This window comes from Lucilia cuprina, chromosome 4 (assembly GCF_022045245.1).
Source record: "Lucilia cuprina isolate Lc7/37 chromosome 4, ASM2204524v1, whole genome shotgun sequence".
NCBI lineage: Eukaryota > Metazoa > Arthropoda > Insecta > Diptera > Calliphoridae > Lucilia > Lucilia cuprina.
This window is the reverse complement of record NC_060952.1, coordinates 69,396,434-69,540,612: the sequence shown is the minus strand read 5'-3', so window position 1 is coordinate 69,540,612 and position 144,179 is coordinate 69,396,434. Positions and strand designations below refer to the sequence as shown.

The window sequence follows — 144,179 nt, the reverse complement described above, 5'->3', positions numbered from 1 at the left end:
ATTTTTTCCCACAACCTTGAAAAAAATATTTTTTGAAATTACATATTTCGGTAGTTTTATTGGAAAAATAATGTTTTCAGGAGTTAAAAATTTAATTTAAATTGAATAGATAGTAAAATATCAATGAAATACGCAATAAAGAGGCTAACCGGTGAGAAAGTCTCGTTTATCCCACAGTAGAAAAACATCACATTCACATAAAAATAAAGGATTAATGATTTTTTATTGCTGTCTTCGTATCGAGTAGTAACAAATATTACAGATAACAAACTAAAAAAATCAGTAAACTTTTCACTTTTGCGACTTACCTATCATTCTTAGGAAGTTCTTATGTTCTAGGAAGTTCTTTATTGAGATCTTACGTAGTTGATTGGCTTCTTAAATTTTTAGCGTTTGCTACTTATAGACCAGAACAAGGAAAGAAATTGTAAAAAGTAATTTTTTGAAGATAACGTTTTATTTTACTTTATATGTTGATAATTTTGGTTCTTTGTAAATTAAGTAAAAGTAAATCAAAATTCCAAATGGTTTGCAAGATGTGAGCCTGAGAAAATGATCACTTTTCTAAAATCTTTGGGGGCTTATAATTAGAAAAGTACATGACTTTGGGGAAAAACTGGAAGACTGGGGTGTTCTTATTTTTGGCCTTTTATCATATAGTGGTGTTCGTATATGGTTATTTTTTCATGTTGCACTGTGTAATTGCCTTATACAAATTAAATTGTTATCAATAAACCCTTAGTATGTTTTGTGTAACAATATCGAAATTTTTTCAAATAGTCATATTTTTAAAAGGTACATAAATTAGTTATGGACTTGATCAAAAAAAAAAAGATCTATAATACCTCATTTTTAAATGATAACAGTTTAATAACATAAGTTAAATTTTAACCTTAACAGTTTATTACGTATATTAAAATAGTTAGAGTTCGCCCCGCGGTCGAAATTCGACCGGAACCATTGAAGGAAAGATTAAATACATACATATGCAACAAAAACCATATTTTCGTAGTTGAAATGTCTGTCAAAAAATATGTTTAACAATCTGCCAATTCCTCCAGCAATCACCCATGCCCCCAGCACTTTTCCTTTGTAGCCTAACATAGGTTATTCATTTTTTTATTTGATTGCAAATTCATTACTTCTGAAGTCATTAAAGTAAAACAAATTTTTTGGAATAAAACCACTTTTAATTTTTAAAAACCACTTTAAATTTTAATATATATAATATATATATATTATATATATATACATATATTATATATTATATATATATATATATATATATATATTATATATATATATATATATATATTATATATATATATATATATATTATATATATATAATATATATATATATATATTATATATATTATATATATATATATATATATATATATATTATATATATATATATATATATATATATTTTTTTTTTTTTTTTTATTAAATTAACAAAATTTTAGATCGGAATGATATTTTGGAACTAAATAAAATGCATTTATAAGAAATAAATGCGTTTTATTTTACTGTCTTTAGTATAAAAAGTCCATCCTTCAGGTTTATGTTGTATAAAACCTACGATTTAACACTCGACAAAGACTTCTTAAAAAATAAATTTTAATGTATTTTAATCGAATTTAATAGTAGATATTCTATAAAGTTGTACTACTATAGACCTTTAAGCAAAGAGCTTTAAGAGTAAATACTATACCAAATGGGCAGCCATTAACCCAGAAAACATGATTTGTATTTGACCAGTTTCATCTTTTTTTATTTTTATAAAACATATGTAATATAACCATACAAACTTGAGTTTTCCCATTACACTTATATTTCTTAAACAGCCTTTTTCCTAATTGGTTAGAATAACACAAAAGAGCCTTTCCGTCAAATCCTCACAGTGCTAAACATACATATTAGTGAAATACTGATTCATTTATTACGGTGAATTATGTACCGACATGACCAACTAAACTATACTACTTATGTTTTAATAGGCTTTGTTTTTGTCTATCATTAAAATCCCAAAAATCCATAAAAACTAACATTTATGTAGAATTATTGTCCCACCAATGTTTTCCCTGGTAAAACACTAACATCCTTTTGTATCACACGTCATATTATATCATTATTACCAGGGAAACCAAAATATGCAAATGCATGTTTTTTGTGGTGCGTCGTATGGACTCATGGATAAGATATTTACACGTTTCAGACCAATTTGAGAATTTTGGCATCGATTTGTTAGAGCATATTTTTGCATATTTTACCCATAAGAGCATAATTTTGCATGATTTGACTTTTTAGCATATTTAAGGCATATTTTCGAGTTTTTAGAGCATATTTTACTCTTTTAGTGCATATTTTGATGTTTTCGCTTTTTTCGTTTCAAAACTTTATTAAAAAAAATAAAATTCTATTTTTTTATTTTTTTTAATTTTTTTAGCCTATTTTACAATTTTGAAAAAAAAAATTTCGTTATGTTATAGTTTTTTATTCAATAAAGCATTATATTTTAAATCGGACATAAAACCGATTACTTTTGATTTCATGAGACCAATCCATTTTTATAGTTTAAAAAACTAATTATTGGAATTTATGGCAACACCGATTAAAATGTCAGTTTAAAAGCTATGAATGCAATTGGAAGAAATGTGTTAAACTTTGTCGTTTGAAATATGTTTTTTGGGGACCAAATGGTTTCATGTTATTTATTGGTTATCTGAACGTAAAACGGAATTTTATTATACTAGTTCTTGAAACTATGAAATGAAACATTTATAAAAAAATGTTGTAGGATATAGAATATGATATTAAGCATTTATTATTTCATCACAATTTCAGTCTTTTTGAGCTTTTCAATGTTAAAAAATAATAAAAAATTTTATTTTTGAAGCATATATTTTACATTTTAAGAGCATATTTTGAGTTTTTTACGGCATATTTAAAGCGCTTAAAACACTTTTTTTGAGCATGTTTTCGGTTTCCCTGATTATTACATTCACAATTTAGCAAAAACAATAAAATCTTATTTTCAAAATATTATAAAAAACGTATTAAAAACAACAACAAAAATATCACTGCCAAATAGAAAAAGAAAAAATCAACAGAGGAGTAACTGTTTTCACACTCTTCTCTCTTTTTTCTAAAATTAAAAAATGCAGTGTTGTTGTTTTGCATTCTTATTTTGTTTTCTATATTATAATTCAAGCACATGTTTGTGTGATTGTGTATTGGTAGAAACTTTAAACGCTTATATTTCCGAAAATATTGAACCGATTTTGATCATAGTAGCAGTGAGGCTCGCCAATTTGTATTAAACAAAAAAATATAAGAAAATCGGTCAAGTAATAGAGCCGGAAAATGTTCCCAATCGTTTTGGCTTTGCGTATTAATATATGTGATGATGATTATTTACATAAAAAGTAGCTTTCGACTAAGCTACTTTTTATGTAAATAATCATCATTAATAGCCTCCATCTCTATTTAAGATGCGGCATAGCCGGCATAGCCGAATCTTATTTTGAATGGGAATTATATTAACTTTGCGTTTATCGAAATTCGATTTTAAGATTTAGTTTTTAATTGTGGGATTTAGCGGTATTTTATTCATATACAAAAAAAAGACACGATTAGTCTATCTAAATTACTCAAATACAATTATTTTGTGTCAATATAAATTCAGATTTGGTATTTGAGTAATTGTATCTTGAAATCCTAAAAAGTTAAACAACTCCGCAAATAAAATGGTTGTGATAAAATATCTTAATTTGACAACCCTTAACCTTGGAAAGTCGAATGGAAAAGTTGCGCCATGAACATTGTTATTTAAGTTTATCATTCTAGTTTAGTCCTCTGATTGTTACAGACGTTAAGCTTTACAATTTTTTAATGAATAAAATTCGCAGAATTATTCAATAAAAGTTTTTATAATTGGTCAACTTAGCCTTTGAGGACCAAACCTTTTTGGTTTAGTCAATTTATTTTAATTGATTTATTCACATTTTTGGCCAACAAAATGAACAATAGGATTAAGTACATTGAACAGAACAACTTACTTTATTGCGATTTTCAGCATGATAATGAACCAAAACCTTTGGCAAAGTTGATCTAAGAGTAGTTATCGAGTAATGGGACCCAAACTCTATGATTGTCCATCAAAATCTCCCGACTCAAGTCCCTTAGAGATGCTGTTCGGCATTCTGAAGCGCTGGGTCGAAACTCGCAGTTTTAGAAAACATTGCAGCTTTCGAATGGCTTAAAATCCGCTTGGATTCCATAAAGGTGTTTGGAACTCAAAAGGACCAAAGATTTTAATAAGAAGATCAAAAAGTTGCTTAAGTTTCGAACAGCTATTTATGGAGTTAATTCAGTTATTATTTTCTTGTAACTCACAGCGAAATGGAATTAAACTTTTGTTGTTGTTAGTATAATGTAGACACAATATTATTATTATCAATTATATAATTTTGAATAAATCAATTAAAATAGAAATTATAGCACTTTGTTTACAATGCCAAAAAAATTGCTTAGGTTTCGAACAATACTGTATGTATATACAGAAGAGGACAGTAAAACTATATCTGATGAATATGAATACACAACTGCTGCGGGATGCACAGATTCAAATGAGAAAGGCGCTTTTGAAGCTTTTAGAGTGGGCGTCAAGCCATTCTACATGTAGCTGACATAATAGGCATTCCAGAAAATTGAATTGGGCGAACTCAAGTCCTCAGTTTTTGGAGAGAATAAAACACAATATCTAACGAAGTATTAAAAACACTAACTACCATTTTATAAATCACGTTATTTTTATCACCATCAGAGTAGAAATAAAAACCTGCGGATGCGGTTGCGTTTTCTGCTTTCTTCAACGATTTAAGCTGTCAAAACTCTCCGCAGCCGCAATATTGTATTTCTACCCTGATAGAGGATATAAAACTTCTTTCATTCATTGTGTAACACCAGAGCTTGATTTGGCAGAAATTTTACGTTTGTACACAGAAAAGATACCGTCATTTTTTCGATCGGTACCTACAAGTAGGTACTAGCAATTTCTGTGTTGTTGCTGCATTTCATGAGATAAAAATCTCCGACCCCTTAGACATAGGCAAATTGACTTAGAGGTAGAGGGACTATTACCAATATAGAATGATTGCAGATACTTTTAACTACCAACCATGGTAGGCAATTTGTGTCAAGGTTCGCACAATAAAAATTGCCGGAAAAAAATTTAATTCTGCATTTATGCACTATACCTCGAAAACAACTAATGGTACGCAAAATTTTTTTGTATGTAGAAAGCAAAAAAAATAAAAAAATAATAATTAAATTGAAAAATCGGTATTAAGATTTTATAGAATTGGTTTTTTTAATTCTTTGCTTGTAACCTAACTAATTATATGCAAAATTAGTCTTTTACCAAAACGTTATTTAATTGTTTATAGATTTTTGTCTTAGGATGCATAATAAGTGCGTTAATAAAAATAATAATACATATTCATTTTTACATCCAAAATCTTTGTTTGTGCGATAAAAAACCTATGTTTGGAACTAAATTTAACCTCACTTCGAATTTTATGAAATATTTTATATTACTTTGCTAACTCAAAGTTTATTAATTAAAAAATAATTAATGTATTTATTTATATTTTTAATTACTTTATAATTTAAAGTCGTTAAAGGAATTTCTTTGTTCCGACGAAGCAACTTTTATGTTGAATAATTAATAATAAATTTCAGTCATTTTCGTAACATTAAAGAAAATACTCAAATTATACGAACTCAAATTGTATGTATGTACATTATTCAAAATAATATATGTACGTTTTTCTTGTGTATTAGAGCGCTTTTATGCATTTGGAAATCTTAATTTATTCATAATTGATTTTAATTTAATACGCGTAACGCACTCACATTCCACTGAAATGTAAAAATGCGTACTGATTTCTGTAGATAGTACATCGATACAATCATTACTTCTTTCGTTCTTTTTATTAATTTTCAATCTAAAAATATATACAAATATAAATATATGAACCTAAATCCTAAAAACGCACACTTAAAAAGCACACACAGGCGGTAGCTCGTCGTCACACGTACAATTTGCGGTTACATGCTGTCAAACCGTAGAAAGGTGAGTGTTTATTTTTTACTTACAAACACACAACCATACACACCCAGGCACATTCCCCTAAATATTTGATCAAGGGTCGTCTATGTGTTTTGAATAAACACTCTAAACAATTCATATTTCACCGTCAATGTTTAAATGTATGCACGAACAGTGGAGGCCAAATGCGGCTTTATTTTTAAAATTTTACGTTGGAAAAACAAAATCTCTCATCTTTCTTGAAGCTAAAAATCTAAAAGTAAAACAGATGTACAATGTAATACTTTCTTTATAAAATAAATAAAAAAAATCATTTAATTGTCATTGTGTTGATTTAAGTTTTTTGTTTATTCAATATATTGAATACCGCAAACTCAAATAATTTACAAAAAAATATAATAATATTGCTTTTTTAAAACTTTTTTAATAAGAGAAAACAAAAAATAGTTCAGCCAACATGCATAATTGTTTCTAAAAACTTACTCTGTTCGTATGCTAGCGTCCGTAACAATACTGCAGTGATATATAATATTGCAAGTAGATAAGGACTTGTTATTAATTAAATAAAAAATTATTAAAATACTTATCGTTCTGTACGGTAAACTTTTAATTAACGAATAAAATTTCAAATTTAACACTGTCCAAATAACTTTTTATTGGCGCTACATTCGCAAACGAGACCACTGTGTGCTGTACTCTCAACACCACTTAAGATAATTTTTGTACTCATACAACTTTAAGAAACTCCAGCTTACTAAGGCAGGAAAATATATATTTCATCGCACCAAAACATTTGCTCCTTACTGTTAATAGAAATTTATTTGAAAATTTATAAGAGCAATATGCTAGTATAATAGAATCAATATAGTAATATTGTTTTTTTGTTAAAATTGTATTTCTTTTGACTAAAAAAAATAAATAAACATGAAACCGCACTTCCACTTTAAAATTAATGTCATAAAAAAGAAGTCATCCTATTAAAAAAAAATACAATATGTATTTACCTATATGTATGTATATTCCATTCCTAGAATAAAAGAATACCGCACCGCACATAATGATTTGTTGTATTAAAAGAACATTTAAATACTGCTTCTGTCTTCTGTGAGGATTTTTTAAATTTATATTTTTTGTAGCAAAGACAAATTGAATCAATCAAATTTTACGAAGAGGTCACATGTTCCAAGCACTCGTATGCATCAGAAAAAATAGGTAGAAAAGAAGTGGTACCACTACGCACTTAACATCTAAAACGAATTGGAAAGGACGCATATGCGTCAATATGTTAAAATAGAAAAAAAATTAAAAAACACAGAAATGAAGACAATAATGATGACGAAACGTCGAAGACGCCAATGGAATCCAAAAAATGCCTGCTGCAATTAGTGTTGCCTGATAAGAAACATAAAAATAAAAATTACAGCATAAAAATCAATTTTCAAATATTATTTTTAGAATCAAAAGTTATACATATTTTTGGAACTCTATATGTAGACATTATTAGTCGCTTTTAAACCTAATGTGAGTTTTTTGTATGTAAGTGTGTTTGCGGTTTTGTGTGTAGCCCACTTTGTCAGTGATTAAAGTAATTGTGGATGGATGGATGGCACAGATGTGATTTACTTCATCAATTCTATTCCATTGAACTTAATGGATACAAATTTTAAAAATTCTCAGTACACATACTAATACATTTCATATGTATGTGTCTACATCCATATGAATATACTATAAATATTTTTAGTATCACATAACATGTTGATTCTCAAGTTACAATGCTGTTATTATGAGCATTTTTAAATTTTGATTTTTCCTCACATGTTTCTACCAGTCATTTATTCTACACATGTTTTCCTTATGACTTATATATATATATATATATATTATATATATATATATATATAATATATATATATAATATATATATATATATATATATATATATATATTATATATATATATATATATATATATATATATATATATATATATATATATATATATATATATATATATATATATATATATATATATATATATATTATAATATATATATATATATATATATATATAATATATATATATATATATATAATTTATCTTACAAATAAGAACAATTATTACATTGAAAAAAAAGTTTAACATTAATTGAAAGTAATTCAAAGGCAAAAATAAACATTTGTTTTAGAATGAATCAGAAAAGTATTGAAGGGTAATTACCAGAGATTTCAACAGACATTCATCACACAAATAGTCACACAAATAGGCTCCTTTAAATTTACAAAAACCAACCGCATTTTATAACCATCCGATTATAAAATTTTTTTAAACAAATCGTCGTACTTTTTGATTCAAATTATTCAATTTTATTATCGTCACAAAAAAATATTCAATAATTTTTATTTGAGTTTTTCTTTATATTTTTAATTTTCTTTTTCATGACAATTCAAGGCATGTAAAATGGAGAATAACATAACTGAGACCCATCAAATGGGTCCTTATCAAATTCTGAGTCGATTTAGCTATGTCCGTCTGTCTGTGTAAAACACGCTCACGAAAAAACGAAGCAATAGAATTTAACCAAATTCACCCAAAATGTTCTTCGTTTTCCTAAGTTGTTTGGTATTGATCGGTTCACATCGGGAAAAGTAATGAATCAAAATTTAAAACAACCTCGAAAAAAAACACATTCTGATGTAATTTTCTCGAAAACTATGCAAGATAATTCTATAAAAATCGGCATACGTTCGTTTCCACACAAGGGCTTAATCTCTGCGTAAAATCATATACCTCCAATACAAAAGTACATATTCCCGGAAATTTGGTTTTTTGTTAATAACTTCTGTCGTAATGTCGATATCTTCACAAAATTTTAGAAATTAAAATTTTATGACAATAGAATTTATACAGAGGAACAATTTTTTGGATGGGTCTATAATTCGTCATAGCTCCCATCCAAGGTCCCCTCCCGAAAATCACTTAAACGTGCATAAGTCATTACTTAATTAAGATATCGATATAAAATTTGCTACAAGTATTGCTCTTATATATATATATCACATAACATGTTGATTCTCAAGTTACAATGCTGTTATTATGAGCATTTTTAAATTTTGATTTTTCCTCACATGTTTCTACCAGTCATTTATTCTACACATGTTTTTCCTTATGACTTATATATATATATATATATATATATATATATATATATATATATATATATATAATATATATATATATATATATAATATATATATATATATATATATATATATATATATATATATATATATATATATATATATATATATATATATATATATATATATATATATATAATATATATATATATATATATATATATAATAATATATATATTATATATATATAATTTATCTTACAAATAAGAACAATTATTACATTGAAAAAAAAGTTTAACATTTAATTGAAAGTAATTCAAAGGCAAAAATAAACATTTGTTTTAGAATGAATCAGAAAAGTATTGAAGGGTAATTACCAGAGATTTCAACAGACATTCATCACACAAATAGTCACACAAATAGGCTCCTTTAAATTTACAAAAACCAACCGCATTTTATAACCATCCGATTATAAAATTTTTTTAAACAAATCGTCGTACTTTTTGATTCAAATTATTCAATTTTATTATCGTCACAAAAAATTATTCAATAATTTTTATTTGAGTTTTTCTTTATATTTTTTAATTTTCTTTTTCATGACAATTCAAGGCATGTAAAATGGAGAATAACATAACTGAGACCCATCAAATGGGTCCTTATCAAATTCTGAGTCGATTTAGCTATGTCCGTCTGTCTGTGTAAAACACGCTCACGAAAAAACGAAGCAATAGAATTTAACCAAATTCACCCAAAATGTTCTTCGTTTTCCTAAGTTGTTTGGTATTGATCGGTTCACATCGGGAAAAGTAATGAATCAAAATTTAAAACAACCTCGAAAAAAAACACATTCTGATGTAATTTTCTCGAAAACTATGCAAGATAATTCTATAAAAATCGGCATACGTTCGTTTCCACACAAGGGCTTAATCTCTGCGTAAAATCATATACCTCCAATACAAAAGTACATATTCCCGGAAATTTGGTTTTTTGTTAATAACTTCTGTCGTAATGTCGATATCTTCACAAAATTTTAGAAATTAAAATTTTATGACAATAGAATTTATACAGAGGAACAATTTTTTGGATGGGTCTATAATTCGTCATAGCTCCCATCCAAGGTCCCCTCCCGAAAATCACTTAAACGTGCATAAGTCATTACTTAATTAAGATATCGATATAAAATTTGCTACAAGTATTGCTCTTATATACAGAAATATTACATTGAAATATTTATTCGATATTTGGTCATAGCTCCAATACAATGTCCCCTCCCGAAAATCACTTAAACGAACATAACTCATTACTAAATTGAGATACCCATATAAAATTTGGTACAAGTATTGCTCTTATATACAAAAATATAAAGCTTCTTTGGATCAGTCCATAATTGGTCATAGCTCCCATACAAGGTCCCCTCCCGAAAATTACTTAAACGCACATAACTCAATACTAAATTAAGATATCGATATAAAATTTGGTACAAGTATTGCTCTTATATACAGAAATATTTCAATGAAAGTTTTTTTGAATCGGTCCATAATTCGTCATAGCTCCCATACAAGGTCCCCTCCCGAAAATCACTTAAACGCGCATAACTCATTAGTAAATTAAGATATCAATATAAAATTTGGTACTAGTATTGCTTTTATATACTGAAATATAACCATGAAAGTTTCTTTGGATCGGTCCATATTTGGTCATAGCTCCCATACAAGGTGCCCTCCCGAAAATCACTTAAACGCACATAACTCAATACTAAATTAAGATATCGATATAAAATTTGGCACAAGTATTGCTCTTATCTACAGAAATATTACAATGAAAGTTTTTTTTGGATCGGTCCATAATTGGTCATAGTTCCCATACAAGGTCCCCTCCCGAAAATCACTTAAACGCGCATAACTCATTAGTAAATTAAGATATCGATATAAAATTTGGTACAAGTATTGATTTTATGTACTGAAATATAACTGTGAAAGTTTCTTTGGATCGGTCCATATTTGGTTATAGCTCCCATACAAGGTCCCCTCCCGAAAATCAGTTAAACGCGCATAACTCATTAGTAAATTAAGATATCAATATAAAATTTGGTGCAAGTATTGATTTTATATACAGAAATATAACCATGAAAGTTTCTTTGGATCGGTCCATAATTGGTCGTAGCTCCCATACAAGGTCCCCTCCCGAAAATCAGTTAAACGCGCATAACTCATTAGTAAATTAAGATATCAATATAAAATTTGGTAAGAGTATTGCTCTTATATACAGAAATATAACCATGAAAATTTCTTTGGATCGTCCCATAATTGGTCATAGCTCCCATACAAGGTCCCCTCCCGAAAAATCTCTTAAACGCCCATAACTCATTAGTAAACTAAGATATCGATAAAAAATTTGGTACAAATTGCTCTTATATAAAGAAATATTACACACAGAAAAAAGATTGATTGGAAATCGGTTACCATTATAAATATTTAGTTAAATTAACTAAAATTGTATCGCTGTTATTAAAAATCTGTAAAATTAACTAATTTTCTATATTGCTTACTAAAAAACCATAATTATAATCGAATTGCGGTTTTAACAATTTCCATATTAATAATTTGAACTGAATTGTATAGGTTATTAATTTTTTTTTTGTGAATTCAGTCAATGAAGCCGACTTTTATTTAGGATTAAAACGTAGGAACCTCAAATATTAGTCGCTGCAACCGAAAAATAGTAGAAAGTAAAAAATATTGAGCACTGCAATCAATTATCAATTGAAAAATATATTTAAAATTTAATTACGGTTAAAGGAACTAAATTCGATGTTCGTAACCGATTAAGAGGTAAAAATAGTTGACGTATACAAAAAAAAAATAAAATAAAATGAATTTATAAATAAAAAAATCGAATAACGCTTGAACTTATGCGAAAAAATCGGATTAAAAAGGTAATGTTTAATATATGTTATATCTTATAATCTATTTTGTGCTATTTTTCCATTAGTGTTAATAATTTTGCAGCTGCGGAAAGGCGTGAAAGGTAGTACCTTATAGACATGTTGGACAGGATGAAGAGCAAAATCCCTGGCACATAAACATAACGTTTACCACCAAATTATCAAAACTAAAGGGCAAAAGTAGTATTTTTATTTAAATAAGTTTTGCACGTTTATATAAATTATGAATTTATTTTGTAAATATTTTAAATAAAATTAAATATATTTTAAAATACACAAAATCCACAAATTGGTATTTAATAAATAATATTTCAGTTGAATAAACCAATAATTTCAATCCACATTACCGAATAATAAACAGAAATAGTTGTGTGCACAATATATTCAGTAATAGTAACGGCATTTTTCAATAATTACAATCGAATTTTGATATAGTTGTGAGAACCGGCTGAATTCGATTGGAAACAAATTCGGTTATCACAACGAATCTGTTTTCTCTGTGTACAATTAAAGTTTTTTTGGATCGGTCCAAATTTGGTCATAGCTCCCATACAAGGTCCCCTCCCGAAAATCACTTAAACGAACATAATTCATTACTAAATCAAGATATCCATATAAAATTTATTGCAAGCATTGTTCTCATGTAAAGAAATCGAAATCTTTTCCGATCGGTCCATAATTGGTTATAGCTCCCATTCAAGTTCCCCTTCAAAAACACATACACACTTATAACTCATTACTTAATTAAGATATCCATATAAAATTTGGTACAAGTATTGATCATATACACAAAAATATTACTAAGAAATTTTTTTCCATCGGTCTTTAACTGGTCATAGCTCCCATACAAGGTCTCCTCCCAAAAATAATTAAAACGCACATAACTACTTATTAAATTAAGATATCCATATAAAGTTTGGCACAAGTGTTGCTCATATACAGAGTAATAATATTGTGAAATGTTTTTCCGATCGGTCCATAATTAATCATAGCTCAAATATAAGGTCCTTTTAAAAAAACACACATAAATGTTCCCTTCAGAAAATCAGAAAAAACCCACATAATTCATAGCCAAATATTTATGGATATATTTAGCAAAAATATTGCTCTTTTGTACATAAATTCACTATAAAATTGTTTTACGACCGGTCCATATTTGGTCATAGCTCTCATACTAGGTCCGCAAAATCACTTAGATTCGCAATATTTATTAAAAAGTAATGATATAGATACAGAATTCGTAAATTTTGTCTTTATGTACATAATTGGACATAGCTCCCATACAAAGTACTTTTACGAAAATCTCTTAAACGCACATTACTTATACCAAATTAAGCTATTGATACATAATTTGACAAAAATATTAGTTTTGTATACTTCTATTTCTCCTATACTAGGTCAGCCCCTAAAAGCGCTTTAACCGTATTTAAAGAGCATTACCACTTTGTGTTGAACAAAATTATATACAGTGTCTCTCATAAGTATTCGAATTTAGGTATAATATAAAAAGAAACTAAATTTAATAACATATTTTGTATGCAAAATTAATAAATTAATTTGTTAAATTCTCTAGACTGTCCTTAGCATTGATATCACGCTTTTTGAAACTTTAAAAATTCACATTTACTTAAATTAATTTAGCTTTATTTAAAAAAGTCTAATTGAATTATCTGGATCTTAAGTCCCTTTTCGTACCACTAGGATCGATATTTTCCGACAAAGTTGGCTAGTATATATAATTGTAGATATTAGCATTAATATAATTTCAAGACATCGTAGCGGTGTACAACTCCAAAACATGCCTTAACAAAACGTCATCATTTACGGTATATTTTAGTTTTTACTACTCATAACATTCATATTATGTAGCCCATTACAACAACACTGCATGTAAAAAATTTTGGGTTTATTTTGATCATAGTAGATAATATTTAAACAGATATCAATATTTTTGAGTTAGACCATAGTGACATTCAGCCTAGAGGCCATTGGTTATAAAAAGAATAATTCCATTATATTGAATGGCGTTTCTTCGAGGCATACTTTAGAGTTATAAACTTCCACAATATATTGAAAACTTAAAATGTATAACAGATGATATCTCAAACAATATATAGAAGACAAGTGGAACGTTTAAATACAGATTATTGTAATAAAAAATATTATTTTTAGCAAAAAAACCATTCGATTCTAAGTTTTGTGTTTCGTATAATATAGTCAAATATGAAATACAGAAAAAATTCGTATACTTTTGTGAGGTAATTTTATGGACTATTTTTAAATAAAGCTAAATTAATTTAAGTAAATGTGATTTTTTAAAGTTTTAAAAAGCGTGATATCAAAGCTAAGGACTGTCTAGTGAATTTAACAAATTAATTTATTAATTTTGCATACAAAATATGTAATTAAATTTCGTTTCTTTTCATATTATACCTAAATTCGAATACTTATGAGAGACACTGTATATTTATATTATTTATTTTATAAACGTTTTTGGTTATGCTGCAATGTCTTTGTTAATTTGGTACACAAACAAAATTAAAAATGAATTTTAATTATGAAATTGAATAATTAAAAAAAGTTTTGATTTTGCTCTAATCATGAACATGATACTATTGATTAACTAAAAATTAATAATGTTAATTGGAAAAAAGGTGCAAAATTTTCAACTAAAAAATGCTATTGTAATTAGTACGTTTAATTAGATTCGGAGGCATATTTCAAACAAGTTTTTAATGAATTTGGTTAAATTCGTAATTATTTTATTTTTAAATACCTAGTAAAAAAAATTAATTATTCCAATTTAAGATTAATCTTAATTACAACCAATATCAATAAATAAAATGTTTGTGTGTATATATGTATGTATGTATGTATTTATGTATGTATGTATGTATGTATGTATGTATGTATGTATGTATGTATGTATGTATGTATGTATGTATTAAATTAAAGGAGTTTAAAAAAATAAAAAAAGTGATGTTATAACAAGTAAGAATTTTAAACATATTAGTTTTATAATTTTTTATCCCGACTACATTAATATTACACAAAAAGCAAAACAAAATGAACAACAACAAAGCTAAACGAAATAAAAAACAAAATACACAAGGCATCTAAACCAACGGACATCTAAACATACATAACGAAAAACACAGAAAAACAAAATCAAAATAAACAACGCAATAAAACCAACCTACATCCAAATATACGAACAGAATTCACAAAAACAAAATACACAACTCAATAACGCCAACAGCATTCAAACGTACAAAATGAAATACACAGCTGAAAAACCAAACCTACACACACGTGTACATCTTTTTCTAATATACAGTGTTGTTGTTGCTTATTTAACAAAGCATGAAAAAAATTTGACATTTTTTGATGAAATTTTCAGAGGTTGTCTCGGATTTTTGCTCATATCTCCGTTATTTACCGACCGATTTTCTCGAAAGCATGTCTAACAGAAATTGAAGATTCGGATGTCGCCGATATCTGGGGTCCTCTAAAAACAGATTTTAACAGACAGACGGATATGGCTTAATCGACTCCGCTATCTATAAGGATCCAGAATATATATACGTTATAGGGTCGGAAAATTATATTATAGAAATTACAAACGGAATGACAAATTTATATATACCCTTCTCACGAAAGTGAAGGGTATAAAAAGAAACTAAGTTGAACATTTTAAGGCGTCATGATAGTGGCGAAAAGGTATAGCTAATATAATAATAACAATTAGATAAATTTTAACTATTAAAAAGCTATAGTCGGACGAGGCCGACTATATAATACCCTACACCTGTATACGAATAAAATGTGATTAAGTTTTCTTATTAAAGCATTTATGTTGAATTATACCTTGCCTCAGATACTTAAGCCATTTATTGTTTCATAAAACTATAATTTTAGATAACATGGACGATTATATGAAAGTCGTATTTACACTTATAAATCCCTCAAATCGTCAAAAAAAATCAGATTCCATTAGCAAAAATCTCAGAGGCCTTTAGTTGTATTGATAAAGCTATAGAGATTTTTGATGATGAAGAAAGAGTTATTTAAATTATACCAACAGAAATAAATGCATTGATAGTATGCGTTATATGAGGCATTTTATGAAACAAAAATTCTTCTTGAAAAAGAGGCATGACCCTTATATCGCCAATTTACCATAATATGCTAGAGAGATATGTTTCCTATCAACTCAAAAAGCACATAAAATCCAATTATGACGGTGGGTGGCATATCGAGTTACTGCAATAAGCCCTTCAGTTGTATTCTATAATACTACAATTCCACTTCCTAATAACTTCCTAAATAGAACACAAAAGGGCATCACTTCTATGACAAGCCTGTGTTAAAATCCTAACTTCTTCAGGTCTTTTTCAATACTTCCATTTAGTAAATTCTACTTAATTTTCGCTTCCGTGGAAGACTTTTTTTGCTGGGCTAGATTCATTGCTGTACTCTATTTTTGAGCTAGTAATGAGCGTTCAATCATGAGAAACCTTATACGGGGTTATGGTCAATTATGGACTGATCTTTATAAAATTTTATACACATATTTTGATTTGTAAATAACGTGTTGGACCAGAGCGGATAAAAATAAGTGTCGTCAAGTAAGGGCAAATGTTCTATAGACATAATATCTTAAATATAAATATTTAAATTGTGTTTTTGTTTTTGTTTTCTTGGTAAGTTTATTTTTTTCTGCGTCAAATACTGCTAAACGTTCGGACCGACGTTCTACAAATTTTAAACATAGATAATACTTTACTTAGAAGTGTCAATTGGCTATAATTCCCTAACATGAGTCAGAAAGAGACAAAAAGTGAATAAATTTGTTCAATATGATCGATTAAAACAATCGATCCATAATTTCCCATAGCCTGCATACAAAGGTACATATTCCCAGAAATGAATTAATCGTTAATAACTCCCTCAAGTATGTATATCGGTATCAACACAAAACTTTGCATATATAAATATAACATAAATAGAAATCATATTACCAACGTAGATTAAATGGGTTCACAATTGGTCAAAGCTGCCATATATGGACCACTTCTGAAAATCAATTAAACGTATATATTCATTGATAATCAATGCTACTGGAGTAATATACGACTTGTATATTTTTTGAGTGTATACTCGTATTTTTAGATTTGTCATATCATATCACTGGGAAGCACATATTTAATAGGTAAATAATTTCCTTGTTTCCTTCCATTTTCGAAAATCACTTACACATTTTTTTGATAAATTACTATTGGGATAAAATTCGACTTGAGTATACATTTCGTAGGAATATCTTTCAATCAATTCGTGTTAATGTACTGAATACGAGAAAAATATTTTTTAAAGAGCTTCCTACCAGCGTTTGAAAGTCTTGATCTTAGTACAATAAGTTTAAACTTCAAAATAATTTACAAAATTTTAAATGGACGAAACCAAATGCAAAACAATTTTCAGTTCAAAATTGCAGAATTTCTAAGGCCCATTAAAAAAAATTGAGATATTTTATTTTTCAAATATTATACCATTAAGTACATATTTAGTACATTAATTATAAATTGGGAAGGTGCAAATTGGTAGGGCTGTTACAACAAGCCTTGAAAAGGACACTAAAATACCTAAAACTACATCATCAGTAGATACTACTGATAACGTTAAGGAGTCGAATTCTAAAAGCGAGGAAGGAACTAACTCGCCAAAAGAAGGTGCTGCTAACCTTTCTAAAATTGGCGAGGCGCCGACGATACCCAAAGTATCATTGCCAAGTACTGGTAATTTTGATGAGTCAAATCCTAAAAGTGAGGAGGAAATCTCTAACTCACCAGAAGTGCTGATTGCTCTTCCTATGCCTGATATGGACCCCGCAGTGCCATCAATGGTACCCACTTCATGTAACCCAGAGGAGTCGAATCCAAATAAACCTCCATCGGAGTGAGACGGCTACTAACGCTCTGATGGCTAAAATTAACACAGGCATGATACATATAGCTTTAATTCCGTAACCTTGGCCGATTAGCAACAAGGTTGTAAATTTCCAATTTTTATACACTGATACAGGGTCTCGACCTAGAACATGTATCTTATGTCTCAAGAACTTATGTTTTCTCCTTTCAACGGGATTATCCACATCGGATGCAATGGTGTTGAAGCAAGGTCGTGGCAACATATACCTTGCATCTGTTTACCTGCCATTCGATTCTCTGACACTACCAACAACGTCGGTGAAACTGGTCGAAGAGGCACAAAAGAAAAATAGGAAAATTGTAATAGGTTGTGATGGCAACTCCCACCATATAGCTTGGGGTAGTACAAACACCAATCGCAGAGGACAAGCCCTCATGGATTTACTTAATGCTAAAGACTTGATCACATCGAACTTAGGTAATAAAGATACCTTCGCCAATAGAATCAGACAAGAAGTATTAGGTATAATTATATGTTTAAAATATATCTAATTATATCTAAAGCCAAACATGTCCAACCTGAATCTATGGTCGATGACACGAGCAGGAGGCTAGAGGATATGGAGGGGACAATGAAACTCCTAATGGATTCCCATTTCCCACTCAGTATATCGACTGGTTTCCGTACATCTATCTCAGATATTTACTGCATGCTTGAAATTTACATATGCTCCTACTAAATGACAGGACAGGGTAATATTAATACCTATGCCACGGAAACCTAGCTATGTAACACCTAAGTCTTATCGACCGATAGGTCTTACGTCCTTCCTGCTTAAAACCTAGGAACTCATAGTCTATAGTATGGTTAAAAGCAGTACAACCGACAAAGACCTAAAATTTAAGCAGCATGCTTATGTAATGGGACGATCGGTGGAAACCGCATTAAACGAAGTTGTCCACTACATAGGTTCCCAAACCGAGAAAGGACCGAGACCCGTCAGCTATACAGACGATGTCGTAATACTTTTAAAGGGAAAGAATCCAAATTACTTGTGTAGAAAAGCTGAGGAGGCTCTGAATACGGCCTTTAGCTGGGCTCAACCGAGAGGATAGGATCAACAAAACACATCGGTGCTGGGCAATATGTAGGAGAACTATAGGCATGAAATGGAGTCATAGTCCTACTATGACAATTGGCTTTAGACCAATTCTAGCTTATGCTTCAATAATCTCGCGGACTGCTTAGACCAGAAGTGCTGTTTGGGTATAAGTGGTGCCATGTGTTTTATTTCAACCAAGGCTCAGGAAACGTCGCTAGATATTCCACCCATTGAAACATATTTAAGATATGAGGCGGCGCTTACAGCCGAACGGCTAAAAGCGGCTATACGACACGTCATTAACATATACTGGACGCATTTGAAGGTTATACACAATCATCGGACGTGCCTGATCGTATACCAGACACAGAATATGTAGGAATCTTTGAAACGCGGATCCCAGATAGAATGTCTTGGTCAAGCGGAATATTAAAGCAAATACCAGTAGGATTTTTTATTCAGCATGTGCAAATTTCAAAATAAATTTTTTACTGCTAAAATTCCTAACAACAATCAAATTTTAAAATAAATTTCGTAGAAAGTTTTGCATCGATTGAAATTTAAAACATCAAAAAATTGAAATGATATGAAGCACTTATTCTACATATTTTGTGCCTTTTTCGAATTTAATAAAAACAAGTAAGTGTACTTTATTCTGAATCTTATATATCCGTATCTTATATATCCGATACATCGTATCTTTCTTCCAATACACAGTGTGTTTGTTGCTTCCCTGCAAAATATTTTTAAATTTTGCTAATGAATTATTTCATACATTAGTTGGTAATGACTTGTCTTTATTAACGACATATTTTTTTTGTATAGAATTTGTAGTCCATTATCTATATCTTATGTCCAATAAGGAATTAGTTAATGTTTCTAACCGTAGTCGATTTTGGGAGTTTCTCAAGAAATGTTTATATTTACATTTCTGTGAAAAATTCCTTTTTAATGGTGCATTGAGTAAGAGAATAGACTAGCAAACATAAAAAATAACTGTAAAACCAGTTTTTAGTCCGCAAATGTCGGGTAATAAGATTTGTAACCAGTTATTTTTTGGTCATCGTCGAACAAAAATAAGTAGCTATTAACTCAAAAAGTAACTACTTACACTTTTCTTCAATATTACGGGTAAATAAAGATTTTGCTGGATTATTTATTAAAGCTTAAAAAAATTTTCCTTTTTATGAAATTTTTTTTTGTAGAAATTACAAACGGAATGACAAACTTCACGAATGTGAAGAGTATAAAAATTATGACGATAAGGGATGCCAAACGGGAATTGAAAATGCCGAAAATTTGGATTTTTAAAAATTAAATCCCGAAGTTTAAGTGTTTTTCCGCTAAATTTATACAATATAAAATTTGAAATAAGAGAATTTAAATAGATTAAAAAATAAGCAGGGTCATACAATTTTAAACGTTTTGGCATAGGTACTACCGGATACCTAAAAAAACAAGTAAGAAATTATGATTTAGTTTTCATAACAAAGCATTTGAGTTGATTTGTACCTCGCCTCCTTTATATTTATGGTAAAAAATATTTTTTGAAATACGCTTTATATGGACGGTTTACCCGAAGCCACCATATGAGCTGATCCTCATAAAATTTGGAGGATGAATTTACGGTTACATAAAATGTATATATATGCTGAATTTTACTTTAGTATTTTTAAGCGAATTGTGGACATTAAAGTCATAATTTTAAGTGGGCTTTGTATGGGGCTACAGACAAAAGAGGCCCGAAATTGACCTATTATACCCTTGTACCGCTGTATTTAGAAAGCACTATATTTAAATAACTATTTAATTATTTTTAGTACTTTGAATTAATTTGTTTTCCAAAATTTCACAAAAGCTTTCTGTATTAGTAAACACATAATGAGTGTATTTATATTGTAATATTAAATAGAAAATGTTATTTTTGTCGGAAATTTATTAGGATTTTTTTGAAAATTTGTTTACATATATGTCCATGATGAGGGTGCTGTAATTTAGTATTTGATTACACATTTGCGCAGCTAATTTTGATTATGTTCATGACAAATGTATTCACTTTTTATGGAGATATGAGCAATTACTTAAGTGTTAAGAGAGCTATGAGCAATAAGTTAGAGTACAATATTCGGCTATGCTAAATCGTAAATACCCTTCACCAGATAGCTACTTTTTATATAATGGTTAAAGTATAAGGGCTAGATTAATAGTTCATACTGTGAAATTAAATTTAAAGGAGTAAATTTATATTAAGTGATTTTCAAATTGATATTGGTTAACTAATATCGGACCTATGTCCAATAATTGGCCAATTTGAAAATTTTATACTATTTCTTGTTGTAACACACTGAATGACAATCTTATACAGAGAGTAAATATATAAGTTTGTGATTCCATGTGTAACACCACTGATAGTAGTGTAGGGTATCATAGATGTACTCAAGTAAATGATTATATTTATATGCGATTTCAAGAAGTAGATCTAGTTATATATATTTAGACACAGATATTTTTGACTATGCTATTAACGATAAATCCATATGGAAAGTTTGGATCGATTGTTTTAAGTTGCAACATAACTAATTGCCGGGAAAAATAACGTGTGAAAGAATACATCGAATTATCGTAATACTAACTCATAACTTTTTATGTTGTGAACCGATTTTGCATATTTTCAATTCCACATTGATTAGGGCATCAATAATTTTTTAGGGAATTTAGTTGATTTCCTTTGCTTAGTTTTAACTTAAACGCATTTCATAGACTCAAACGGACATATCTAAATCGACTCAGGATTTTATAAGGACCCGGAATATACTTTGTTACGTATCAGATGAATATTTGTTGGTGTAACTCACGGAATGATAACTTCTATATACTATTACCACTAATGGTGGTGTAGGGTAACATGGCGTCAATGTCCAGCTAATTCCAGCCTGATGAAAATTTTGTAATACGTAATATCACAAGCTTAAAAGTAATTTTCTCATAAGTGTATAATTATCAAATAAGTCAATAGGATATCTTAATGCGTCAGTAAATGAATTTATTCATTAACTAATGTTTTATAAGTCGTTATTCGGAATACATCTTTATATATAATATAGATTTAGCGTGTAGAAAAATGTTTACATAATTTAAAGTTTTTAGATAAAAAAGAATATGCACAATATTTAGAAAGTTTATAAAAAACACTTGTGGAATTTTTTGATGACATCATTAGAAAAATTGTTTATTTTTATTTCATTAAATCATTTTAAAAGTCAAATTTTTAAAATGAAAAATAAACGAACGAACAGTTCTCTTGTATATTCCAATGTACATACATACATACATACATACATACATACATACATACATACATACATACATACATACATACATACATACATACATACATACATACATACATACATACATATATACATACATACAAACATACATATTTGGTATCTAATAAAGGTATCGAATTTAAATCCATTAAAATTCCATATAAGACATTAAGCTAATGAAGAAAATTTTATGTTTTTGTATAAAAAATAATAAAAAAGAAGAAAGAATTCTTAATCTATACATGTATTATAAAAAAACATTTATACCCTTCATAGTAATACTCTACAAAAAATATATAGGGAGGGAGACAAACAGACTCATAAGCCCCGGTCTGTGTTATGCCCACAATTTTCTGCCACAAAATGATAGAATTATGACGAGCTAATGTTTCTAATGACCTATTTTCTGTGTCAATTTTATATCCATGTTTTACAATCTGAGGAACAACAACATTTAACTAAAAATAACAATTTAATTACACACAGAAAAGGGACAATTTTATATTGGGTGCGTTGCTGCTATTAAGGGGAAAAGATTATTATATCAATGACAAAGATTTCATTCATCCGTCCATACAACCGTATACATATGTATGTATACAAACTTACACATACATATGTATATACATACATACACACATTAGAGTTTATCTGAATGGAATATTAAATGCTGGAGTATCGAACGAAGCCTACTACTAAATACCAATTAACGCATCCAGCGTAAAATGCTATTAATATCCCAAATGTAGTTAGAGGTTGCCGGTCTTTTTGCCAGTATCTCTTTTATTTTCTAGTATACTTTTGATTTTAAACAAACAATAATGTGTTTAGAACATAAAATGTTTCCAAATAGAGTTTATAGCCCACATATGTATGTATATGGTCTATAAATATTCCTTCACTACTCTTTTGAGGCTCATTTTTTTCATTCCTACATACTGTGTACTTATGACAGTATTGGAATGGACTTAAATATGAACATTTCCGATTACTATGTGTTTCTGATATGAAAGTAGTAGTAGTATCTAAAAAAATGCATACAAGTAAGTATGTGTTTTCTCGTATATGTATGTATAGTATAGCTATACGTTTGTATGGAGCAAAAGAAGTAATCATCTGCTTCATCAGCTTTGCGCATCAAAGCTTCCATAGTATGTGACAAAATAATGTGTGTTGTCTTTTATTGTCCTGCTATTATTAGTTCGACTGAGTTGAAAAACATTTTTATACTAACATACATGTGTAGTAGGGTGGGTCGAAAAAAGGGTTTTCTTACTTGAATTAATTTCTAATTGTGAAATCTATCACATGTCTTATTACCTAGATTAAATATCAATGCTCAAGATCTTGCTCTAAAAAATAATGATATTTTACACTTTTTTAATTACGATACAAAGACAATATAATTCAGTTATTTCAAACTGATTCGAATATAAGGCTTTATTTTTCGACCCACCCTTCACGTAGAATCGTCATTAGGAAGACTCTTAGAAATTCCAGGAATTTTAATTTTTTTAAATTTGAAAGGGGACGAATTTCCCTTAGCGATATTTTTTTAAATTGTGATATCATAGCTTTTTCAATGGTTTTGTCGTAATAATTAAATATCACCAAGTTATTTTTCCATATATGTACATACAATTTTAGAAAATTACTACTTTTGTGGGAATTAAAAAAAAAAATAAAAAAATCTCGAGTCAATTCCATCTTCCTGTTTGTCTACACTAAAATTAGTTTATAGTGCCAGCGACAACTACATATATAACACAACTTTTTTATTTAGGAAGGACTTGATTGGTAACAAAAATTGTCAACTTTGTCTACACTGAAAAAAATCCATGCCTAATATATACGAAAAATGTCGTACATTGTACGAATCGTTCGTTGTTTCGCATCACGAAATTCTCTCGTAATATATACGAAATTGTACGAAATATTTTAGTGTAATGCAAAATAATCTTGAAAAAATTAATTTACATAAATAAAAAAAAAGTGAATTTTGAATAAATATGGTAAAATTTACGAAATATTAATTTATGCAAATATTTTTGTTCATTTTAAAATAATTTTTCTAATTTTATTTCAAAATTATTCTCCACACGAATTTTTAATTTTTTTAAGAAAATAATTAGCGAATAATATTATACTATTTCTTAAATTTTATAAAAATGTTGTAGTTTTATTTAATGATAATTTAATTAATATCATTATATTTAATTTAGCTAAAATTAAAGTACTTTCGTAAAAATAGAAAAGGGTTTTATTAAATAATATTTCTTATTATACACGAAATTTTTGTAAATATTACGAAAATAGAAGTTGCGAAATTTTTTTTCGTAAAGTTGAGCATGGATTATTTTCAGTGTACATTTGACGCGTAGAATACTTAAAGTAGATCTACTTTCAACTTTTATAAACGTCACAAGTGCACGAATATGTCAGCTGATTTTGACATTTTATATTTTTTTTACTTTAAATAAATTAACTTAGTTTTATAGAACTTTAAATGACACTACCGATTTCTATAATGATAGGGCTTCATCACCCTATCCCCCATACAAACTCCTCTTCAGAAAATTACTTAAAGCTCAAAATTCACTTACAAACACTAATAACCAGGGAAACCGAAAACATGCTCTAAAAAAAGTTATTTAAGCGCTTTAAATATGCCGTAAAAAATCAAAATATGCTCTTAAAATTGAATATATATGCTCCAAAAATAAAATTTTTTATTATTTTTTAACATTGAAAAGCTCAAAAAGACTGAAATTGTAATGAAATAATAAATGTTTAATGTCATATTCTATATCCTACAACATTTTTTTATAAATGTTTCATCTCATAGTTTGAAGAACTAGTATAATAGAATTCCGCTTTACGTTCAGATAACCAATAAATAACATAAAACTATTTGGTCCCCAAAAAACATATTTCAAACGACAAAGTTTGACACATTTCTTCCAATTGTATTCATAGCTTTTAAACTGACATTTTAATCGGTGTTGTCATAAATTCCAATAATTAGTTTTTTAAACTAAAAAAATAGATTGGTCTCATGAAATCAAAAGTAATCGGTTTTATGCCCGATTAAAATATAATGCTTTATTGAATAAAAAACTATAACATAACAAATTTTTTCAAAATTGTAAAATTAAAAAAAATAAAAAAATAGAATTTTATTTTTTTTAAATAAAGTTTTGAAAAGAAAATTAAAAATGTATAAAAACTAAAAAAAAGCGAAAACATTAAAATATGCACTAAAAGAGTAAAATATGCTGTAAAAACTCGAAAATATGCCTTAAATATGCTAAAAAGTCAAATAATGCAGAATTATGCTCTTATGGGTAAAATATGCAAAAATATACTCTAACAAATCGATGCCAAAATTCTCAAATTGGTCTGAAACGTGTAAATATCTTATCCATGAGTCCATACGACGCACCACAAAAAACATGCATTTGCATATTTTGGTTTCACTGCTAATAACACTTTTAAATTCTACATAGAAGAAGACTTAACTCCCCCTACCAACATTTTTAAGGATAGGGCCATATTTTGCCCTACTCCTCTTTGAGCCCTCTTGTAAAAAAATATCTTTTTTTACCAAAAAAAAAAGTAAAAATATTCCGAAATAAAGTTAAAAAACAAACCAAATGCTTTATTTTTTAAATAATCCCCTTTTTTAACACACATACTGACTGGTGTAGGGTATCATATGGTCGGCTACGCCCGACTATACATTCATACTTGTTTTTAACCATTTGTCCCAGTATTCTAGAGAGTAGACACTTGAAACTTTTAAATTTTAGTTACATTAATATCTTACCACCTGGATGACTCCAATTTGCATGTTTTGGGCTATTCATCAATAATAAAAGTAAATCGTCCCTATCCATGTCATGGTTATTATTGTAGAGGTTATATTTAAAAGATTGTTTCGTATATATAAAACTTGTTGAGTCGAATTCTTTAAAGAGCCTATTCTAGTTTAACATAATTTTATAGGCGGATAACATCCTTGCACTGTTGTAAGTTTTACTAACTTGGATTGTCTATAAACTGATGACTTTTAAATAAAAGCACGATGTTCACATCTAAGAGACAGAACTGTTAATTTTTTATACAATTCAGCGAGATCAGTGTTGATAAAGAGTGGTGATAGAGGATATATACAAGTTTATCCTTGCTTGTGCTTTCTGTGTACAGTCTGTTGAAAATAAAAAAAAATGTGGAAGAAACAAACAAGATTCGAACATAAAACCCCTCCATTGTCAGTTCGGTGTAATACCTACTACACCATTAAGTAGTTCTGTCAATCTTAGAAAACTAATGATATTTACATTCTTTCTTGTTTGTAAATAAAAAAACTGTTGCAAAATGTAACTAATTTTTGTAAACTATTTGTCAGTAAAGGGTCAAATAATATAATAATATTGAGGGTGGAACGAAGAATTATATTATCAAGCTCAACATCGCCGGTTCAAGTCTTGGCGGACTAAATTTTTTCATAAATTGTTTAACCTTTCGTAAAAAAACAGGTTTGTTTGGTTCAAAAGAAATATAAATTTCCACTTCTTTGCAATCAATTCTGTAAATTCTTCTTTGAAAAGAGATTGAGATTTTTTTCAACCGGTCCAGAAGTAAATATTGGATATATACAGGTCGTTCCAATCCCTGGAATTGCTCTAGGCTTGTAAATCTATGTCATGCAAGAAATTAGGCTGATAGAATATCGTTAACAGGTGCTTCAACAGCTCTGAAGGGGGAAAATAGTTTTTTTTTTAGTTTTTTGCTCAAATTTTGACATTTGGTAATGAATTTTGAACTTTACTAACTGTTGTCCATAAATCCCCATGAGATAATGCTGAAATTAGTTTTACAAAGTTTCAAAAAACTGAATTTGGAGACTTTAAATTGCCGTTGAAAAAATCAAACTTTTTGACATAGCTGGCAACAAGTTCGCGTTATCATATAACGAGTAAATGTAAATATATTGAAAGTAAGAAAATATTTTTAGAATATATCTCAAAAAAAGTATTTTTTTTTCGTCACGTTTTGAATTTATGTCCTTTGAGACACGTTTATGGACTGGGGAAATTGCAATAACTTTAAAAGTTTCAAGCAATTTTTGTGCCTTTCTTGCTGAAATTCTAATTATGTTTATAATGCGATTCATTTACAATAAAGTTCAAAATTTATTACTAAATGATCAAATTTGAGCAAAACTGAAAGAAATCGATTTTTCCCCTTGAAAATGCACTTAAAAACTTCAGAGCAGTTGCGGCACCTGTTAACGTTATCTTATCAGCCTATTTTTTTTGTATGAAATAGTTTTACAACCCAGAGAACAATTCTTGAACTTATACAAGTTCAAAATGTAGTACATGTCTGCCGATCGAGTATTTAAAATGTAAATTGTGCACTATATTTTCTATGAGTAATCGGAAAACAATTATTATATGTATGTATAACTATACCCCAAGTATTTAGTTTCTTGAACTAAATTTATTACTCCATCAGTTTTATTACTTCATTCATTTCCTGTATTTGTCTTTAGTAGCAAATGCGTACGAGTTAAATAACTTTTCAAAATTACTAGATACAAAAGACAAATTAGTGTCGCCCTTATATTTATGGCTAAAATTAGATTGTATCATTGTGTGCTACATACAAATAACTCGTAAAAAAATAATCGAGACAACTGAATATTTGTTGCCTTTTTGTTGTATGGTGTTTTAAAGACATTCTGCGTTTGAGATGAAGTGACAGAATGTCTGAAAAAATTATACAACATATTTATAATTGGAGACACAAACTGTTTCAAATTAAATCGATATGGCCAGGGATGTTGTTAATGGATTAAGAAAATTGATTGTAAATCGAAGTGGAAATAAAATTTTTTACTATTATTTACTTCCTATAAAACTTTCAGTGAAAACATAAATATATATAAGGTAAACGAAATATAAATACTGATGTCAGACGTATGATGTAACTGATAATAAAAACAAATATAATATATTAGCGGTTTTCTCTCTTGGTAGTATATACTTAATAATCTATTATATTTACAACAACTTTTTTTAGAAAGCGTAAGCACCTATCTGTTGTTTATTGTAAACAATTTAACTAGTTAATAGTTAAAATAGCTGATTTTTATTATCACGCAAAAATAAAATTCAATGTGAAGTTTTGAAATTAATCACAAAATATATGAAAGATTGTCGAAATATCTTAATACAATTAGATTTTAGCAGTTATTAAGAGTTTTAGTACACAGAAAAAATATCCATCTGAAATCGGTTTAAAGGAATATTAAGTGAAATTTAAAATCAATAATTATTAATATTAACTATTTTTTTTAATAAAAAGAACATAATTGAATTCAGGTTTCCACAATCATTTACATTTGAGCCTTTTAAAAATATTTGTTTCCTTTGTCAAGCACAACCAAATTTAAATGTTTAATAATAATTATTCGTTCTAATTGGAAGTATTAATACATACAATCAAAAAATAAGTTATATATCATAATATGTATTATAAATAAATAAGTTATGTATCCTAATAAACGGACGAATATTTTAATGCGAAAATATTTTCGATTTTGCATTATAAAGTGTCAGTATTATGTATTAGCCAAGTTGTGTTGTGATAGTTGAAACAAAAAACGGTTATCAAAAATTGGGAAAAGGGCGAAAAACTGGGGAAAAACTTTTGTGCTTGAAAACTGATTTTCTTCAGCAATTTTCAATTGCGAAAGTTTGGCCAAAACTGTTAAAAATGGTAAAAAATGGACAATATTACTTTTTTGTCCTTAAAAAATCATTTGTGTCTGTTTTAAAGCTAAATATTGGTAAAGATTCGTTGCGAAAGTTGGACCAAAGACGGAAATATGCATGTGGGTAATTCAAACTTAACAGGTAAAAACGATCAATTATGTGCACTTTAGGTAATTTTTGGAAATATACAAATACTTAAGAAGTATTTTTATGTAATCAGTCAAAAGGTATATTTTAGAAAAACTAAATTAAATTGGGTAAAGATATATCTTTGTTTAAGAAATTTTAAACAGATATATATATCTTTACTTAGAAGTTTCAATTGGTTATATATTTATTCCAAAAAATCAGAAAGGGACAAAATAGGGAACGCGCTAAAATTATTATTTTTTAATGAAGAAACAACAGTAATTTATACTTAAATACATAGCCTTATTCAAAAATTCTTATAAACGATTTCGTATGGAAATTTTATTTTAAATTAAACTGCAAAAAAATTATTTGTATTTTTACTAAATTTTGTGACAAGATTACGTCTTATTATGACAATGACTTAACCGAATTTAATGAAATTTGAACAACACACTTTATTTTTACTAAATTTTGTTACAAAATTTTGTATTTTTACTAAATTTTGTGACAAGATTACTATGACTATGACTTAACCGAATTTAATGAAATTTGAACAACACACTTTAAGACTGTTTTGCTTAAAGAAATATATTTTGGTTTTAGCTTTCATAAATATTTTTCTGCAATTGGTTAAAAGTTGTTTTTACATCATTGAAGATGGATGTTAAACGTTCAAAATCAATTTCTGAAATAATACACAATTTATTAAACAACAAAATTTATCTATATAATTAATAGGAAAGGCGATTTTTTGTGTCCCCTTTTACTCTTACAGCATACATACGAAAATACAGGTAGTATTTTTTGTACTCGGTTGGTACCTATAATTCGTTAAAAGTGTAATTTCGTCAAATAATATGTTTTAACATAGTTTAAGTTTAATTGGTCTTAATAAAATGCAGTTGTTGATAAAAAAAGTTATTTTAAAAAGAGGGCTTATATGGGGGTGAGGGTAAATATGGGCCTATGAATGTGAGTCGAGTAATTTACGTCTACATCAAATGAGGCCCAATCATTACAAAAAATGTAAAGTAATCGAGACATCTTTAAAACTATATTTTGTTGACATACTGGAACAATAATACATAATTATGAGCTGAAAAGACCTAAACAAGGGATACAATTTTATGAAAGCTTGTCGTAATAATGAACACATTTCAACTATTTTCAATAGCATTCGTCATTGGGTATTATATTGAAAATAGCGACTTGTAGCGTGCGCACAAGCTTTACATGGACACACAGACGGACGGGCAGAAAGTGTTTCTGAGCCTGTTGGTGTACTTTAAGGTGAGTGTATGACCCATATTTTTAGGTATTTTATACATCAGCGCAAACGCACAATATCCTCCCCATTGTTGTGGTGTAGGGTATTATCAATAGACATCACTATATGAAACATTTGAAATTTGGATTATATCAATGTGATGACAATTTCATTACAATATGAAAAACCACAAATATTACACAGCTGGTAGCAGTATAGTAATTACAAAAGCATACACACTCGCAAACATACTATATAGTTAGCTTCTATGAATTGATGTGCGTCTGTTGAACGTTGTCAACAGACATACATATTCATAATTATGGTGCATAATCGAAAGCAAATCCTTGTTACTACTAGTACTCGTAGTCAGTGATTACAGAACGAGTTCAAAACCCAAAAACAGAAGAGAAGTGAATGACTGTGTGGATGAATGGATAGATGAAGACCATAATGTGTGTTTGTTATACGATCATATGAAGTTAAATGTAACTACTATTGTCACCGTAACCATACTCAACCATTCACTCAGTCAGTCATCAGGATTCAACAAACGAAACTACAAAAACAAACAAATATCTAAAAAACAACAGGAATAAACTGAAGAACACAAGAAAAGAACAACCAAACAACAATAGCAAAATAATAATAACAACAATAACCGTATAGCCTATAACAACATCATTTTACACTACAAAGGCGTCAATAAAACATCCTCAAACCACATTTGATGAAGCAAAGAAGCCGCACCATACACAAACAAAAACAATGACAACCACACAAAAATAAATTCCAATATCTACTTAGGTACATTAGCATTGCCTTAAAAATTGTTGTGACAATGACGGATATCAGTGATAGGATATGTTGTGAGTTGCTGTAACGAATTTCGATAGTGCTCTAGGTATACCTGACTGTACTGGATCTTTGGAAAATTTTCACAAATTACTAGACTCACATACTGTAAAAAAATATTTTTTGCTATTAGCTTAAAATTACGGAATTTTTGTTAGTAAGTTGCAATTTTGTTAACGTTTTAAGTGAGCCATCCTAATATCTTTGCATATACGTGTAGCACGTGTGTGAAAATAAATGTTGTTGGAAGCATAAAGTGATATACAAAATCACCCTCTCATACATGCGGCGCTTTATTGTTAGTTCGAGTATGTCTGTAGCTACTACATGTGTCTAGTTTTTGTGTCTTCCGCTTTGTATTTTGTCGGTTGCCTTTATTTTATTTTTTTCTTTAAAAGAATATAACCTTATTGTCGTACAAGAGAAGTTCTTGCTATGTTGAGCTTGTTCTTTTATATTTTTCAGTTATTTTTTAAATAAAAGTAAGGTAGAGTATTCTGTTTTTTCGACGATTCTCTTTTACGGTAGCAACACAAATCACAAAATTTACATACATACACGCTTATATTTATGCATATATATGTGTTTAGATAGAAGACATATAGGCGAAGAAGTGTCATTTTCTACCATCATATTTTGTTTAAATTTTTTACGTTACATATGACGTTTCTCACTAGTGTCAGTCTCGCTGGTGACTTAAATTTACATGTTGTAATTTAACAGTGCCAAATAACGAGACACACAGCCATACCAATATATCAACCACATACACTGACTCTAACAATTGACCGTACATCATGTGTTAAAAAAATATATTTTCTAAAATATTTGTGCGATTTAAAGAAAATTTATTTTTTATCATAGGTAGGTGATTCTTTTTTTATTTTAGTTAACGAAAAAACAAATAACACTATGTCTAGTAATTCTTTATCTTAAGGTTAAATTGACAGTTTTCATACAAAATATACATATTTTAATCGGCAGAATAACTTTCGGTTAAACTATATTCAGCTGAGCCGAATTTCAAATACCCTCTACGAGCTACTTTTATATTAATACTTGTTTTATTGATCAAATATTTATAGGAATAAGTTTTCTCATGTCTTAAATAGTAAAACCCTAAGTTTTAAACAGCTTAAATATGTCACAATTCCAAGATTTATTGAACATAACAAACGACATTTTCTTTTTATATATTTTTAGCATATCATAGTTTTAGCAATATATAATAATTTGCATGTACAGTGTCTCTCATAAGTATTCGAATTTAGATATAATATAAAAAGAAACTAAATTTATTAACATATTTTGTATGCCAAATTAATAAATTAATTTGTTAAATTCTCTAGACAGTCCTTAGCTTTGATATCACGCTTTTTTATTACAATAATCTGTATTTAAACGTTCCAAGATATATTATTGGAATCATTCTTCTATTGCTAATTCAATTTATTGGAACTCAAGTCCATTTTTATAATACAAGGGTCAAAAATTTTCGGGGAAACTTGTCTTCTATATATTGTTTCAGATATCAGCTGTTACACATTTTAAGTTTTCAATATATTTTGGAAGTTTATAACTCCAAAGCATGCCTCGAAGAAACGCCATTCAATATAGTGGAATCATTATTTTTATAACTAATGGCCTCTAGGCTAAATGCCACCATATCATTATGGTCTAACTCAAAAATATTGATATCTGTTTAAATATTATCTACTATGATCAAAATAAACCCAAATTTTTTACATACAGTGTTGTTGTAATGGGCAACATAATCGTGAATGTTATAAGTAGTAAAAACTAAAATCTACTGTATAGGATGACGTTTTGTTAAGGCATGTTTTGGAGTTGTACACCGCTACGATGTCTTGCACATTTTAAATATATTAATGCTAATATCTACAATTAGTTGTACGAAAAAGGATTTAAGATCCAGATAATTCAATTAGAAACAGAAGAACGATACCAAAAATATACCATGGAATGTTTAAAAACAAATCCTTATAACAAGGATTATTATTTTTAGATACCTGAAGGAATCTATTAAATTCCAATATTAAATATTGGTTTTATCTCTATAAAAAGAGAAAAAATGGCAATTATGGTTAAAAATCGTAATTTTAATGATATTATTTAAAACAAGTAAGAATTCTATATTCGGCTGTGCCGAATCTTATATACCCTTCACCATGATGTGTTTAAAGCCTTTTGTACCTTTTGAAGAACGAAAAAGTACCAAAAAGTCCCCATCTATGGGTCCTCAGTTAATCCGGGCCATACAAACTTAATTACATGTTCCTAGGTTCAATATTGCAGAAATTGTAAAAAGTACCTTTTGAAGAACGAAAAAGTACCAAGAAGTCCCCTTTTACTGGTTCTCACTTAATCCGGGATATACGAACTTAATAACATGTTTCTAGGTTCAATATTATAGAAATTTTAAAAAGTACCTTTTGAAGAATGAAAAAGTACCAAAAAGTACCCTTTCATGGGTCCTCACTTAATCCTGGCCATACATACTTAATTACATGTTTCTAGGTTTAATATCGTAGAAATTGCAAAAAGTACCTTTTGAAAAACGAAAAAGTACCAATAAGTCCCCTTTTATGGGTCCTTACTTAATCCGGGCCATACATACATAATTAGATGTTTCTAGGTTTAATATCGTAGAAATTGCAAAATGTACCTTTTGAAAAACGAAAAAGTACCAAAAAGTCCCCTTGTATGGGTCCTCACTTAATCCGGGCCATACATACTTAATTACATGTTTCTAGGTTCAATATTGTAGAAATTAATCCGGGCCATACATACTTAATTACATGTTTCTAGGTTCAATATTGTAGAAATTGCAAAAAGTACCTTTTGAACAACGAAAAAGTCCCCTTTTATGGGTCCTCACTTAATCCGGGCCATACATACTTAATTACATGTTTCTTGGTTCAATATTGTAGAAATTGCAAAAAGTACCTTTTGAAAAACGAAAAAGTACCAAAAACTCCCCTTGTTTGGGTCCTCACTTAATCCGGGCCATGCATACTTAATTTCATGTTTCTAGGTTCAATATTATAGAAATTTCAAAAAATACCTTTTGAAGAACGAAAAAGTACCAGAAAGTCCCCTTTTATAGGTTCTCACTTAATCCAGGCTCTACATACTTAATTTCATATTTCTAGCCAATAACAAAACATTAGTGCTGCTCTCGCTCTGCTACTCTTGCTCTGCTGCTCTTGCTCTGCTTTGCTTTTATAAACAAATTACAATAACAATATTTACCGTATTGTTATGTATTTTGTTTTTGTTTTTTGCAGTTTCTGTCTGAGCATGAATAAAAAATCTAAATTTTATATGAAATTTTCAGAGGTTGTCTCGGTTTTTTGCTCATATCTCCGTTATTTATGGACCGATTTTGCTGATTTTAAATAGCGTTCTTGCCGGTCGTATGTCTGATAGAATTATGGAAGATTCGGATCTCGCAGATATCTGGGGTCTTCTAAAAACTGATTTCAACAAACATACAGACAGACAGACGGACAGACGGACAGACAGACAGACGGACATGGCTTAATCATCTCCGCTACCTATAAGGATCCAGAATATATGTACTTTATAGGGTCGGAAAATTATATTATAGAAATTACAAACGGAATGACAAACTTATATATACCCTTCTCACGAAGGTGAAGGGTATAAAAATGGTACAAATGCCCCAAAATTGTGGACCAAATGGTCCAAAAATATATCAATTCGGTTGATAGTTACCCCTTAAAACAATTTTTAGCAAAATAAACATTCGATTCTAATTTTTGTGTTTCGTATAATATAGTCAAATATGAAATACAGAAAAAATTCGTATACTTTTGTGAGGTAATTTTATGAACTATTTTTGAATAAAGCTAAATTAATTTAAGTAAATGTGAATTTTTAAAGTTTTAAAAAGCGTGATATCAATGCTATGGACTGTCTAGAGAATTTAACAAATTAGTTTATTAATTTTTCATACAAAATATGTTATTAAATTTAGTTTCTTTTTATATTATACCTAAATTCGAATACTTATGAGAGACACTGTATGTGTAAAATATTTAAGGATAATCAAAATACATATATGTTATATTGTTTTACACAAATTGATATTGCAACTAGTTAAATACGTTAAAGAGTTTTTAGGGGTAGGACCTAGTACGGGAAATACTACCAATTAAAGACCGATCGTAAAAAATTCCTTAAGCAAAATTTCTGCACATAAAAGTCAAATTTTGTATCTATATCGTAATTTAGTAATTAGTAATGTGTGTTTAATGATTTTCTGAAGGGAACCTTGTATGGGAAGGACCGCATTCCTGTTATGAACCGATCATGAAGAAATCTTGAAAAATAATTTTTGTATACAAAACTTATATTTGTGACCAGTTATGGACCGATTGAAAAAAATTTCATAGTAATATTTCTGTACATATGAGCAATACTAATACCAAATTTTATATGGATATTTTAATTTAGTAATGAATTATGTGCCTTTAAGTGATTTTCGGTAGAAGAACTTGTATGGGAGCAATGTCTAATTATGGACAGATCCAGAAAATTTTTTCTCTGAATGAATTCTATTGACATAAGATTTTAATTTGTAAAATTTTGTGAAGATATCAACATTCCGACGGAAGTTATTATCAAAACAACTAATTTTCGGGAATATGTACTTTTGTATGTGATATTGTGAACCGATTCTGGCAATTTTCAGCAGAAGTCAAGCTCTTGTGCAGAAACGAATGTATGCTGATTTTCATGGAATTATATTGCATAGTTTTAAAAAAAAATTACATCAGAATGTCTAAAAAATGTTTATTTTTTTGGAGTTGTTTTAAATTTTATTCATAACTTTTTCCAATGTGAACCGATTTTGCTCATTTTCAATACCTAACAACATAAAATGAAGAAGATTTTGGGTGAATTTGGTTTAATTCTATTGCTTTACTTCATAGCTACATCGACTCAGAATTTGATAAGGAATGAATTTTTCTTGATGTTACACACGGAATGACAAAGTTATATATACCCTCTATCACCACTGGTGGTGGAGGGTATAATTATTAATGTATACATAATATTAAAAACTTCATTTTTCCGAATGAACTCCTGGAATACACAAGAAAAGTAAAATTTTATATCATATATGTATATTTAAATTGTATTTATGAAGCTTCCCCAGCTGGTTCTGAAAATGCGTGGTGGGCTATAAGTAGGATAACTCTACACATCGCAATCATAGTTAGAAAAAATTTTCGAAATTCTTCTAACTATACTATTCTTTCGAATAGTGTTGCCGTTAAGCTATACCGGTGCTGTGATGTTTATTGATATCCGCAACTTAGTTTTCATGATGTTAATTTCCCAGCCGACTGATATTTCGTTGGCTTCAAGTTTACTACTTTTGGATTGTATTCCGGAGATCGTATGTGACATCGAGAATATGTCATTTGCATAATCCAAATAATGAAGTTGACCATTAATCTTCCATGGTAAACCATCCCTTCACCATTGGTCTTTTTCGTAATAAGCTTAGTACCAGGGGGAAGAGCATTGGGGAGCATTATATTTTAAATGGTTCGCTTTCTTTGCCTTTGAAACGAACTCGACAAGTTGCATCGCTGATTGGATCGGTTATTTTGTATACAAAATGTAATGGCCTAGATACAATTTGATAACATTTTGCAAAAACATTTCCGTGATTACTCATTATAATTTGAGAGCATCTTTGGTACCGATAATAAACTTTAAATGAAAACAAAGTAAAAGCAAAAACACTTCAAAGAAGTTCTAAAAACATTGGATACACCTTATTTTAATACACCGTTGTATTAGAGCTGTATCCTTTTTCTGTTCTTAACGGATAATTTTTTGAGTTTTATTTTAATACACCGTTGTATAAATGTGTTGCTGCATTTAAAAAATAACTTAAAATAACATCCCAGCAAAAAATATTCTTGATTTGGAAGAAATAAATATAACTACTGCATTCTAAGCTACTTTTTCAATTGCATCTATAAATTATTGACTTACAAAAAAGATTGTGGAAGCCCATATTCAGAAATTATTATTTATATTGTACAAATTACCAAATTTTTTAACCATGTTCTGTGTAGAACAATAATATCAAAACGAAATATTCACATTTTGAATTTCTTAAGCAGAGCATCTATGCAAGGATTCCCATGCAAAAATCATGTAATCTTTCATAACAAGTGTAGGCAGTAGTAACTGTTCTCTGCCTTACAAATCTGCTTCCAAGGAGGCACCATTTTTTGCTGGGATAGAGTATTATTTAAAATTGTTGCTATTAGAAAAAGGGACCTATGATAATTTTTTTTTAAATACATCATGTACGGCCAATTGTTTGAGTCAGTGTATATTAAGGTGTTTCTGTAAGATATATTTAAAATCGGAATTAAGGAGTAATAAAACTGCTTTTACAGCAGCATTGATAAAAATTATCAAGAGGTTTACTAAATACAATCTATTAAAAAATCACCGAAGTCTCCTTTAATAAAATAGCACCCGGAGCAGAGTACCCATTAGCCATTAGCAAAATCGTCAATTGATTTTTCAAAATTTTCATTAAACAGATAATAAACATATCGTCACCTGAAAGGCAAAAAGGCGTAACAACCAAAAAAGTTTAAATCGAATTTTTTATTGTCTACTACATCAAAATACATATTGTTGCTAATTTTTAGAATTTTTTTGTCAAAACTCCGATTTATTTACATGTAATACAAAAGGGCGTAACAACAAATTAGTCATTTCCGCAAATCAGAAAGTAATAGACAATATCTGGCGGTACAGTCATATTCAAAAGTGTTTATTAATGTTCAGATATAACCATGAAAAAAATTCATTTCTATAGCAACAATAGTTTATATTTATTTGAATCGTTTTCTGAGTCGATTTAGCTAAAGATAATTGGATGAAATTTGACACACACGCTTTTTTTGAACCAAGGGCGGGCCTATTGAAAATGAATAAAATCGGTCCATTATTTCACCTAGCCCTCATACAACAGAACCCCCCAAAATGGGCTTCTGAGTTCATAATTATGTCAAATATACTGTATATCGATAAAAAGCATCACAACTAAGTTTTATATAAGCCTTGATGAGCTTGCCAAAGATCCCCTTCAGAAAATTACTTGAATATCCAAATAAATGCTCAAATAAATATTTTATAAATATAAATATATTTACAAAACTTTATCGGGCTTAGTCCATATTTGCCCTAGCCCCCACATAAAGCCTCTTTCAAAAAACAATAAATTATTATAAAGAATAAATCACATTTAATATTCATAACTGGTGTAGGGTATCATATGGTCAGTCACGCCCGACTATACTTTCATACTTGTTTTTTTTTTTTAATTTTTCATTTGGGGCTATTTCTACTTTTATAAGAAATGAAAAAGGACCCCCAATTTTACTTTTAAAAATTTTCTTTTAAAAATTTAATAAAATTACAAACATTTGAGGCGAATAATTGGACCAATATTGCTCTAAAAAATTACCTCAAAGACTTTTTGGTTTTAATTTCTCGGCCATCTTTTACATGTTTTCCATTAAAATGTTTTTATACCCTTCACCTTCGTGAGAAGGGTATATTTTAGAGTATTCAATTATTCGGGTTTTTGTCTTATTCGGTTTATTCGACAAATAATTATTTGAGGTTTTACGTCAGCCGGTTAATAATCGGATAATTAAAAATTATTCGGTTATTCGAACTCGAATAATTTTCTTCATATTACACCCTGTAACAATTTCGAAAAAAAGCTTTCAAATATGGTAAAGTTGATAAGCATGTGAAAATAGATTACACTTATAGCAATTCTGCGTACTCCGATTTTTATGTCCTTATAAAAGGATTTCAGGACTACAAACAAATATTTAAAATATTTATGTGCATTTTATGATTCTAACATTGGTGTCAAATGGAAGCTCGTAATCTGTACATTTTATCTACATATATTATTTACCTGTCTCACTTAGAAAAAAAAACGAAAAAGAAATTAAATTTAAAAAGGTTTAATTTTCGACACAAAAACTTTTAACTACTTTTTTGTGACAAATTTTCTTTAAGATTTCCAATTCTTTCTTGATGATCTTGATGATTTGAAATAAATTATATTATTTCGAAGCAGGAACTAACCTTCATTTGAAATTAATATTAATGCCAACTTTTTAATATAAATTTGGAATTAATACTTTTTAATATAAATTTTAAATCGGTTGTCTTTTAAACTTTAAAGTCCTTTAAAGAGCTGATTATGAAAACTGAGTACACAGAGTTAATACTAATGGTCACAGTTTCCTGTACGCATAGATTTTTTCATGTTTAAAAATAACTTTTGCACGGTTTATAAACAAAATAAAAATTTTCACTTCTTTCACTTTAATTCTATGATTAGTTCTTCTCAAATATTATAAACCATTCCTGTTTATGTGAAATGCTTTTCTATACAAAGAAATTACTGTTTTTAGGATTTTCAACGAGTTCTAGAATTCATACGTTCCCTTAAACACCAGTTCAACTATAACTGTTGCTGAAGAACTGGGAACACAACAATGTTCCCAAAAAACTGGTTCTAGAAATAAAGGCTATATAATTATTTCCATGATTTCTTTTCAAAAATCATCAAATAAATTTTCTTTATTATAGAAAAATGATTTAGAAATTAAGAAAAGAAGAAAAATTATTATAAAAATATTACATTTTGTAGAAAATATATAGTAATTTTACTTCTAAATAGTGAGTTTTTCTTAATCGGTTAATTGATCGAAATTATTCGGTTTATTCGTTATTTGAAATTTGACAATTTTCATTTATTCGAACGATTAATCGTCAAAAATTAATCGATTAACCGATCGACGATTAATCGTTTGAATACTCTATATAAGTTTGTCATTCCGTTTGTAATTTCTATAATATAATTTTCTGACCCCATAAAGTAGATATATTCGGGATCCTTAAAGGCAGCGGAATTGATTAAGCTATGTCTGTCTGTCTGTGTGTTTGTTGAAATCAGTTTTTAGAGGAACGCAGAAATCGTCGATCATCGCTATTTAAAATCAGAAAAACCAGTTCGTAAATACCGGAGCTATGAGCAAAAATCCGAGGCAACCTCTAATTAGATTAGACGAGAACAAATCAATGGGAATTTGTTGGTACTTTTTCGTTCTGCAAAAGGTACTTTTTGAATTTTCTATAATATTGAACCTAGAAATATGAAATTAAGTATGTAGGGTCTGAATTAGTAAGAACCAATAAAAGGGAACTTTTTGGTACTTTTTCGTTTTTTAAAGAGTACTTTTTGACGAGAACAAATTAATGAGGATTTTTTGGTACCTTTTCGTTTTGCAAAAGGTACTTTTTTAATTTTCTATAATATTGAACTTAGAAACATGAAATTAAGTATGTAGAGACGGAATTTGGTGAGAACCGGAAAAAGTGAACTTTTTGATATTGTTATTTCAAAGTTCGTTTTTGAATTTTCTATAATATTGAACCTAGAAATATGAAATTGGGTATGTGGAGTCTGAATTAAGTGTGGACCCATAAAAGGGATCTTTTGGGTACTTTTTCGTGTTTCAAAAGGTACTCTTTTGAATTTTATATAATATTGAATCTAGAAACATGAATTTAAGCATGTTGAGGCCGAAGAAAGTGATGTAAAAGAGGACTTTTTGGTACTGACTGTTTTTTTAACACACCCTGGTGAAGGGTGTATAAGATTCGGCATAGCCGAATATAGAACTCTTACTTGTTTTTTTTTATTATATTTATTTAAAATGTTTTTCAAAATAATTATGATCTTATGGTTAAAATGTGCAAAAATTAATCTCAGCCAAAATTCTTCAACTGTTGAAACGTGTATATAATTTGTCCTTGAGACTACACGACGAATCATAAAAACATGCTTTTGCATAATTTGGTTTCCTCGATTAGTATTTTTAATTTTATTAATTTATATAAAATTAATACTTATACCCCATTTACACAGACACAAAATCTAGTACTTATGGCATTTCGAGTCAAATCATTTATTAAAATCTAATAGTTTTTAGTAATACAACTCTATTTTTTCCCAAATAATACTAACAAATACGTCGCTAAACAAGAGAAAAGAGAAAAAAATTAAATGACGACGAAATTTTTATAAATTGAAGAAATGAATGAAAAGTTAATCTAAAATACAAGGTATTTTTCTATTATAAATAAAATTTTAATAAATATCCCATTTTTTCTTCTAGTTTTTCATGAAATATTAGAAAAAAATGAAATCTTCATAAATGTCAAGAAGAGTAAGTGTTAACGGTCTAGATTTGCAAAAAAAATTTAAATGAAATCTACAAGATTTCGTGTATGTGAAAGAGGGGGTATAAGAATATTTCAAATATGTTTTGATTTTCTTTAAATGATGGAAAAAATAATAATAATAAATATATGAAAATTTATATAAAAATCCTTTTAAAAAAATCGCCAAATTTAGGAGTAAAACAGGCTATTTTTGACAATGAAAATAGTCAAAATCACTACAAATTGTCAAATCTGGCATGTATATTTATTTATCATCCTTGGTAAAATAATATCTAGCGCAAAATATTTTTATTTTAATGCTATGAATTGATGTGCTTTTTATATGCATATCCCGAAATTGAAAATTGCCATAATGGATAAAAAAATATTGATATTTTAATATACACACCTTAGATTTAATATAACGTGTTTAATAATTCTGAAGTTGTTCAAGAAGAAGGGATATTTTCATGTTAAACTCTATTATAGGAATTGTAATATTTACACTATATATCTTATACTCTTATAAATTTTCCTGTAAATTTACTCTATTGTATGTAACCAGACTCCTAGTATAAATAGGGTAAAAAATTCAAAATTATTCAAAATTTTTAAGCACATTGTAAAAATACTAGATATAAAATATGTATTTTTACCTATTAATATGTTTAAACATGTTTAGCAACATTTCAATTTCATGTAATTTTAAATTTTTTGTGTTTAAAAAAACATTTTCTATATGTAAAGGTAATCTTACTTTTATTAAAACTATATGTGAAATGTGTGCATTTATTGCATATAGATTTTAGTCATATTTCACTTTCTATTCTAAAAAAAGTTAAGATCATCGATTTTGAAGGATGTTTATTATACATATAAAATAATATATATCAAAACTAAACAAGTATGAATTTATAGCCGGACATTGCCGACCATATGATACCCTACACCAGACAGTATGTTAAAATTGTGGATTATTTTTTAAAACATAAAGCACTTAATTTGTTTTATGGTGGAATATTTTTACTTATGGTTGACAAAAAAGAGATTTTCTACAAGAGGGCTTATTGGGGAGAAGGGTAAATATGGGCCTATACTTATAAATTTTGAATTTACGTCTACTTCAAAGTCATTTAGTAGATTTTAATAGTTTTATTAGAATTTATAAGTTATTTTTGACCTTCAAGTCATTTTCATTGTATGGGGGCTAGTAGAAATAATGGACCGATTTCAACCATTTTCAATAGCGTTCGTCTTTGAAGAGGGCGAACCAAATAAGCCAAATTTCATCAAATTATCTTGAAAACTGTAGCGTGCGCACAAGGTTTACATGGACACACAGACAGACGGACGGAAAGTGATTCTGAGGCGTTTGGTATACTTTAAGGTGGGTCTAGGACCAATATTTTTGGGTGTTACAAACTTCAACACAAACGCATAATACCCTCCCTACTATAGTGGTGTAGGGTATAAAAACAGAATTCATAAATGTTAAAGTATTGAAAGTATCAAACAAGAACACTCCAGCATTCTAGAACGCTGTAATGGGTTTACGAATGATTTAATATTGTTGATATGTATATATAAAAAGCCGAGATTTTGTTTTAATTGGAGCTGTCCCTGTTCCATCTGTTGAAAACGAGAATTAAGTAGCATTAAACTACAATACAAATAAACTTTAAACTTTTGAAATCTTATCTGTCCGTTTATCCTTTCAAAAAAATATGATCCTATTTAAGAAACGAGCTTAATCTTGGGAAAAAGATTGGAATTACGGCCATTTATTGTAATCTTCAACGGGGTTTTAATATTGATATGATGACTTTTTGGTGGCAGCATTTAAGTCTCTGTTAAAGTGGGTTGGTTATTTCTTTTATAGATTTTCAGTAAATTGTTTTCTTACAGACTTTTCCATAGTATATTAAAATAAATTTTTAGCCACAATTATTTAAAAGTTAAACAAAATATTTCTAAATGAAATATTTTTAACACCTTTTTATTTTTTCAAATATAAAATCTGAAAATTCAATATTTCTCACAGTAGTTTACATATTTTGTTTTTAAAAATAAAATGTTTAGATACGATATATTAAGGGATTTCATTTAAACGTTCAAAACTCTCGTAAACTGTGCAACCTGTGCATGTTTCCATCCTCGCAATTAAATTGTATAAAAATTGATTTGCACAACCCTTATAAGTTTGAGCGACTATTTAGACTGGCAAACTTGAGCAAAGTCATTGTGCATTTAATAAATCTGTTCACTTATTGTTCACTTTTGAATTTATGGACTTGAATATTCACATTTTTAACATATTTTGTACAATTTTTTGTTAAAATATATATATTTTTTTTTTATTTTTTGATTTCGTTTGACATTGCTGTAAAAAATTTATAAATATTGTAATTGAACAGAATTTGAACAGGGGTTTCATGAAACCAGTCGAATAAACTTGCCCACTTGCACAAATGGGAAACTTAAGCGTTTAAATGAAACCCCTTAATATATTTATAATTTTGTTTAAACTTACGCCTTTTTTATGCTTACTTTGTAGTAATAATATTAAAAAGTGCAATTTCATTAAATAATTATTAAAAATATTATTAAATTTTTGTATTTATTACTTGTTAAAATTGGTAATATAAAAATATAAAATCCATTTTAATATCTAGCTTAATATGAGAAGAAAATATCAAGCTAGTTGAACGTTTAACGGATTTTAAAATGTATTGGGTATTTTTACTCTGAATATTTTATTTTGTTATCATATACATTTTTAACAACTCCCCAAAACAAAAATGAAATAACTCCCTAAAAATTTGTTCAGAAAGCAAAATCAACGAAATTTGGGGATTTAATTTGTTTTTTGGGCATTATTTCACATTTGAAATGGGGAGTTATTTCATTATGAAATAATTCCTCAAAATTCAAAAATGAAATAAATTCCTAAAAATATTTTTGGGGAGTTATTTCATTATATTACTTTTTATCACACGAAATAAAATAATATATGTCTGATAGCCGGCCTTCGGCCGGGAGCAAGGGTTTTATCCTCTGGGGTACATTGGACACCGGCTTCGCTAAGAATACACCTTAGGCCTGCTATTTAGGAAATCTTTACTAAGCGAAGCCGGTGTTGGTCATATCATAGAGAGGTAAGTCCTTGCGTCCGGTCGTAGGCCGGCTATTTAGGAAATATTTATTAAGCGAAGCCGTTGTTGGACATACCATAGAGTAGAAAGACCTTGCACATGGCCGCAGGCCGGCTATTAAGGAAATTTTTATTAAGCGATTAAACTGAAATGTGTTAAATATTGAAGTCCTACTCGAAAGTATGAGCGAACTACTTTTTTTTAGAAATGTCACTAAAACCGACTAGTTCCATAATTCGTTATTTTTAAATGGGAACTTATTTCATTTTAAAATTACGGATTTGTTTCGTATGAAATAAATCCCCAAAAATGGGGTGTTATTTCATTTTAATTTTTTTTCTTAAATTTTAGCGAAGTTAAACATAAAGATATTAATTATATTATGATTAAATAAAAATACAACATTATTATAATATTTAAGAAAAAGTATAATATTATTCTCGAATTATTTTCACAAAAAAAAAAAAAATGAAAATTCGTGTGCAGAATAATTTTGAACTAAAATTAGAAAATTTATTTTAAAATGAACAAAAATGTTTGAATAAATTAATATTTCGTAAATTTTACCATATTTATTCAAAATTGCCTTTTTTCAATTTATGTAAATTAATTTTTTCAAAAATATTTTGCATTATACTAAAATATTTCGTACAATTTCGTATATATTACGAAAGAATTTCGTGGTGCGAAACAACGAACGATTCGTACAATGTACGACATTTTTCGTATATATTAAGCATGGATTTTTTTCAGTGCAGTTTAACCCATGCATTTGCTACTTTTTTTGCACGTCTTTTTTTTTTTTTTTTTTTGCTGAAAAGATTTTTGTATTTAATTAATGTGAGATACCCCGCCCCTGCTGGTAGTCCTGTTAGAAAAAATTTTGTATAAAAATTTAATTTATAATCCTTTAATAAAAGTTTATGAATAAGACCCTAAGTAATAAAATGTTTTTAGAATATATCAAAAAAGGACATTTTTTTGTCAAATTTCGAATTTATGTGCTGTGAAACACGTTAATGGTTTGTGGAATTTGCAATAACATTTAAAATTTTCAAGCTATTTTTGTCCGACGGCCTGTCGGAAAATATTTGTATTTTTTCATACAAGCGTAAATCACTCTAATGTATATAGATTAATCAAATGTATTAAACTGTTTGGCAAAGGATTTATTAAAAATCAATGAGTTGATGAATAAGAGCTGGTTTTCGAGTTACCAATCAAATGACAAGTAATAACACCGTCCAACACCATTTTTCACACACGAACCAAACCATATACATACGAAAGCACATAATTTATATGGTATAACTGCGTACTCAGTTTTTCATATTCTGATCGTTTGTCCTTTTTAAAGGACTTTAAAATTTGAGGTGCATACAATTTTCAAAAATTTTTATAAAATATTTTAAGCCACCCTATTATAAAAATATGGGTATCAAACTAAAGAGGACAATTGCAGTATTTTTATCTCGTATTTTGTTTTATTTTTTAAGAATAAAAAGATGTAAAAAATAACCTTATAAAAGTTTATTCTTTATTATCCTTGAAATTTTATACGAAATTGTTCAACAAAAAATATTCATAATAAAGACATTAGAATGGAGTACAAAAGTCTGAAATTTGGTCTTCATAGCTCCATTTGTTTAATTTTTATAATATTTTTTAAATATCTCAATAAATTAATTAATAAAATTTTCCCTTCTAAAAATTTCAAAGTAGAAAAATTTGAAATTTGTTATTGTGGAATCGAGTTTCTTTATCTCTATGATAAAAAGTTAAAAAAGTGGAAACTTTGAAGAATATGAAAGGATAACAATCGATTAAGGATATCTTGCATTTTTTATCCTTTCATTTATCCATTAAAACTCCTTTTTTGGAAATTATATTTTCCTTTTTAATTTAACACAATTATTCCGAACTCTATAGTTATTCTAAATTCTATATATCTTTTAAAATTATCATTGACATCCCAATAATGTTATCAAAGTAGTTTATTATATAGTTTTTATTAAAAAATACAACAGTGCGAAGGTATATCATGTGCAATTAGTAAACCACGATATAAAATATTATAAATAAAAAAATATTAGACCCAGAAAAATGAAAATAAGCATGTATGTCCCGGATTAAGTGAGACCCTATAGAAGGGTACTTTATGGTACTTTTTGGTACGTCCTTCAAAAGGTACTCTTTGAATTTTCTAAAATATCGGTAGTACAACATTAAAAAATAGAGAGGTTACCACAATTTTACAATACCTATAAACGGCAAAATAACTATAGGACAATTAAAATGTACTGCATTGATCATAAATAAATTCCTACATAATTTGCAATCAAACAAATGTAATTCAAAGAAGTAAAACAGGTTAAAATAAAAAAAGTATATCTAGAAATCATAAACAATCCCAAAAATGAACTCACAGAACAAATCAATATGTCATACAGCAACTTTAAACTTTAAAGTCCTTTTAAAGGAAGAAACGATCAGAAAATAAAAAACCAAAAATGTAGTTTAACTATATCAAGTATGTAGTTTCCAACGTATAGGATCTTGCTCTATCTCTTGACGTTTAACAAAGCAAAATCTAACTAAAGAAATTTCAATTACAAATTTTTAAGTCCGGCAACTATAAAAAATCATTTTTTTCGGGATAACTCTCGATTTTTGGGGTATATTTAAAATTTTAAATATCGTGTTGTGAACAACAATACTATACCTACATACTGTAATTGTAATTTTGTCACATCGCGTTATTTTAAGTTTATAGGAGTATGTGTACTACATTAAATCCGAAAAAATACACCTACGAGGCATGCGACAGTTTATGGATACAAGTCTATATTGCTAACAATTAAAGCGTTATGTATCTCATAAAATTTCCTAAAATCAGAGTCGCTGAACATCTTTAAAACCCATTTGTCATTACCTAATCTCGATGAGATAACTATATTCACGTGTATATTGAGACCACCAAGATATTCCGTTATCTCATTTAACTTAAATGGTAGAAAAAGTCGAAAGAGGTTTAAGTTTATATTGCTAGGTCAGAAGAAGGAGATATTCTTGATCGTTTCTCTAGTTTGTCAAATACATACATATTCAGCTTGCCAAATTGTAAGGCAAGTAAAAGCAGGAGTAAAATATTTATCTAGGATATGTTAAAAGGAACTACTTTTTGTAATGTAATGTTGGATAATTAAGAAAAATTCTGATGAAAACTACAAGTGATTTTTTAATAGGCTCTGCTATTCTTACCCTTGTTGAACCTGCAGCAACATATAATTTTTTTTTATTTCAAACATGTATTTGTTCCTCCTGATTGTATGTATGAACTGGTACACTTTTCAAAAAAGCAGGTTCAATTGCTTTGGCAACACAACATTATACGTCCAGTTATAACACTGTGCAACAAGAAAATCTTTCCCAAATAATTACAATCTAAAATTATTAAAATCGGAATATATACAACATCAAATTTAATTCTTTTAAATATGAACTTTAATCTTAGAAATATGAACTTTGAACCACGATTAAATCGTAACGAATTTGGAAATATTATTTATAAAAAAATATAAAAAGAATGTGTGTACTGAATTTCATCATATTATTAATATTACATATGAAAACTGTATCCTGAAAAAGCTAAGTTTAAAATTACTCTTTAGGGAATTATCTACTTTAATTTCCAGTTGGTCTTGGTCGAGAATGATTCGAAGACCCGAAATTGGTTGCATAATGTAATTTATAATATTGTAATATATTTATAATAGAATGGATATTAATTCATAATTAAATTAAAACACAACATAAATCATTAAAATAAAACAAACCGTTTTATTATTTGTTAATAAAATTTCACAATTATTTAAAATGTATAGCAAAAAGTTGTACTATCCAGCAAAATACTTTTTTTTAAATATAAATTTTAGTAGAAGATATATTTGCTCAGTTTACAATTGTTGTTGTAGCGTTGTATGTGTAGTATGTCAGTGTTTTTGGTATTTTCTCGACAACTCTTACGATAATTTTTCATATGTTTTTAGATGCGTTTTTGGATTGACTGGCTGAATTTTTTGATAGCATCAGTGTTTATTAGGCTTAAGGATTAAATCAAGTGATTTTGGTGAAAACAGGTCCGTGATTTCGCCTAGCCCCCATACAAATTCGCCCCGAAATTGCAGTTTCTTAAACATAACTTTGAGAGTTATGTAACAATCATGATAAAATTTGGCAGTTTTTTTGTACTTAGAAATCATGGTGTATAGTTTGGTGAAAATCGGATCATATTTGATCCGTATAAATTCCTCTTTCGAAATTCACTTCAACGCTTATAAATGGCTAAAAACATTAAAAACATGAATTTACGTATTTTATGTAAAACTTAATCATATTACCATTTTTTATGATCGATTCATAATTTACACTAGGTCCCTAAGCACCTTTGTAATTACAAACAATTGTAATTGACTTAAAATTTTTAGTACTGCTATGAAATTCAACATGAAGAAATATTATATGATTGTTATCATTTTACCAAATTTTATTGCAATCGGATCATAATTGACAGTAGGTCCTGCATAAAGCCTCCTTAGAAACATACATATCATATTGTTATAATTGTCGATATAATTGGGCTTCTATAATATTTCATAATTATTTATAATATTTATTTTACATTATTTAATACTTAAAATCATCTTCTTCATAAAATTAAGTTCATTTTTGTATAAATGCTGTAAAACTTCATTAAGATATAAACAAAATCTTGTTGATTAGCTTCACTTCCGCTAATGTCTCAGTTACTGTAATGGCATCTTCATTGGGATAACAATTCTTTTTGGCACTTTTTAGCAATGTATAACATGGATATATATTTTTGTTGATTCTACTTCTCCCATCTCATATCTTGAGGTCTAATCATCCTCTAATATACATATGTGGGTGACATATATTTTTATGTACCTTCGTACCTAACGAAAAGTGGTTACACAGAAATTACAAACACACAGCTGTTTACCTAAAAAAACAGGTATGGCCAAGTAACAATAAGTAACAAGTCGGTCATGGCCGACCGTATGATACCCTACACCAGTTAGTATGTTAAAAGTGTGGTTTATTTTTTAAAAGATAAAGCATTTATTTAATTTTTTACTTTATTCTAGAATATTTTTACTCATTGTTGACAAAAAGAAACAGATTTTCTATAAGAGGAGTAGGGGTAAATATGGGCCTAGTACAGTTGTATGGGGGCTAGGCGAAATAAAGGACCGATTTCAAGCATTTTCAATAGCGTTCAAAGGAGTATGTGTTAAATTTCATCAAATTATCTTAGTAGGCCAATAGCGTCAAAAACTGCCATTTGAAAAAAGCCTCTGTGACAAAAATGTCATATGGGAATTTTTCTTCGTTTGGCACACAGAATATTTTCAATAACAATCTGTTAGTCAGCCAAAATTACATATCTCGTTATGTTGTATTTATAAGTCGTCGTAGTTGAATAATTTACATTTTCGAATTGATCTATATTCGATCGTTTTCCTAGAGGCAATTAATACAGAATAGCGTACCGAGTTAAAAATTTTGTCCGTAGATTTACGACACTTCAAAACTTTTACTCCAAATCTTATATACTATGTGCCATATATTTCAAGTGGTCCTATACTATATTATTATAGTATTGTTTCCACAATTTACTCATGTATTCTAAATTGTAATATTCGATAAATTCGATTCATAATTGATCATAGCTCCAATTGTTATGCTAATAACCAATTAAAATTACTTGGTATTGTAATTAAAATTTGTCCAATTACAATTACTTGTAATTGTAATTGAACTTTAGCAATTAAAATTACTTGTAATTGCAATTTAGGTATCATTAATTACAAATTACATATACATAATTATAACGAACAAAATTCACAATTACAATAAAATGTAAATATAAAATCTTCAATTACAATTAAAAGTAATAGTAATATGCAAAAAAAATACAATTAAAAGTAATTGTAATGTGTAAAGTTTCAATTACAATTACTGCAAATGTAATTGTAATAAGGTCTACTTCCGAAAATAACTTAAACGTAGATATTTTATTTTAAAAAAGCTATGTTGATAAAATCCGACACATGCCATGGCTTCCATAAAAGGTCTACTTCGGAAAATCACCTAAACGCATATATTTCTATAAACAATAAAGCTACTGGGGTAAAATTCGACTTAAATATGTTTTATGTGCATATAAATCATTCTACCGAATTTTTCCAGAAATATAAAAGTTTTCGGAATAAAACTCTACATAAATGCGTATCTTGTATATATTCACTGAAAATAATCCATGCTCAACTTTACGAAAAAATTTCGTAACTTGTATTTTCGTAATATTTACAAAAATTTCGTGTATAATACGAAACATTATTTAATAAAACCCTTTTCTATTTTTATGAAAGTACGAAAACCTTTCTTAAATTTTATCGAAATTAAACATAATGATATTAATTATATTATTATTAAATAAAACTACAACATTTTTATAAATTTTAAGAAAAAGTATAATATTATTCTTGAATTATTTTCATTAAAAAAATTGAAAATTCGCGTGGAGAATAATTTTGAACTAAAATTAGAAAATTTATTTTAAAATGAACAAATTATTAATATCGTAAATTTTACCATATTTATTCAAAATTCCCTTTTCTCAATTTATGTAAATTAATTTCTTTCAATAATATTTTGCATTATACTAAAGTATTTCGTACAATTTCGTATATTTTACGAAAGAATTTCGTGGTGCGAAACAACGAACGATTTGTACAATGTACGACATTTTTCGTATATATTAGGCATGGATGTTTTTCAGTGTACATAAGTCATTATACAGATTTTTTTCCGGATCGGTTCATAATTTGTCTTAGATCCCATATAAGGTTCACTTTAGAAAATTTCTTAATACCACATTATTTTTTATTAAATGAGAATATCTGGATAAAATATGTTAGTATGTTATGTGTATAAATACATCATCGTTTCTAAAATCACATAAACGGCAAGATTGGCACCCGTACGAGGTATACATCCGAAACTAAAATTTAGTTAATCGTTATGAAATTCTCGAGTATGTTTTTAATTTTCAGATTTGGATATCTATTATCCCAGCAAAAAATATGAAATTTTTGGTAATGGCCTGTTGTTTTTTATACATTATTTGGTAATGGGTGTTCATTATTAATCGCATTATTTCATTTAGCTGAATATGTTGTTACTGGTAACAAAGCAATTTGAATTTGTTAAAGACCAATCGTCTTGGGTGTTTATTTAACAAACAGGTGGTTTGACACCTTTTTTATACCCACCATCAAAAAAGATGGGGCTATATTGATTTTGTCATTCAGTTTGTAACACATCGAAGTATTTCTCACAGAACCATAAAAGTATAAATATTTTGGGTCCTTATTGAATTCTAAGACGATCTAGTCATATCCGTCCGTCCGCCTGTTTGTTGAAATCACGATAGGGACCACACGGGAAGAGATAAACAGTTGAAATCGCGAATAATTATTCTTTATTGCTAAGGTTGGTTTAGTGTTGAAAATGGGCAATATCGGTCGACTTTTTCGGATAGCCCCCATACAAAAAGCAGCTTTAACGAGCATATCTGCTTTAAAAGTACGAGTATATCGATGAAATCCGACATAAATAAGTTTCATATGAGCCAAAATTTTTCTACCAAAGTTTTTGATGATCGGCCCATAATTGACCCTACCCCCATATAAGGTCCCCTTCATAAAATTACTTAAACGATCATTACTGCTTTAAAAGATGAGTTATGAAATGTGTTAGTAATTCACCCTACAGGGGAGCATTCGTTTACGGTATATGGTAAACGTTTTGATGGTGTGTGTATTCGGCACACTCTCACTTGTTTTTTTTTTTCAAAATGATATTCATTTACATTTTTCTGTAAAAAGCCGTTCTCAATATTACACAACATTAAATAATTATTGAGATCTATTCAAAAAAAAATTATGTATTTTTTATAAATAATACTGAGATCAGAATACTGAATCAGAATAGCTTGTAGGGAACTGAGACTGCATTAAAAAATTTATATTTTGCGTATTCAGTAGATTAATACACATTGATTGACAGGGAATTTGCTGGGATATACATACGTAGATACGTAAAATATTTTATGTATAATTAATTTAAGAATATTTAGTAATTACATAACTGTCAAATATTTTATGAAAATATAAACGACAAACTTTTTTAATTAATAATATTAACACATCATTTATACAAATATTTGCATGACATTATAAACAGTGTATTTGTTATTATGATGATGACTGTTCAAATAAAATGTTTATAGTGTTTATGAGTCAAAGAGTTTAAGACATTTTGAGAAATGAAATGTGGAAAACATTGATATCTATAGCTTCACTTGTGACGTTTTTTATCACTTCTATCATGTTTTGTAATATTCCCTCATCCATTTTATGCGTTTTTTATTTATTCCTTATGCTCATACAACCCCAATACATAAATTATAGCTGCTAATCGGAAGTGGCTTCAAGTAAACTTAAAGGTAAAATTCATAACAAAATGTCTTTGTTCTTTGTATTTACATATGCTGGTATTCGCAACAATTTTACAGAACACATGTGTATTCATTAGACAGATTCACAGACAGGCATTTTGAATGAAAACCCGCCCAAAATTATTGGAAGTATATTTTGAGTTATTGGTTGGATTTTTTGATAGTGTTTATATTAATTGAGTGAGCCCAACTGATTTTTCTTACAAATTTTCCCCCTTAGCTATACAAAATTATGATTGTTATAAAATTCACATTAACGGTCATAAAAATACATCGATTTTTTGATGAAATTCAACATGAACGTGTTTTATATAAATCTTAATCATCCCAGCAAAAACTTTCATTACATAGTAAGCTAGAAAGAGATTATGGAATTGCATAGAAACTAATTAGTTTTGGGGTGAATAACTAATGTAATAACATATACAGCTAAATTAAATAATGTGATTAATAATGAACACCCATTACCAAGTAATATATGAAAAAACCGCTGGCGATTACTAAAAACTATTACCAATTTTTTATGGTCGGTACATAATTGCCTCTACCTAGCAAAAACTCGGTAATGGGTTATGCTTCCTTAACCACTTATTTTGAAGTAGTCGAGTAATGACTTTCTTTTAGTCTGATATAGATATAGATTATTATCGGCTTTGTGTTTTATAAAAAGAAAACAAAATTTACTCTGTATATAAAACGTGCCATAAAATATCTAAGCAGTGGTGCAGTGAGTAGAACATGTAACTAACAATCCTAAGTCCCTGGATCGTATTTTCGCTGGCTCCTTTTTAGTAATAAAAACAAAACAGCTTACTTAACAACTTCTTTGTAAGCAAAATATATTTCTTTAACTCCCTATTTGTAAGCGAGCCTTCAATGACATCACCGTGTTAAAATAATGAGGTAAAATGCTAATGAAGAAGTAATTGAAAGAGGTTTTATTAGCATTTTAACTCATTACTTTTCAATGTTAGTTTTTCCTGGGTAGGTTCTAAAAAAGACCTTTTAGGAAAATGACAGCGATTTGACATGCACGAGTTTTATACGAATGTTAATGATCTTACCAAATTTTATAATAATAAGTACGTAATTGCTATAAGTTGGCGAAAACTTTATGTCAGATTCGGTTTTGGCATGCACCAATACTATAGAAAAGTATAATTTTTTCTCAGGTTTTCGCGTTTAAATTTTATCGGCCCGTGTAATTTGAGTCTACCGGTGGCCATTCGTTTGCTGAAGAGTGTACGAAAAAGGTAATTTTTAGTTATTTGAGAAGAGGAACTCAAGCACTTCTATTTCCTGTGTCGGTCTAGTATACATCTACCTTTACATGCTTGTTATTTTATTCGTATAATGTATAGGGTATAGTTTGTTTGTTCGTTCTATTTTACAATTCAAATGATTCTCTTCGTTAGTACTCTTATTTAATATATCCAATGTATAAGTTTGCCCGATAATATTTGGGTTCATTGATCAGTGCATAAAGTATTGATGTCTTCTTCTTTAAAAATGATTTGTTTAGTTCTTAAGAAGTTAAGCTTTACTTTTTGAGAGTCAATTTGAAGAGATCATAATTTTATTTGAATTATATTTGTAATTATATGGACAAATTATTGTTTTGAAGATAAACAAGAATTTGTTGCAGGAAATGTGTATTCCCTAACACAAATATTTAGTATATAACCTCAGATTATTTTACAATTGACCTACTCATGTACATCAATAAACTCCAATTCAACACAAATGTTGTACATCTATGTATATGTTTACAATATTTGAACACATCCGTTGTATGTTTGATTTTCATTTACATACAAAGACACAAATATTCTCATATCAATTTTTATATCCGATTAAAGACATTTTTGATTGTTTTCCTTTTTTCCTATTTGTCATAAAAAAACCATTGTGCTCGTTTTCTCATCTACATAATTACTCTTCCAATTTTCGTGTGTATCTTATTTGAAAATTTATATCACTCCTTTCGTGTACATACATACCTTACACACATTTGGATTTAAATAAAATATATACATCTTTTCTTTTGTTTCATTTAGACCACATGTTTAAAGACATGAATTTATACATAAATGTATAAATTGGAGAACAATTATGAATAGATACTCACGCATTAACAAAAAAGATGAATATTTATTGAATTTATTTTGTCGATTTTTAGAAAATAAAATCGAATCAAATCGTTTTTATGGGTTTTTATTTAAATTATTTCCGGTGTATAATGTAATTAAAAACAAGTAACCATATTTTCTCAATTCCTGATTTTCTTTATCCTAACGATAAATTAACATTATGTTAACCGGCAGTATATCAGCCAGTTAAACGATAGTCGGAAGTTGGGATAATGGCCCTAAAAATGTTATAATCGACCAAGTTTATATATATATATATTATATATTATATATATATATATATTATATATATATATATATTATATATATATATATATATTATATATATATATATATATATAATATATATATAATATATATATATATATATATATATATATATATATATATATATGTATATATATATATTATATATATATATATATATATATATATTATATTATATATATATATATATATATATATAATATATATATATATATATATATATAATATTTTTATTTGTTACAATGACAGAGCTCAAAGGCAAATGGTTTAAGCCTTCTGTTGATCTAGAAAACAACAACAAAAACTTAAATTTTGAAAAAATAGGGAAAAATTAAAGTGCCGAATATTATAAAAATCTTACTCTTGAGTTAAGAAATAATTTTTTTGATAGATATCCCACTCGGAAATTGTATTAGTTCTATTTCAGCTCTATCGGTTGGACATTTTGGTCATACAGATTTTAATTCAAGAGTGTAACTTTTCACCTATTAGTTCTGGCAAAAATTGTCCAACAGCTATTTCTTTATTGTATACAATTTATACAAATTGTATGATATTGTAGTTGAGGGACTGCATAAATAGTTCGTTTTATCCGAGTTATAACCAAGTTCATTAAAATGTTTTCACTGTATCAATAAAGAAATATTCAACAACAAACATTTTACATTTTATGGAATAATCTGACCACCTTGTTATTTTGAGATATGTTTGATGAAAATAACATTTAATGTTCTTATAAGAGTTCTGTAGAAGAGAAATTACACCATTTTCACCACATATACTACAAAACTACAAAGAGAATGTATCTTTCATGTAATCGACAGGCGCAAAGAGTATTGTAAGAGAGATATAGAGGAAGTGAATCTCTCTCCCTTTACCTGGCAATGGGACTGCTACATGTCGTTACAAAATGCACAATATGCACGAGCTCAACATACAACAATTATGTGGCACTTCGATGTCGAGCTATTGGTGGCGCCTTTAGTCAAACGGGCTCATTGGATACGTTGACATCGTGACGTCGGACAAAGAAAGCAGCTATGACGTAAATTGTCTGTGTGGATATATTCAATACATAGTGTCATCGGTTATAGTGTATGAATATTTATTGTTTTATAGTAAAACAACAATAATAAAAACTCTCAATAAATCTCAATTAAGGATAAGAGAAAAGAAAAACAACAAAGTGAATATTTAGTAAATGTACGTAAGAAATATAAAAAGTGAAAAAAATTAAATTTCACAAAGAGTTGGAAGCTGTGAAAGAAGTGATTCTTGTATTTTGGTTTGGTGTTATTATTAAATCGGTTGTGTGAGTGTATTTAATTTTTTTGGACCGTGTGGGTGGATGCGTCTGAGCAAGTGTGTGTCTGCAAGTGTATATACATTTATAAGTAAATCTGTGCCTTTGATTTAGTTAAACACTGTAACCACAGATGCTGTTGACACGTATCAAGGCCGACGTGAGTGGTACTCTGGCAAATGTGGTGCGCGCGGGTTCGTGACGACTTGACACTATTTTTAAATTGCACACACGATAAAAGGAAGACACTACATACTCTTATTCCATGCATCAACGACCCGCTGTTGTCTTTGCAATTTTTTGGTGTAATGAAATTGTAACATTTTGCTTGTGTATTTGTTGTTGCAAACTTTTCATATTTTCTGCGATCACTAATGTTGAAATTTTATAAACGACATTATTCATGCAACCTTCCCCCTCCGTAAACCATTAACGTGAATGAGTGGTTGTATAAACGTGTAGCTTGCATATGCGAAACATACTAAATATTTGCGAGATAAAAGCATTATAAAACATCGTTTAACATTTTCGAGTACTTAGTAAAAGAAATATTATGAAGATGTAACACATTTAAACGCTTTTCTACTATTAGTTCTCACAGAAAAAACTTTTATGGAATTCTGAGTATGCGAAGTTTGTACTAAAAACTTGTAACCCTACACATTTCTAAGCGTAAAATTGCAACACATATGGATTATATAGTACTTCATCTTGTACAAATCAACTCAAAAAAAAAAAAATATATATATATATATGTAAATTTCATTTAAAATATTTGAAAAAAGAAAAAATAAACGAAAGAAAACACAGTATTTATAAAAAGAAAAGGAAGTTTCAAGTGCAAATATTATAACAGTGTGCATAAAAAATGTAAATATTTCAATTGATATTTAAATATTTCGAGTATACTTAACGAATCATAAAGTGTTTATATCCAAAGAGAACAAAAGAAACGAAAAAAATGAAAAGTAAATGAATGCAAAAGAAAAACATAAGTTTGTAAATGTGCGAAAAAGTTGTTCTCAAAGATAAATAAGTGAAAAATTCTTTTTTAATAGGTTTGTCATCGTCTTTTCGAATAGTGTATAAAGCACCTAAACACGCACAGACAAACGCACCAAAACTGGGCACGTGACACCGGAAAGTGTGCTAAAATAAAGTGATTTACATATATTACCAACAAATGTTTGTCTTGTCTTTGGGTGCGTAATTAATACTCTCGAATGAAATTTGTGCAGAAAAATAAATTTGCTGATAAAGCTTAAATCAAATATCTATCTAAAAATTATTTGCCGGAAAAGTAAAAATATATTGATACAAAAAGGTTTTGGAAAAGGGAATAAGTAAAAATATAAAACCGTAATAAAACCACATTCTTTAGTTAACAGCACATTTAAAAAATGTTTAGTCCTTTAATTATGTACTTTGTTTTTAAAAAAATATTTTTATATACCCTTCACCTTCTTGAGAATGGTGTAAATAAGTTTGTCATTCCGTTTGTAATTTCTATAATATATTTTTCCGTTGATTGAGTCATGTCTTTTTGTCTGGTAGGTTTGTTAATATGTTTTTAGAAGACCCCAGACATCGGCGAGATCCAAATCTTCAATAATTTTTTTAGACATGCTTTAGAGAAGATCGCTATTTAAAATCATCAAAATCTGTATACAAATACAAATGTGCAGAAATACGAGATAACATCAGAAAATTTTTCAAAAATTTAAGATTTTTGTTTATGCTCAGACAGAAATTGCAAAAAAAAAAACAAGATACATATTTAATATTATTTTATTGCAATTAATATTTTAAAATTGATTTTCCGATAAAATTAGCTTAAAGAATTAAGACATAACTAACAGATATACAAAATATTTCTGTACGAAGAATCTTTTTTTTTAACTACATAATTTTATATTTATTTTTAGACTACAATACTGAATATTAATACTTGTCAAAAATGCTTGTATCATAATACAATTTTCTAATTTGATTTTCAAAAATATTACTTAAGGTATTTTCAGACTACAATACCGAGTATTAATACTTGTCAAAAAAATTTGTATCAAAATACAATTTTCTAGTCTAAAAATAATTTGTAATTTGATTTTCGAAAATATTACTGATTTTTTTGGCATACGGTCGGTATTCATAAATATTTTAAAACAATTCAAAAACTTTTTATTTTCGGTATGTATTTTATAAATACAATAAAAAACAAACAAAAAGTGTAAAATACATTAAAAATAAGAACGAAAAGTGCTTAAACAATTAAAAATTTGATAAAAAATATTACAAATATTATACTGTAAACATAAAATGTATTTTTCGGATTGATTTTTTGAAAATCCGAAAAATTTTCATAATATTTTTAATTTGAAGTGTGTTAATACTCAGTATTATAGTCTGAAAATACCTTTATTTTTTGGGATATGGTCGGTATTCATAAATTTGTTAAAACAATTCAGAAACTTTTTATATTCATACGTATTCGGAATGTATTTTATAATTACAATAAAAAGCAAACCAAATGTGTAAAATATATTAAAAATATGAAGGAAAAGTGCATAAACAATCAAAAAATATTAAAAATATTATATTTTATTTAAAATATATTTTCCAGATTGATTTTTTGAAATTTCAAATTATTATTTTTATAATATTTTTATTTTGATGTGTTTTAATACTCTGTATAGTAGTCTGAAAATACCTTTGTCCTCATTTGTATATACATATATTTATTCAAACTGTTTCATTCTAAAATAACTTTTATATTAACAACTTTAATATAGTAAAAAATTTTTCAAAAACGTTTGATTTTATGCATAATATAAAAATATTTTTTTATATTGGGAATTTTTTTTAAATTATGTATGATATTTTTTGCATTTAACATAATTTAAAACTGCTAAAAATACACTATCGGTTAAATTTTAATCAATTTTGTATGTACATATGTTTTTCATTATCTGAAATTGTATACTCTGAAAATGATTTAAGGTTTATAAATTACAAAACAATAATGAATAAGTCTGTTTTCCAAAAAGCTAGCTAAAAATAGTTTTTTTTTTTTAAATATTCAAACTTTAAATCGTTGGAACCGTAAATGCTTGAAATTGAAATTTTTAAACTGCGTTAGAAGTGTTTCTGACTATACCAAAAATAAGGTTTACGTTATCCAATAAAGATTGAGTCTAACAATTAAGTAAATGTTAAAAATTGATGTCTTCCGATTTTCATGACTTTTGAAAGTTGTCTTTTTGACAACATTTGCTAAGACTAATATGTGAAAAGTTACACTCTTTTTTTAATAAACCTCTGTATGACCAAAATCTCCAATTTTGATCACCTCTTAGTCTGGCAATTCCGGACCGATAGCGCTAAAAATAAAAATGTGTCTGGCCTATTTTCGATTGGTACTACGGTTGTCAATTATTATGTTTACAATGATTCGAATAAAAACTTACAATATTTTTTTTAATGCACTTATAAGTCAATAACTTCGCTGCAGGAATTTCAATTAGTTCTATCCGTATTCCATTTCGATTGAAAAATATTTGCACTACGATAAAATAAATATTAAACTTATTGCTATTTTTATATTTAATGGACCTACTTACACAGGGTGCTGCAAATAGACCTAAACAGCCATTCACTATTTATCCTCTTATTTGAAAGGACATTTTTTAAATATTGTCTGTTTTCTTACAAAACGTTTGAAAATTACATAATAATTTTAGAAATTTATTTTTTTTTCAACAATTGTCAAAAAAATCGGATTGCAAGTGGGAACTTTCAACTATTTATAGTACTAGTATTTTTTCATAGAACCTCTAACGTATACGAAATATGAGTGCATTTTATCAGCTACTTAATGTGTTTTTATACACAGAAAAGATGGAGGTGTATTGTATTTGTTATTCCGTTTGTAACACATTGACATATTAGGTCCTTTTTAGATTCTAAGACTATCTAACCGTCCGTCCGTCTGTCTGCCTTTTAGAACGAGCTAGAATGTAGAAATTTTGAACATATTTTTTTGTTTGGTATTAAAAATGGGCCAGTATAGCAACTAAATGGCTTTTATTTTATTTAGTTATGTATTGTTTATTATTTAGTATTAATAATGTTTATAATTGTAAGTTATATATTTATAGTTTTATTCAAGATTTTGCCATTGTAATATAGTATGATTGGCCTATTGTGACTTTTTATATTACTTGTTTGAATAAATACATAAATTCTATATAAACAGATTTCTTATAGTAAAAGATTTGTTCCAATTATAAGAGATCTTTTGATTTAGTATTTATTTTAAAAATATTAATGTTTGTTTGAAGTCTGATGTTCTTGAAGCACCGATTCTCATGAAATTCAACATGAATATGTAGAATAAACAAGTTCTTTATTCAGCTGTGCTGAATCTTACTATCCAGCATAAACAGGTCATATACATCATTAAATTTTAAAGGTGGATTTAAATTTACCTTAACTATCATTCATACATTAAAATATACCGTTTAAAACGGGAGTAACATTTAACAGACTTTTACATAAAGTACTCAATTAACAAATGTTAAATTATTATATATGCTTAAAAAAATTTGTTGCTATGTGAAAGTAGAAATAAAGATAAGCTATAAAAAATTTTACATAATTTTGTTTGTAAAAACTACACAGAAAAAATTATCGGTAGTTAATTTTCAATTACCATGTTTTAATTTTCTTTATTTTTTATTTAAACATATTTTTATTTGTCTTACACAGAAAAAACTGAAAATGAGTTTTAATTATCAAAATAATTGTATCAAGCAAGTTTTGCACCTATAACCAAAATGATAATATCAATTACCAAATTTGTAAAAAATAAAAATATATATTTTTTTTCCCAAATAACGAATTAATCGGAACAATTACTGTCAATAATTGAGACAAGATTTAAGATTGATTAATTCATTAATTGTATAAATTAAATATTTAATAAATATAAAATTGATTTTTTTATTAATTTATTAATCAAATAAATTAAACTGTTTGATAGTAAATTATTTAAAAATCAATTAAGAAGGTTATTAAAACAATCAAATTATTAATCGATTACACACAACGTTAAAGGAATACTAGACCTTTAACAATACGTTCAGCATTTACAAAAATTATCACTTTATTTTCACAATTTAACATATAAAGTGTTTCATAAATTTTCAAGAATCTTGAATATTAAATGCCTCAAATTTTATTGACTATTTAAGAATTATAAATATATGCTAGCACAAAATTCAAAATATAATAGTAAAAATAAATTTAAAATAGAAAAGAAGGCCAGAAAAATTTTTTCAATCAATTAAAAAATTAATTGAATTAATTAAAAATTTAGTTAAAATTTTACACTTAAGTTTTAAACTGTTTCAAAAAACGAGATAATTAAGACAAATAAAAATTTGTTTAAATAAAAAATAAAGAAAATTAAAACATGTTAATTGAAAATAAACTACCGATAATTTTTTCTGTGTAATTATATCGTTTTTTGAAACTGTTTGAAACTTAAGTGTAAAATGTTGATTAAATTTTTAATTAATTCAATTAATTTTTTAATTGATTGAAAAATTTTTTCTGGCCTTCTTTTCTATTTTTATTTTTAATATTTAATTTAGAATTTTTGTGCTAGGAATATTTAAAATTCTTAAATAGTCAAAACAATTTTAGGCATATAATATTCAAGTTTCTTTACAATTTATAAAACACTTTATATGTTCAGTTGTGGCAATAAAGTGTAAATTTTTGTAATGCAGAACGAATTGTTAAAGGTCTAGTTGTGTGTAATCGATTAATAATTTGATTGTTTTAATCACCTTCTTAACTGATTTTTAAAAAAATCTCTATCAAAAGGTTTAATTTATTTGTTTAATAAATTAATAAAAAATCAATTTTATATTTATTAAATATTTAATTTATACAATAAATGAAATGATCAATGTTAAATCTTGTCTCAATTACTGACATTAATTGTTCTGATTAATTCGTTATTTGGAAAAAATATATATTTTTATTTTTTTTACAAATTTGGTAATTGATTTCATTATTTTGGTTATAGGTGCAAAACTTGCTTGATGCAATTATTTTCATAATTAAAACTCATTTTCAGTTTTTTCTGTGTAGTAATCTGATTTTTAACATTAGCCCAATTCAGGATCTGGTGTATTTTTGCAGTTTTTTATACTTTTATTTACAACAAAATACACGGCTTTTTGCTGGCCTTTCGCTTTAAATTCGCTCTTACCTCTATTTCTGGTGCTTTTAAAAGATACACTATAATCTTATTTGTCGCCTTTGGTTAATTGTTCATTCAATTTTTTTTATTGCTTTTTTGAAATTTTTTTTATGCATTTTTTTTGAAAATCCTAAACAATTTTTTAAATGATTTTCTGTGTAAGTTAAAAATTACAAAAGTTGTATTACACATTTGGATATAGAACAAAAATGCCATCAACCCACTAAAAATTTTATTATTATTCAAAATTGCGAATTTAAAAAGATTCAGATATTGTGTTTTTCCAAAATTATACTGAAGTCACCTTTAGATATATTACAAATTTCTCGAAAGCATAAATTTGAGTTATTAATTAAATTAATATTATACACAGAAAAATTATCGGTTGTTTTGTTTCAATTAACACCTTTTTCTGATTCTTTAATTTTATTTAAACAAATTTTCAATTGTCCTAATTATCTCGTTTTTTAAAACTATTTCTACAAATTTGATTAAATTTTTAATTGATTGAAAACTTTTTCTGGCCTACTTCTCTATTTTAGTTTTTTAAATATTTTATTTTGAATTTTTGTGCTAGGAATATTTATAATTCTTAAATAGTCAATAACATTTTAGGCATATAATATTAAATTTTCTTGACAATTTATGAAACACTTTATATGTTCAATTGTGACAATAAATATCGAGTTAATTGATTTTTAAAAAATTCTCTACCAAACAGTTTAATTCATATGATTAATAAATTAATAAAAAATAAATTTTATTATTATTAAATATTTAATTTATAAAATTAATGAATTAATTCTCAATTCTTGTCTCAATTATTGACATTAATTGTTCTGATTAATTCGTAATGTTTTTATATATTTACAAATTTGGTAATTGATATCATCATATTTTGATAATTAGAACTTATTTTCAGTTTTTTTTTTTGTAGTAAAAATTATATTAAAAATATGCTACATTTGGTAAAATTTAAAAAAATACCCATTATAACAAAAAATCAGTTTTCTCGAATTCGCAAAAAATTACCAGTTGGAAAAAAATTCACTTCCACAAAAAGTACTTCCTTTTATCTTCCATATTCATGATTCATTTTTTAATTTGTTTTTTTCCCTTAAGTTGAAAAAAGAATCTAAAAAATCTTTATTCGGAATTATATTTAATTTTTTTTATGAAAAAAAGCATTGAAAATTTTGTTAAAATGTGACATAAAAAATAGTTTTGACCAACGAAAGTATTCGTCTGAATCATAGTGCAATGGCAAGGAATTAAGGACCATTCGCAGAAATATTTTTTTTACTTGTTCACTACATAAATACACATCGATTTGGAGGTATTTCTCTAATATAAATATTACAAAAACATATGTATGTGCAGAAAAATAAGAAAAAAATTATGTATGAATAAGAATGCTTATGTATATGCTGTAATAGAGAATACAGGAAACGATTTTGGGACAAATATTTGAACTCATTAAAACTATTAGCAATAAATTATACTCAATAAGCTGACATAGGGTATATAAATCTATAAAACAAATTTAGTTTTGGAACATAGATTTTATTAGCTTACAGCGGCATATTGACTTCATATAAGCATGATATTATTAAGCAAGTTAATTAATTCCTTTTATATCATCTTTTATTCTTACAAATTAGTTTATAGAAACAATGTTGAAAATTCTTAAGCGATTTATCGCTTAAATGGCACTTAAAATAAGTCTAGCTTTTTGGCACAAATTAAAAAGATTTTACTAAAAACTGACTAACTGTATAAAACCTACATCCAAATATAAAGTAATTGTTATTATCATGTAGAACATACATACATATGTATGTATGTACATACTATATTATGATTTCTCGATTATGGCACCGTGTCTGTGAAAACTGAACACTGTTTTTACCGATGTTGTTCCTGTGATTCTTGTGTAGTACATAATTTCATATTCATAAATGTACAATGTGAGTTGGTTGGTATTTTAATAGCTGTGTGTAGAATTTTTTATATCTGTGTAAATATAAATTGCATATGTATGAATATAAAAGAAAGAATACACGAATAAACAAGTAAGAAGTTATAGTCGGGCGAGGCCGACCATATAATACTCTACAGCTGTATACGAATATAATGTGATTTAGTTTTCATAATAAAGCATTTAAGTTGAATTGTACCTTGCCTTAGATATATTTAAGCCATTAATAAAACTATGGATATTTAGATATATTTAAGCCATTAATAAAACTGTGGATATTTAATTAAAATTTTGGTAGGTTTTTTTTTGATTAAATGGTTTACAAGCAATAATCGGGGGGACAGTTGTATGGGGGCTAGGAAAAATAATGGACCGACCTTCGTCCCTGGGACAATAGAATATCATGTACCAAATTTCATTTAACTATCTTCAAAATTGCGATCTGTATTTTGATTACATGGTTTACATGGACGGACAGTCAGACAGACGTACGGACATAGCTAGAAAATTATTCTGAGCCGATTGGTATAATTTAAGGTGGGAATAGGACCAGTATTATTGTGCGTTACAAACATCAGCACAAACCCAATATATCCTCCCCACTAAAATGGTGTAGGGTATAAAAACAAGGATGAATATATAGAGAATGAAACTCGACTATATGGATGCCTACATCAGAAACAATTCTTCCTGTAATATGATTTTTTAATATCATGAGTTTAAGTTTTAGATTTAAAACATTTTTTTCGGAAATAACTCTTACATAAAAGCAATGACCAATTACGGATCGACTGTGATAAAATAATGATTTGAGTGTGCAGTTTCTTATTAGAGCTGTATATATGTAAACAACTATGAGCCAATAGCCACATGATTTATGTATCATTTGTTTAAAATTAATTTCTTTTTACTTTTAGTAAAAAAAGAATGCAAAATTCATAGGGTGTTATGTGTTTTGGTGTAGGGTATAAAAACTACATAAAAATAAAACTGATCTACTCTCGACAACAGTATTTATGTTTATTACAGAATACAGCTTCTAGCAATTCACAATACACTTGTACATTGTACAATCTTAGATTACATTTTCTAAACATCCTTACTCATATATTCTCTTACTCCGTACAAAATTCACAAATAAAACGTATTAATGCAAAAAAAAAAAAAAAATATATATATATATATATATATAATATATATATATATAATATATATATATATATATATATATATATATATATATATATATATATATATATATATATATATATATATATATATTATATATATATATATATATATATATATATATATATATATATTATATATATATATATATATATATATAAATATATAAAAAATATGGTATAAAGTACATATAAATATTTATGTTTTCCCAGATGAATACTGATGTTTACCAATGTACGAGTGAGTACCATAGAATTTTGTATGTTGTTTTCAAAATTTTTGAATTGGTTTATTTGCAAATAATATTTAGCTCGAAGGAATTAAACTTTTACTCTGCATAAATAGAATTACTCTTAGCAGTAAATACATAAATACAAATATTAATATAAACACATTCAATAGTATTCATCTAAAGAATTGATTTAATGAAATTAATAAAAAATTCAAGGAGAGTTTTTAATTAAATCAATTTGTTTATAAATTATTAAAACAATGCCTACAATAAGACCCATAACCATCCAAACAAATATTGTAAATACATACATATTTAGCTTATTATTTTATAAGGAAAATAAGTTATATAAAATGTATACCTATGTAGGAGCAAAAAAATCCCAATATGGAATGATTGAATAAAATAAGAAGTGTGCCATGCATACGGTGATCAGACGTTCTGTATTATACAGAACATTATTGTGTTGTAGAGCCCTGTTCTGTATAAATTATACTTTGCTAAAAAAACGTGAAAATGTTCAGTATTTTATTTAGTGTTCTTTATTTGTTCAGTATTTCGTTATTTTTCAGTTTTACATAAAAACGCATAAGAAATACAAAATTATTAAAAAATTCTGTCACTAATGTAGGTAATACAGTTTTTTTCAACTATAAATATTTAGTATTGGCTTTCTATTTGTACATTATCAATTAATAAGTTTTTATTTTTCTAACACAGAAAAAATAAATACTTAACTGGAATAAATTTTGTAAAGCAAGCAAAACATGTCAAAATATTCAAATAGAATTAACAATATTATAGTGTAAAATAAAAACTAAAAATAAAATTGAAATATTTTATATTATGACCCTATTATGGTTTACAACTAAACTCAGTTGATTTGAAATTGAAACAACTTATATTTAAAACCAACTTATCTTTAAAATCAGCCTTTTTGGTTTTATGAATAACAACTAATTTCAGTTGTAATTATATTGATGTTGCTAACCAAAGAACATAAAGAAATTGGGGCTTGTCAGTTGGTACGTAAAGGAGTTGTCATTCGGTACCTAACTCTAAGTACGTATTGGTAGAATTTTTGTATTAGTATTGGAGCTTTAACCACTTTCACCACACTTTCCAAACATACATACTTACATAAAATTGTACATAAAAATTTTAGGAAAAATAAATAACATTCAAATTTCTACATTCGCAGATTTTTTAATTTATTTTGCCCACATCTAATCAGTAAACATTTAATAAATATATTTTTCGGACTTAATATCTCTTTCTTTTGCAAAAAATAAGTTTATTTTAAATAATTTTTTTCATTTTCAATACCAAAATATACAACTTTGTTTTGTCAATTTTAATTTCAATAAACAAAAATTAATTGTCAAAAAAATTAAAAAAATATTTTTTTAGTTTGTGAAAAATAAAAATATTTCGGATTGTTAAATGCGATAAAACTGTATAAAAAATTAAAAAAATATTTATGTGTTTATGAAAAAACGTCGTTCAAGTCCTATTACCCCGGTATTTTCGCGAAAAAGTTTTGAAATAATTGAGTTGTCACAAGTTTGTTGAATTTACATATAACTCGTCTGTGAAGAGAAGGAAATGTTATTGTTGTAAAACAATGTTATTATTATTCTTTGTTGCCAACCTATAAAGAATTTTTTTTAAATTAAGTGAAAATTTTATGAAATTGTGTTTTTCGTAAACGTCAAATTTATTGAGCATCTTTCTATTGTAAATTCGTTAGAAATTCATTGATTATAGAAATTTAAAAATAATTTACTTAGAACTGATTTTGAAAGGTTGTGAGAAACCTTAACTTTTCAAATCACTCAAAAGTTCACCTTACTTTTATGACCACTTTTAGGCATCGTGCGTGGAATTGCAGTTATCCACAAAAAACTGATTTTTTTAAATAGTTTTCAAGCACTTTTTATTGAGAACTTTGTTTTACTTTCCTGAACTGGAAAAATATATTTTTTTATTATTAACATTTCACTTTTATTGTTGTTGAAATTTAAAAACAGAGTTTCAATTTTTGGTATTGAAAATTTAAACAAATTTAAATTTTTCTTATTAAACACTGTGTGTTTAAGCACATATTTAGGTACTTTTTCACTAACACATGTTTAGAGCTAGGTACTGCTGTTAAAGAGTCGGACTACTAGTTATACTTTGTTCTTAAATATTAACTAATATCTTAACTTTTGTCAACGAAAGCAGTTGATAATATTTATTTTAAAATTTCTTATGTGAACAATCAATATATGTTTAAACCCAACTCTAAAACCTAACTCTAAATCTGTATTAGTAATAACAATGTATATGTATTTGAGCATTTAAAATTTTCACGAGAGTTTTTTTAAAATTCATATAATTTTATTTGTTTGAATTTCAATAATAAATATAACTGCTCATATCGTAGTACATATGTATATACATTTTTTACTTTTTAGTATTTAAAATATTGTTAAATATTTTTTTAAAAAGAAAATACTATAAATAAATTAATTTATGAAAAAATACTATCCATTAGATACAAATATTAATTTGCCCCACTTTTATATATACAGCCTAAAATTATTAACCAATATGAATACAGATTGTGTGACGTCAAAGTTCCTATATGCGCAGAAAGTTTTAATTATGTTTGCCTGAAGACGTTATCTTTAGTTTATCATTCTGGGGCGAAACTGAAGCGGTTGTCAAACAAAAATTTTTATTCTCTTAATACAGACGAGCTCTGAGAGAATAAAACACACTTGAAAGAACTAAACGCACTCACAAAACATAATACATATTATTTTTGCTATACTTTTAATCTAATAATAATCCCGAAAATAATGTATATTTTACAAACGGAAAAAAATATTTTTTATACTTAAACATTTCATTTTAATCCAAACTGAAAAAAGTTTTAAATTTTCGTATTGAAAATTAAAAAAGTATTTTACATACTTTTTTTCATTTTCCATTAGTGCAGCAAACAAAAAGAAAAAGACGTGTTTATAATATGTTTCAAGATAAAATATCTCTTAAAAAAATTAACTAATATTTTTATTCACTAAAATATAAAATCCCATTAATTACATAAAATAATAACTTCCAAAATACATTCTACATTCTCACCAGTCTTTGATAGGAGACTTAGGTCCTTGACAATCTGTTTCTCCTATATGCTACTATAAGACTCTGTTTATGAAATAAAATTCTATCACAACAAAAATTAAATGTTAATAGTAAAGACAGTAAAGATGTTTTTTTTGTGTTCTACATTTTGCTGAAAAAATATGGTCACCGTAGCCATGCGTGGAGTTTTAGTAATATAAAAAATTTGATAATTTTGTTAAAGAAATTAAACTTGAACTATTTGTAAAATAAGTCATATTTAAATGGCATATTTTTACATACGTTGAAGGATTTAATGTTCAAAAAAGCTTAAGTTCTATGGTGTTTTTCAATTATCCAAAAAAATTAGAAATTACAAATGTTAAAAAAACAAGTATGAATTTTTAGTCGGATATTGCCGACCATATGATACCCTACACCAGTCAGTATGTTAAAATTGTGGATTTTTTTAAATAAAGTATTTAATTTGTTTTATTGTGTAATATTCTTACTTATTGTTGACAAAAAAAAGAGATTTTCTACAAGAAGGCTCATAAGGGAGAAGGGGTAAATATGGGCATATCCTTATAAATTTTGGTAGATAAATTTACGTCTACTTCAAAGTCATTTTTGTAGATTTTAATCGTTTTATTAGTAATTATAAGTTAATTTTGACCTTCAAGTCATTTTCTGAAGGGGAGTTTGTATGGGGGCTAGGGTCAAATGAGGCCCGATCACTATAAAAACTAGTATTATCATTTATTGTTCTAAAAAACTAATTTTTGCTGACATTATAAAACATTATGAGTCTAAAGGCCCGATTCGGGGGTTACGGTTGTATGGGGCCTAGGAGAAATAATGGAGTGATTTCAAGCATTTTCAACCAAAAGCGTTCGTCCTTGAACCAAAAAAAGAGTATGTGCCAAATTTCATCAAATTATCTTGAAAACTGTAGCGTGCGCACACGGTTTACATGGACACACAGACAGACGGACGGACGGACCGACGGACATAGCTAAATCGACTCAGAAAGTGATCCTGAGGCGATTGGTATACTTTAAGGTGGGTCTAGGACCAATATCTTTGGGTGTTGTAAACTTCAGCACAAACGCATAATACCCTAACCATTATAGTGGATTAGGGTATAATTATGAAAAAATAGTAGGTCTTGGCCAATCATATGATTAACAACACCAGTTATGAATATTTAGTAAGATTTATTTTTTTTTTAATAAATTAAGAAAAACTAATTTTCTGAAAGGCTAGGGACGAATATGGACAAATAAATCCATCCACCAAATAGAGATCCATTTGGTGGATGGATTTATTTGTAGTAACAGTTTGCGTTCCATAGAATTACTGTGCATAAATAATAATAAATGGTGACACTTTTTTAGAAGTTCTAAAAAATGGTTACATACAATTCGACATAGACAAATTTAGTACAGTTATCTTACTCAAAGGAGGCCTAGTTATATTTACGGATTCGATGTATATACTTCCTTTAAAACTAACAGAATATACGTACATATGTATGCATACTTTATATGATTGAATATGGAATGACAACCTATATAATATCTTAACGTTGTACTTAAAAGGTTAAGCACAAATTTGTGGACGATCATTTTGAGGTTTTATGGATTTATTACATACGACAAAATTCATTTAATGTAAATTAAATCCAATTTAATGTAAATTAAATCCCAAAATACGAATTAAACCGTTTTAGTGAAATTACTAGCACAAATATTAATGATACGCCAATTTCCAAAGGATTATCATACCAACATTCATACATATGTACATATTTAATTTAGTGTCTTCTTCAATGTTTAAAAATACTTGTAAGGTAACTTTTTACCTAATAGTATTTCAAAGCTTTTAAATAAAACAAACTTTTTTTGTATTATTTGAAACTTTCACAAAACAATTTTTCTACCTATAGGAGTGTTGTGGGTGAATGCTGTTAAAAGCAATAAGTAGCTGACAATTTGGTAAAAAAACAACTAAGTACTATTAGGTTATTAAATAATTAATTAGCGAAAAGTGTTTAACAAAGTTTTTCCTCAAACTAAGGCCAAATTGTTATGAGTTTGAAGAGTTTATTAGAAATTAGTTTGTTGTCAATTTTCTATTAATATTTAACAATTAAACAAGGACTTCGAATGGTGACATATTAATCGGCTTATATTCTTAGAACATAAGAAAATATTATAGTTACAGCTAACATACATACGTATATATATATGTTGATTTTTTATTTGTATATGTTCTTATAATTTCACATACTATTATTATGAAGAAAGAATATAATATATATTATACTTAGATACATATATACAAAGTAAAAAATTTAAAAAAACTATGTAAGAAAAATTGAATGTCATAGATGAAGAAACATTTAAAATATTGTTACAAATAATAAATTTATATTTATGTTTACAAGAGATTACAGAAATTACCAAAAATTTTCCAAATAGCTTCTATAGACAATACTTACTTATGACTACATATACACGTTCTATACTAAAAGTGAATTTATTATTTTATTTTCTTCTTTTTTTTGCTTTCTTGTTTTTCTTAAATACGGTTTTGTTATTATTGTTCTTATAATCGATCTGCTTTATTTCTATGTTAATATTCTTATCATTATAAAAGAAAATATATACGAACAAAAATCCAAAAGATTTTTTAACACTGATACTTTGATTCACGGAGTTATCCATTCAAATATTTTTTTTAACTTAATTAGTATATTGAAATTGGGAGAACCTTTTCGAATTTCATTTTTCATGCCAATTTATTAATTATAAACCCTGAGGAAATTATGGGTTTTCAATTACCATTTTTTTTTTTAGTAATTGTATATTTATTCTTCCAATCTTCCATATTTTTGCAAAAATTTGGAATATGCTACCAAGTATTATACCATTGCTTTAACCACTGCTCCAAACAACTGCCTAAAGTTGTAGCAGTAGGATTGTTTTGTTTTATAATCATACGTTTTTAAAACTTTTGCTACTTATAAAAAAGTAAATCTCTAAATATAGCAGAAAAATAAAAATACTTATGTAATAATATTTTCACCACATTTGTGTTTTTGTACAAAAATAAATATGTAATACGAAAATTACCGACTTTATTATCTATCAACTTCTATGTTTAACTTTGTAATTTTTGTAGAATTTGTATTATTTAATGTATTGCTCTTACACAAGAATCAAATAATCACTGAAATTAAAGAAATGATCCTAACTTAGAAGCCGACAGATGATCTAGACTAAAATAACTTTTTAAAGCAACCTTAGAAAATTAAGGCCGTAAAATTTGGATGTTTTAAATATACTTATTACTAAAAATATAGTTATATTGTGTTATACAATGTACAATCAACTACCACTACACTTCAGCTTTACTACCACATACTTATATCATTCGTACTATATTAAATATTGTACATTGAAGTGTTAAGTATTTACAAGTTTATATATTGGTTGGTTTTCGGTTTACTTAAACTCGTACACACATCTTTGCACATAAACCTAAGCAAAATGACATTCTAACAAGCATACACTCAGAGAAAAAATCTTAACATGATTACATTAATTTAAAAAAAAAAATAATAATAATAAATACCAATTAAACAACCATATTAAACTTAATACATGATTCAAATGACTATCGTAATTTTGTCTCGATGATTTATATTATTTTTGTTTTATTATGAGTTTTCTTGCAATAATGTTAGAAATATTGCCGTGACCATGTGCAATTATTCTAACAGATTACATAACCATTATTTCTACGTGTATGTAATCTGTAAAAGAAGTATCTTTATATGTATAAATTTGTTGTGGTTTTATGTTTGTATGTATTTTTATAATATTAAGGGGGTGTTAAATGAGCCTTTGAATGTCTTGTGACCACAATAAATGTTTCAAATAATTCGGATTTTGTTTTAAGAGGATTAGAGTGTTCTGTATGTTAAATTGACAAAGAATATGAATGTTTTATTGCTAGCTGTGTCAGTGTCAATGATTCAAATATTGTTTTTTGATTGTATATTTTGTAAGAGATTATCGTTTGTGGGTTTTTAGAACGAAAACTAGCAGCAACAATAAAAAATAAACATATAAATAATACATATACGTATAACTAACACGTTCATACATACATATGTATGTATATATGTATGTATGTATGTATGTATGTATGTATGTATGTATGTATGTATGTATGTATGTGTATGTATGCATGTGTATAAACTAACATACATGTCTTAAATATTCGGTTACTTTTTATTACAAATCCTCTTGAGATTCTTTCTTAACAGACACATTGTTTCCATTAACTTTTTTATTCAAAGAAGATTGAAATTGTATTGAAAATAACAAAAAATAAGTAAGCGAAACAAATGATTCTTATTTGTTGTTAAAAATTACTCGTAATATTATTTCATCAACTCTTTACACATTTCAGCAGGTACTTCCACGTTTGGGTTTATATTTTGTTGTTGTTGTTCTTCTTCGTCTTGTTATTGTTGCTTCCTGCCACTTTTCTTTTCATAAGTATCAGGAGCAAGAAAACCAATTTCCTTAATTTCCCCAGCGTTTTAAATAAATGTTCTGACTGTTGACTTTGAAAATATTACTTGCATTTTAAACTAATGGATGCATTCAACCCTGTTTCCATACTTGCAAATACTAATTCTTACAAACAACGAGTGTTTTTCATACAAACTCAAATTGCTCTACATTATTTTTCTTTATTTTCGAGTTCTCTTTTTCTTGCCACCCAATCATGAGAATGAACTTTTTGCTTGGGTCAGTTGCAATACTACTCTAAGAATAAGAAACACAATGTGTGCCAAAGATGAAAAAAATAAACAGTTGAAGAGAATTAAGAAAAAAGTAGGATTCATCAAGGAAACTAATTTGTAATACTAAGACAATGATAAACTTTTGAATGATGCAATTCAATTCACAGTAGAGAAAGTGTGAGTCTAACAATTGAAAATAATAAAAAAAAAACAAGAAACAAGAAAGTAACAAATTTGATTCAAGACGAATTTTTATTAAAAATAAGATATCAAAACATATTTCAAGCGATCTGTTTGATAACTCTTCCTTTTGTGTTATAAAATCAGGATAATATTTTTTCATAAATCTAAAATTCTCTAATTTTATTCAAAATTTCCTAAATAATATCTGTTATATTGATGACTGATGATCACAGCATTGAAGCTGTCTGTGTTGAAGCATGTCATTCTGTAATTTATCAAACTATGAAATCTGAGCAATCTTTGTTGAATTATACGGAATGGTGTACAAATTTTTCTAAAAGTCCTTAACATTTGGTAGTAAATCTGATGCCATGTTATCCATTTTAAATTACATATGAAATTGTATGTTTAAATTAAAATTATTTTGGATGATATAATAATTTTGTATCAAAAAATTAATTTCTAAATTATTCATTATAATAATTATTTGATGGTCAAAAAAATTGAATTATGTAGCGTTGACATTTTATCATCGATTATAATTTATTAATCCTAAATATACATACATATATAGCAGAAGTCTCAAACGGAACGACAATCTTATGTATACCCTTATTTCTATGGTATATACATATGTACATACTACATACATAAAAAAACGAATATAAAAAAATGCTAGAGAAATGTACATTTTTGTTCAAAAGATTTGTTTTCCAATTCATTGTCTAATCAGTTGGATTTGTGATTTCCAAATTCATTTGTTTTTTATTTTCCTTTTTCTTAAATTTTTTTCATTGTCTTGATGTGTGTAATTTTCTTACTTCTTTATGGAGATTTGATTAAATAATAATTGAAATAAATTGAAACGACTGTTTGTTTATTAAGCCTTATACTACACTGAAAATAGAAGAAAGTAAAATTTAAATTACTCCATCATAATCGGCTTTATATATTTTATTGGTTGTTTTATTTTCTACAAGTCTTATTAAATTTAAATAAATTGTACAAATTTAAATAAATCTTATATACATATTCTAATTTTTAAATAAAAAACATCTGATGTATGGTAATTAATTACGAGTAATGAAATTTACAGAATTATAAATGGAAAATTAGCTTATGTTCACATGTTTGTAAATTTGATAAAATAACTATGTAGAAGTAAGCTAAAATGATAAATACGGATATTGTAAATCCAATTACTCCATTATATATCATACATTTAACATAATAAATCATAAAAAGGGTGATTATAAATGAATGTGTTGTTTTGGAAAAGCCACAAGTCTTTTAATTTTGAAAGAAATTAATGTTTAAAAAATGTGTTTTTAAGAACATAAAAAAATGCGAAATATGGATATTTTTTTGTTATTGATTATATTAGGCTATCATGTTTCAATATTAAATAATTATTAAGCTTTCTATGGAAATTTTGTTTTATAAACCATTTATAAAATAAAAATTTTGTTGTGAATAAGGGGTTAAGATCATAAGTAGGAAAAATATTTAGTTGAAAATACCAACATAAATCTTTTATATTATTTAATACAACTTGAAATTATTAATTTCATATACTACTACACATTGTATCTGTATGATTATCATTAATTTGTTAGAGTGCACGTTTTGCTGACTAAAGAAAATCTCATAAATTTAACACAAATAGTTTTCCAACATCCATCCATAGGCAGACATGTCAAATAATAATGATAAATGTGTATTAGAGTGTGAGTGGAAGAGTGTGTTTGGTAAAAGTGGTTCCATAGATAAGCCGGAGTACTGTACGACGCATCTCATATACGTAACACATATACATACTTATAGTAAATACAGAATACATGTTATGTACTAGTTAGTAGAAATGTGTATGTTTAGAAAATATTAGACCATAAAGACAAAAAAACAATGCAAACTCTATTATTGCGTGCATATTTAAACAAATAAATTAACTTATAGTTTGTCTGTTGACTGTATATTAGGCATACATACATAACTATTTACACATATACATACATACAAAGCAATAAGCATACAAGTACATGAGTATTAAGAAAAGGAATATTTAAGTAAAAAATCCTACTCTGACACGATTTATTCATTTGACAAAGTGTTGTTTGTAGTGGGAACAAATTTTGTTAAACATAGTTTTTTTTCTTTGTCTTTTTTAAGTAATTTTTGTTTTGCTTTGTTTGCACAATACAACATTAATGGTTAATGGTTGGATACTCATCCCACACTCATACGTTCATTCATACATGAATATTTTATGTTCACAGGACAACTGCCACCCTCTGGTCTCTGTTTAAGTATCGCATTCCAGTTCTTCTCTTTAGTTCGTTTATTTAGGGCCTGTCATTACTTTAAATAGTTTAGATTTTGTTGTTGGTTTTGGTTCATTCTAATATAAATTTCATTTGTTATTTATATACACACAGACGGACAGACTAGCCTGTATTAAGTTCAACTGTAAAAAAGGAGAAAAATAAATTTAGTTCCTTTATGTACTGACTCGGCGCTTTTATTTCCATGAAAATTATACGTCTCCAATGTTTAAATTCACAATACTCAAAAAAGATACAAAAATAAAAATAAATAAAAGCATGTCTTATATAGTACCTGACTCATTCATACCCTACATTAGCAATAATTTTTCGGAAAAAAATGTCTTTAAAGATTTTAAACACTTTAAACATTTATGACGAAATATATTCAAATCCAGAATATAAAAATCGGCTGATATTTTATTAATGTCAACAAAATTTACAAGATGCTCTATAATTGAATTTCGACAGTTTCGTTATTTCCTATTCTATTCAGGAATTTCTAGAGGATGTGAACTATGTGAAATTATAAACCGACTCAAAAGGAGATTGGTATATCATAAGATTGAAGTTGCACATTATTTTTGGTTGCTATAAACGTAAACATAAACGCCTAATACTCTTCTTACTATTGTAGGTGTAGGGTATAATAAAATAGAAATAATAAGAGAGTGAGAATTTTTAATATCCTTCAGCTTGTTTGTATTTTTTGCGTGTCTCCTTAATAAAAATAACTCACTATTAAATTTTATGGTAATATAAATAATAATAAATAAAACAAAACTGAAAGAAACAAACACAACTGAAATGAAAAGAAAACATGAATGATTAAAGAAGGTCTGAGAAGAAAGGAAGGAAAAGGAAGAAAAAGGAAATAACTCTCATCATAGTTAAATAAATTTGATGATTTCAACAGTATATAAATTACATTTGTTCGTTCGTTCATTCATTTGAAATCGTTTATGTGTTTATAATGAATGATCTCATCTTAAATAATTCAGATGTTTGTAATATTGTTTGTCCATCAATGTCAGAGAATTCTTATATTTAAATCATTTATTTTTAATTAAAATCCTACCAAAAAAATCCATAACGTTCTATTATTTAAGTAACAAATCACATTGTTGCTTTTAGCAAGAAAATATATTAAAAGAATAAACGTGTTAGGTGGTGGTGTGCGTATGCCTTTCTTTACAGATGGAGGCAATAAGATAGCATAGTTCAGATAAAAACTGCAACTCTTTTTTTCTATTAACTTCTAAAATTTGTTTCAATTTAAATTTCTTAATACCAGTTGGTCATCCAACATTTTTACACAATTTGGAAATGCTTGTCTGTCAACCAAATGATGGCCAAAATAATTTAATTTACCTTTTTCATTGTTGGTTGGTTCAATAAGTAATTAACTGTGTAAATTATATTGATTAAAATTTGTAAAATATAAAATAAATATATCAATATACTAGTTTGTGTATTGAAACCGAAATAATATTTTTTTATAAATACAAGCGTTTCTCTTTAATTTAAGTTCTTACTGGAAATGTTACTTATACGAAATTAATATATATTTACTGCCTTATTCATAAACATTTATTTATAAAGCAAATTTGCAAACCGAATTTCTTGATAAATGTTTATATATAAGAGCCATAAAATATATTTTAAACAAAATTGTAAAGCCCTTATTATAAACATTTATCAAGGGTTTATACAACATATTGTTTAATAAACCTCTATATTTTATGAATGTGGCAGTGAATATTTAATGATAATTCTTATTAAATATTTGTTTTTGTGCTATTTTTGCGCACACAATAACTTGCAACTTTTAATGTCTTAAATATGTATGTATTTGTTTGCTTTCTTTTTCGTTTGTGTCGGTTGGTGAACGTTCCAAAGAGGATTGTCTTGTCTTTTTTTAGTTGAGTTGAATAATATCGGCAATTAAGTTTCATAGCTCTATGGCTGTTAGATCTTTCATGAACATAAATACTTTCATTAATTTATATGTATTTGCTAGATTGTAAGAATGTATAATATATGTATATGTGTGTATATATAACAATATTTGTGTCGATGTGGTATGGTAGAATGAAAAGGCAGCATAAGTATAAAGTCATGCTGTGGTCTCTGTGTGATTTAACATTCTTTTGTCTTTACTTTTTTACTTTCTTCGTTTTTTGTTTTATTATTTCAGTTCTGTTTTTTTTCTGTTTCGTTCATTCTATCGTTTACTATATTTTATTTTTTATAACTGCTATGTTTGTGTACTTATTAATATGTGAAATGCTTCTGGGTCTATTTATAAAAAGCCCCATAAGATTTTCTTAAAATTCGTAAATACATTCATGTCCATACAAGCGTATACGTAGCGGTTAATTGAAATTGCCTGTTTGTGGGCCTAATAGTATTTTTTTCAACGTAATTTAGACCTATTTTTTTATTTAGTCTTTGTCGAACTTTTAACAAAACTATTCGAGTCATGTATGTCACATTCCACATTATGTGTTCTATGGCGGCAAAGAGGCCATATTGAAGGCTTACTAAAAACTTCCACTTCACACTTGACTTTTTCACATTCACTTAAGCTTACAAAAAATATACATATATGTACATATACATATGTACATGTGAGTACGTATGTGTATTTATTACATTTTGCAGTATGTTTTTATATTACTTTTTGTGTTTTTCATTACAAGGACAAAAGCTTAAACAAACAAACAAACAAAAAATAAAAAGAAATAACAAAAGTTTCTCCAGTTTCATAAATTATTGAATTTTTTCTTTTTTATATATTTTACTTAAAAGTTTACTTTGTATCTTACTTGGTTGTTTTTTGACGCTGTTGTTGCTATTTTGGTTTTGGGGGGTTTCCTGGTAAAATATAAAATGAAAAATATTACTCACAGTTTTAATGATAAATGCATGTTGATAAATCTTGACCGAATACTTCATTCCTTCGGATCTTATTTTATTCCCCAGATCCATCATTGCTGTAATATATTAACAGGAATTTGTTTCATGGTCGTCAACTTTTCAAGGACATTTATAGAAATGCGACTTTTCTTCTAATAAGTATTAAAAACAAAATTTAACTATTTTAAAGAAAAATGACATAAATAATAAATGCTTAATATATAAAAAGTTTCAAAAGTTTGTGGTTATATAAATTTGTGTGTTTATTATCATTTGAGTATTAAAGACTAAACTTATTTATTCGTTTTTAAATACTTTTAGCCACATGTTCTAATTTAGAAATTCATTTCAATAGATATTTATATGTATATTTTGTTAAATAATGATTTATATTAAATTAAAACCAACTAAAACTTAAGAAATTTTTAATAATTTGCTAGGAATTTCAAATATTAAAAGTTTGTTCCAAAAAGATTTATTTTAAACCTTTTTCCATAATAGAACTTTAATGCAAAATGAAAAGAAGAATGTAAATAAAATACATTGTTAGTATTTTATTTACATTCTTCAAGTTATACTTGACTTCTCAAATTAAAATCAAAAATATTACAATGTAAGGTTTGTGGATTTTGATTTGAATAAAACTTGCTCATTACAACATTAATATTTTGGGCCAATAAAATCAAGTTTGAAGTGGGATATGATTTAACATGGTCCGATGTCCACCATACTTTTCAATTTAATCTCCGGGTGCATAAAACTTGTGGGACTCTTGTGATTTCAACGGATAGACATATTTCTGTTTAAATATCTAATAAGTACCTAAAAATTTAGTTAAGTGGGTCTGAGAAAAAATGGAACTGCGAACATTGAAAGTTTCATACATTTCTCGATTTTTCAAATAATACAATTGTCTTTGTTTTAAAGTAACATCTAACGAACTTTAATCCTGTTTTGAGTTTTTGCCATATTCATGGTTGTGTTATTTTTAAGGACATATGCATTTAATCAAATAATAGTAAAACGAAAATTGAAACACAGAATGAGAAAAGAATATTTTCTATATTATATATATAAAAAAATTATATTTTTTTTTCCTTTTGTTAAAAGCAGCATTTTCAGGATAAATTTTGCAATATTTGACTTACAATATATGTACAACAAAAACATTAAATAGTGGACCACAATGTAACGAAGGAACTAACCAACCAACCAACGAACGATTTTTTTTTTCAAAAGAGGATTAAGCTGGGGTATTAGTTTGTCAAAAGTGTTAAACTAAACTGAACTAAAGTAAAAAGGAAAACAAGTTATTAAACTAAATATAACGACATAAAAATAAAAGTTACAAAAAAAAAAAAAAAAAAAAAAAAAAAAAAACAGAATATTCTCTTGTTAGTCCCGTAGTATTATTAATTTTGGTTTTCCGTTTCTTAAACATTTACTCCATGTTCGATGTCCCACACCCCTATAGTAGGAGAATACGTTTGTACTGATTTTTGTATTTCATAACTATCCCAGCAAAAAATACTGCTTGTCTGGAACTTACTGGTGCGCATTAAAAGAACATGAAGTTTGTTTGAGAAGAACCACTTAGAAGCAACAAGTTTTGAATCCAAAAAGCGTTTATTTAATAGCAACTAGTTACACTTATATCATGTATTTTATTTCTTATTACATCTAGGCTTCATTAATGCTCCTAAATAAGGCATTATTGAATGTATTCTGTTTATATGTTACTAAACCCCTTTTAATAATGCTTTTTCAGCGCGGCTCCTCTGTGATTTCTTTATGTGCTATGGGGAACATTGCATAGCCCTCACCCTAATATATTTCCAAAATTTATAACAAAATACAATACGTATCTTTTGTTTTACACACAGAAAAACTACCGATAATAGTTTATTTTCAATTAACATTTTATCTCTTTTTTTAATTTTTGCTTAAACAAATTTTTATTTGTCTTAATTATCTAGTTGTTTAAAACCTAAGTCTACAATTTGGGTTAATTTTTTAATTGATTTAATTAATTTTTTAATTAATTGAAAAAATTATCTGACCTACTTTTCTATTTTATTTTTTTAATTTTTGTGCTAATAATATTTATAATTCTTAAATAGTCAATATATTTTAGGCATATAATATTCAAGTTTCTTGACAATTTATAAAACACTTCATATTCAATAGTGACAATAAAGTGATGTTTCTTGTAAATGCTGAACGTATTGTTAAAGGTCAAATATTCCTTTAACGTTGCACGTAGGGTTGCCAGCCTGGCTGGACTTGGCTGGATTGTCCAGCTTTTTTGATGCTTGTCCAGTTTCAAGCTAAAATTTAATTTGTCCAGCTAAATAAAAAATTTTTAGTACACTGCATAATTATACTCTACACCACTTTAGTGGGGAGGGTATAATTATGCAGTTACGACATTCAAATAATGTCGTAATAAATATTAGGTCTGTTCGCATACTCGATAATTTGTAACAATTTGCACCAATTGTCATTGGATTCCGTTCGCGTACTTTCGTAAACTTTATGAATATGTAAACAAACCAAAGAAATCAAAAATTTGGTAAATTTTAAATTTTTTGAAAGAAATATATAAATTAATAACACACGAATATTAAAAAATTATTTGTAATTATATTTATTTTAAATTTATTTATCATAAATTAGTATTTAAAAGAGTTTATTTGTCATGAAAAATCATAACAAATATTGTCAATTTAGCGTTTTTAAAACAATTTACTTTAGATTTTGTGTAAATTTTTATTTTAATAATATGTTTGTATCATGAAGTTTTAAAACAATAACATATTTTTAATGATAATACATGTTTTGTTAACTTTAAATATCATTTATTTATAGGAAAAATCAAAGTTACAATTATTTGTTTTTTAGTATTTTGTTAGCGATTGAGATTTCAACAAAAGGGCATTACCAATCTTTGTTTATAAACAAAAAATTGGAATTCGCGTATTTTTTTGGATATTTTTTGATTGAGAGAAAATTAAAAATTACTCTCTATCATTAAGTTACTGTATATTTCTTACAGGAAAGTACCTATTATTGGAAGGACCTATTATTGCGAGCGATAGACAATTTCTTTACGTACAGCTTACGTACATATGAGTTTAAAAATTTAAAACTTCAAAAATGGAGCTTTTTCACATCTTTTGCTCTAAAAAGTAAGTTAACGAAGTAATCTGGGAAAACTAAAAATATATTCATACTCTGTGGACTATAAAAAAACGGAATTGGTATATGAGAACCCCTGCATTTTTTTTGGTGAATCACTGTGAAACTATTTACACAAAACCAAAATTAGCATTTTCTCAGTATTTTTTTATGTCCAGCTTTTTTTGTTTTGTCCAGCTTTTTAAAGCCCAATGTCCAGCTTTTTGCGAATCGGAATCTGGCAACCCTAGTTGTGTGTAATCGATTAATAATTTGATTGTGATTATTCTTAATTGATTTGCAAAAAATCAAAACAAAACAGTTTAATTTATTTGATTATTTTATTTAATTTAATTTGAAATAAGTGTTCTGTATAATTCGTTATTTGAAATAAAATATATATTTTTGTTTTGTTTTTTTACAAATTTGGTAATATATAATAATCATTTTGGTTATAGGCGCAAAACTTGATTGATACAATTATTTTGATAATTGAATCTCATTTTCAGTTTTTTCTGTGTAGTTAGGTATTATTTCTCTGTGTACACGTTTTTACTCTTCAAAACAATTAAATTTTTACGTCAGCACTGCACGCTTAAAGATCAAATCAATAACTAATCTCTTTGTAAATGATCTTGAAAACAGGCTTTGCTTCGCGGAAGCAAAAGTATGTAAAAATTAATACAGTCGTCTACCATATTTCCATGAACGTGCAAGGCACTACTATAAGGCAGATTCCATTTTTAATAAGATTTATTTCTTCTTGAATTATACCAAGAGGTGTTCTCAATATTTCTTACTTCATAAGAAACTTCTAAATAAAAAAACCAACAACAGTAATTATATAATATATTTTCTTACGACTTTTTACTGAGATGTTGGCTGCATTCCGCAGGTTTTAATATATATGGAAAATTTATAGATCTGTACTCTGATTGCGGTGATAGTGTAAAGTATATATATATATATATATATATATATATATATTATATATATATATATATATATATATATATATATATTATTATATATATATATAAACAGTGACGTTATTTATATATTATTATATATATATATATATATATATATATATATATATATATATATTATATATATATATATTATATATATATATATATATATATATATATATATATATATATATATATATATATATTATATATATATATATATATATATATATATATATATATATATATATATATATATATATATATATATATATATATATATATATATATTATATATATAAAAACAGTGACGTTATTTATCTCCTACTTTTTAGCTACTACTGTAAATTTAAAATTTCAAAATAATAAATAAAACTAAGGAAAATAATTTCTGGGAATTTCCGCACAAATTCCCGTGTAAAACACTAGTACATATGTATAAAACTAATTTTATGTCCGTCTATTATTTGTTAATAGTTTTTGTATCTTTTGTGCTAAAGTCTTATTAAGAAGATTGTCATATATTCAATATATATAAATATATATTTAATTTTTTCTTTAAAAAAGTTTTATATTTCTATTCCGCCTACATTCAAAAAATTCTTCATCAGGTGTAGAATAAATACTCCCAAGAATTTTACGAGTATCCCCCAGGTAATTGTACATCTCTGTATTTGTCTGTCATCAACTTCTGTTACATATATAAGGCATACAGACTGGCTCATCACTTTTTCACAAACTTGTGAATAGAATTTCAAATAGTAGTATAAATTCATTATTTAACTTAAATATACACGTAATACAGGCATCTAAGATTTCACTGGAATTTCTGATAGAATAGAAAAGCCAAAGAAAAAACAAAGAACTTTGTTACTTAAATTCTTCAAATATTTACAAAAAAGTTTTATCTTTTTTAATTTCAACGCGTTGGCCAATAAAATTGTTTGGATTAAATTTCAAGAAGCGAAAAAGCAAAAATAAAATAATAGAAATTATCCAAAAATTTTTAGGGAAGTCACATGACAACGATTATGAATTTTTTATGACACGGAAACAAATGAACTTTTTTCTGTTGTGGTTTCAGATAAATTTCATGTTTTTTCTGTAGCTTTTTATTCAGTATTCAATGAAAAATTATGCATATATTTTGAAAAATAAATTAAAACAAAAATTCCTTATTTTTAGCTAACAAACATACTGTAACTTCCAGTTTAATGGAAACTTTATTCAAGCAATTTTACGATATTTAATATTACAAATAGTTATTAAGTTTAACCATCACTTTATTAAACATTACAAAAACTTTTTTAAAACACGAAATATAAATTTAAAACATTTTATTATTGTATAATTTACCTGAGGAAATCACGTTGGATTTTCATGTAGTTTTTTACTTTTAATGTTCTGTCTGATTGTAACTTATTAGAGTTAAAAAAATGAACAAAAAGGTTCAAGCGGTAAATCATTTTAAACAAAATATTTTAAGGTAATATTTTTTGTTGACCAATAGAAATCCGGGGTTAAAAACGGTTAATAATTGAGACATATAATAATCGAAACTGATTGTCATGTCTAATTAAATACACCACCACCGAACTAAAACATAAATACTGGTATTAAAAGTTTTTTATTATCATTTTATTTATAAACACATTTTAAATAAGAGTACAAAAATATTTATGCAAATTATCTAAAATCATAAATTTTATTAAAAATTAATAATATTTGCATACTCAACCACAGATACCCACAACAACGACTAAAAAACAGAAAAAGGAAGTTTAAATATATGTATAAACGAACACATTAGTATATACACATTCACACAAACAAAGAATTGATTACTATGGTCAATTAATTATGAACAAATATTTTAATTAGTAGCGTTTAAAACTTTTTAATTGAAAAGTAATAACAATAATAATATGTACAAGTATGTACTGCGTTTTTGTTGTTATTGTTATTGCTCTTGTAGTTTTTGCTGTTACAATACCATTTTTAAACGAATTTAATATTTAGCTTTAATTAAAATTCAAACATTCACATAACACAACTTTTGCATTCATTTACTCACTTCTCCTTTCTCCTTCAGACTTAAATGCAAAACGTATGCAATGTAAAATTGTTTTATAAATATTATTACAATTAAAAAAATAAATGCAGTACAAAAAAAAGAAACATTTACACAACAACAACAGAAACTGTATAATGTGAATGAGAAATGAAATAATAATGTATACAGGAGAAAATAGAATAAAAACAACAACAATTCCCACTACAACAACAACAATATTAACGGTTGCAAAAAGTTGCAACTAAAATAAAAGCTACAAAAATTAAAAAGCATAAAAAATAAATAAAAGCTACTTCAACAACAATAACTACAACAAAAACAGCAACAAACTCAAAAGTACACAATAACAACTGCAACTACTACTACCAAAAGAAATCAAAACAATAAACAACAACAGAATATCAGCAACAACAAAAAACATCACAACGTCAACATCAGCAGCATCATTGTGAAAGAGAAAAGTAAAACCAACGACAACAATAGTACGAACAGTTTACAGTATATTTTGGTGTTGCTGTTAATGTTGTTGGTTTCGTCTACGAAAACAACAATAACAACAAGAATTGCGAGTGCAATATGGCGACAAAGTATCATCCCGGAAAGACAGTCCAACACTTGCTGCATCACAACTGGCATCATATGCTCTCCGTTTGGCTAACATTTTGGATATTTTTTATTTGCACACTGAATCCTGTCTTACCAGAAGTTATTTACCGTGTGGATCCTTTGGGTAAATATTTTACTTGAATTTATTTTATGTATTTTTTATCCCCCCTTTTCGTGCTTGCTCATTGTCTTTTCTTTTAATTTATTTTTTAAAATAGCCAGGGATGGGACTAATATATGTTTATATAAAAAAAAAACAAATAAGAATTAGAAGAAGGACATATATGTGCTTTTACTACACGCAGAGAAAAACATGGTTCGGCATGGTTAGGAAAACTATTCTATGTTTTTTGTAACAATAATTTGTTGTCATAACCAAACAATTGATATTTTTATTGATCTTCATAAATATTTTAGTTACTGAAAACATTTTATGTTTATGACAATTATAAATTTGAGAATGGTTCTCTGAAAAATAATTACTTTTTACAACAAATAAATAATGATAATTATGTAAACATATTATATTCCTAAGAATCATTTAAACTATCAAATAATCATTAAATGGTAGGATTTTACACGCTTATGCATTTAATGTTTAAGATATAAGTAAAATACGTTTACTATTAAAAATATTTTGGTATCGCCATTTTTATATCAGTTGTATGGTTTATACGTACTAGATCGGATTAAATAAATTGTTAATCAAATGCATTGTTAAAATAATTGTGAAAAATAAATACTATCGAAAAATATCAAATGCATTGTTAAAATAATTGTGAAAAATAAATACTATCGAAAAATATAATATTAATAATAAATTAATAATTAAAAAAAATTATATTGTGTTTATATTGGCTTGAAGGTGTGGATATATATTTTTTATGGGAATATCAGTGCGTGGAAGTTTTGTGTTTGTTTAAAAGAAAATTAACAAATAATTACATTTTACATAATATGGTTACTTGAAACAATAATATTATTACTGGAAGCCATTATATGATTACATGAAACCATAATGTGGTTGCTTGAAACTACAATATGATACTACAACATCACATTATCACTATATTATGATGAAATATTCGAACTATATTTAATTATAATATGATAGGTTATTATACTAATAATGATCATAATATGTTTTAAATTTAACCATAATTCTTACCATAATATGTTGCTCTTAGATTATGGTTGGAAGGAACTGAAGTTCAACAACATAATAACAACAACCTTTTTTGAACAATTTTTAAATTAAATTAAATTTGTACAAGTAGCTTTATATTTTTCTCTATTTTAAATAATTATATCAAAATAACATGAATATAATGAAAGTTTTTGAGCCAAGACGCTTACTGTGTTACTACAATAAGCTCTTCATTATACCCTATACCACTATAGTAGGGAGGGTATTATACGTTTGTGCTGATGTTAGTAACACACAAAAATATTGATCCAATGCCCACCTTAAAGTATACGAATCGATTCAGAATCATTTTTTGAGTCGATTAAACCTTGTGCGCAAGTTACAGGCCGCAATTTTCAAGATAATTTGATGAAATTGAAAATGGTTGAAATCGGTCCATTATTTCACCTAGCCCCATACAACAGTACCTCCCGATTTGGGCTTTTTATGCCATAATTACGTCATAATTAGTATTATATGGTCGGCCATGCCCGACTATACTTTCCTACTTGTTTTTTAAGAGATTTTAAAATCAGTCTATTCAAAATTTATGAAAAAGGTATCCCAGCTAATATTTTTTGAAATTTTTGAACACATTCGAGACATTTATGACTCTTCTGCACAATTAAATGATCATGTATGCGCTCATTTTCTAATCATAAATGATCATTTGTCGGGAGAAAATTGTACCCTACCCTCGACTCTTCTAAATGAGTCATGTATGATCCCCACTTCTGATCAATTAAGTATGACTCATTTTCATTTGAGTCATTAATGAGCCAAATAACTGGTCTTTTTCGAATTATTTCCGAATCATATTATAGTAATTTTTGAGTCTTTTCTGAGTAATTTTTATGTTTGTTACAGACAAATACAATACAACAGTAAAATTTTTTTGATCTTCTGACTGCGTAAAATTGAACTACAAACTAAATTTATAAACGATCATATTTCAAACACCTGGATGACCTATTCATAAATGGTATACATTTTGTTATTGTTTTTTCAAATAAATCAGATTTGAAACATTAATCGGAATTATTTAGACTTAGTTTAGTGATTAGTCGCCCAACTATCTTCCGTAGAAGATCATTAAACACATAAACTTATTATAATTAAAGCAAAATGTTTTGCTAAATCTTAAAAACGAGTCTTTTCTTAACCCCATTTCTAATCAGTTTCGATTTATTTTTGAATTGTTTTTTAAATATTTTAAAGTGTAAGTGATGCTATTTCAATTTTAAATCTTCCAACTGCTTGAAATATGACCACAAAATAAGTTTTTAAAACCATCATATTTTAAACACCAGGATGATCAATTCATGATTGCTATTTTATAATTGTTTTTCAAATATTCAGTTTTCAATAATATATCGGGATCATTTTCGAGTCATTTTTTAAGCGCTCAACTTATTAATCACTTTTATGTCATCAAAAGGAGTCAAAAAGGACTCATTTTACTGATTAATCATCCAACAATTTTCCAAATGCTAGGTGGGATTGTCTTTGACAAAGTTTCTTTTGTTGTGATTTTTTTCTAGTTACAATAAATTATTATTTTTTGCTGATACTGCCAGTTGCAAAATAATCAACTGTCAGTTGATATATTTTATATTTATTTATATTTTATATAAATGTTAAAATATTTTTAGTATGATATTTATAAAAATGCATATTTTACTGCTCAAACAATTATCTAAAGTTGTAGCAGTATCATTTGTTTTATAATCAAACGTTTTTAAAACTATTGCTACTTATAGAAAAGTAAATCTTAAAATATAGCAGATTTAATACGACAGTAGTAGTAGTAGATATAGTTTTTAATAAAATATAAACTACAAATGGAGTAGTAGTTTAAAATAGAAATCTTTGTTACTAGCTGATCGTTCCTTTGCTACCAAATTATTGAGGTGCAATAGAATAAAATAAAAAACTTTGGCAGCAAAAAATAAACTAACAAATAACATATCCAAACGGGAAAAAATATTCAGTATAGAGTCCTTACTAAAGGCATTATTCTATAGACACAGGAAAATAAAAAGTTTATGAATTGTTTTAAAAAATTTAAGAATACCGACCGTATGCCAAAAAAATCAGTAATATTTTTGAAAATCAAATTATTTTTAGACAAGAAAATTTTATTATGATAAAAACATTTTTGATAAGTATTAATACTTGGTATTGTAGTCTAAAAATGCCTTAAATGAATTTACATATAAAAAAATGTTTTTATACAGTATCAAATTACATATTTCATTGCAACTTTAAAGTTTTCAATGTTATTCTTTAATTTGTCAAAGGGATAATATATTTTGTAAAATGTTACAACCATTAGTTAAAAAACATCATTATTTTTATTTCATTTCTATTCATAGAATTGAACTATTTACTTTTCTTGTAGTAAAAACTAACATTAATCTAAAAACCTAAGATTATCCTATTCATATTGAAGTAAATGGAATTGTTGCCTAAAACTCAATTCATTACCACTTAAGTATATTTATTGTATTTTTCGAACATTTTTTTTTTTTGAAAAATAACTACATTTTAATAAAATAGATTTGAAATAAAAATTAGATTGTAAAATTGTACCCAAGTATACTAAGAATTTAAGTCTGAGCTTTATATAGAGATTTTATTGTTTGTTGTAGCCCTTTTCAACAAAAACATGACCAGACAACATCAATTATATTTGTCCTCGACTAACAAATATCAACAATTATAATGACCTCAAAAGTATAACCCTTTTTATTATGGAAAAGTATTGGAATGGCATTTTCTACACACATACAATAAAGAGGAAGAACTAAATACGTAAGTGACATGGGTTGGGCTTAAATAAAAATTTTGACATTTTTTTAAAGAAAAAATCACGGAATTTAATGTATAAAATTTTTGTCGGTTTTGAATGTAAACTTTAAATATGCAATTTTGCTTTATATATATATATATATATATATATATATATATATATAATATATATATATATATATATATATATATATAATATATATATATATATATTATATATATATATATATATATATATGTAGTATGTATGTTACTAATCTAACTTTGAGTTATGTATTAGATATTTCCCTAGTAATGTGATAATCAAGAAAATAATTTGAAGCTCAACATTACTAGGCACTACTCTCCTATGAGCCCTCTTGTGAAAAATCCCTTGTTTGTCAACAATGAGTAAAAATATTTTGGAATTAATTTAAAAAACGAATTAAATGCATTATTATTTTAAAAATAATTTTTTTCGTTTATTTGTTTATCAAATGTTGCTAACAACTAACCTTATCTGTTCTTGTACTTTGGGCAATAGGACTACTTTAATTGGTAGCACGCTTTTTAATATTTTTCTAGTAAATTAATATTTTTTAATACTCATGTAATTATCGTTTATTAAAACGCAGAAATTGGGTTTACAAATTCTATTTTAAAAGGGTATTTTATATTTGTTTTTGGTACAAATAAATATAAAATAACTTCTATGTTTAAACATTTTAGTCAATATATCTTAAAGTTAAACGATAACTAGACATTGTGAAGATGGACGTAAATATATTTGTCTTCCCCTTAAAATTTTTATATTGAAGGACTCATCTCCTTTTCGAAATGACAGGTTCAATTATTTCAAAATAGATAAATTTTTTCAGTGTGAAACAGCATGATTACAATTGTAACTGTTATCGATAAACTATATAAAATGCGATAAAAGGCGTAACCAATTAATTGTGAAGACTTTTTTAAAATTTGGTATATATAGTAATATCTATGACCTAAACTCAAATTTTACATCGCTCTTTCCTCACTTCATGCAAAGTTTTTCATTTTCTGACAGTTTATTTTAATTTGGTGATCTCAGGAAAATCAACTTTTTTGTGTAATATGATTTATACCACATCTTTTCAATACAAATTTAAAAATTTCAACATTGTGATTAAAATTTAAATATTCCACTAATTATTACAATAACGTATCTTAAACTTCGTATTAATAAAATTTGATATCAAATAATTATAAATATTATAATTTGTTTATTTATCACAATATACAAACATATGCATATGTATATGTATGTATGTAGAGATATAAAAAATTCAAAATTGTTTTTATTAGTATTATTATAACATAATTTTAAACTTTTTCTATTAAAAAGTGAGAAAGTGCATCATTATTTTAGTATTAATTTCGAATTTAGATTCTTGCTGTACACAACTTAAATAAATTAGGGTAGTATTAAGAAATAGTTTATTATTATAAATAAAAAATTTCATCTTTTTAGCAATAAAAATATAATGGAATTGAAGACATTAAATAATGTCCATTTAGTAAGGATCACAGAATGAAAAATGTAGTAATAGTAAAGTATTGTAACCAAACATGTATCAAACACAAAGCGCAAATCGTCAAACTTCAATTCAAATAAATATACGTATAGTCGGTATTTGGTTGTGTTGTATATTCATACATTTTTCTTTCCTATCCAATAGGTTGTAAGTGAGGAATGTGCTTGTTTTATTCAATTATCATACTAATATTTATTTGCAAAATTAATATAAATTTATGTAATTTTTGAGCATACGTATACATATTTCACTAATGCAAAAGCAAATAATAAAATAAATTTTTTTTTTCAAATTCTAAGAATTTACATGCCATGCGCCACTTGATAACGTTCCTTTTCAAACGAACATGCTCATTACATTGTCTTTTCTTGTAATTTATACATATTTTTCTTTACATGTATTTGTGTATTTTCGAAAGCGTTTGAATAAAAGAAATTCCAAACACATTATTTATTATTCGTTTGAGATCATATTTACATACAGGCTAGATATGTTTTCGAATTGTCAATAAGAGCATACATGTTTGATATGAGCATTGAATATTTCCATTGATATTTCGTTGCAAATGCGTACATGAAAGTACTCAGAATGCAGCTTGTATAGACATAAGTTGTATTTAAAAATTATAAATAAATAGTTGTATTACTTGTTTCATACATACTTATTGTCAATCTCTGGTAAGGATTTCTTCTTCACAAGTAGATAAACAAAAATAGGACAAATTTTTTAGCTCAACTTAAATATAAACTAACAACATTATTTTTCCTTCATATAATTAGAAAAACCCTATAACATAATTTTAAAGTATACTCCCAGTACGTATAAGCTATATTAATCATACGTCCATAATATGTAAAAAGTTTAGAAGTAAAAAGTAATACATTATTTTACTATATTTACCTACAATTTGTTTTATGAGAGAATAAATTATTTAATACAGAAAATCATTATCTTTAAACATTATATGTCCTTCATCATTAGTATGAAATTAATAATAAAACATAACAATACATATACATATATGAGCAATTATCAAATTTTTTCAGATTTTTGATGGTTCATTCAAAATATTCTGTGTGAATATAATATAATATTAAAAAAAATCTTTTAAAAATAAAAGGTAAATTTTATTGTGTCCGAAAAAACTACAATTATTTTATTTTTTGATGCGCTCCAGTTTAACATTAAAGTATTAAGTGGACTTGCAAACGATGATCGTTTTGACGGAAAAAATGCAAAAAAATAAAGAATATGAATTTATCTCCTAAGTATCTTTAGTTAAAACATAACAAATAGTATAAAAGAGTTAATAATTATGGGTAAAACTAAGTAAAAGAAGGTAAAAAAGTTAGTTAGTGACATACATTTTTATTTTTAATTTTCTAAACTTTTAGAAGTAAAGACCCAGAATTTTACAATACGAGCTCAATTTGAAATGAATTAAAAAACTAGGTGTTCAAATATATTTGTTTATGATTATTCTTTCCGTTTCCAAAAAGTATTTGTTTTGAAATTAATACACTAGATAAAATATGTATAATAAATATCCTTTAGTCAAATAATTATATTTGAAAACCTTAACTTCATTATTATAATTTTGTTGTTAGTATACATGATATATATTCATTAGGAAGCTATCCTTCATAAAAACTAAAATATATATAAATATATAATATTTGCTGTTCAAGAGCACAGAATAAAATTCCATCTTATTACATTTTAAACAATGGAAACTTTTTGGATTTATCTTAATAAAAAGTTATCTTTATATATATTATATAAATATATTTTCAGAGTTGTATTCCCACCTGCGAGAATGAAATAGTAGTTAGGCTGATTTAAATTGCAATAATATTTGATTTCAATTTATTGTAAATATATAAAATATTCCTTTTATTATTAAACTAATTAAAAGTAAATATGATATGTCTGTTTCAAAATGTTGTAGTCAAATGTTAAGTGAAAAGTTAATGGAGATAAAAGAATAATGAAGGAATTTAAAATACTTATATGTATATTTTACTGGTGTGTTTGTATTACAATTGTACACATTTTAATATACAGAAATGTCTTGCCGAGGTGTCGAAGTATCAAAGTAAAAGATGAGTTTTTTCTTTTAAATATGACAGTTTATGGCAGATATTATTTTGACATATTAGCACTTCGTCTGGTGCTGACACAAGAAAAAAACATACAATTTAATAATGTATTGTATTTATTTATCTTCTTTTTTAGTAAAGGCATTGTTAAAAAAGTGGCACTAAGGTATATAAATAAATCTGAATTTTTCTTTATATGTATTTGCTTACCACCATTAAACTTTTCCTATATTTTTTTATTATAAATCTATTAACGCATTTAACTGAAATTTTTAAAGATTTTCTTAATCTTAGAAAGGTCAACTTATAAGTCCTAATTTCAAGTATGATACTTTTGAAATGCAAATAATATCAGAAACATCTTACCTCAAATTAGGTCTGCATTCGTTTAGATATCTGACATGACACTACCACAGAAATTGATCAAAAATTGATAATATAGCCTATTAAAATAAGGGCTTTGATAGCCCAATGAAAATTATACATAGCATCCCCTTAGCATAATTAGTAAGGGATTAAGAGTCACCGAAAATATCGTGTACGTTACAATATATTTAAAGATAATGTCCGATTTTAATAAAATTTGGTGGAAATATTACTCTACGCAAATTTTTTGCTAATTCTTCTCATAAATATGAAACGAGTAATAGTGTATAAGCCTATATTATAAGTGATGTAAAAATTATGACTAATATGTTATTAGTACAATCTTTATTAAGATTTGAAAATATTATATATATAGCTGGAAAACAACTAATGATACCCAAAAATATTTTTTAACCAAAATGTAGAAAATTCAATTCTCTATAGAAATTATAATAACATTAAAATGCGTCTGACGCATATTAAGCAACATATTCGACAAAAAATAATTTTTGTAACTTTGTCATTGGTTTTGAAGTGTTGCGTCTGAACTTAGATCAAATATGGACTAAGCTTCTTTGAATACTTTTAGCGCATTTATTTTATTGATTCTACATAAAATCTTAAGCAATTTGTTTGGCAACAAATTTATTTCCTGCAAGACGTTCAGTCGCGATAAAATTCAGCGTAAATACAATACACGTTGCCCTTAATCCATCCACCAAATTTTTTGTGATCGGAAATTGCTTAAGTAAATCGTGTCGATATACAATTTCGACGAAGATTCGATGTATCTGAAAAAGACATTCATTTCCACTAACGCCTAACCGACTTTTTGGATTAAATTCATTCGTCTTTGTAATTGAGAGTGGAGACAGTCGTCACTTTACAGACACCAAGTAATCTTAGGAGCAAAAAAAAAAACTTGGCTTCTTTGGACTAGATTTCAGACTGTCTTTTTGTAATAGTGATAGGATATTCGGGGCTGTCCGGTCGAGCTGCTGGGTTGCTTTAATTTGTGTTATTTTAAATGCAAGTATTTTTGTTAAATACACGAAGAGAAAAAATATAGTTGTGGTAACCATTATCTAAGAGCAACATATTATGGTTAGAATTATGGTTAAATTTAAAACATATTATGACCGTTATTAGTATAATAACTTATCATCTTATGATTAAATATAGTCTGAATATCTCATCATAATATAGTGATAATGTGATGTTGTAGTATCATATTGTAGTTTCAAGCAACCACATTATGGTTTCATGTAATCATATAATGGCTTCAAGTAATCATATTATTGTTTCAAGTAACCATATTATGGTTACAAGTAGTCACGTGTCTTCATGTAACCATATTATGGTTACATATTAAACATAATCTTATGTGTTCGGCGTAAAATGTAATTATTTGTTAATTTTCTTTTAAACAAACACAAAACTTCCAAGCACTGATATTCCCATAAAAAATATATATCCACACTTTCAAGCCAATATAAACACAATATAATTCTTTTTAATTATTAATTTTTTATGTACCCTATTATATTTTTAGATAGTATTTATTTTTCACAATTATATGCATAAGTTTGTAAAATCCTACCATTTAATGATTATTTGATAGTTTAAATGATTCTAAAGAATATAATATGTTTACATAATTATCATTATTTATTTGTTGTAAAAATAATTATTTTTCAGAGAATCATTCTCAAATTTATAATTGTTATAAACATATAAATGTTTTCAGTAACTAAAATATTGATGAAGTTCAATAAAAATAACAATTGTTTGGTTATGACAACAAATTATTGTTACAAAAAACATAGAATAGTTTTCCTAACCATGCCGAACCATGTTTTTTCTCTGCGTGTATGTATGTGTATACATTTTTCGCAAAAAAAAAAATTAAAAATTTTTTGTCATTGCAATTTCTCATTTAAGACACTTAATTATGTCAATTTTTACTTGAAACCACATTTATGTTGTACTAGCCATCTATTACTAAAGTTCTTCGTGTAAAATGAAAATTTTATCTCTAATAGTTAATTTTTGTATTTAATTAATATGGGAGGTGCCACGCCTCCTGCTGCCAGCCCTTCCATTTTTTGCCCTAAATAATATATATTGACACTTAAGTGGCTCCGACAAAATTTAAGGACTTTAAGAGTTATATTTTCTGAGATATACTGATTTAATATTTTCTTATAATAGAAGGTGTCATGCCCACTATAGCCATTCTGCCCATTTGTCGTTCAGGCATACAGAAACTCACTGTAAAAATTTCAATTTTTTATATATACATATATAGATAGTACAGTGTTTAGTATTGTTTTTTACTACATATAGTATTTCATTAATAGTGGTTTATGTTCCTACAACGAAGAGTATTTAGGCATTTTATTTTTATGCTGCAGTTGTAGTTTTTGTTTACTTTCAACAGCTCTACTGTAAACAATACTGTGCGTTCCTGTAAACTAAGTAAAACAACATGAAAGAAAACAGCGTAAATAAATACTACATAAAGTCAGCCAGGATCAGGGTACGAGAAGAATATTGGCTTTAGGCTGGCAAAAGTATGAAGGATGTACGTACGTACGACTATAATTGCACAAGTAATTTTTAAGAAAAATACTAAAAATCTTTTGTGTACACTGAACAGTACAAACAAACAACCAAATTTATACAAACAAACATACATATGTACGTGCGTTTATACAGATAAATTTAACATTTTATTTTAATATATGTACATTGTACACACATATGACAATACATACATACAACCACCCTGCAGATTGTGCTATCGGTCTTAAACTAGTGATATTACATATCCTTATGGTTTCACAGCTTAATGTGATGAGCTTTGATATGTACACTTTATGAAACCTTTATGACGAAGCATATTGAATATGGCTAAAATCGCCCAATATTTCACAGACTACAGCTACATTTCACTTCGACTGCAATAAGGCTAATGACTTTACAAACTATTATTTTTGGTGTGTCAAACTATTTTTTCTAAGTTGCAGTTAAGAAAAATGTTTTTCTTTTTAAATTACTTAGGTATACAAAAGTGGCGAGTGTCCTCCTTCAGAAGTGTGACTACTCCCAGTAGCCACACTTTTGGAAAAAATACTGTTTAAGGGACTCCTTGTTTTTGCATTTAAAATAAGATACTCATACTTGTATATTTATGTAAGTACATGTGTATATAAATATATGTATAAGTTGTTATAAAAATTTATATAAAAAAGCAATAAAAAAACTTGTCATGTGCAGATGAAACTTGGCTCGTTTTCTTTCACATCATTCCATAAAACCCAAGAAAAGACAAAATATATATTAAATGTGCCAACACTTGTTGGTAAATAGACCTTTTTATTTTATTCAAAAGTTAAATGTTGAGCTGACCAAATTTACTTTTAGGTTTCCTTGAATTTGAAACAAAATGTATTTTATTTAAAAAAAAATATATATAAAAAAATGAAATCGAAAAATAGCGAAAATGATAGAATAAGCTCCATAAAATATAGAATGTACGTTTTTCTCATTTCATTATTTATTGTGATGAAACCTCATTTTAACATCGTTTAATTTTTATATCATTTTGGATTTAATTTAATGGTCATAATAAAATAGCAAACAAACTTCAGGCAAAAGTGCCAATATACACGCAAGTAAAATAAAAAATTAAGTATTAACGCCAGAATTTATTATACGAGCATCTTCTTGTACTCGAAAGTGTATCCTTTTTAACGAGGATACTAATAACGGTGGTAATAATAATGCTACCAATTATGTAGAGTGATTTAATTTTATATTAATGAACATGCAACCCACAACAGCGACATAATGTACGAGATACTATTTTTATACTTACATACATATACATACATAAATATGTAATGGGTATTTTGTTTAGGGGTGTACAACTTTTAATATCTATATTATTACTTGCATATAAAACTTAAATCTCATTAGTTAAAATTAATAGTAACTCTAATGTAGAATCGAATGATATAATTGATACATGTTAATATTCTAAAACATATTAAATCATTTTTCACAAAATTGGTTTTGTGTTTTTAAAAATTTGTATGAAAATATTTGAAACGCAAGTTTTTTACAAAAAAGGGAAAAAATTTCTAAATGATCTTCTAGAACTCAAAAAGTGGTTTTTGATGAATGTATTATACTTATAATTAGAGTTATTTTCAGGAATAATTATCAATACTGTGTGTGTTTGTTTAAAATAACTATAAAATCTCTTGATGAAAATTAGTTGTAAAGACAAATCAAAAAATATGTCATGCCATTTTAACACCTCGATTAATTGGACATAAATCTACAAAAGTATATATATTTTAGGTTCCCTAAATTCTGTAAAAACACGATAGAAACCGAACGGAAAGAGCCAGATGATTGAAAATTTAACAAAAATTATGTTTGTTTGGTATAGAAAATCGGCAGTATAGGTCAATGCTTTCGCATATCAAGTGGCCTCCCGGGAAATATTTTAATGGTTGTCCCTATATTATTCATTTAAATGGTAGAACCTATATGCAGGGTACCAAATTATTGTAATGTCAGAATTATGACATAGCCTTAGTTTGTTTGAAAGGGGGATGTATATACATCAAATCCAAAGAAATACACCTTGACCTCTACCTCTTACCGGAGGCTAAATATAGCTAAAATATTCTACAGAAAAAAAGGTCCTGTAGTATGATTTTGCATTGGTTTGGCTTTTGCACTGAATATTCACATTATTATATGTGATAACATTGCGTTTTTTCAGCATAATTGATTTTCTGCTTCTTAATTATCATTTCAAACATCTAAACTAAATTCAATCAATGTTACGTCAGATTTCTTGAATGGATTTTAAAAATTTCAAGTCCATTGCTTAAAAAAGGTTTCGATATGCACTTTTTATAAGCTGATGATTGTTTTATAAAAACATTTGGACATGCTGTAATATATTTATTAATTTGGTATGACAAATATTACTTTATATTGCGCATATAGTTTGAACTTTATATACATTTATTTTGAGATATGAAAATTAAATTTATTGATGTTTTGCAATGGAACATTTTCCAAACAGCAAGCAGTTGGTAAGCAACATAATTATAAATTAAATTATTTTTGAGCAGTCACATGGTAAGTCAATTTAATTTCAAAATATTATATCTATCGAGATTTTGGCCAATATAATTGTTTCATAGTGTAGTGATATTTGTCTTATTTTTTATAATTGCAACATAAAATATTATAAATGAAGCATATATCTTCATTATTATAAAGGACTTTCTTATAAAGTGGAAAAAATATATGTATCATATAGAGTTTATGAAATAAAATTTCTTACAATTTATCATAATACGCTAAAAATCTTTTTATGGACAATAGATATTGTTTCTGGCAACTCAAAAAGCACATAAAATCGATTTGTGATTGTGGGTGGCTGCAGTTACTGCAATAAGCCCTTCAATTAACCCTGCCCCATATAAGCTTCCTTTTAGAATATTACTTTAAAGCTCATTACTGCCTTAAAATACGAATACAGCGATAAACATCAGAATAAACAAGTTTCGTAGCAAAATCTCTCTATGTAAAAAATTTTATAACGATCGGCTCATAATTGACTCAACCCCCTATATAAAGTCCCTCATTCCAAATAAGACTTGAACGCTCATTACTGGCTTAAAAATACGAGTACAGTATTGAAATTGGACAAAAAATACCTTTTTTTTGGAAATGTAATAATAACTGTAAGTTCTCTTTTCAAAATTCGACACAAAAAAGTTTTGTAGGACCTGTACCAAGTTTAATGAGGATCGTTACCCGTTGAAGCAAATAAGTGTTATCCAAATCGATGAGGGTTGGTCCATAACCCCTGTTAAATTTTTATTTGATACCTAAAAACCAATTTCGAACGACATAATAAATAAGTGGTGTAGGGAAAATAAAATGAGGTAAAGCAAAGGAATTTATGGTTAAAATCTACTGGCATCGATGCTATAAAGGCAACTTTTGTCAATATTCATAACAGAACAATAACTAATCTATATTAATAATTGAGCGGCAAATAAAAACACAAAAGAATAAGAAATATAGAAAAGCTTGTACATGAAATAATATCATTATATCGTGAAATGAAATTTAATTAAAAATTGTATTTTTAAAAAGATTTTTTGTTCCCTTTCTGACAAAATAAATCTATAATTAGTCATTTGATAAATTATTTATGTATGTTGACAGTGCTTTTCAATTAAATTGAGTTTCTTCCTATCTTTCTAAGCTCTTCAATTTTTTTCTCTTATTATGTTGGATTCGTAGAAATTAAAAAAAATCTAATTAATAATCTCAAGTGTTTTGTGTTGAATACCAAATTAGATGATATTTCATTATTGTCAATTCTGTGGTTGTGCAATTTTGCAAATTATGCAAAACAAAAAACCAGTTTCTGTAACTCGAATGTTTGAATTTTTAGTAATAATTTTGCGCTTGTTTTTTTACTGCATTTACATTTTTATAAAATGTAATATTTGAAACGTTCGCAATTTTTTTAAGTTTTAGTATGTTAATGTTTTTTTTATTTTTTAAAATATCAATAACAAATGTCACAAATGTAAAGATAATCAAATAATACCCATAAAATTAAAAATGTATATATGTGCTTATTTGCATGCATTAAGTATTCGTAGCATAAGATTATAAATGCTTAATGTTGACACAATTTTTTGCTCTCGTTTTTGTTTATTTTTTCATCTTGTATTTGCATATAAAAATTAAAAAAAAATATTCTAAATATAATTCTACACATATTTAGCTGTCTATGTAAATAATAAAAAATCATACTTACGTATGCGACACGTTATTTTGCACAAATATACATTCGTAATGTATATCGGATTTTATGAGTATAAATAGAAAATGTTCAAGATAAACTCCCCAGATGTTAAAATTTAAATTCATTTTATTATTCACACCTAATAAAAACATTGTGTTGTTTATTTATATTTTTTTTGAGGAAATAAATAAAAATAATAGGAAAATTATGCTATATAGGCTTTAAGAGTAAATTTATGAGCTTATCAGGTGGATAATTATTTGGCATGGAGGCATTTTCGGTTTAGGATTTTCTAGAATTTCAAATAAATAAATGTTATATTTTACATGGTAAATAGTATTATTAGTTTCTTGACCCAAAATTTATTAATCAATATCTGGATTTTGTGGGATTAAGACGACCAAGATTTCGACATTTTTTTCTTCCTATATAAGATCCGGTCAATCTAGTACATCAACTTTCCGCGCCATTCGATTTATAAAACTGGAATTAGGCATACTAATCCCCATATTCTTCCCCCTTATTCATAAACAAAATATTATTTTATCCGGATTTGTTTTTTTCTAACTAGCGATACATTTAGGCTACTTATATGAAAAAATGGTTTTTTGTCAAATTATAAACATTTTAAACTGCCTTAAAATTGTTCGTTCATATTGCACAACGGTTTTAAATAAGATTTCTTTCAGCTTACGACAAATGATTTAAATGTTATGATAATATGATATGTACCTTAGCACAAATGCATATATTTGTCATTATAATGGTGTAAAATATGAACAAAATGACGTGGGTACCTTCATATGTTGTCTATTTTCAGCATTTTAATTTATTACGTGTGCTTTTAAGCATGTAAATATAAACTTTATTTTATTCCTTATGTACCACATAAAATTTCATTAGTATTCTCAAATAAATGCCCAATGGTCGCTATAAATAGGTGATTAAATATATTTGATTCAATTAGTTGTTTAGACTTTAGTAATTAATTTTTACAAGCAGTCTTCATCAATTCCAGGTGCTAATTTTCAATGTATTTCATTACACAACTATGGAAGAAATTCCGGCAGATATTCATTTACTTCAGTTTGTATGTATATAAAGCCTTATTTAGAACCAGAGGGTACAATTAACTTCAATACGATTGTAATATAAATCTTATTTGCAAATAATTTATTGGACTTATAAAACGCACACCCACAAAAATACACATACAAAAAGAGGGTAGAAAAACAAAAAGATTTCTTAAATGTAGGTACGACTTAAATTTCAATTACAACAATAGAAAAATAAATGAATAGAATGGCAAAATAGTCTATAAAATGTTCTTTTTGTTGAAAACTTTGTACAACATCCCAACAATTTGTAAAAGCCTCCAGACATTTTTATTAAAGTTTCTCCAAAGAGTTGCAAAGAAATAAAACATCCACATAACATATAAGACAAGATAAAAATAACAACAATAGAAAAAATAAACATGCATGACATCATATCAGTGTAGAATATGTATTTCACATACATAAATACATTCAATATACATACAAGTATGTATCCTATAAAAACTTGTATGTGTACTTTTCAGCTAAACAACATTTTAACAATTCCACATACGGATATGTATGTATGTATTAGTACAAGTGTGTATGTATATGTACTGGTTATAAATTACTATGTTATAAGAATAATAAAACTGAAAATGAAAAAATGAATTGAAACGGTTTGGTACCAGTATAAGTAGAAATGATTGTACCAAACAACGGACAAAAAATACATGTATGTTGATTTTCAGGCATAGCGACCTTTTTGAACGGTTGTTCTTTACTTTAAAACTTTATTAAAAATGACTAAATCTGAGACCAAATCACCATACTTTATAGCATTATTACTAGAATTTCTCTTGCAGTTAACTTTATTACGATTCAACGTATTAACATCAACGTTAAAGAGTAAGTAATGACCGATTTTAATTATTTCAATGGTATTAGTTTTAAACTTTCTAAAAAATCTCCATTTTTAATATTTCATTTTGTGATCCTGTGTTTTTTCAAAAAATATTTTTAAATACTTTTAGTGATCAAACAATATCAAATTTGATGTCAAGGCAACAAGAAGAGTTGGAGAATATTTTGTATTATTTTTATTTTGTACTGTTAGGATGAAAATGTCTTTTAAAATTCAAAAATGTCTTTTAAAATTCTTATCTTTAAAATCTATTAAAATATTAAATTTTAGTTTTTCAAAAATATGTTGAAAGATTTTTTTAGATCTTTTGATCCTGACAGAATAAACTAAAAATAACACAAAATATTTTACAACTCTTTTTGTGAGCTTGACATCAAATTTGGCATTGTTTGATCAGTAGAACCTTTTTAAAATATTTTTGGAAAAATGTACTTCTTAAAACTTTAAAGTTCTTTAAAAAGGACAAACAGGATTACAAAATGAAAATCTCCAATCTCTAGGACGGTGTTATTGTTTTCAAATAAGTGGGTGTTTTTGAGGCCATGTCACCAAAGATTTTTCTTAATAAAGTAAAATACTTTTAAATTTCCTATAATTAATATAAACATGTGCAAATAAAGGTTGAGGTGTAAATGAATTTGTGTTTCTAGTGCGAATAATGTATTGTCTTTCTTTAAACATAATTTTTATTACGTAGCAAATATAAGGTTATGGAAATCTTGTTTTTTTATTTTTAAGATTGTAGTACTGCTTGTTATTTCTATTTTGTTGTTTTTTTTTTTTTTTGTAGCATCATTAAGTTTTATTGTTGTCATATATTATGCCGACATGGTAAAGTAACTGCTATTAATGCATTTTATGCGTTTTCTTCTTTACGCATACATGATTTTAATGTTTTCACAACATTAATTCATGTCGGCCTTCCACAGTATTTGATATCATTTCTTCACACAATTTTACACAAAATACTACCTCCACCCATACGAACACTAAATGTGTTGTGTTTGTATAAATGCTCCCCTGCAGTTCGGGGTAACTGTAATTGATATTATACATAATTGTATTTGATATTTTGGGTCATTCTTAGGCGACAGTCAATAAAATATGTAGTAGTCGTTTCACAATTTATTAAATAGAGAACAAAATATACGATTTACAAAATAATATAAAAAGTGGGTTTTAATTAAATAGTTAGATTTTTGAGAAAAATTGTAAAAAACACATTGAATCCTTTTAAAACTGCTCGGTTCTTATATGAGTTCAACTTCTATGCTTGTAAGTATGTTTGAGTTAATAACAACAACATTGTCACAATGATTGTTAGTTGTGTAATACGAAAGAGAAAGTAAGTGTGTGTTTGTTTGTACATATGTGAATTAGAAATTAGCAGGAGGGGCATTTGGAATATTTTCTAACAATTTAGATAAGACAGCGAACAACTTGTCGGCTGTAATGTGGTTGTCGTGTCTACGACAAATGACTTAAGACAATAAGACAAAATCGTGCCTAATAAATATTCAATTCAATTATATGCTATTTGTTACATGACTGAGATTAATAAAACACCACCACATAAGGAGAAAAAAGAGACAGGCATCCACGAGATGTATGTGGTTTTAAATATGTATATACCCAGCGAAAAATATGTTGTGAATAGTATGTTTAAGGAATTAGGATTTTATCATTGAATATGTTAAATCTTTGCATTTATTGTTTTGAAAACAATATACTCTTAGAAAAGTTGTAAAATGAAAAGTATGGCTTATAATTTTTTCACTGGTATTATATATATATATATATATATATATATATATATATATATATATAATATATTATATAAATATATAATATATAATTATATAAATATAAATATATATATATATAATATATATATATATATATATATATATAAATATATATAAATATATATATATAAATATATATATATATATATATATTATATATATATATATATATTATATATATATATATATATATAATATATATATATATATATAATAATATATATATATATATATATATATATATATATTAAATATATATATATATATATAATATAAATATATATATATATAAATATATATATAAAATATATAATATATATAAGGATAAGTTAAATCAATGTAGAAATAAGGAAATGTGAAGTGTAATTTTTTTTTAATTTAAACTATCAAGTACATTGTATATTCACACGATAACACGTCTTCACTAATACATATTTATAAAGAATTTACCATTTCTATATTATGGATATTAATATTTGACTTATGTACATCATATACATTATATACATGCATATACGATTAGGGAAAATCATATTTATACAATTGTCAGTAGTGTACTGATACCAAAACATGTAATTAATTAATTTTGTAATAGAATTATTCAGCAGCCAATGCGTTTTTATACAAAAAGCAATCTATTTTACAAATTTACAACATTAACAAAACTTTTAACTTTTTTTTGCAATTATTTGTATAGAAATTTATCACATTTTCATAGGTGATCAATGATCTCTTCAAATAAGACTCATACTATGAATAATTCATTTAAGAAAATTAAAATTCTCTTATATAATTATATAAACTAATTAGTTCTCCGTTGAGTATACTTTATTTGTGATTGTCGATATTGATCATACGCACACATGGTAGAAATATTAGGGAACAAATTATGTAACTTCTAAATTGTTAGTCCGATTTAAATGACTGAAATTCACCACCTCCAGTTATCGTTTAACTGATAGTTATATTTTCAGTTAAGACATTTTTTATATGAGAATTTTACAGTTATAAAGATTTTTTCTACATATTAAATGACCTGGACTCTTCGGCATTAATTTTTTATCATGATGATCACCTAACTCAATGGCGCGGTTATACATACTTAGACATTTTGCTAACAAAAAACTTATTGTGGGTTAAAAATTTTAAATTTGTAAGCAAATATCTCCAAAATTAATATACATATTTACAAACTTCGCATCCAAATATATCTTTCTTCTGAGATCTCAAAACCAAAAATATCTCTATTGCTTTATAGACCAAAACAAATCTAACTGTGCACTTAAAGGTGGGTAAAACAGCATTATTCGTGAGTAACATAAATATCATTTTATATAAAAAAAATTGTTTCCATGAATTAATTATTTAACTACACTGTATTTACTGACATTTTCTCTCAAGAGGAAAATGGAAAATAGAGAGAGAGAGAGAGAGAAGAGAAGGAAAAGGGATTTTTGAAATGTTATGTTTGTGTTTACATTAACATGAAAATCACTTGTACCAACAGATTGGTATCGAGACATGTTAATTTACTCTTAAATCAGTATTTTTAACAACATTTTACAATATGCTCATATGTTTGTAAACACTTATACATACATTCGTAAATGTTTATATGTATATGCGTGAATATGTAATACATAAGTAAATATACTATAAAATAAATGTACACTACATATACAAATATCATACTTATATCATAACTTTTAATATATCTGTTTGATATTGTTTTACAAAAAACATATTTTTATGTATAAAACATGAACATAAATGTCTGTTAGTTTGTATTTAAAATGTGTATAAGATATTATGCATGTGTATTTTAGGATTACTACATGTATGTAAATGTGTTGATATGTTCATATATTTAAGAGTTGTATTCGCATAAAAGCGATAGGACATGTGTTAGTTTGTATACATTACGTGTAGTCGTGTATATCACTTGTATAAATCTCAAAATTTGAAATATTCGACACAATGTCAAAGTGTGAATCTATGCGCAAACATACACACATATGTATAACAACTTCATTCCACTATACACGTATAATATCTGTGTTATTGTAAATTTAATGTCAACTCATATCAGATGAATTGTATACATACATATGTATGTATATACATAATATACTTACATACAAACATATACTTATAAATATATGTAAGTTTATAAGATGCATAAATAAGTACCTATATATTATATTATGGTTTAACAAACCATGCCGACCATATTAAACTACTAACCAACCAAAAACCAAGTAAAAGCAACAATTTCTTCATCCACGTACAGCGATGGTAAAAATTGTATAACCACATATTGATATATTTGATTATTGTGTGTAATACATAACAATATCGGTGGACTCCACAAATTATGTATGTATATGTATACAGTAGTCTGGTAATTGTCCAAATTTAGGGTCGTCTAGTAATGTCCCTTACACAGAGAAAACAGATTCGTTGTGATAACCGAATTTGTTTCCAATCGAATTCAGTCGGTTCTCACAACTATACCAAAATTCGATTGTATTTATTGAAAAATTCGGTTACTATAACTGAATATATGGTGTACATAACTAAGGAGTGAGATCTAAAAATTCTTAACACACGTTTTTCATTACATTTTTCAACCAAAGTATTATTTGATTTTTTTTTTGATCAAGTTACCTTTGAAAAACATGTCAGTTATTATGTGTAATGTCAATTATATTAATTTTTTTGTTAATCTGATTAAAATGAGTGACCAGAAAAAAGTGCGTACTGAAATTATTAAATATTTTCAACTAAACCCAACTTGGTCTTACAAAAAGTTGGCCAAGCATACAAAGGTCTGCCGTCAAACTGTTTCCAATGTTATTAAACAGTACCCGGAGCTAAGGCCAGTGGAGAGATATTGGGCTCTTGCTAAAAGAGAATTGAAGAGTACAAAAAAGGTGTCCAAAAGTGTGGTAGATTTTAAACGGAGATGGACTACATGTTCGAGCAAAGTGACAGAAAGCACTATAAAAACGTTAATGGAAGGGTTTCCGAAAAGGGTTCAAAATTTCATCACTAGTTATTAAAACTATAAAAATATTTTTTTTTGTAAATTGTAATAATAATTTGAATCAAATAAAAAAAAAAATAAAGCTGTAAGTTTAGTGGTTTCTTTTTTATAAACATATATGTATGTTAAGAATTTTTCGATCTCACTCCTTATTTTTGTTATTTATTCGGTAATGTGGTTTGAAATTATTGGCATTTGCAACTGAAATATTATTTATTGAAAACAAATTTGTGGATTTTGTGTATTTTAAAATATATTTAATTTTATTTAAAATATTTACAATAAAATATGAATGAATAAACTTACAAAACTAATATAGATATATAAGTTGATGGTTGATGATGAAAATTTGATGTTTATGTGTCGGAAATTTTGCTCTTCATCCTGTCCAACATGTCCAAATGAGTACTACATTTCCGCAGCTGTAAAATTATGAAAACTAAAATAACACAAAATATATTAGAAGATAAAAAAACATATTAAACATTACCTTTTTTCTGATTTTATTTATCCGCAAATTCAATTTGGCTTTTTTTAAATATAAATTCATTTTATTTTATATATTTTTATAAACGTCAACTAAAATCACCAACTTATTGGTTGTGAACATCGAATTTGGTTCCTCTAATCATCATTCAATTTTAAATAATGTTTCCATTGATAATTGGTTGCAGTGCTCAATATTTTTTACTCTCTACTATTTTTCGGTTGCAACGACTAATATTTGATGTTCTGGCGATTTAATTCTAAATTAAAATCGGCTTCATTTACTGAATTTACAAAAAAAATTAATAACCGATACAATTCAGTTCAAATTATTAATATGGAAATTGTTTAAACCACCATTCGATTATAATTATGGTTTTTTAGTACTGAATATAGAAAATTTGTTAATTTTACAGATTTTTAATAACAACAATAGAATTTTAATTAATTTAACTAAATATTTATCATAGTAGCCGATTTCCAATCAATCTTTATTCTGTGTGTATTGTTTTTGAATGTAATTAGTTTATAAAAAGTTTGTTAAAGTTGATTAACAAATTAGTTAATTGTATTTTGTCATATATTGGGTCATAATTAGACCCTATCAGTTATATATAGTCAACTTTTGAGCAATTGATATCTGACTTTAGTTATTTTTTCGTAGACAGAGAGACGAACATCTCTTATTCGACTCCAAAAGTAATTATGTTCCCATTAGTATACTTTAAGTATGTGTAGTCATTACAAAATTAGCATGAACTTAAGATACCCTATATTTTTGAACACCACTGTACATACCACACATTTACTTCAAGTAAAATGTAAAAAAAGTGCACGATGTATATATATTGTTGGTGTTTCAGTTTTTAAGTGTGCATGTATGCTGTATTTTGTGGGACATTTACAGTTTTATGTTGATTATCTCATCTGTGATTGAAGTTGTCGTAAAGTGGTTCATTAAAGATTGAACACTTAAAATGTTAAAGTCACTTCGATGTCAAGTAAATGTTTAAATAAAATAAGAAACATTACCTTTGACATAAAAACATACACACGTGTAGTTACATATTTACATATACACAACGTATATATGTATGTTCATCTCCTTACTGTCATTTTAATTTGTATTCTGATTTAATGTACACACATATATAGGTATGTATGTATGCAATATAAAGCCAAAGTATGTAACTATTTCATACTTGCGCTTATAAAACATGAACTCATACAATTATACCTGAGTATGTACATAACTGTGACATTCCTGCTGTTCTAATTGTCTGTCGCAAACTAGAAACTTCTATTTTATTTATGTTTAGAGCTGATTGCTATAACTTATTAGGTGCCTTTTTAGTAGTACAAAAAAATAATGGGTAATGTTCGAACTTTTCAGCACCCATCACCAGATATTACTATACATATTTATATATTGGGTGCAATATAACGATATCTTTTAGTATTTATGTCTATTTTTGTAATTCCTTCAATATTTTACCATTTGTTGATGCCAAACACATTTTGTAAATAGTCTTTTGGTGAATGAATTTTTACAGCGATACTAATATTTATATATCAACTATGGTGGTTAAAGTCCAGAATGGATTTTCTTTGAGTGATATGTTTAATTACGGATTATGAAAACCGGCAGTGTTATTTTCACTCAAACAAAATTTATTTGAGACCTAGTAAATACATTTAGGTATATTTAAGCATAAGATTTAAAAAGCCCGATTTAAAGCAAATTTTATAGACTTGTTCTTTGAAAAAAAGTTTTTAAAGTTAAATAATCGGCTCAGGAAATTATACCATATAAAATAATACATTGAATCTTTATAACTGCTGGGATATTTGTGCTTTTATATCTATGTTAGTAGATACATGTTTCTATGTTTGTCAGTAAAGATTTACATCTTTTTAAACCCTCATGAACATTTCTAAAGTCTATATATATTACATTAGAATGGTACACAATTTTAAGCAGATAATTTACAAAAGGCAGAAATGGAGAACAATTTTGTGTGTGACTAAAACAAATCGAAACAAACCCGAACTTATTTTGGTAAATAATTTATCCTTAGGAATTGCGTACTTTTTTACAAAGTAATATCTACTTTTGAAGTATTTATAGCCTAACCAGAAAGTTGGAAAATTAAAAGCATAAACATCAATACACTCTTAACATATTAATATCACTTTTAAAGATTTAGATTTATATTGCTTTTTTTGAAGAAGGTTTTTTTAAAACATTAGCTGTAAAGTTTGTGTTTTATTAATACTTTGAATATTTTTCCACAATCTTCAAGTACAGAAAATAAAATTTTGTTCAAGATTTTCAAAAAGTCTTTTATATTCAAGTTTGAAAATGCATTAAGTCATTAAATCATCAATGACTATGAATCCGCCCTAATGGATTCAATAAATACTTTAATGTGTGTGTTTAAATTTGTTGGTATACAAAATAAATTGAAATTGATTACTCTACCATTTTATAGTTCAAGGTGGTAAATTACAGATTCCCTTTAAATTATCATGTGTTTTTTTAATATATATTTTTTTAATTTATTTAGATTGTCAGTTGCATTACAATTTGTCTGTGTACTCATTAATATTTAATGGGACTGAAATATTAAACACAGCGCAGTAAATTAAAAATACATACATTTATTTTATATTAACGAGATTGGACGATAAAAGGTGCTACCGACACAAAAATAATGAATTTAGGAGTAAGGCAAAGTTCAAGTGACGAATAAAAATTTCATATTCTGCAAAATTGATTAGGAATTTTTATTGATCCTTTTTGTCGAAAAACATTTTTTTACTGAAAATTTTTCAATCAAGGTATAAAATAATTAAACATAAGTTTATATATAAACACATAAGAAAATTTCGCAACCAAAACGTATCCAAAAGTTAATAAATTTCTATTTTTCTATGCTGAATATATTTTTTTTGTTCTTACTTTTTTGTAAGAATTTGGATAATAAAAAAAGTTCATCCCTCCTATGACAAGCCTGTGTTAAAATCATCACTACTTCAGGTCTTTTTCAGTACTTCTATGAAGTAAATTCTACTTCGTTTTCGCTTCTTTGGAAGTTCTTTTTCTGTTGGGTATATGACCTATTCATTAAGAGCAGATCAAATGATTATATTTATTTTTTAACTAACAAAAATAATACTAATATTTTAGTAGAGGAAAATAACCAGGTCAGACTTGGAATAATCCTTCGAAATATTATGATATTTTTACACATATACTAACTAATGTTCTTGTCTTTGACATATTATTTTAGTACCACGGATAAAGTCACGTACTAATAAAATAAAGAAATGACATTCAACAAGTGTGACGACTTTTGTTAAATTAAAATATTAAGAAAATGTTCACATCAATCTTCAAAGATATTTGAAAATTGCAGGAAAAATAACTGCACGTACAAAAAAACGTTTACATAATTGTATTGAAAAATAAATTTTAGCTTAAAATTGTTGAACCAAAACATAATTGTTTTGAAATATTTAAAAAAAATCATTTTACATTTCTTATTAAAATTGTTACAATTTCAAAATTAAATTTTGTATGTAAGTATATTTACAATTGTGAATGTGTCATTGAGATTAAAATGCTTTAAAAGATTTGCGTAAAAATTATAATCAAGATATTTTTACTATACATATTTACTATGTATCTGTATCTTTTTTACCATTGGTTGGCAAAAATACTGAAAATGATTTTTTTGTAAACAAATTTGCACAGTTTGCACATAAATACAAAGCACATACAGCCATAGATTCATTCATTTATAAATAAAAATGCGGATTCAAATCAGTATGAACAATGTGGGAAAGTTAATAGACTTGATTTCAACGGGTTGTTCTTGATGGTATTAAATTGAAAAAAATTCTATAGTACTAAAACAACTTTTTTACCTGTTCCAAGTCTATATTTAATATTCGTACACCTTTTTCATTTGACTTTTTCGTATTACGATTTAATAATGAAATAGCAGTGACACAAATGAAAAAATGAACTGAAAATTTTTATATATATATATATATCTTTTTTTGTGTATGAACTACGTACTATATTCATGCATATTAATGCCACAGTCAACAAAATTCTATAGTATACGAGTACAAAAGGTAATACATTTATATTTTTTCCAATAATAAAATATGTACATAGTTTGAAAAAACAAGAAAACAGAAGAAAGCAGTAGCAATATGACAAATAGTAGCAAAACGTGCTTTAGTTATACAGAAAAATTAACACAAATACGTACAGTATATTTAGTACCATCTGCCATACATGGCATGGATAGAAACTTTTTTACCTCCACAACTTAAAAATTCTTAAAATGATTGGACTCAAATGTAAACAACAGCCAAAGACGTGTTTAATAAACAACAGGTATTCTTTCTCATTTTTTAATATTGAATGATTTTTATCAAAGAGCAAACTTTTATTGATTTAAAAAAAAAAATTTGTAATCGTTAAAGGAGTTTTAGCGACAATTCGAGTAAATTCAAATATCTATTTAAGATTTTTTTAACTTTAAAAATACTCTAAAAATTACATGATCTTTTATAATCGTTTTGTATCCACCATCGAAAAAGATTGGAGTATAATATTGTCATTTCTTTTGTAACACAAATTCTGGGTTCTTATTAAATTCTAAGACGATCTTATAATGTCCGTATAAGTAAGGTTTATAAAAATATTCAATATTGGTAATATCGGTCCACGTTTTCTATACCCTACACCACTTTAGTGGGTAGGGTATATTGGGTTTGTGCTTATATTTGTAACATACAAAAATATTCATCCTATACCCACCTTAAAGTATACCAATCGGCTTAGAATAATTTTCTGAGTCGATTAAGCTATGTCCGTCCGTCTGGCTGGCTGGCTGTCTATGTAAACCTTGTGCGCAAGGTACAAGATAATTGGATGAAATTTGGCCCACACGCTTCTCTTGGCCCAAGGACGAAGCCTATTGAAAATGGTTAAAATCGGTCCATTATTTCGACTAGGCCCCATACAACCGTACCCCCCAAATAGGGCCTTTTGGCTTATAATTAATTTAAATGCTCTATTATGTTAACAAAAGTCGACAAAACTTAGTTTTATAGAACTTTAAATGACACTACCAATTTTTGTAATGATAGGGTTTCATTTGACCCTATCCCCCATACAAACTCCACTTCAGAAAATAACTTAAAGGTCAAAATTCACTTACAAACACTAATAACACTTTTAAATTCTACATAAATAATATTGAGTAAGACTTAACTCCCCCTACCAACATTTTTAAGAATAGGGCCATATTTTGCCCTACTCCCCTTTGAGCCCTCTTAAAAAAATCTTTTTTTTTTGCCAAAAAAAGTAAAAATATTCCGAAATAAAGTTAAAAAAAACCGAATGCTTTATTTTTTTAAATAATCCCCATTTTTAACATACATACTAACTGGTGTAGGGTATCATGTGGTCGGCTACGCCCGACTATACATACATACTTGTTTTAGTTTGTAGTTTTTTACTAACACTGATGATAATAGTCGGACCTTCATTAATTAAAAGACTGAATTTTGGCTTCTGCGTGAGGCAAAATCACTTTAAAAAATTGAATCAGGATCAGTTGATAAAAATACATTTTTGAACAGAAAGGGTCCTTTCGAGAAAAACGGCTTTAGTAAAGAAATAATTATGGATTACTAAAAGAGCGATAAATACATATGTATGTAAACAGCAAGAAGTATACTATAGGATAATTGCAAATAATTTTGAACAATACTGGAATTTTGAACATGATCCTTTCTTAAAGTTCATATTTTTAGTTTTTTTTTAACAACAACTAAATCAGTTAAATATATCTTAAAACAGTATCTTCCGTTATATGAAAAAAAATCGAAAAATCTCAATTAAATTTTCAGAGTTATCTCAGATTTTTTATTATATCTCTATTATTTATTAACCGATTTTACTTATTTAAATAGGAAACATTTCGAAAGCATGTCTGACGGAATTGTTGAAGATTTCTATCCTGAAGATATTTAATGACAAAAGAAAAAAAAAAACAAAAAATGATACACAAATTACATGCTCAACATAAACATAACAATTAGAGATTTTCTAACAAGAGATCATTGCTGAGAGCTTCTAACTACAAATCGATAGACACTAAGTTCAACCCCAGTTTCAAAACTAATTTTTTCATTTTATTTTTTCTTTTTTGTAAGAGAATTTGAACTAGTGATATTAACAAAAAATGTATAAGATGTCAATCGGCCACTCGCAATGACATTTCCATATTGAATTCAAGCTAACATTGCTAGTGGATTGAAAATTCAATAGTGGTAGTACTTAGTGGCTGTTGATATGACCGTTGTCGAACTAGTTCGTCGTACTAAAGAGAAGTTGTTCTCTTATGAGTGTGTCGGATAAATGAAAAGTTTGAAGGGTTGAATGATGATTTTATCTTATACAAATACCATTAAATTTTCCTACCTTATCCAGTTATCTTTATAGAAAACTCTGTTCTTTCCCGATTTAACAGAGTGTGGTCAGAAGAAGGAGTGATAGATTCGTACTTTGGTCTACAGAATAACGTCTCTATGTGCTGTTGCCGACTCAACAAAGGCCATACATTTGCATAGCCTTTATTGAGTAATGATTTTACATCTGGCATGTTAAACAACGGAGAAGCAATGGTCAGAGATTTGATAGATCCAGTACTAGAGAAATGTGCTTGTATATTTTATTTTACATTTAGAATTTATATCTTATAGCCTCAATGCTTGTATATTTTATTTTACATTTAGAATTTATATCTTATAGCCTCAATCTCTCCTTCACAAATTTTGGCATCATTATGTACTCAAATCACATTTCCCCGAGTAGCAGATCAAAGATTTATTTGATTAAACAACAGCAATTAAACACAATAGCGCCTACTTAAGTTAAGAACATAAATAAGATAACATCAAAGAAATAGCAAAATTACTAAATATAGTATTAGAAGATCTTTTTTAAAAATATTCTATTGTTTTATACTTGATTCATGCGAGGATTTACGTATACCATAAGTGTCCAAAAAATAAGGATTATTGTTGGTAAGTGTCATTCCGTTTGCTAGTGTCGAAAACACACTGGTGCAACATTTTAGCATGAGCGTTTAACAGGAACCCGTGTAGGAAATCCTATGGGGTAACCCTAACGAATGTATAGCATTATTTCCACTCTTTCACCAAAATTAGATCAAAATACCTTAGATATACACTTTTAGGAATAACGTCAAAGAAACTAAGTTTCAGAAAACTAGAAGGTAGCAATTTCATAGATCTGTATATAAGGTTTTTATTCACAAACATTTTCTATAAAATGGAACGCATATCAGTCCCGACCTTACTGATCTACACAAATATACGTACGAGAACATTTTGCATAAACCTGTATTTTTTATTAAATTTATTTGGCATTTTTGGGCTCTTCTAATTTATATATACATATGTATGTATGTGTAAGAACAAACATATTTGTTATCAGATGTATTTTTTTTTTATTTTGGTTTATTTTCATTGTTTTCATTTTTAAATTTTTTGTTATGCGTTTCTGTTTTAATAGAATTATTTATTACTATTGTTCTATAAACAAAATAAAACAGAAACAAAAATATATGAACATATAAAAATGTTATTAAAATATATAACGAAAAGCAAATTCAACCGCAAAAATATATGTAATTACATATACCTTCATCACACTCACATGAATGACACACGTATTTGTAAAGAAAAATACACCGAAATGCACACACATGAATTGATGTTCATTTACATGCATGCATGACTGCATGCATGAATAAATGTATTTATCTTTTGACTAATAAATATATCATTGAAAACTGACATACATATAAATAAACATAAAAACATGTGAACAGAAAACAAGGTGTACATCATTATTTATTCAAATTAAAAGAATTTAAACAATATAACCTAATAATTAACATACTTATTTATTTTATTTTTTAATAAGAAATGTATTTTTCATGGAGAATCTTTACACTGAAAATAATCCATGCTTAACTGAATAACGAAAAAATTTCGTAAGTACTTTTTCGTAATATATACAAAAATTTTGTGTATATAACGTAGTATTATTTAATCAACCCCTTCTCCTATTTTACAAAAGTACGAAAATTTGTTGTATTTAACAAAAATAATTTCGTTAAGGCATGTATTATTTAACGAAAGTAACGATTTTTTTGTAACAAAATTATTTTGTTATATACAAGAATTATTTTCAATTTTACAAAATAAAATTATTTTGTTACAAATTATAATTGATAGGAAATTAGCTGCCTTATTATCATAAGGTTTAAAAGGTGAACATTTGTTAATAATTATTAGTTTTCTTAAAGTTATAATACATTTTTTTAAATGAACTAAAATTTATATATAAGTTAAAAAAAATCTAAAATAAATAGAATCTAAAATTACAATTTCGTACATATTACGCAAAAATTTCGTGATGCGAAACCACGAAGCATTTCATGCAATGTACAAAATTTTTCGTGTATATTAGGCAAGAATTATTTTCAGTGTAGGTGATGGATTAGCGACTAAATGCAAATGAATCTTGAAATTTGTTTTTGAGTACTCAGTTAGTTAATTGTTTGATACTTTAAGCACTCAATGGAGGTGGTTTAAAGTTTAAACTTGAGCAAGAAAGGCAAAAGTGCAAACAGCTGATGGCAAAATAATTAACATAATTTTGATACAAATAAACAGTAAAAACTATTAATCAGTACAAACTATGGAGACCTAAAACTACAAAATGTATATTTTTAATTATAGTTTTTGCTATTTTCTTTTGATTGAAACTCAATTTTTTGAGTTTATTTTATAATTTGTAATTATAAAACTCATAAATATCGTTTTAAAGAAATATTATGGTTTAATATTCTAGTTAGTAGATGGTTTAATTCTAACATATACTTACACAAAATAACTTTGAGTCATTATTTTAAAACGGTTATTTAAATTTTTGCCAGTTTTTATAGTGATAAGGAGACCTTACACAAGTTTCATACAATACATACATTTTTGACGCTTTTAAATAGTGATGTCACTGTAATAGATGGCTACGTTACGTAGTCTAATAACGTTTAAATAAAACGTTATTAGATTAATTATATAAAATGAAGTCGATATATATGTATATTACAAGGTAGACTTGTTTTAATAATCTTCTCAAAATATACGTTGTTACATATGTATGTATTCCACATAATGTTGCCCAAAATTACTTCTGTTTTCGCACATATTTTCAAGTCCACATGTGTACTCATTTATATACAAGAGGAATCAATTGTAACAAAATACAAATCTACACTATAAACTACTACATATATAAAAATATACTATTCAATGTGTATATAATTCAACATATACAAAATCAAAAAATATGTATAAATTTTCATAACAAAAGACTTCTGCAGTTCGAGGTGCCTTTCATAACGAAAGTCAATTTACGCTAAACAGATGCACAGAATTTCTTTTATTTATATTGAAACGTATTTTTATATTTTTTAAGTTTACAAATTTGATAAAGTTTTTAATTGAATCTGTTTCTTTTAGCTTTTTATATTATAATTATGGTTAGAGTGTTTATAATTCTTAAATAATCAATAAAATATTACGCATAAAAATTTGTGACATTTTATTTATGTCCAAATGAGACAATAAAGTGATATATTTTTGTAAATGCTTAACTCATTGTTAACAGCCAAGTATTCATTTAAAATTGTGAGTATGTCATTAATAATTTAAATGTTTTAATCATGTGCAGATAGTTTTAACTTGATCGTGTTCATGATGAACAGATAGATGTAAGGACAAATGGACATAGCTAAATCAACTTACTATTTCATAAGAATCCAGTATACATATATTTGTATCTATATATACTTTGTCTCAGATTAATATTTATTTGTGCTACACACGGAATGACAAACTTATGTAAACCCCTATCACCGCTAATGCGATGAAGATTATAAAAAAATGTATACAAAAACTGTTAAGAACGTAATTTTTTCTCAAAACTGCTGGGAAGATCACACATAACCATTTACATTAAATATAACAATATAGTTTTTGATTGTTAAAAAAACATAAAAAAGTATATAAAAACAAAAAAATAAAAACTAAAAAAATAACAGTTCTATTGTAATTGTGCTCCATTGTATTGATATTGTTGCAATATTTATTATTTTATCGCATAAATATCAACCAACATCAATATCATCATCAACATTTATTGCATTCAAATTTATTGACATTTACAACATATTTCAGTTTCGTATATATATATATTCATTCGGCTAGCATGTGGCATGTCATCCTACGATTTATGGGTTCACTAACAAAATTTCATTCAAAAGCATATCGTCAGATGAAAAACAAAACAACAGTATATGAATTTGTGAGATGAAAGTAAAAGTAGCCAATAATCAAAAGAATTTTGTAGTCACATAAGCGAAGGTTTTATTATTTGATTAAAATTCACTTACCAAGACGCATCAGCTTTTGGTAATGAATTTTTTCACTTAAGCTAACGATAAAGAAACCCAAAAAAATCACAATTTAAATGTAAATTAAATAAAGATGACAAAACAATTTTTAAATACCTAAATTATACAATTGCATTATTTGTTGTTTTTATATAAAATTTTTACTTGTAATTTCTGTTTTTACTTTTTTCGTAATAATTTTCTAAAAATTTAAGTTAATGACGAGAATTGTATGTATGTATGTATGCGAGATATCAGCTAGATCCAAATCTGCATTCGAGAAGTTCGCTATTTAAAATCAGCAAAATCAGAGCATAAAAAACAGAGATATAATCGACTCTGACAATTTCATTAAAAATTTTGATTTTTATTCATGCTTAGATTCATAATTATACGTAAAATTTTGTTATTGTACTTCGTAGCATACCGAGAGCAGCACTAATATGTTGTTATTGGTTAGAAACGTTAAATGAAGTATGTAGAGCCCGGATTACTTTTTTAAATTTTTTTATTACATCGCGCGATTTTATAAAAAAATATTTTATGTAATGATATTTGTTGTATTTTCATAAAATGTTCAAAATTAACAAACATTTTATGAAAATACAACAAAAATTGACGTGTGTCATTGACGTTATGACACATCAAAAAGCTTCATAGTGTCCATGGACGTTATGACAATTTTTGTGTATAATGTTCATAGACATTTTATCACTTTTAAAACAGAACTGTACTTGGAAATTTGTAAAGAATTGAAGAAAGGGACACACTGATAAAATATATAATTATATTATGCTTTTATATTTTGGGGCCATTTTACCTGGGACCATAATTCGCAGCGCCTATTGAAAGTCAGTTCACATCTGATAGTCATAACGAACGGTAGTCTCAGCAACATAAGCGCACAGCAAATCTTTATACATATTAAAAATAAAGTTAACTATTGTTTTTGTAATTGCCTACACACGTTCTTATTGAACTCACACGTGATAGTCAATTTGTTAAACAGAAACTAATAACACACCACCTAAAATGGCCCCAGGGGCCAACAAATCTAGGAATAAAAAGCGTAATGCTAAGATAAAGTCAACTAAACAACCAAGGCATGTTTATCCAAATATCCCATCTTCGTCGGGAAATAGGTTTAGTATCTTGGGGGGTCAAAATGATATGGATGTAGCTCCAGCAACAAATATAAATGAAGTAAAGGAACGTAAGCCACCACCTATTGTAGTGGAAGTCAATGTATCATTTTCTGAAATCCAAAATTTATTAGGTAAGGAATGCTCTTTTAAGCGTACTTCCATTGGTACCAAAGTATTCACTCCAAACCAGGCAGTATATAAAAGCTGTATGCAAACACTAAAGGAAAACCAAACTGAGTTCCATTCGTATAATTCGAAAGATAATAGGTTATACACCACCTTCTTGCATGGCTTACCTCGTATCAAAGCAGACGATATCAAAACCGAATTGGAGAGCTAAAACTTGTCACCATCTGCTGTAACTGAAATTATTACCAAATTTAGCTCGGAAAATAATGCAGTGTATAAGATACAATTTATTCGAAAAAACTTTAATCCAAGTTCTTTAAAAAATGTGAGAACTATAGCTAACGTAATTATTACATGGAAAAAATACAGACCGAAAAAAAATGATAGACCAACACAATGTTGGAACTGTCTAATGTATGGTCATGGTGGAGAGCATTGTCATCGAGGTGCCGCTTGCATGATATGCTCAGAAAACCATCATACAAATGTTTGTCCATTTAATACAAATGAAAAGCGACCAGCTGTTTTTACTTGTTTTAATTGTAAAAAACATGGAAAAGAGAGAACTGATCATGCAGCAAACGACATAAATTGTCCACTACGTTCTCTTTATCTGGAGACGAGGGCAAGAGTAACAACTAAATCTCATAATAATAACAGAGTACAGCAAAATCTAAGTACATTCCAATTCAACGGTGTGGAATTTCCCAATTTAGGCAATACAACAAGCCGCAACAATAATAATATAATGAATGCCAACGTTTCATACGCAAACCAGCTGAAAAATAATTCTGATCTGTTTAGCGTCGATGAACTTTTCGATATCTTTACAACTGCTATGGAAGATTTACAAAGATGTACATCAAAAGTGCAACAAATTAAAGTTGTTATGTCTATGGTAAAGTATGCTCATGGCTTACACTAATTCAAACGAATTTAAAATGCTTCATTTGAATGTTAATGGAATTTCATACTTTTTTAAATTAAAACAACTAGAAATATTGCTCGAAAGAGAAAATATAAAAATTGCTTCATTAAACGAAACATTTTTAACGGAAGGCATCAAACCCTTTTTAAAAAATTACTTTTTCTACAGAAACGACAGGTCAGATGGAAGAGGAGGAGGCGTCGCTTTACTGGTTCATAAATCTATAAAACATAAAAACTGCTTCACATTTAACACTAGATCTATTGAAAATATATCTATAGAAATAACAATAAATAATAGACCGATTGTAATAACTTCTGCATACTCGCCTCGTTATAACAATAATTTCTCTAATGATATTCATAAACTTACACCTTCAGCCAAAGAATACATAGTTTTAGGAGACCTAAATGCTAAACATTCCGCCTGGAATTGTGCTACAAGTAACACAGCAGGTGTCATACTCAACAACATACAACAAACTTGTAACTTTTTCGTATACTACCCAAATAGTCCTACATTATACCCACATCAACGTAATAGGCAACACTCTACGGTCGATATGGTAGTTAGTAATTCAGCACTAAATATAGAAGTAAGAACGTTGGGTTACGAAATTCCTTCAGATCATCGTCCCATTATTTGCACCATAAAACGATCGAAGGCATCAATTGCTGATATCAGTTACTATGATCATAGACTAACGAACTGGAACATTTTTAAGAATTTTGTAGACAATCATATAGTATTCAATATAGATGAATACAATTCAAAGCAAACAATTGATAATGAAATTAACAAATTAACCAACATTATTTTAGAAGCAAGAAATGCATCAACTCCCAAAGTTACTCAACGAAACTATTTTGAATTGCCTGAGAATATCTGTAAATATATAAAACTAAGAAGAAGTTACAAAAGAAAACGTATAAGAACTTCAAATGCAGTTGAGAAACAATTTTATAATCAATATACCTTCTTACTAAAATGATAGATAAAAACATCAAAGCAGAACGCAATAATAAATGGTGTCAATTACTATCTAATTTAAAACCAGGAGATACGACTTTCTGGAGAATTAGCAGAAGTCTGCGAGAAAAAGGTAAACACCAAATTCCATATATCAACTATGGAAATACCAAAATAACAGATGATAAGGAGAAAGCTGAAATTTTAGCAAATACATTTGTCCAAGCAAATAATCTTACCTCAAGCTACAAACATTCAATGGATAAATTCATTAACGCAAGAGTTAATGATTTTAGGAAGGAGGACCCATCTTCTGATTCCGCCATTTTTACAAATCTTGGAGAAATAACAAGTGTTGCGTCATCTTTAAAAGCCTCCAAATCACCTGGGTTTGACAATATCACTAATATACTTTTAAAGAACCTGCCAATTAAAGCGTTGAATTTGTTAGTTATTCTCTTCAACAGTTGCATTAAACTTAATTATTTCCCAAAAAAAATTAAAAATCCTAAGGTTATAGCTATAAACAAACCAAATAAACCTAAAAACAGCCCTACCAGCTACAGACCTATTAGCTTGCTAAGCAATCTAGGTAAAATATTGGAAAAAATTTTACATCATTTACGCCTAAGTGAATTTGTAAATTCAAATTGCATTGTTGCTAAAGAACAATTTGGGTTCAGAAAAGATCATAGCACTACTCACCAAATAAAAAGGATAAAAAATAAAATAATTGCTAATAAGAACAGCAAAAAATCAACGGGCCTTATCCTGCTAGATGTAGAAAAGGCGTTTGATACTGTTTGGCATAACGGCCTTTTATATAAACTTTTACTTACTAATATCCCGAAATATCTTAGTAAACTTATTGCTGATTTTATGGACGATAGAATTTTCAAAGTTTCAATTAAAAATGCGACCTCATCTGACAAACATATTTCCACTGGGCTGCCACAAGGATCTGTTTTGCCACCACTCCTATATTCAATATATACATCCGACTTTAAAGTTCCGAAGTACATGCAAACTGCATATTACGCAGATGATACCGCTTTAATTACTTCAAGCAAGAGTACCGGTGCTCTCTTAAAGAAAATGGAAAAAGGACTTGTAAGTTGCAACAAATATTTTAACAAATGGAAAATCAAAACAAACCCAATTAAGACTCAGGCTATAAATTTTCCATTCAACAAATCCCCTAAAAGATTGGCCCGGCGTCCCTTGTTAATAGGAAATAATGCTATAAATATACAAAACGATGTAAAATATTTGGGGGTTACGTTGGACAAAAAACTTATATTCAAACGGCATATCAATGAAATCTGCATAAAAGCAACTAAAGCTTTTAGAGCCCTATGGCCATTGCTAAATAAATGTTCATGTCTGAACATGAAAAATAAGAATCTTCTATTTAAAAGTGTTATAAGACCCATATTAACATATGCATGTCCTGTATGGAGTACTGTAGCTAACTGTCACTTGAATCGTTTGCAAGTTATTCAAAACAAATGTCTCAAAATGATATATAACAAACACTGGAGATACCCAACACACCTTATCCACGAAGAAACCGGTTACGAAAGAATTATTGATTATATAAAAAGAATTAAAAACAAGTTTTATGAAAAAATTGAAAGTTCTTCTTATCCCATGATAAGAGAATGTGTAGAAATTATACAAAGTTAAATGCAAATCACCAAACCGAAAATGATATGTTTATACGGTGCTATTACAACTAATAGCACCACTTTAAACCTATATAATTTTTCTTCATATTTGAATTCATTTAAAATCATATAAAGGTTTTTCCCATTTTACCTTAGAAAAGATTATAAAGTTAAAAAAAAAATATTGTAAATATCACTAGTCAATTCATTATTTGTTGTAATATCTATATAAAGATAAGATCTCATTTGTAAATATTTAGTAAGTAAAGATGTAAATAAAGGAAGATTATACAATTCAAAAAAAGCGCCTATTGAAAATACACTCAGCGAAAAAATATAGCTCGACATGGGTACTGCGCCCTTTACTATACATTAAACTATGGTAACAATATATTGTTATCAAAAACATATAATTGTTATTTTAATTCTATTTATACAATATTGTTGTTACTGTGTTTGAGTATGATTCACTGACAAATAATTATTTTTTCAATAACTATGTAATGGTAACGATGAAAACATATTATGTTACTAATAAATATTAAAACTTACAATAACCATTATAGTCAAGTATGACAAACAATATTATGGAAAATAAAAAAATATTATGATAAAATATATAAGCTAGTTTTAAGCATAATATAATATTTTAAAATTGTTACAATAACCATAATATCTTTAGACTACAATCATAATTTTAACCAAAATCATAATTTTAACCAACCATGTTTTTTCTGCGTAGAAACGTGAAATAAAGTATGTAGAGCCCGTATTAAGTGAGAACCCATAAGAGGGAACTTCTTGTAACTTTTTCGTTATTCAAAAGGTACTTTTCGAATTTTCTATAATATTGAAACTAGAAACATGAAATAAGGTATGCAGAGTCCTGATTACTTTATAAATTTTTTCTAACTTTGAATCTAGAAACATGAAATTAAGCATGTAGGGAACGAAATAAGTGATAACCTATAAAAGGCGACTTTTTTGAATGGTTTTTTTACACATCATGGTAAAGGGTACATAAGATTCGGCACAGGCGAATATAGCACTGTTACCTGTTTATTAATATTAGAAACGTCCTTCGGTGAACGGACATTCGAATTACATTTGATATGGTATACTGTATAAAAAAGTAAAACAAACCGGTCGTTCCTTTATTGCGAAATACATGTTGTCAAAAAAATTTAAATTGAAAATTTTTTAATATTTACATACATAGTTTAAACTAAATTTTCATATTCCTTCAAAAGAGCTTTGAAGGCCATCAAATATTTTATCCACTTATATACATTGAAAAAATAAAAATATTTTTAATGTCTGTCTTCTTGTAAAGCTTGATTCTTTTGTAAAACATGGTTTCTATTTATTATATTCATAAAATGCAACTCAATTTTTCTTTACATCTCATTACTTTGATACAAAGCGATACCAAACCATGGAAAAATATTTTACAAAGTCAGCGTCTTTTTCTGACAATGATAAATATGAACGAATGAAAAGACTAAAATGGGAAATACTGTTTAAGCATGTGATTCCTAAAAATCTTTTTCAACTTAATATTTTTAATTAGAATAAAAATTCAATAATCAACTTTACATTTCTGAATAGAAAGATATATAAAGCAAATAAAAATTGTAGACACCAAGCTTTATATTAATTAAATAATTTCCAAGATATCCTTTTTTCACTTTCTGAAAACGAAAAAAAGTTTTTTTTTTTGCCAATTTTAAAGATTAAATTTCATAACATAGTATTATTAAGAAAAAAATAATGTTATTTTTTTTACTTTTAAATATATAATGCGTATATTATATGTATATATTTCTTTCGTTAGGGATTCTGTTCACTTTGTCACACAAAGCTGTATGCTACGGAAGGATGCATAATGCGTACCACTGATTGAAACCAACAGGATGTTTAAGATAAAAGAACATAAAAGAAATACATTCTTTTCATGTCATGAGATTTAAATTTAGAAGGTTTACCAACAATAAGGCATTTCAATTCTAATCATGATTAAGAAATTATTTGCTTGAAGTTTAAAGAAAACGTTATTTACTTAAAAAACAAAATAAGTATTTCACTTAAAAATACTTATCGCTCACTTTCTATAAGGTTGAACATTGACAACAAGACTGCTATAAAGTGTAAAATTATTTAACAAGTCCAAAGAGTTAAATGTTAATAAGCGAAGTAATTTATATGAAACAACCCCTGTAAACTAAATATATTTAAATTTTCAAATATAATTGTTCAATTCACAATCGATGTTGTAGCGTTGTATGCGTTGTATGTCAGCAGCTGCTACAATAGTCATAACAATGTTGTTGGTATTTTCTATGCAAAAGTTCTATACAACTCTTACGACAATTTTTCATATGTTTTTCAAATGTCGTAAGAAAATTCAGTGTTGTCAATTGTTTATTTCAGCAAATAAATAAAAAATTCAATTGATTTTGGTATAAAAAACGAATAAGTGGTAACACAGAAATTACAAACAAACAGCTGTTTACCAAAACGAAACAAACATTTCTGTGGAATAATAAAAATAATATAATTTTAAATAAAAAGAAATGAATTTGGTTTATTTTGCTCGTTTAATTAGTTTAATATTATATGGTTTTTTCTACTTTTGACATTGTTTGTTATGATTGTTTTTTTATTGTGAACATAAACTTATGACTTGCTACAAATCGCTGTTATTACACTTTAGTAGATACAATATACAACTTGATTGTGAATTGAACAAATATATTTAGTATATTTTGCCTACAGGAACTGGTAAAGAGTAACTAACAAATCCACCTAGATAAACATTTTTAAACATATATATTAATATAATAGCGATTTAAAATCATCCAATTTTTCCAAAAATTTACAAATAAGTAAAATTTTTGTATATGACAACACTAGTTTCAACATAAACAAGTATTTAATTTTGGTTTTTATATAATTTTATTTAAACTGCCCCCTAACAACAAACGAAATAAATAAAGCGAAAATATTTGTTCAAATGTTGATTGAAATGCTACAAACAGAATTTGTTACATCGAAAAAAACTAAACATACAGTAAATTTTGGCAATTTATAGCTTGTAAAATTTAAAAATGAACTTAGATTTTTTCGAAGTCGCCGTTGGCTTGCTAGCAAATATTTATATTGTTTACTGTTCTTATAAATTACGAACAGTAAATATGTTTTTATAAAAAAGGAACAGGAATATACACATGTATGTATATATAAATTTTCTCTCAGAAAATAAATATCTATATTAAATATTGAAAATTAATTCGGAAGTATCAGCTTTATAAAAAATAAAACTGAAACAAAATCAATGATACATAAAAATATATACTACCAGTGTGCATTTAGCAATGTTTATACATTGTAAAGTTCTCATTTTAAACAGTTGGTTATTTCTACATCAATACACAGAATACCATTAAGTATGTTACTATATGAGACTTACGAAGAACCCTTAAACAGATGGGACATTCACAGTTAGTATGTGTTTTTTTTAACTTTTTTTATGTATCATTACGTTTGTAAAACATATATAAATCTTGTATATTTATGTCTGTCCGTATGTATCTGTTAAAAACACGAATATAAAAATTTCCTAAGAATCAGTCCATAGTTACCCTTTTAAAGAGTAAGGACCATTAATAACCCAAGCCCCTGATGCTTATATTAAAATAGAAAGTTTGCAAAATTTGAAAGTTAGGTAAATAAGATTAAGTAAAGTCGAATATAATGCTATTACTTGTTACTTTTTGAATTGTACATATTTTGTTTAAGTGTTATTTTGGTTGGTTGTTTAAATGTGTTACAGAGTATCATCATCCGTACAATTTTATGTTCAAAACTAAACAATTGTAAAACATAAAAACTATTGATTGTAAAATGCGCTTACTTATGTTTAATGGGTGTTTTTTTAGAGAAAAATTATGTATGTATGTTTCTTGTATGTATGTAAGTCAATATGTTTTAGTATAACTTTGTTTCATTTTAAATCTGATATTTGTACAAAAACGATGTAGGATGTCATTTCCGCTTAAAACACAAATTCCATTAACTCTATTCAAGTAGAAATAATACAAATTTCATTCGTTTCATTTCAGCTTTATTGGCAGCTACACTTAGAACTTATCAACGGGCTGGCTGTGATTCAGAACAACTGTCGCTAAGTTGTCCACGCGGTACTAGTATCTCAATTGAATTGGCACAGTATGGCCGAGCCGGAGGTAAGAAATGGAAAATAATATTTTAAATAAGGAATAAATATGAAAAATAGTAAACTTCACAAAAAGAAGAAAATAAAAACAAGATATTTTTTGGAATAAGATGAAAATTTTATCGAACTATATCCACACTTATCATGAGCATCTTGATTTTTAAATTGCTTATTTGCAATTAATTAATTTATATAAAAATTAACAAATATGAGTTTTATTTAAAAATAAATACATATAATTTTTGTGAAATAACCATTACACATTGATGTAATCTAATACAATACGAGCTCGATTTGCGCAACCGAAAGGAAATCTGGCTTGTTGCAATTTGAGAAATGTTGCACTGATCAAATCAAATTACACTGACTAAAAAAATAAAGTTAATGAAAATAAAATAAATCAAAAACTTACTTCCAAAAAATATTTCTTTTGCCATAAAAAAGTTTAAGTTTCTTTTATCGCGACCATTTTTTGAAAAAAGTTGCTATTATAAAGACTGTAATTTAAAAAAATAAGCTGTTGCGCAAATCGGTCAGTTGCACTGTATATAGAATACACCATAGCATCAAAGAGGATGAAACATATTTACAGTTATAGGCAAAAGTTTTACAAACTATCTCTTATTTTGGCATATCATGTTAAAGATTTTCATCAACAATCCACTGATTTATGGCAAAAACTTTTGCATAAATAATGCAAAACATTTTATTACGTGAAATACAGTGAAAGTAATTCAATTTGTATGTATGTATTTTTTTATTTCTTCATTAATTTTTTTTAATTATATAATAATAACAATAAAATACAAACTATGGATTTGGTTCAATCTAATATTCATTGATTTGAACGTATATATTTATGTACATATGTATGTTTATACTGAATATGAACTTTCATAAATGTAATACCAATGAAGTTTGTCTTGCATTCGTGCCAATAGTATTTCATATATTTTGTTTTGAATTGCCAACGCATGTACCATTTTTTCTGTATTTTTGTGCTTTTTACAGATCTGACCGACCACAGTCTTTGTCCGCCAATATCCCCAGAAGATTTAACCACTACAGGCAGCAGTAGCAGCGGTGGCATCAGCAGTTCTAATACTGATGGCAGTAGTGTTGGTATTATTGGTAGCAGTGGCAGTACCGATGTCATACATAGTGGAACACAAATCGAAGTTAAGCCTCCGGAACTGTGTACTGTAAGCGGATTACAGGTAAGCAACATAATTGAAAATACCATCATGTGAAACTTGTTTCACAAAAAATCGAAAAAAATTAGAAATCGTAAAAAATGAAAGATATCCCACTCGTTTCATTAAATGGATGATATTCTTTCTATACAAAAGAACACACAAGCATTCGATAGATAGAATTCGTTTTCTAAATATTGACTTTATGTATGAGGAAATGTACAAACATATACACGTACAAACCTATAAAACACACAAATACATACATCTAAAGTGTTTGGTACATAAGTACATTTTGTACATAGTAACAACTGCAAAGAATGTTTGAACGTGTGTTGGCCTTATCCTTTTTAATACAATGATGGCGATGGTGTTGACGACTTCGACATTGTTTGTATTTGTTGATTTGTATTATGAATGTAGAGCAAAACTGTAGAAACACTAGGTACAAAATAAATTGAACACTCATATCCAAACACTTGTATGTACTCATACTACTTTAGAAATTTTAAACGAAACAAGTATGAAATCATACCAGGTTAAGTCCGACTATTGGAGCCATACACCATCTATAACTGTATTTTTTATTAAAATAAAATAGGATATTAGATCAACTAAAAATCGATTTAGGCCGAATTATATAATATTAATAACAAATTCTATGATCTCGAATATCGCAATTTTGCTTCCCTATGTTTAATGGACTCAGAAGTACTATTTTTTTGAAGTTACAATGAACATATTGGTATATTAAATAGACAATCACTGCTTTTCTTTGTGGAAGTGTCTGTGTAGATGTGTAAGCGTGTGCAACATGTATGTAGTATGTGTTACTTGTTATGGTATGCTGCAAGTATGTAAGTAAAGTGGAATATTAGAAACGTGTACATCCCCATCATATTGTATCCATACAAATCCGTGTGTATACAATGTGTGTTTCTAATGATACGATTGAAACTAATACATTTGATTTTTTATTAAAAAGTTTACTTTCGTTCGTTTTCCCATTTAGAATACTCGTTCACATACATTTGCATATTCGGTTTTTGCTTTTGCAGAAAATTTGAATCTTAAGTGATTTAGATTATTACATTTCAATGATTTCGATAAATGTTTCGTACATTGTACTGCTACGCTTAGACATTCAAAGACTATGTTTGAGAGATTTTCACATTAAGTAAAATCCCAGATTCTTTTTTCGTTCCTTTTTGCATTGCTTTTTATCTATTAGGATTTTGTGTCTCATCTTTAATCAAATATGCACATACAATTTTGCACATCATTGTACTAAAAATCTTTAAAGAATTTTTATTTATTTCTAATATTGTGTGTCTAGATTTGTTTCAAGTTTTAAAATCTCTTGCCATTTTACTTAAGTGTCTTAATAAAAACCACTTTTACAACTAATGCTCAAGACAGAAAGCAGATTTATGTAAAAAATATTTTTTTTTATTTTCTAAAAAAGATTTATATAAAAAATATTTCATTATTCATTCGTACAAAATTTAATCCTTATTTGTAATTGCAATATAGTTTTAATTTTTATATGTTTTTTTATCGATATCATTTTACAATAACTCATGCTGGTTTGTTATCGAATGCTGTATTTACTGTCTATTGACATAGAAACGATTAATTTTAACTTTAGGTTAATTTATTGTTTTCAAAGTTATTTCGATACAGTTAGTAAATAAAATGACGTATAAGCATTATTTTTATTTTTTTATATAAATCATACGTCATGTTACGTTTTCATTTGTCGGAATTTTATTACTGGTATTCCATTTTATTGAAAATGAAAATTATACTGCATACATACATATGAAGCATGGATGCGAATAAGGGCGTAAAGACCACCTTTTCAAAATCGCGTTTTTTCGCATAATTATATTAAACTAACCTTTTTACATCTATTCATAAAAAAATTCCGAATCACATTTTTGTAAAACTTACAATTTCTTGAGAAATTTTTGAAATCTGAAATCCACTATCTCAACAAGAAGACAAAAGTAACATCAAGGTATTGTAACATACACTGTTTACCAAAATTAAACAAATGTTTCTACAACAGATTGAATTATTTATAAACTTTAGTTCTTGTCGATGCAAACGTCCTATTAAACATACAATATCTAACATCCTCTGAAACACAATAATACAATTTTCTATTAAAATACATGAAAATAGAGGGAAAAATCTAATATTTTAGATTTATTTTTGTTAGTATTTTTATACTTTAACAAGGATGAAAAATTGAAAGTACAGCAACTACAAAAACAATAACAAAAATCTAGAAATAGAAATAAAACAGGAGTTGTGCTGCTGATTTTGAAATGGGTTGGAATTGGCGGCAACACTTTATCTTGTCGCCTTTTGTTTTTCATCATGTTGTTGTTATTGTTTTTATTGTTTCATTTGTTATGAAAGGTACGTTATACAGTTGACATTGTTGTCGTCATCGTCAACATCACTACCACTACCAACAAAATTTCCAAACAGTGGTATTGTATTCATGTCATTCCATTGCTGTTCCTTGTGACACCAAATTATGATGGTGTATTTTTAAACACTTTTTGAATTAAGAGTCGCTTTACTGTTTTTGAACTTTTTCAAATGTACAAAAGACTACGACAACAAAATTCTACAACCTCAAAGGGAAATTAACAACAAGAGCAGCAACAACCAAAACAAATAGAAAGTAAAACTCACCCTTATCACACGGTTATTATTGCCACAAAAAAAACAAAATGTAACGGTTAAAAATATGAAAAGACCGACAACTTTAAACTTAATTCTGTTACCGGGTTCATTTTCATAAAGAAGAGGTAAGATTTTTTTTATTTTTTCAACTGATTGACTTTAGTTATCTCAATCATACTTATTGTTTTACATCTATTATGAACCAGTAAGTTAGTCACTTATCTTGTGTATAACAGTTTTAATGATAACGACACTTTCATTGTTAGGTTTAAGGAAATTCTTGCTAAATTACGAAATTTAACTCTATTTTTCTTTTACTTTGACAAAAGTTTATCGAACTTATAATTACATGGGTATTACATTTTGTTAAACTTAAATATATGTATGTACTAGTAAATCAATTTTAAATAAAGGTCGGAAGATTTTTAAGGTATGTTGAAATGTAAAAGTGTAGAAGTTTTTGATTTTTTTGTTTTCGTATTGCAAAAACTAATCATTTTCACATTCAGAATTGTTGATATGTTGTTCTGAATTTGTCAAGTAAATTCATAGATATGCCCATAGAATACTCTCGAACACCTAAAGATTCATTAGATTTTATAAATTCTGTAGTTCCAAAGGAGTATGACATTTTTATGATAGTTTAAATCTTGTAGTACTAAGTTCTAGTAATTTTAAAGCAGGGTTGAAAGGAGGAATTATAATACATCAAATCCGAAGAAAGACAACTATAAAATTTTCATAATTAAGATTCCTATAAAATCGTGAGCGATTTTATATCCGGTATAGTATCACTCTGAAGATATTTGGATCTATTTTCATCGTAAGCCTGACAATGACAAAGAAAGCTTTACATTCCAATTTTGTACAGCTGATCCCGTAATCCTGCGTGCCCACTCAGAATCTATAACTCCATATTAATCTCATATTTGCTGGTTTTGAGTAGGCTTCTTATTTGTTGGTTCCATCTTTGTTTCATGTTTTCAAGGACTTTCGAATGGTTTAGTTTTTGTCGAGTAAACTAAAAGCCGACATGAAAATATCTAACAACCTTGTCAGAAAAAGCATTACCTTGTCATAAAAAGCATTACCTTGTCAGAAAAAGCATTACTGACAATATTGCAAAACAAAAGTTGTAAGTTGGTAGTGTTATTAGACATTTTCTACACATTTTACTGCCAACGTTGTAAAACCTAATAACCGTGTTTACATAGCATAACTCGAGCTACCTTTAAAGCTAGTACAATCGATCGTTCGTTGCGACTACTTACAAGTGACCTGGAACCCATGTAAAGTTAATCTTATCTCTGGGAGAGGTAGTAGTTCGATGATTTCTACTAGTATAAAATTACACTTTTTGTCTAAAGAAGTCCACCAGATTATTAAAGCATAAATTAGAATTGATCTTATTTTGTGCTCATATTATGCATGATGTGCTTCGTTGGTCCTATTTTCTTTGTGGCGACTTCGACAGGTTAACATCGCCTATCGCTAGAATCCATCTCTTTTACACATATTATTAGAATCATTTTCTCTTAAAAGTAATGTCGTAATACTTTTAAGAGAAAATGATTCTGATGTCTGCTAAGCAGACAGATCTAGATTAGGGTCCTTAAAAGGCTATTAATCATGATTTCAAAGAGTAAAGAGTATAAAATATCATCTTAGTATACCGGGAAATAGTTCCTTAGCATACCTTTAATGCAATAACGAAGCACCCTGTCAACTTAAAACTGGTCGAAGTATTGCATAAAAATATCAGTGTGAACTTTATTAAGTCGGCTTTGATTCATACCGCTAGTTTTGATGTTGAGTAGGCATTACTTATACATAAATTTGATAGCGGAGACATGAGTACATCCAAAGTTTTATATCCATGAGCCAACTTTAAAAACACTACTTAAGTGTAAACTGTAGAACTTGACCTTCATAATTCGTCTTTTTCATAAAAGTTTTCCAACCAACATGGTCATAGGCTGAGTAATAGTAAAAAAAAATAGCAAAGACAAAAAAAAAACATTTTTGACCTTGTTTTATCGCTTTCCTTTTTTTGGTTTATTACTACTATTATTTCTATCATTATTATATTTTTTATTTGTTTATTAATAACTCAGCACCCGTCAACATTTTTACCACCAAAAGAAATGGCAAAAAATAAGCTACAAAATATACAAACGACAAAAATAATAATTAAAGGAATTTCAGCAGAATTTCTATGCAGAATGAGTAAGTGAGTTTGTTGGTGCCACAATGTGGAAGCAACAGTGGCAGTAACGAAATATAACAACAATAACAATTAGTAAAAATGTTGTAAGCGAATCTTGTTTGGAGTCATTCAATGGAAGAATATTTGATCAGAGCACGCAATCGTTAAAAGTGCCAAATTGATAGAAAAATCACCTGCCTGATGTTCATTTTATGCGTGTGTGCGAATGTTTGAATATTCTTTTTGAGGAGTATGAATGAATGTAGTATTCGAACATATAAGACATTAAATAAACTGTTGGCTTTGTAATTATACAGTTAGTAACATATGTAAACAGACAATTTTTGTATAGAATTGAAATTAAAGGTATAAATTGAAAATGTAAACAAACTAAATAACTAAGAGTAAGTTAGTTAGATGCTTAGTTAAGTAGTTAGTTAGTTATTTAATTAGTTAGTTAGTTAGTTAGTTAGTTAGTTAGTTAGTTAGTTAGTTAGTTAGTTAGTTAGTTAGTTAGTTAGTTAGTTAGTTTGAAAGAAGGATAAATTCATCAAATATAAACATATTGTAGAGGAAATATATCTAATACACCCAAATTGTAGAGTAAATCCACTTTCGGGAAGTTTGCGACCAAAGAAGTAACATCTGAAAAAAACGAACCATTATCTTTGCGAATATTAAGAATTGAAACAAAACTTTAATTAAAAAGCTTATATTGCAATAAACCAATTACTTTTGTAACTCAGTGTATACAAGTAGTTGTCCCCGATAGCTACTAAGTATGTGTTCCTATAGATAAACATAAACTATAGAAATAAAAAACTTTATGGGAAATTTAGAGAAATTGGTTATAAAGCAATTTAGTAAATATTTAAGTTTATTGTCTATATTTACTATGAATTTATATTACTTATTTCGTTTTTATTTCTTTTTTTATAACAGAGACATTCACATGAGATGAATTTCGTTTTCCAGAGTTTTTTTTGTTGAAATCTTGATTAAAGTTTGTGTAAATTTTTACCTGAATCATCATAAAACTATTATCTGTCCTAATAAATCGCAGGAAATTTCTTACAAAATAAATACAAATAATAATAAATTTTTAGTACAAATGGCTATACAATATGACTAAATAAATTAAAGCAACAAAAACGAGAAACTTAAATTAACACTCTATAATTTACTAAACTATAACAATGTAATAACATCAAAAAGTTCTTATATTATGTATTAAAAGGTTACACATTTCAAAAGCTATTTAATTCATAAAGTATTTACTTTAATAAATATATTTATTAATATTCTTGTTTAGCCAACAAAACTTCTTACAAAAAAAAAAGATTAAATAAAAACAAATTTAACCAAGTTTCTTTTTATTTTGAAAAACGATTAGTATTTAGCCTAATGTTGTCACTGTCTGTCCCATAACTTAAACATTAATCGCTGTAATAACACCATAAAAAATATAAAATATTAAACTTTTTTAAGCATTAGAAAGTACTAAACAAGAATTAAGTATTTTTAAGTGGGAAAAAGTACCATTAATCATAATATTCAAATAAACAAAAAGTAAGAACAACAAATGTAATAACATTGAAAATTATTTAAAATACAATCTGTGAAGGTCACAGACTTCGTAAGTAACGGTTATAGATGTACTTGCATAAATTTATCTAAATACTAGTGTGATTTGAAAACGTCTTAGCTGGCCGCCTTATATTCAAATACATACTACCTTAGCATTTCATGGTTGAACGATAAATTTAAATATAGGTCTGAAGGCCTGGATTTTTTTCAAGTTTAAAGTCAGAATCATTTTTCGGTAACAGTAAGCACATAGTCATAAAAATAATTTACCTATAGTCTAGTCTATAGTCTAGTCTATAGTGTAGTCTATAGTGTAGTCTATAGTGTAGTCTATAGTCTAGTCTATAGTCTAGACTATAGTCTAGTCTAGTCTATAGTCTAGTCTATAGTCTAGACTATAGTCTAGACTATAGTCTAGTCTATAGTCTAGTCTATAGTCTAGACTATAGTCTAGTCTATAGTCTAGTCTATAGTCTAGTCTATAGTCTAGTCTATAGTCTAGTCTATAGTCTAGTCTATAGTCTAGACTATAGTCTAGTCTATAGTCTAGTCTATAGTCTAGTCTATTGTCTAGTCTATAGTCTAGTCTATAGTCTAGTCTATAGTCTAGTCTATAGTCTAGTCTATATTCTTGTCTATAGTCTAGTCTATAGTTTAGTCTATATTCTAGTCTATAATCTAGTCTATAGTCTAGTCTATAGTCTAGTTTATAGTCTAGTCTATAGTCTAGTCTATAGTCTTGTCTATAGTCTAGTCTATAGTCTTGTCTATAGTCTAGTCTTTAGTCTTGTCTATAGTCTAGTCTATAGTTTAGTATATAGTCTAGTCTATAGTCTAGTCTATAGTCTAGTCTATAGTCTAGTCTATAGTCTAGTCTATAGTCTAGTCTATAGTCTAGTCTATAGTCTAGTCTATAGTCTAGTCTATAGTCTAGTCTATAGTCTAGTCTATAGTCTAGTCTATAGTCTGGTCTATAGTCTAGTCTATAGTCTAGTCTATAGTCTAGTCTATAGTCTAGTCTATAGTCTAGTCTATAGTCTAGTCTATAGTCTAGTCTATATTCTAGTCTATAGTCTAGTCTATAGTCTAGTCTATAGTCTAGTCTATAGTCTAGTCTATAGTCTAGTCTATAGTCTAGTCTATAGTCTAGTCTATAGTCTAGTCTATAGTCTAGTCTATAGTCTAGTCTATAGTCTAGTCTATAGTCTAGTCTATAGTCTAGTCTATAGTCTAGTCTATAGTCTAGTCTATAGTCTAGTCTATAGTCTAGTCTATAGTCTAGTCTATAGTCTAGTCTATAGTCTAGTCTATAGTCTAGTCTATAGTCTAGTCTATAGTCTAGTCTATAGTCTAGTCTATAGTCTAGTCTATAGTCTAGTCTATAGTTTAGTCTATAGTCTAGTCTATAGTCTAGTCTATAGTCTAGTCTATAGTTTAGTCTATAGTCTAGTCTATAGTCTAGTCTATAGTCTAGTCTATAGTCTAGTCTATAGTCTAGTCTATAGTCTAGTCTATAGTCTAGTAAAAGTTCAAATGGTAAATTTCTTAAAAAACAACAAATCCTTAATAAACTTAATAATAAATCTTATTTAAGAAATCTGATACACAAATGCATGTTAACACATTTTTTCTAATGTTTAAACATACATATTTATTACGTAAATAACAATAACAATTTCATTTTATTTAACATATAATAAATGACTGTTATTCGGTTTGTGTTTTTTGTTAACAAATTCATTTCGTAATACCGTATTTCTTAAATGTTGATGAAATTTTTGAAATGTTTGAATTATTGTATTGGAAAACTTTCTAACAATATTTGACTACAACTGCGACAAGGTGATGGCATGAAAATTCTTATTGTGTGTGTGTAAATGTTGCGTGTGACTGTGTGTGTATGTGTGTTAATTAACGTTCACACACAATTTCATAATCAATTTCAAATGTCACTAATGAGTCAGTCAAAATGGCATTTAATACACTTTTGTTCTTTTTTTATAAATAAATATTTTTTTGTTTTCGCGTAAAACCTTGTTTAAAAGATTATTGAATATTTTCACACTAAAACTAAATTGTAGAGACTCCCACTCCTTCGTTGTGTCACAACATGCACAAACAATAAAAATGTCTTTTGAAGACGACCTTCAAAGTTAGAAATAAAGTGTGTGTTTTGGTAATGAAAAAAAATTGTATATTTTTGAATCGTGACAAATATTTTATTTTTGTTATGCTAATATGTATTAACAATATCCAAAATATATCATTATTAAAAACACTCTTTTTGAAAATAATTATTATGTTAATTCTTCTGTTATAAATTTTACCTTATAATCATAATTTATATTTATTTTAAATTTTAAAAACTTGTATTTTTTCAATTTAAATTAATTTATTAAATATTTAGTGAAAATTTGTTTCTATAATTATATTTTACTTTGTTTTAACATCCTCTATAATTATAGCGGCAAAAATTGTAAAATACACAAAAGACTGATGAGACTCTTACTTGTTATTAAACCATATTTATTTTAATAACCAACAAGGTACATGTAATATAAACATGTTTAATCTTGCTAAACAATAAACTTGATAACAAAAAGTTAAAATATCTTAAAATAATATCTTGAAAAGGATTCACAAGAAAATATATAAAATATATTAATAAAAACTGTACTCAATAAACAAAAGGATTAGAGACTGTTTATTGGGAAACATATGTATACTAAGAATAAAGTATCTTTTTTATGAAATATTATCATAATGTCGTTTCAACAATTTGCTGCGAATTCAGAGGGGTGAGTTGAGTATGTAAGCTAATGTGTCTCAAAAAGTTTCGGGTAAATAATATAAGAAAGTTCGACCTCATGGATTCGTTTACGGAGTGACACAAACTTTAATCTGGAATGGTTTTACCATAAAATAACTAGAGCACATAATCTAGTACTACGGGTGGCCAGTTGCCTGCAGGACTATGTCCTGGCTAGTCAGTTGGTTTCCGGATTTACGTAGTGGCTTTGGTTTAAACCCAATTTCGTGGGGAGAGTAAGTGGCGGTTAAAAGACTGATGTATGATAATATTCAATATTTCGGGATAAGTTCGGTGCTGAAAACAACAAATACCCCGTAGTTGAGTGACTGGAATGAGTTGGTATTAATTGTATATGGTACGGGATGAATGTGAGGTTCGGCGGGCCTTACCCCACCCGTCTACCTAATGAATGTGTCGTATGTTTTTTCTCTTATGATTGTGTCGTATAAATGAGATGTGTGCTGGGTTGAATGATGAATTGAATTTTCCTTCCTTGTCCAGATATGTTCAGAGTTTACTCTGTTCATATCAGAATTACCACAGTGTGTCCCTGTGAGTAAGAACAATGTCCACGGTTTATTGATAGACCGTACTTCTGTCTACGGGTTACGTCTAAAGGTGCTGTTGCCGAATCAATAGAGGCCATCCAATGGTCAAGAGATTAGATAGCTCGAGTACTCCAGCAAAGTACTTGTGCATGGACCGGTCAGAACCAATGTACAAAAATTGCCACCTACGTTCTTCATTTAAGAACAAAGGGGCGATGGTAAACCGTTCTCAAATCTACCCTGTGGATGAAAAAGACCACCGTGAGATTAGGCCGTCAAGGCAGGTGCTCACGTTAAAACTCTCGACATTTCTGACAAAAGTTACGTTCACACCTAAAAAATATTTGACAAACATATGACCCCTTCAAAAAGACTTTTTGGTTTCCTTAAGTTATAAGGAATTATTTTAAATATATATTAATTTGCACAAACACAATATAGTTTTGACGTTATCAGTTAAGAACTTTCTCCCTATTTTTTCGGGGCCATTTACAATTGCAAAAATAATGTAAAATGAAAAATACATTTACAAAAAGTATTGGCTACATAAAAATTTAAGTAAATGGATAGTGTTTATAAACCGTTACCTGGTTAACCGAAAATCCGATTTTTATTACATATTTCGGTTTTAGTGAACCGGTTTTTTGAAAACATATATCTGAAAGTGCTCGGCTAGAAAAAAAAATGTCTTAATAAATTGAAATATAAGGTGGTATATTTTGGATAATTTTCTATGTTTTGAAATTAATATACCATTTATATGAAACTCAATCTTTATGTTCTGAATATTAATGGCATTTCTTAAGATTTTTATTCTGAATATATACATATAAGACTATTTGACTTAATATAAATGTGTATATAAAAATGTGAAATATGACACAAAACATATAATTTAATATTTTATTTACTTAAAATAATATCTTTTCGCAAAATAATAAAAAAGCCCTTTTAAAATGAAAGTAAAATATTTATTCTTATAATTACAGTGTGAGATGGAATAAATAGAATTTGTATTCATTCATTCATTCATTCATTCATTCATTCATTCTGGCCTGTAGCGTTTTTCTTTTATTTTACTTAAACAAAAGACTTCGTCCCATAAAAGCAAGTACTATTATGTAGACAATTTCTTAGCAAGATTATTAGTTTAATTTTATTAGTTTGTTCAAAGATAGATATAAGTAACAAAGTAACAATCTGTTTCATTATTTTTTATTTATATTTAATTCCTTTTTGCATAATTATTCTCTATTTCTACCTTTTTCATGAACTTTTCTTCTATTTTTTACCCAGTTGTTCACCTTTTTTTACGGTTCATGTCTCATAAAGTAAAACCGCAATGTTTTATAATGAACATGTAATTAAGATTATAAACGAAAGAAAAATCCCCACGAAAATACTTGAATATTTTGTGCTCCACTTCGTGTTATCAATGATTACCACCTTTTTTGTGAGAGATACTTGTACTTTGTGTCTTCTATTTAGTTACCACTACTTAAACATTTTCTACTTTTTACATTTTTGAATATTATATTTTATACAAAATTAGTTTTTTCTGTTTATTAGTTCTTAGGTCTTGGCCAAAACTCCAATAGTGAGCATCAACAAGGTACTAAAAAAGGTCAGCTCGCTGGCCAAAAAAGGTAAGCAATAAAAAAGCAAAATGCAGTTAATTACTCTGGAATTATCTACTTTTACACTGTTTAGATAAGAACACTTAAGGACTTTACTTGAAATATGTACAAGAACAAGAAAAAAAATAAGAACAGCCGCAACTGCTCTGCTTCCATTTTAATACTAGAAATATATATTTTTTTCTTGTTTCTGATATTTAAATGCCTCAAAACGCGGTTCTTGTTGAGAGTAGAAAACTTTTAATATTTTTAATAAAAGAAATGTTTTTTTATATTAAGAAAACACAAACAGTGAATCTTAATTTATGATTAATATAAATTCAATCACTTCATTGGAAGTTACTTATAATCACTTCCAAAGAAGCTCAAATAATAATTATATTGTTACTTTTAAAGTACTGATAATGTCATTCTTTGGAAATACTTAGTTGGACAAAAATGGCTTAGCCTAGTTAGCTAACTGTTAACATGTTAATATTTATATTTAATTATTAACATGTTCATATTTCTTTCTGTTTTAGACATATTCAATCTTTCTTCAATACCTCCAAATGCCTATGGAATATTTTCGATTTACAACTTTTTCTTCATGATTTTTTTATTGTGTCAATCAATATCAGTTTATCCAATTCAATTTTAACAAACTAGTTTATTGTTTCAAGACATTTAATAAGGATGGAAATTAGGAAACGACAGCTGAAAGAGTTCTCAAGTTTCCACATTAAAAAATACATATCCAAATATTTAACGTGAAGTTGTCCTAAAAATCGTTGAAAATCATTCGAAATACAATAGGGAATTCGGAATGATACAAAATGGTTTAGCAATAATTAAAAAACATTGTCACCATTAATACAATTATCTAAATTTTTAACTCGACTTGTTTCACTTTATGGTTTGGATAACCCTGTTGTGTTATAAACGTTATACTTCTAATAAGTATAGTAGTTAACTTGTGTTATATACCCCTAGAAAGTATAGTAGTTTACTTAAATCGATTTTCAATGATTACTAGTCTTTTAACTAAGATTAAAACTAATAATGATGCACACATGAAAAAATATTCAAAATAATTTGATGACTTAATTTTTCTATACTCTTTTTTTTTGGTGTTAGTTTTTGTTGTTATTTTTATTATACACAAGACTGGGTAAAACCAATGAGTTGTAACTAATTAGAGGTTAATGCTCCTCCATCTAGACTGGATAATGCAGACATCCTTTAGTTCTTGTACATGTCTGTTTTATGGTAAATTTGCCGATGTGTATTTGTAAATGTGTACATGAATTTATACATTTCTAATTTAGTTTAAAGATGAAACAAAAAAATATAGAAAGTAATTTCTCTAATGAAATGATTTGAACAACCCCCAGATGCCAACAACTATAAAATAATATTCACAAAGGATTAGCATTATGTATACTGTTAAAACTTTTTGTTTTTCTTTTTCGATGTAAATTGTTGGGGTGTAGAATACATATTACATAAATAAATATGTATATATCTAATATTTATCTATCTTTAGATGAATATAAAAGGGCCAAAGCTTATCTTATCATAAAAATAAATTCATACAAAAAATTTTTAGCCAAATATCTATGGATTAAGATGATAAAAATGAGTTTACATACATATTTAAAATGAAATTCCAATAATTGACAAATTTACTTTATGCGGACATTTTCTTTTCACTAATATGTTTAAAAAATGAGCATTGCAATCGATTAAATTTAAAAATATGTTTTAATTAAAAAATATGTTTGTTAAATAATATTTCGTATTATAAAAGAAAATTTTCGAATATATTACGAAAAAGTGTTTTAATACCCTTTATCTTCTTAAGAAGAGTATATATAAGTTTGTCATTTCGTAAGTAATTTCTACAAAATATAAAATACTTTATATTCTGGATCCATATAGATAGCGGAGTCGATCCGCCTGTCTGTCTGTGTGTTGAAACTTCTTTCCTATTTAAAATCAGCAAAATCGGTTTATAATAAACAAAGAAATCTGAGACAACATCTGAAAATTTTGACGAAAATTATTATATTTTGCATGCAGAAGCATGAAAGCAACAACAACGTTAAGATAGTATTGTTTGTGTATACGTTTATTATTTTTGAATTTATTTCTTTGGTAAAGAAATATAAAGGTATTTATGAACGTATTGTGATATTTTTCAAAGAAATAAACAAGTAAGGTCCCATGACTACTTGGTAGCCAGTAAAGTTTTAATATTTCTATAATAATCTACATTTTTGGTACTTGCTCTTCCAATAACATAATTTTACATTAAAATTATCAGCTTTTATGATAATAAATTTAACATTATTGTATTTTTAGAGTAAATATCAAAATCTTTAAAACATATGCCACGGAAACTTTTTTAATTTTCGTTAAAAAGTGGTATACTTCTTCAACG

At 27.1% G+C, this 144,179-nt stretch overlaps 1 protein-coding gene across 5 annotated transcripts; it reads left to right on the top strand.

Annotated features, from left to right (window-relative positions):
- The first annotated feature begins 57,089 nt into the window (after nucleotides 1–57,089).
- Nucleotides 57,090–130,339, top strand: LOC111690468 (protein eva-1-like). 5 transcript variants are annotated; one of them, XM_046950033.1, is made up of 5 exons: nucleotides 57,090–57,311; nucleotides 58,470–58,754; nucleotides 86,674–87,385; nucleotides 128,962–129,084; nucleotides 130,086–130,339. In XM_046950033.1, exons 3-5 carry the CDS (start codon nucleotides 87,232–87,234, stop codon nucleotides 130,322–130,324), a joined length of 516 nt encoding a protein of 171 aa, XP_046805989.1. In that variant the 5' UTR covers nucleotides 57,090–57,311; nucleotides 58,470–58,754; nucleotides 86,674–87,231; the 3' UTR covers nucleotides 130,325–130,339. The 5 variants fall into 5 exon arrangements, with proteins under 5 accessions (XP_046805989.1, XP_046805988.1, XP_046805987.1 ...); XM_046950032.1 differs by lacking the exon at nucleotides 58,470–58,754; XM_046950031.1 differs by lacking the exon at nucleotides 58,470–58,754 and having other exon boundaries at nucleotides 57,090–58,281.
- Nucleotides 130,340–144,179: the final 13,840 nt, after the last annotated feature.

Coding starts and splice junctions, on each gene's coding strand:
- LOC111690468 (XM_046950032.1), top strand. CDS start 87,232: ATGGCGACAAAGTATCATCCCGGAAAGACAGTCCAACACTTGCTGCAT. Junction 87,386..128,961: donor TTACCGTGTGGATCCTTTGG/GTAAATATTTTA, acceptor GTTTCATTTCAG/CTTTATTGGCAGCTACACTT. Junction 129,085..130,085: donor ACAGTATGGCCGAGCCGGAG/GTAAGAAATGGA, acceptor TGCTTTTTACAG/ATCTGACCGACCACAGTCTT.